General features: G+C 33.0%; 4 protein-coding genes across 7 annotated transcripts; 1 reads left to right on the top strand and 3 right to left on the bottom strand.

The window, feature by feature from the left end:
* Positions 1 to 9,469: 9,469 nt before the first annotated feature.
* LOC134715777 (ADP-dependent glucokinase-like) lies at positions 9,470 to 18,997 on the bottom strand. Its single transcript, XM_063578212.1, has 5 exons — positions 18,789 to 18,997; positions 13,850 to 14,075; positions 12,916 to 12,981; positions 11,952 to 12,368; positions 9,470 to 11,594 (listed from the first exon to the last, which is right to left on the bottom strand). Exons 1-5 carry the CDS (start codon positions 18,959 to 18,961, stop codon positions 11,037 to 11,039), a joined length of 1,440 nt encoding a protein of 479 aa, XP_063434282.1. The 5' UTR covers positions 18,962 to 18,997; the 3' UTR covers positions 9,470 to 11,036.
* Positions 18,998 to 19,207: 210 nt separating this feature from the next.
* On the top strand, positions 19,208 to 27,806 carry LOC134715778 (metaxin-1-like). The gene is made up of 8 exons (XM_063578213.1): positions 19,208 to 19,311; positions 20,455 to 20,530; positions 22,924 to 23,006; positions 24,778 to 24,870; positions 25,363 to 25,542; positions 26,263 to 26,339; positions 26,677 to 26,834; positions 27,465 to 27,806. Exons 1-8 carry the CDS (start codon positions 19,228 to 19,230, stop codon positions 27,698 to 27,700), a joined length of 987 nt encoding a protein of 328 aa, XP_063434283.1. The 5' UTR covers positions 19,208 to 19,227; the 3' UTR covers positions 27,701 to 27,806.
* A 1,598-nt stretch (positions 27,807 to 29,404) lies between these two features.
* On the bottom strand, positions 29,405 to 30,585 carry LOC134714116 (complement C1q-like protein 4). Its single transcript, XM_063575362.1, has 2 exons — positions 30,461 to 30,585; positions 29,405 to 29,876 (listed from the first exon to the last, which is right to left on the bottom strand). The coding sequence occupies exons 1-2, from the start codon at positions 30,531 to 30,533 to the stop codon at positions 29,473 to 29,475; spliced, it is 477 nt and encodes a 158-aa protein (XP_063431432.1). The 5' UTR covers positions 30,534 to 30,585; the 3' UTR covers positions 29,405 to 29,472.
* A 1,496-nt stretch (positions 30,586 to 32,081) lies between these two features.
* LOC134715779 (unconventional myosin-Ie-like) lies at positions 32,082 to 81,215 on the bottom strand. Of its 4 annotated transcripts, XM_063578214.1 has the most exons (31): positions 81,046 to 81,215; positions 78,422 to 78,547; positions 74,107 to 74,196; positions 72,195 to 72,289; positions 70,161 to 70,248; positions 67,950 to 68,039; positions 67,559 to 67,636; positions 64,731 to 64,815; positions 63,669 to 63,772; positions 62,857 to 62,989; positions 60,337 to 60,533; positions 58,927 to 59,094; positions 58,185 to 58,358; positions 53,931 to 54,011; positions 53,307 to 53,392; positions 52,682 to 52,763; positions 51,279 to 51,385; positions 50,556 to 50,654; positions 49,635 to 49,779; positions 48,645 to 48,759; positions 47,967 to 48,136; positions 47,608 to 47,667; positions 47,246 to 47,331; positions 46,538 to 46,687; positions 44,598 to 44,752; positions 43,829 to 43,972; positions 43,283 to 43,297; positions 38,024 to 38,162; positions 37,324 to 37,356; positions 35,629 to 35,798; positions 32,082 to 34,949 (listed from the first exon to the last, which is right to left on the bottom strand). In XM_063578214.1, the coding sequence occupies exons 1-31, from the start codon at positions 81,046 to 81,048 to the stop codon at positions 34,873 to 34,875; spliced, it is 3,345 nt and encodes a 1,114-aa protein (XP_063434284.1). In that variant the 5' UTR covers positions 81,049 to 81,215; the 3' UTR covers positions 32,082 to 34,872. The 4 variants fall into 4 exon arrangements, with proteins under 4 accessions (XP_063434284.1, XP_063434285.1, XP_063434286.1 ...); XM_063578215.1 differs by lacking the exon at positions 43,283 to 43,297 and having other exon boundaries at positions 81,046 to 81,214; XM_063578216.1 differs by lacking the exon at positions 37,324 to 37,356 and having other exon boundaries at positions 81,046 to 81,214.
* Positions 81,216 to 144,179: the final 62,964 nt, after the last annotated feature.

The raw sequence follows: 144,179 nt of genomic DNA on the forward strand, positions 1-144,179 counted from the left end.
ATGGTAATGTTAAAACACAAGTGTGCTCAGAACAAGGAAACTTGGCAGCTACCTATATCGATCTATATCCTTATAAAACAGACAAATAGAAATCAATGCAATAAAATGTAATGATTGAAAATACTCCCAAAAAAACCAACATAAAACAACTGCTAATCAATCAAAATTATCTAATTTTTGTTTTGTTTTCTTAATACCTTGTACTAGTCATGCAACGAAAAGTAAACATCAGTATGTCAAAGACGTCAGTAAGGTAGACCGACAAAATCTTGTACAACCAACAAACTTAAAAAGACATTTCTTCTTTTATTAATACGGAAGTAGGGAAACAAAGGCCAAATGACAATCAAGACCCTTCTAAAACACAGGACACTTAAAACACTGAAGCAAGATAAATCACCAGAAGTGCGCATGTAAGACTTAGGAAATCCTAGTTCGATAAAGTAAGATTAACTAACAAAAGTGATTATTACATGTCATACGCATGTAATAACACCAATCAACACTGAAACCTACAAACCTTCACAGCAAAACAGATGAAACTTAAAAAAAGCAAACAAGAACCTATATGGTTAAGAATGACTTTGCACTATGATTATGTTAAGAAAGTATATCATCTGTAATTAAATCAGAAAAAAAGTGTAGGGAAAACCCATAAAGAAATTCGTGCTTCATGTAAATACTCAAGCCACAACGTGACGTGCAATATGTGCAAACTGCAATATGAGTGGCATAAAAATCTGCTAAACGAACAGTAGTCATTTCTAAAAAAACAAAGTAGTCAATTTAGAAGTCATCCTTTCTAACAATGCCTTTATCAGATGATGATAACCTGACATCATGTCGACGACGCAGAAGAGTTTTCAGAAATCATAACAACATTACAACTCTTCTATGCGGTGTGTCCTAAATCGTGGTTGGAAGTGTGAATTCACATTACTATAAGACGCGTCACGGTACTTATCTATCCCACATGCATGTATTTTGGTTTGAATGTTATATTTGTTATTCTCATAGGATTTTGTCTAATGCTAATTCCGTTTCTGTGTGTGTTAAATTTTAATGTTGTGTCGTTGTTATCCTCTTATATTTAATGCGTATCCCTCAGTTTTAGTTTGTTACCCCGATTTTGTTTTTTGTCCATGGATTTATGAGTTTTGAACAGAGGTATACTACTGTTGCCTTTTATTTATACCTCAACTAAAATATTGGTATATTTTAATAATAATATTTTTTCCTCCATCAAGTTGTACACATGCGAGATTCACTTCATCATTTAACTTCAGATGTTTTTCCTTGGTATGATTTTGTTGCGCTTCCATAGCAACTGGTTAGACAATCTGACAGTAAGTGTTCCATTTTACTTGCATAATTCATAAAAGTTACTGGTGTATCATTTTCAATGTAATCTTCTGACAAAGAAGTTGATTGAACAATAGATAGAGTTGTTTTGTATGGTATTTCCTTGTTATAATAGCCAGATACTGCAGTTGTGGTAATCTAATCGTAAAGATGGTTAATAGTAGCATGCTCTTAACATTGTTGCTCTATTGTTATTCCTGGTTAACTCTTTCCATTTCATTGTTTAAAATACTGACATTGGTAGTGTTACGTTGGACATATTTACTATAAGGTACCACTAACATTGGTGGTGTTGGTATTTCCAGGTATCTTCATGCTTAATTCTGTTCTACCGGTATAAGGTAGAATATCATGTGCAATCAACTCACAAGTCTTTCAATGGAACTATCGCTGATAAAGGTTCTGCTTAAAATGGCTCTGTATAATGCTGATATGTTTTACCATTCAATTTTTTTTTGTCTCAGCAGGTGTTCAAACTTACCGTGGTGGAGTCTTTACTCTTTGGTTACTTATCTAAACATCATGACCTGACCGGTTGTAACTTCCTTGGCTGGTGGTTCTTTTCAAATTGATTCAAAGCTACTCGTAGTTCTTGAAATCCTCAATGGGGTCGTACTTTTATCCACTTATATTCCTTTTTTTGGTCTTTTTGTAGCTCAATTCCTGTCCACGCAGTATATCATGTAATATATCATTCATATTAACATCTTCGTCGTCTCGCAGTCTAAATTGCACTATAAAATTCTGCAAATAGTGAAACCTTGTTGTCTATAATTCCATATACACTGTCAGATACCTTCATTAGACGCTCCATAATTTTCTCAAATCCCTGTTTCACAATTAATGATTAACCCAGCTGGCATCCTGGATTTGCTAATTCTTTATTTATTGAATTTTAATTGCTTAACAATGACATTTTCCTCACGCATACATGTAATGATTAAAAGTTTGTTCAATGGGTTGTCCTTTTAAAAGTTGGTCGACCAGGCGCACATATGGGGTTGAAATCTAGATTCCAAAATGGAAAAAAAGGGAATATTTGACCAGGACAGAATTAAGTTTTTCCTTCCTACAAAAAAACTACGAAAAAATATTTCTGTATACTATTACTCAACGGTATATATTTACATTATTCCAAAAGGCAAGTGCCAGTGCTAAAGACTTAATACAGACTTCCAGAATAAAGGACCGGAACGTATGCACTTTTTCACCAACTTTGGAGATGATCCAGGTTCACGAATCTTCATCCCAGTTTCATAGAGTGTAAAAAGTTTTATAAGGGTCAGAATGTGGTCAACGATTAAAAAGCACAGCTGCTATATAAAAAAACAAGTCATTTCTAGACATTATTGATAATTAATACTCCAGAGATATGCCTCTTTTTTTTTCCTTAGGTACATAACCATTTAAGATATTCTCGTTTATACAAAATCGATTAGGTAATGCATATACATTTGAAGATCATATAAATAACAAAAATGCAGGATTACAGACCTGCAAACTCCTATTTATGGAGAATTGCCCCCACCTGGGTCGTGACCTGACTCTTGAAATCCTCAACTACATCAAAACTGGTATGCAAAGGAGTATAAATGAAAGATTAATAATCCTTGACATGAGATGCATTAGTTTCTCGTGAGATTTTGAAGGAATGGCAGATATGCATGAAAAAAGTAAAATCACAAAAATACAGAAAATCGAGAAAAATTCAAAACGGAAAGTATCTAATCAAATGATAAAATACATCAAATGAATGGACAACAACTGTCGTATATTCCTGATTTGGTACAGGCATTTTCAATTGTAGAAAATGTTGGACTGAACCTTGTTCTAAAGCGCCAAACATCTCACGTGTATGACAGTCGCATCAAATTCTATTATATTTACAACGATGCGTGAACAAAACAGACACAATCGGTAAAACTGCCAAAACAGGTGTACAGCAGTCATCACTATGTCATAATCTCAATTAAAACAAAAACAAACAAATATCTAACAAAGAAGCACAAAAAGCATCTATCAGATTTAAAGACCACATTCATTGCTTACTTATATATGTATTTTTAATCAACCAATAATGAATTGAAATATTAGAAATGGGTAACTGCATTCAAATCATATCTAGTGTAGCGTCGGGTGTTTGACATTAGAATGTAAACGTCACACAGGAAGAAATATAAAATAATTTTGTCGTTCAAAGTATTTTCAATAATATAATTTCACATTGAAAATGGTGGTATACAGGGCTGAATAATCAAAGTTTTGTTCGAACTTTTGTTTCAGAAAAAGACCCAGATTTATAATCGAGAAGTTCTTTAGAATTTTTAAGAATCCATATTAATACCACTATGCCAGTAAAATAATTGCTAGATCTTTAATATCGAATAAGTCGGGAAATGTTTATCATATATGCAGGTGAAGTTGGTATATTGCTACTAAGGCGGGGGAATGGATAATTTCAAAATTAAAATCGTATCGTTTGACATAGATTCTGGTACTGAGATGACTGTGTATGTCAAATTCGAGGTAGAAGTCTAAAAATGAGGCAGAGGAAACCGTGTCTCTTGTTTCCTTAATTTCTAGTTCTGGGGGATATATACTAAAGGAACCAAATCAGAAAAGTTTGGATTGTTAATGGAAAGAACATCACCAATATATCTGAAAGTGGAATTAAATAATATGGCTTCTTTTATCTTCTTGATTTTGACAAGTGTCTGAAGGAACTCAGATTCATATGAAAAGAAGAGGAGGTTGGCAAGAAGAGTCACAGTTTGTTCCCATAGGAATGGCGATAATTTGTTGAAAAAGTCTACCTCCAAATTCAACAAATAAGAAACTCAAGCGTACTGATTACTTGTTCCTCTGTGTAGCATGTGTTACCCTTTTATTCATTATTAACAAAATATGCCTTATGATATCCCAAAGTAATAAATGTATAGTGTATGCTACCATTTTTACGTTGAAAGGCAATGTTGATTATTCTTTCGGGCAATTTTTCAATTTCACATATGGGGAATGGTGGTATGAAGGGTTGAAAAATCTGAAGTTTTGATATAACTAATTTCAGAAAAAAGACAAAGATTTAAAATTATCCAGAAGTTCTTTAGAATTTTTAACAAATGGTTAACAACACTACGTGAGTAAACAGCTTCACAGTATTTCTGAAGAACCTTTTTGACTGCTGACAGAATTTTAGTCAATCTAATGGACAATTCTTTATTGGAACATGCAGATGAGCCGGCAATGTACTGTTGTTTGTACAGAATTTTGCGAAGCTAAGGTATCCAATACAAACAAGGTAAGTCCTCCAATTTGTTGTTCAATGCAATGTTCAAAATCCACTAGATTTTTTTGAATTATACCCAGAATAATAACAATTTCATTCATGTATACAAACATCTTTAATAAAAATATTCAGGACAAAGAGACATTGAAATCATCAAATTATGACACAAACTGAATATCATTTATCATAAATTATACACATAATATTTAACGACACAGAGAATTACTGTTCAATAAGTAATACTGTTTACGGATTTGTTTGGATTGATCTTCTCTGATTTCATATTCTAATATTTTTGGAACTAGTAAACTATGCTATAACAAACAGTAACATTTAAAATATTCCTAGAATTCCTAATTTTCACATAAATTTGAAATCAGTTATTCACTCTTCGAATTACAAATTGTGTTTCTAATTGTCTTCATAAGGAAACAACACACAAGGTAGGAATACAATGCTTTGCTGAGTGCAGCCTGATAAAATGGCAGAGGTTGAACCCTGAACAGTTGTGGCAAATTTGGACACAATTCAAGCTTGATTCTGTCTGAATTTGGATTGTGATAAAAAATTTGACAAACAAGTAGTATAGGGGTTTGACACAAAATAAGTGTCAAGATCTTACAAATCCATTGCACAATACTGTTCAATTTAAGATTCTTATTAAAAATTTGAAGAAAAAAAAATTTCAACCCCTTAAAAAAATTGGAACTCCAAATACAAAAATGCTAGTTTTTGGCCCTAAATATCAAGACTGTTTGGCACCATAACCCCAAAAACGAATCCAGACCTCCAACTTGTGGTATTAAACATTGCGGTACAATTTCAGAGCAATTTCAATTCTGATACACACGTTAATATACTGAAAGTAGAAAAATGCTTGTTGTGGGCCCCTTTTGGGCCCTGGATTCCAAAATGACTTGGACCATTATCACCACAATCAATCCCAACCTTCCTTTTGTGCTATTGAACCTTCATAGCGATTTCTTCGCTTAAACTAAAGTTTATTATCCGGACATCAAATGTTTCTTTGGACGAGGATGACACAGACGACGATTTCATATCATTATACGACCCCAAAAAAAAGGTTTGTGGTCATACAAAAACTGTATTCCTGACTATACAAAGCAAGCAGAAGGGGTCATAAGCCTTAATAAAACAAACTTGGTCACAGGAAACAGGAAAATGGACTATTTGCTTTTTAAACAGATTTATTCTTCAATCATTCAATGCTTACATACCAAATAACCGTTTAAGCATTTTTTTGTCATAAATTGCACAAATTACAAAGAAATTTCATTAAAAGTCAATAAACTTAAATAAGTACAACAATCATAAAAGGCTCCATGAACAGGGTATCACTTACTTGGCAGTTTTCACTAATAAAGAAAGTATCACTATATAAACGTCTTTACCTTCTTATCAATACTGGTATATAAATGATTAAACTCTTGTTCTGATGTACAACTAGTATAAATTCAATTTCCATACTTCTCATAGTAACAACAAGGGTTGAGGCAAAAAAAATGATGAAAAGATACTTCAATTATAGTTCTGATTAATTCTAAGTGAATATATCATGTATATAAAATATGCAAATGCAAATGCTGACTAAAAGAGACTTTCTCATTGAAGAATGGCTTCCTATATATATCAAAATGTAATACTATACTCAAATCAAGTTAGTTGAATTATAAGAATTATCATTTTTTAATGTGGGATAGATATAATAAAGAACTATCTCAACAAATCTTGAATAAATAATTGTTTATAAAATGTTTCAAATATTTTTATCAAAAAAGATAATAATAAATGTTCAATATAATTTAAAACTATGTAATATTGAAACTTGAACCAAATGTTTATCTATAGTGTTTTTACAAGTGTTATGACCACGGACTACCATAAGTATATATAGATGTGCTGAACACATAAGTATCAATAAAATAGTTAAGTTAAAGAAAAATGTGTGAAAATGACTGACATCTTCTTAAAGATGTTAATAAATAAATAAGAGCAAAAAATAATGATGAGGGTCATAATATATGTAGTGAGATTAAGAAGGAGAGACATGAAATAAGAGTTATCTATGATAAACAATAAATTGAAATCTAGTCTTGCACCATCTTATTTGACATATTTTTAAAACACAAAACAGAAAATAATAGACAACACATAAAAGGCAAACACATATGATTGCACACAATAACAATGCATCACCCTCAATACACCAAACTTATCTCTGTATGGTGATATGGGCTGGATTCCATGCAATGTAAAGCAATGGACAGCTGTTTTTAGATTATGGTCCAGATTTTGTAAAATGGACAATGATAGATTGAACAAAAGAGTATTTATATGGTCATATAAGTATGGAAATAAGCCAATTAAAAACTGGTGCTTCAGAGTGATGACTAAGTTTAAAGAGTATAATCTTGAACCATATTGTAACTGTGATGTATTGTTAACTAAAAATGTAATTAAGGATATAGAATGCTTAGCTGTTGATTTATATAAAACTGAATGGCATAATAAGTTGGTTTCGAATGAATATGCCAAACTTCGTACTTATAAATTATTTAAAACAGAATTTAGGGTAGAAAATTACATTTGTAAAACTATTGCAGGAAAATATAGAAGTGCTTTTGCAAAATTTCGTTGTGGTGTTGCGCCCCTAAAAATTGAAACGGGCAGGTATCAGAACCTACCTATTAATGAACGCATATGTTTTAGTTGTAATGAAACCATAGAAGATGAGAAACATGTAATTTTGAAATGTCCACTATATGCAGATTTTCGTGCTGTGTTATTTAGTCATGCTAATTCTTTTTGTCATGATTTTAATAGTATGTCAGATCATGGAAGTAATATATTGACAGGAACTCCAACAAGCGGACTTCAAACGTTTATAGAGCGATGCCGCAAAATCGTTAAGTATCTGTTTATTAACTCAACATGTCTTATGGATGCATGGGTTCCGATCAAATTTTGGGAACCTCGTGAATGATCGTAATTACGGAACATACCGAAATAACCGGATGTGTACTTAATTGTCAAGGATATGACATTTACCGACCATGTGAATGACAAATATGTCAGTTTTTACGGGTATTAATGCAGAAACGGTATCCCCGCGACTGTTTTCACCAAATAAAAAAATAAAAAATAAAAACTGAAGAGTAAAAATACTCACAAGCCATAAACATTTCATTTTAAATTGCAATCAATTTTAAAATAGTATAATAAGATTTTTATTCATGAGAGGGCCGTTGGCTGAGAGCGTAACTGTTAAATATATACATGTTAGGCTTGCAAATCATAAAATTATCATGTTAAGTAAACGGATTTTTTTTATCAGTAATTATTATCGCGTTTTACTGCTAACTTTGACAAACATTTTAATGAGGACTGGTGTTTAATGAAAGAATTTCCAACAAAAATTAAAGACATTGTTTAATTTCTGAAGGTCCAAAGGCAAATATTTCATGCAATTAAACACGAAACATAAACATAAATTGCTTAGCATAGGTGTAAGATGTTTCAGAACTGTTAAGCTTTACAACACAAAAAATAAATTCTAGTTTGGTTCCGTTGATAAAAAAAAACTGCTGAGGGCCCTTCATGACGATCGTTCTTAAATGCATCCAGAAATATTTTAAGTCATCCGTAAAAATAAATTTGTCAGACGTCAGAGTTATCTCGGACTAGGTTGAATGTTTAAGGTTTTTGAATTATGATAACATGTGTAACAATTCATCTGCATGTCTCGTAACCTGATATTGCTATTTAGAGGTCATCACACGCGTGTAATATTATTAACCTCTTTTAGTCTTTAAAACATATTTGATAAATTATAGTTAATAACATTTTACCATATTTTACTATAGAGAAAACCATAAATGTTTGTGTTACACTCGATAAAAGTTTGCAATCTTTAACTTAAAATTTGAGTTATCTGGCAATATCTGGCATCTGACACGCGCATCACATTATTTTCTACAAACACTCTACTTCAGAATCATGTAATTGTCATAATCGGATATTTCCCGATTTCCAAGTTCAAATGATTAAAACATGCTCAACAAAACTTAAATAATCTTGCCCTCTTTCCGAAAGCAGTTAATTTTCTTATGTTATTCTGTTATATGTGGACCGATTTTTTCTATCTTTTCAGCTTTGTTCATTATTTTTTGAACGGACACAGGTGTTGTTATTCATGTGGCGATTCACAAATAACCACGGGAGTTTCCGTGTTTATTTGCATTGTTAGGTAGATAAGACAATCGATATCAAATCACGTGATAAAACCAGCTTCAGTTAAAGAACAGGCGAAGGCGGCATCACAGATACCCCACAAAGGATTTATCACGTACTTGGCAAACTGAGTCGGAACCTTTTATTTTCTTAAAGAAATCAGTGGGATGGGAATGTGCTAATTTTTCGTTGGAGTTCCTGTCAATATATTACTTCCATGGTCAGATGATTATAAATTTGTATTTTTATTTAGTGATGAAAATGTTTATTTTTACACTGCCAAAATCTGCTATGATATTTTACTGAAAAGAAAATGTTTATTATATTCTTAACATTTGTTTACTTTTAAACTGTTTTATGTTATTCTTAACATTTGTATACTTTTAATTTGTTTTATGTTTTATGTTTTATACATATGTAAATGTATATACCATTTTTTATAGTCTCTCATAACTCTTTTTAGAGTGGCTCTTGTTTTATATTGTAATATGTAAAGTGTAATATTATGTAAATGTTTTAGAAGAGGTGAGACTCAAATAAAATATTGTCTTGTCTTGTCTTGTCTTACTGTTGCTGATTAAAAATATGCTTTGGAAACATATCTTATTTAAGGTAGTACCTAACACCTGAACTAAAATGAATTTGGCTTGTTTAATTTTCTTAAAATTTTGACAAAGTATTAACTTTGACCCTTTGACAAAAATATAAAAAAAATCAAAAAAAATTGAACCAACCGTTTAATCAGAAAAAATACACTGGTTATATAGCAATTTGACAAACACTTATTTTGATCATTGAGAAGCTTATAAATATTCCCTTAAGAACACAATGTCATTAAAACGTTCTTTTGATTATACAGAGTTATCTCCCTGTAGTGTTAGGTACCACCTTAACTATCAACTATAAACCATAATTTATCATTTGAATTATTACAAATATTTAATTTTTTTAAACAAACAGCTTTAAATTGATAATTAAATTGCACATGCATGAAATATATTTGAATGCTAAAGATTATTGAATTAAAGTTTAAATACTAAGTAAAATACTTTAAATTCAGAAATAATTGCAAGATTTTTATTAAAATGCATTATTGCAAATAATGCAACTGAATAAGTATCCCAATAATATGAACCTGCATTCTGATATCTGATGCATATTTATATGAAGCTTTTTCTGAAACCGCAATAATTAATCATGCATTTATGTCAATTCTTTATAATTTGCAATAATAAATGCACATAATAACATCTATATTAGCCGTTGTATATTAATACATATGCTGTATATACGCTTCTTAAAAATATTAAATATGAAAAATGTGAACATAAACCCTGAGTTACAATAAACAAGTAAACTGATTTGTTATATATAATTTGCATAAAAATATGTAAAGTACATGTACATCTTATCAGCCGTCTATTTTCACATGATTGTACAGTTTTATCTAAATGACTTTCACATATAGTTCACAAGTTTATTTTGCTATCTATTCTAATTAAAGCAATATTATAACACTTATAAGCTAGTTACACATTATATTTATCTTGAAATCATTAAAAAACTTTACTCAAATTATTCCTTTAACTACAAGAGGGTTCAAAACCCACAATTTTGTAAAAACAACCACACTACATAAACAACAAAACATACAATATCAGAATTCAATTCATTATTGCATAATGATTATGTCACCTTTTACATAGTTATTTCTGAAATCTGCTTCGATCTTCCTGTGTGATAATTATCCATCTCAAGGTACTAAAGTGATAATAACTTTTGTCAGTCAAGAAGTGAGATTACAATGGCTTCACAATGAAGAATTTAAGAAAATAGCAATAAAATGATTAACTATGGTCTCTCAACTGCAGGATCTCATCTCAGGGCTATTGCTCTTCAATGACATTTTAACCCAAAAATTTTCTTTCTTTTTCAAAATCATAGATAAAGTGTAATTGTTTTTAGAATTTGTAAAGAATCTATATGAATATGGAACATGATGTACAAAACCAATAATACAAAAACAAAACCCTCTAACATCTCTCTAAATATCATAATTGTGAATCGAGTATAATGATAAAAAAATGTTGAATGGATGGAATGAGATTGTATCCCAAAGTTCTAGTGACCATTATAATCAACTACTAAAATCAGGATTATATTCAGAATACATGAGACCTGTTGATGAAATGGCATCTCCTAAACCGACAGTTCTCAAAGGATGATTGCAAACTAAAACTGGACTAAAAACAAACTTATAACCTCCTAATTCCCATGATAAAACAGGATTAAATTCATCAAATTCTCTATCTTCATCTCCTGTAAATCGTTTAAATGTTCTAGGAATTCTTAATTTGACTTTTTCTGGTTGAATAGTTTTCATATCACATGCTTGTTCTCCAGCTGTTCTTGTTCCAGCAGCCACAGCCTCTTTACTGTTGTGCCACGCCCCTTTCACGGTTCCAATTATATGAAATGTTAATGAGTGAAAATGAACTCTTGTTAGTTTACTTTCTTGATTGTCTTCAGAATATCCAAATGTCTTTAATATCCATAAGACCATGTCTGTAACTTTGTGAATTTCGGGCTGCCCTTCTCTTTCCTGGAAATCATTTTTATGTGGACCATCTGCTGCATGTGAGGAAAATGATAGCTCTTGTTCATTTAATCCCAATGATGAAATATGTGGTGCCACCTGAAACAAATGTAAAATAACAAGATTTGTTTACCATTTAACAAGTGTGCATTTAATTAACTTAATCACAAACATTTTAATTTTTTATTTCTTTATTTTTTAATTTTTTTTATAGATTTAGTTTGTTGCACACTTGGTGTTTAATGCCAAGTTCAGCTACCTTGGCTATACTTATCATGGTGGCCAGTTTCTATTGATTGAGGAAGCTGGAAACCCAAGAGAACCACCAACCTTCAGCAGTAAAACTATTGATCCTTGTCATTTCAAATAGTCATTATATGATAATAAAAAGAATAATTACATCTATAAACCAATATAGCCTACACTTTTGTTTCTCAAAGACTAAAACATACATACCTCTTCCAAAATTTTCTTTACAAAATCTTTATGAGCCATACTAGCTAGTTCTAGATGTACTGGAAGTGTTATAGGTAATGTCTTCAATCCTTCTTTAACAACAGCCAATCTCTGGGAGAAAAACTCATCACTTTGACCCTCTAACATATGTAGACCTGACAGTAAAATAATATCAGGACTAAAATTTTCTAAATTTTCAAAAAATGTTTCCAACATGGTAGCTTTAGAATTTGATTCGTCATAGCTTGTGATGAATCTAGTTGCTACTGGAGCTGTATGTGAGCCCCAGGTCTCATCAACTTTATATTCCATAATCAGATGGATTTCATCATGAGGAATGTGACTGCTCTCAGGAATGGTAAAAGATTCTGGAAATAGCTCTTTGAGTTTTGGTCCCACTGGTCCAATGTATTGTATCTACAAAGTAATAATCAAAATTATAAATATTTACTGAGTTTAACTGAGCCACACATGTACATTTAGCAACAATTGTTTTGCCAAGAAAACCTTTTTGATAAAATTTTGATTTAAAACAAATGTCTCCCTAAATTATCTTGGACATGCATGATCTCCTCCTGTCACAACAAAAGAGGATGGTCAAGAACTACAAATGATATGTTCAGCATTTCAATTAACTGATTGCAAACAAGCACATTTTACCAATCTGTGTCCTTTATGTAAAGATGGCTATTGTGTTTCTGCAGGTTTCTTTGCATTTTTTTTCTTATATTTTCAAACTTTTTAATCTATAATATGTTGAAGAACACCTTTGGGTGCGAGAGTTTCTCGCTGCATTGAAGACCTAATGGTGATCTTCTGCTATTGTCTGTTCTATGGTCAGGTTGTTGTCTCTTTGACACATTCCCCATTTCCATTCTCAAGTTTATCTCTTTTTCAAGTAAGTTATTGTGTTTCTTTGTTTCTCTGTCTTTATAGTCAAACTTTTTTTCTGACATTATCATACCTTAACATCAGGAAACATTTCTATGATTTTTGTAGCCATTAAAGCTGCATTGCCTCCTATGTAAACCTGGAAAACAAAACAGATTATATTTCACCTTAAAATCTCAAAACCAAATTCATTCTTTAGTTGGCCTTATGTAATTTAATTGTAACCAAATGTTAAAAATAAAGCATAAATGGAAAATAAACATCCTACTCATTACACACCAATAAAGCATGATTTCAGATTTATATTTAATAGAACATGCAAAAAAATGTGATAAAGTAATGGAATTTGTATAATCTTGTAACAGCTGAATTAGATGACTAATAGTTCTTACAAGAAAATTAATAGTTTTCTGTAAAGAATCTGTTATCAAGATAAAGGTGGTAAAAAGACTTACACTAAGCTCCTGCACAATTATTAATTGAGACATAAATAGATGACAGGCCAGAAGGACAAGAACAAAATTAAGAATGTGATTTTTAAAAGAAGGGAGACAATTATCTATCTTTCTCTTTCAGAAGTAATATTACAATAGAGACATATAACTTATGATAAAATATTAGCAAGTATCCAGTATTCAAAGATACAAAACAAATTGTACTAAATTTTTCACTGGGTTCCTAAATTTTTGCTTAAAATGTCCATAGGGCATATTTCAATCTTTCATTTTGTGGAAGGATGGACCCCAACATTGAAAACATCTGTTTCCTTGATATAATACACTTCAATGAAAACATTATGAAAATTGTAATATTTAAGAGTCATCATGTAACTACATTTTCATTTCTAAATTACTTACTATTGCATTCATCTGAATATCATATCCTCCCCGAAAAGGTATTGTTAGTTTATTTTAACAAATGTAACCACACCCCCAAAAAATATTATCATTTTATTTTTAACCCTCTTATATAAGCATGATAAAAAAAAAACCACTGAAATGTTTTACCTGTAAATCATCTAATTTTTCAGCAGCATTTGTTATTTGCCTGAATACATCTTTATCCATAAAGCTCCTTTCTGCTGCAGCACCTTTGGAAAAGAAGTGAGAAAAGGTCTGTTGAAGATGGTCTAAGCTATGTAAAGTTTCGTGATTGGTCTTGTCACCTGGTTCCACATTTAAAGATTGTAGTAACTTTGTTCCTGGTACTATGTAGTCAAGATTAGAGTTGCAGCTGAAAAATATAAATATTTTATTCAAATTGATCTGAGGAGATGTGGCAGTATATATTTATAAGACTCACACCTAACTAATAAAAAAAAATCTGGAGGACAACAAACAGACACTTAATTTGTTGTCCATACAATTTGACCAGTTATTACTATTCCTATTTCAAAAGAGTATTACAAAAAAATCTGAATTTTGAGTCAATTCATAATTGAATGTAAAACTATTCCCTTTCTCTACAAACAGCACTGGATCATAAAACTTTCTTACAAGTCAAAAATTTAATCCCATTCAAAAAGATCTGTATATATTCATGCCGCTTCAATTTGACTCTTAGTTAGATATAATATTAATAGGTTGTGCATGATCAGGACTTGAAAACAATGTTAACATTAAAGAGTGAAACAATGGAGCAACTAGGAAGAATCATTTTGTTGAGCAATTCTACCCCAAAATTATAAGTACATGTATAACAAATAAAGTGTAAATTGGGTCATACATGTACATGTCAAAATGAATATCTGCATTCTGCTGAGGTCATTTGTAGGTTAATTAGATAATGTCTTGTCCAAATTACTGACAAAAAGCTAATTCATTATAACAGTTTCTTTTAGCATTTTGTAATTTTGATATGCTTTTTATAATAAGTATCATGTTATAAATCAAACATAAGAATTTGTTTCAAATTAGTAAATAAATTTGACAGGTTCTGACCCTTTAAAAGACAGATTTCAGTGTATTTAAATTATATATTACATCAACTACATGTATGCACTAGAAGGCTTGCACTAGTGTAGGATAGATTGAGATAGCTTTGTAATATGATGTCCTGTTTTTTTAGCATCCACTTTTCCATACTTAAACAAATACCTTTCAGACATGAAACTATTGATAATTTCACATTCATCTGTTACAAGTTCAAATAAAAAAAGTGCTTTCTACCTCAAGATAAAATAACAAATATTTGAAAGGACACCCTTGATAATTTCAGTCCATTTTTCCATTTTAATATGAACTTCATATATTTGTTACACCAATCACTCCATGTTGAGTGGAAGTGATTTGACTTCATTGTCTTGATTAATGTCTGTTTTTATAAATTTCTGACAAAACAGTGTCTAGATTAGAACACACAGGGACATAGTCTAACAATGAATATTACTTCCTTGTATAACTGGACTATCTATGAAAGAATAAAGGATAACAGTAAATACGTTAAGCCTATACCCTTAGGAGGTAGTCCTCCTATTCCTTTAACATTTTGTTGTTTAAGCGATTTTTTACAATTTCCAAATTTGATCTACATGTACATTTTTTGTAGAAGGGCAATAAAGTTGTCATATTTTTAAAACAATACATTTTGAAACTGTTTATGGACCATTAATTGCTAAATTGAACTTCCTGCTGTCAACATGGTTCAGTTTGTCAACTTTAAAAAAAAAAGAAGGTAGAAATCCATACCTTTTTTTTTTAACTTCACAAACTGAACAATCTTGACTATGAAAGGGTCATAAGGTTGTTAAAATCACAACCTCAGGTAGCATTTGAGAGGGGTTCTGATCCCCAAATCCCCATACCTGCCAACTTTTGAAAATGCCCATGGGGGTTTTAGCGGGGGACAACAATTTCAAAGTTTAAAATTCTTTGCGACGACTATTTTGCGCGTGCTGTTTTGTAGTCTAGAAAAAGTGTCATATTTGCATGATTTGTAAGATGAGCTTACATCCCTTTTTTTAAGTTTATTTGCATGATTCTAGTTATTATATCAGCAGAAAATATGAACATGTAGCTGTAAGACCAGGAATTATTTTCATGTGTAAGGATACTAAATAGTTGTTGACTTTTCCAATTTAAAATTATACACAAAGAAGGACCTTTATCAGGTTGGGAACAACACATAGGGATCCCCCTCAATGTTAGGACATTAAAAACCACTTTTAAAGTACAAATGAGCACACATTCATATGCATATTATTTGAAGAAACTTTTCCCAAAGAACTATACATCTTATGACCTATCTGGTATTATATGGTCAACACATGTCCAAGAATTTTGATATGTTCTTGGCCTTATATCTTCTTTATTATTCAAAATAATAGGACTCTTCATTTAGAAAAGCTGTTCCAAATATAATGTCAGAATTTCCCATTTTAAAGTTAATAAATCTACATTTTTCTATTTTATTTTTTACAAGAGTGACCCCTTGACTAAGGGTAGTCCCTCATTTAAGGGATTCCTCATGTTGATCATGATGTTGGTATGGGGGTCCATGTGAAAAATAATGAATAGTACATTATACTTTAAATGATTGAATACATACATGAAAGTATGTTACAGCAAGTGTATATGTAATGTCAATAAATTAGTGAATTTATTATATTCATGGTACTACTGCATCATTGAAGTTTGTCAATCAGCCATGCTTTTATTCTTATTCTGTGTAAGAACCTCCTTGCAGTTGAAAAATCATTTGCCATGTTCATGTTTTTACATCAACAAACAGTGGAATACAACACAAGTTCAATATCTAGCATGTTACAACAATCTTGAGAGAAAACGTTTTTGATTGGCTGATTAATTTGATCATGAGAAACACACAATTTGATTGGCTGAACACGATTTTCCTCCATTAGACACAGTTCAAAATCGGGAACAACAATATTTTTCGTGTAGATTTTCACCAAATCGTGTTTTAGAGGGTTTTTCAGGAACACGATCGTGCAATCGTGACTAAGGGTCAAAATCGTGTAGTACACGCCTAAATCGTGAAAGTTGGCAGGTATAAATCCCGGGTTTAAAAACCCAAAATCCCGAAATCTTGGGCTTAAAAATATGAAATCCAGAGGTCCCGAAATTCGAAAAAAAGAATTCCCGGATCCCATAAGGGTCAATCCCAAAATCCCGAGCTTAAAAACACCTGATCCCGGAGTCCCGATAAAGGTCCTATCCCCCCTCATTTGAGCAAAAGGGTTAAATGATTTTTGAGGTATTACTTTCATATTTTAAAATTTCTCTAACTTAATTGTGAAACCAAACAATGGATGCTGTATATATAGAAGATAACAAAGGAGGATTTAGGGGGTAGGGCCCCCTTTTTGGGAAAAATTTTTGTTGCTTATATAGGGAATCACTGAAACGTGACTGAAGCGGGCTCCCTCTAAGGTCAGTCAGTGGACCCCCACTTATGAAAATTCCTGGATCCGCCACTGGATAACACTTTGAAATATTTGGCTGTATTTGTGTCAGATGACACTTGATATGCCTACAAATAATTTTCTGATGACAGACAACCACTTTTTAATTGTAATGTAAAATATTTTAAATTGTGACATTAGACAATCAACATAAATGACATCCTTGTTCAATTGGTCTTGACTATGATACATAAGCACTGTGAAATATGTATAAAAGGACAAAGGCACCAATTTGAGAGTTGTCAATGTAAATTTTATCACTTAGTGGGTATATAGTCCGAGATTACTGTGAAAACTGTCTAAAATTGAGAAAATAAAGGGTGGCAGGTAGGTAAACTTACATATAGAGATACAATGTAAACAGATAAAATAAAAATGAACAAATTGATACCAAATTTATATAATTCCAAGGCTGTCCTTTGGCAACAGAACAGACAAAGCAGCACAATTAATTTGGTTGGGCAAATATCCACGTTTTTATATGGGATGAGCTCTGACGTCCCACGGCCCAAGCTTGTCTGGCAAAACAGCCATTGGACGTCAGAGTAATCTCGGACTAGTAAGTACATTTGTAAAGTGATAGACCAAATTAAATGTATCTGTCGTTCAAAAGTGTTTTTTTTGGATGGTGCTTTTGTGACCACCATCCCCCCAAAAAAGAAGCTTTTAGCACCATCCTAAATAAAGCTTTTGAAGGACAGATAAATGTAATTGGGGGGTGGGTCTTTTCACCACCGAACACCACTGCACACCACCGAACACCCCAAAAACTACAAACCACTAAGAAAAACTGTGATATTATACAATAAAACGATAAAAACAAATTAGATTACGTATCATTTAATCAATTTTCAGATTTTTGTGGGCATCATTTTTATGTTAAAATCGATAATCAATATAAGGAAAAACGTCTCCGGATTCATCACTCCGGAATTCATTGTGGGTGTTATTAAAATAATAAATTTCAAATATATTCATAAATACAATGTAGTAATCAGTTCAAGTATCCTCGATCTCTGTTCTCGGTTAGATTTTGATATTTGTCTCTTTTCTTATTATTTGTACAACTATTTCAGAAGAGATAGAAGAAGACAAAAATATATTTGAAGTGTCCATGGGGGGTCTGTGAAGTTCAAAAAGTGGGGTGTTATAGTCTCTCCCTTTCTGTGTTGTGTAGATATTTGGACTCTTCATCTTCTGGTTTGTTGAATTAATACCTTAAATATTATATTTAAGTAACATTTAAAACGATAAAAAACAAATAATACACTTTTGGGGTGTTCGGTGGTGTTCGGCGGTGTGCAGTGGTGTTTGGTGGTGAAAAGACCTACCGGTAATTCGGTCTTCTATAGTGAGAGCTCAGAGGGTGCTTACATTTTGCGTGTGAATAATTTCACCAAAATTGGTCATCATTCATGACTGTCATATCATAGCATGCATGCTCTTAGAAGTATTTTCTGCTGATTTAACATATGATTTGTCAGATAATGTAAGCTTTAATTTGTGTAAACTAATGATTTCCTTACCCAACGACAAGTCTTTGGAATTTTTTCGTTGGAGGCTTAATGATTTTTTGCCAGGCGATGACAATTCTTGTTTCTGTTGGATTGACTACTTCTACCACTGTTGGGAACCATTTTGAATATAAAACAGCCAGAAAAATAACCACTAGAGCTACAGATAAAGTTTTGGGAAACATGATGCCAACTCAACATTCATTAACCGGTGCCCAACAACACCCCGCCGGAAAATAAAACAATAAAATATAATCCGCTGGAAAATCGCATCTTTCTAATATTCAAAACCATTTTTCATAAACTGTAAATTTCATTATGGATGAAAAATAACAAAAGAGATAAGATTTATTATAGTTCAAGAAAAATATGGGTTGATTTTTAATCTGAAAGTAGAGAAATTTACTAAAACTTTTCACTTCCGGTGAAATTATTCCGCATAATTGTAAACATGACAGACGACGTGCTTAACCTTGAAGTTTGGAAAGGAAACTGGGATTTACCATCAGTTGACAATGAGTGTCTTACAGTTTGGGTAAGCAAGTAGTTAATTGCTCCACCTTCTGTTTAACAACTTTGAAATAAGTCGAAACAAACCCTTGCAGTATTTGTGTATTAACACAAAGCAGATTTGCAATTCTTGAACACATGTGTGAAATTATTTGTGTTTCACTGTGTAAGCTTGCTTACACTGACAAGTTGATTTATATTAGTGAGTTACCATTTGATTTTTAGGGGGGGGGGGGGGGGGGGGGCTAGGATGAAATTTGAAAAAAAATAGGCAGGACAGGAGTTTTGAGTATAAAAAAGGCAGGATGAGACACTTGCATAAAAAAAAGTCAGGATGACAATTTATTTAAAAAAAGTCAAGATAAACTAAAAAAAACATAGCAGGACTGAAAAGAGTGAAAAATAAAAAGGCAGGACAGAGATTACAACCAAAAATAATGCAGGACAAAAATTTTCATCCTAGCCGCACCCATAAAAATCAAATGGTAGCTCCCTTAGCTGGCAAAGCTTCATGACTTCTTTATATTAGTTTTTAGAGCAGTTGCACATGTGTCAGAGGTTCTAGGTTCAGTAGACTTTTATGATGGCTTATTGTTATTTAGAAATCTGCGACACTTGACCTGAGAATCTGCAACACCTGAACTAATGACATCATACAACAATCACTTAATGGATCAGAAATTTTCAATATTTTTCGGAAACTTTTGTGATGTCTAGTAATGGCATACAAATAGCATTTACAATATATTCTCAACTGCCTGGTACAGTGGTACAAATGTACGAAGTAAAAACTTATGGGTTCCATGATGTTCCAGTCCAAGTAATAATTTACAGCCCCCAATAGTTTAAGCAGATGCAACCCCTACTAGAAATGATAATCATACAGGTTAATTGCGATTCATTATACTTTGTATTAAAAATGATTAATATAGTAATGAATGAGTTTTGATATATATATGATAAAGATTACCGGTACATGAATGAATAAATACTTTATTTGCAAGAAGCATATACATGCTATGGCAAAGGTAAATATTAATAATGTTTGACAAACAAAAGAAATAGAAAATATGAAAAAAAGGTGTCTTTTTTTGTAAGTCATGAATGAATGTGTTGTGAGTTTCATTAATTCATCAGTAAATTTAAAGGCCTTTCTTTTTATTTTCAGGCATATTGTAAATTTTCTGGTCTTCCAACTAAAGTACAGAAAAGTCATCAGACAAATTTATTTCAGTCATCACTAGGTTTGTTAGAAGTTACAAATTATACATAGTATTTGTATAAAGATGATATGAGTTACAATGTATGATGTAGTTAATGTGACTTTATTGAAATCTGTATATTTTGTACAATCAAAGTATATTACTTTTTTTTTCTGTCTTTTAAAATTTCTATGTGTCTCTTTTTATTGTATTTTATGATCGGGTTTTGAAAGAAGATTTTTTTCTTCATTATTTTTCTGATTGCATTCTATCAATTTTATGCAAAATCTTTGTAAGCATTTCAGGCTCCTTAATTGTTTGTTATTGTTACAGAGGAGATAGATAACAAGCAAAGGGCAAACCTAAACATGATCTTAACCTCAATTTCAAGATATGTACCAAAAAATATCAAATAAAAAAATTCTATGTCTAAATGACAAATGGTTTATGTTATATCAATAATGAGCATACCCTATTTAGTGTAGAAGGGGAGATAACAACTGTAAGAAGTCAAATTTGATAAAATTAATGATTTCAACAATAAAAAAAAAGTTGTTTATATATTAAAGTTTTGAAAGGGAGATGCAATAACATGAAAAGCATTGTTCTCGGAGATGTTTAGAAAAAAGGTTCTGTTCTATGGTCATTGTCGAAAATATATAATATAATTTAGTTTACAATTTATGAAAAAATACATTACCTGGAATCAGGAATTAAATACAATGTAATCAACTGCAGGGGCGTAGCTAGAAAGAAACGACGTGGAAAAATTTTTTGGACCCTTTTTTGCAGAAAAATGTTTTTTTTCTTTTCAGTTTTGGGTCATAGGACGGCTAAAAGAGGAGCTACATGTATATGTAGATAAAAATTTATGAATGTAAAACTATTAATAAATCTTCTGAATAGAGTAACAAATAAACAACTCATATTTTTGATAAGAATTTACTCAAAATTGTCCAAAATCTGCTCTTTGGGTCTTGGAAGAAAGAAACTTTTCTATTACTTTGTCAATATTCACACTGAAATCCCGATGAATATGAAGTAATGCTATGTAACTGTCGTTGATCATTGTTGATCGTACATTTCTTTTCAATTACATATGTAGTACCGTGACTGAAAGATCTCCATCATGGAATGGTAGCACTCGCGAGATGTTATAAACCAGCGTACGTGTCCGGCATCGAGCGACCTTCCCAATCGAATTCGTCAAAATTACATGACAGGTCAGTTTCGTATGTCTCAGACAATATTGAGATTTGTGATATACAGTGATATTTCCTTCATTATGATGAAGCAGATACAGCGCAAAGAAGATAATACTTGAAGCGACTCCACTTTCCAGTTCCCTTATCATATGGTCTAAAAACGCAAAAAATAAGAAGAATTTCCAATACTGTTTTGGCGTGGTTGCAGGGTGATTGGCTCCGGTAGTCTGTCGACCACTTCACCTCGGCATATTTTCAACGATATCGAAGGGATCTAATAATTCTAATGCCGATTGGTACATCTCATTCCAAACTAATGAACTGTACACTGTGAAATATTCTCCAAAACTACATGTCTTAGACCACTTCACCTCGGCATATTTTCAACGATATCGAAGGGATCTAATAATTCTAATGCCGATTGGTACATCTCATTCCAAACTAATGAACTGTACACTGTGAAATATTCTCCAAAACTACATGTCTTAGACTGAATATAAATTCAAATCTTGTAAAAGATACAAGTTACCTCCTGATCTTGTCATTTTTTATTTATTTTGAAACCAAATGTCGTTATTTAATGATATTTCATTAATTAAAAAGGTGACAACATAGTTGTTTCCTTTAACATTCACGATTTATAGATTTTGATTTTGCCATTTCTTTTTTGCATGCCGAATAAATGTACACGCAACTGCGTGTAAGTGTATATGGAGCCACGATCTTTTTCTGCATGACTCGAACAGCTTCATCAACACTTGTAACTATAGGTTGTCAAACTAATATCCGGGACACCAACATTCTCCGACGTTAAACAAATATTATAATCATAATAATCTAAGATAATACATGCATCACGCGTCGCTGTCCGATTCCGATTGACAACTCATTTCTCTCTCTCTTCATTTTTTTTTTTTTGTCGTGCCTCCGGGTAGCTACGCCCCTGAACTGTCTCATAAAGCAGTACACAATATGATAAATGTATCATTTTTTGAACATTTGAATAAATTTACCACACATTTTGAATTTCCAAGTATATATCTTCATTTACATGGAATCATAAATTATATAATTTACTTTTGCACAAAGCAATACACAATATAATAAATGTTTAGATTTTTTTTGTTTTAATTTATTGTTCCTTGATCAAAAGAGCCTATTGTTATTTAGATAATTGATATGTGTAAATGACAATAGACATGTAAAGCTTCATGTTTATTTGTTTTTCAGCAAAACACAACCTACCAGTGCTACAACATGGATCTACAACAGAATCTCAATTAGGCAATATTTTATCCTACTTAAAGAATCAGGTAAAGGAAAATCTTATTGTATATATATATGTTCCAGACTGTATGAGTATTTGGACCGTACGAGTATTTGGACCGTACAGTCCGACCCGTATGGTCGGACTGTATGAGTATACGTATATAGTCTGGACCGTACGCGTACGGTCCAAATACTCATATGGTCTGGAACATATATACACTTTACAAAAAAGAACACCTATAGCACCAACTTGGCAAGGGTTTCTTCTACTCAAGATTTAAGGAATATAGTTTATACACAATTACAAGAAAGGTCACATAAAGTATCTTAAACTGTAAGTATTTTATTCTATTTAAAAAGTCAAGTAAAAGAAAATCTTATAAACAATTACAAAAAGGAACTCTGAAGCAGATGAAACGGGTAATATTTTCGCCTACATACAAATCAGGTTTATTTTATTTACATAGATCTGTTTTAAGATATGCAGTTTTCTCCTACTTATTTTGCATGGTAACATTTATGTGATATAATTATTTGATTTGTTGTCATTGAGGAGCCTTTGAAGAGGATGACATCCTCACTCAGTACAGACAAGTGATATTTACTTATAAAGCAACTACCAAAACTTGGATTTTTTTTTTGCAAAAAAAATTTCTAGCTTCTAACCTAAATCAGAAAATTCAACATTTTCCCCTAAATAAGTAAACTAAAAGGGCCCATTTTGGCCTCAAATTTCAGGTTCATCTGAAGAAAGATTTTGTACACTTTTTAAACACTTTAGTTTCTATTTCAGTCGATTCAATTAGTTTGTGTGAAAGATTTGAACTGGTTTAGTCAGTTCAGACTCTCATATTCAAGCTTAAATATGAAAATCTATCAATTATGCCATGATATGCCACTTTTCAGATAGTGGCTACATCCGTGTCCACCCTCAACTTTTTTATATGTTATGTTTAATCATCAAATACAACTTACATTTAGACATTAAGAATGAACACGAAACACTTCCATTTAAGACAAAAAAACGTCAGAAATTTAACTCAAATGCTAAAATTATGAAGATTTCAGTGATGCTAGTACTCGATAAATGTGCATTATATTGTAAAAAACAGCCCATATTTGTGTAGCAGAAATATTCTATTTTCCAATAATTAGCTAAAAATTTACATAATGACAATTTTGTAAAACTGATATATTTTTGAAACAAAAACCTACTACTTTTACTAAATTTTCACATGGCCAAATTTATATGTACAAGACTTGGGCACTGGGCTAGTGGCTTAAGGCACATACTGAGTGAATCTAATTGACAATTTTAAAGGCGTGTGGTCATTTATGTTCTATCAATAAATTGAAGTTAATTTTTTTGCACAATTTGTTTTTTGTAAATAATTCTTTTACCACATGCATCACAATTTTGAGGTGTATATTGGAATCACTCTTGTGTGACCATGTGTCTGCCCATATACCTTGAAAGCTCATCTCCTTCTTATTAGCTACAATGGCTACAATGAAATTTGACATTCATTGTAGTAGAACACTTCTGATAAAGGATGAAGGAAAATTATTCTGGTCCAACATGTTAAAAAGAGAGATAATCTAATTGCTTTCATATACTTATAGTATTGCTTGTATAGTTAAATTAACAGATACTAAAATTATTTTTGTAGCAGTAAGTCATTTTTTTTTAAAATTCAATTGATCAACCCTTAGATATGTGTTTCCATAAATTTTGGATTGATGATTGGACTAATGACAAATCAGAAATATAAATCATATTTTCATATTGTCTCAAATTACATGATTTCTTTTCAGGGTCTTGGAGTGGACCAGAATTTTAGTAGTAAAGAATTAGCTGACATATCTGCATTTACTGCACTGATAGAAGAAAAATTGCTTCCTGCCTATGTAAGTTGTCTTTCTTTTTAATGAAGTTCTATATAAAATAAAGTACAATATATAACCCAAATCAATAAAATGAAAAAAATACAACATATCCAACAGAAAGACAAGACCATCAACAAACAAAAAATAACAGACCGTGAGACTACAGTTGCTTGTTTTATTGCTCATTACATTTCAGCAATAATTCATGAAGATAGAAATGAGCAACTATAATATACAGAACAAACAATATGGTTCTCTGTGACACATTCTACTTGTTTGCTTATTCTGGAGGCAAACTATTGATAAAAAAAAAATCATACCAGGCCTTTGATCATAAAACTTTCAAATATGTAATCAGACACCAACCAATCAAAACACTGGATTTTTCTGTGTTTTGATCACAAATTTTGTACAAGTAGAACTGAGTAAAGGTTTATAACCTGGAGCACTGATACTAGACATACTAGAAGGGTCAGTTTTAATCTTTAATTTTACATTTTTGATCATTTTCAGTTACATCATTGGTGGGTGGACACAGACACATATGTAGAAATAACCAGACCATTTTATGCAAAAGCTTCTCCATTCCCTTTAAATTATTTTGTTCCTGGAAGAATACAGAGAGCTGCAAAGCAACATATATATGAACCCAGAAGAAACGATGTCATCAGTGATGAAGAAGTGGAATTATTGGTAAGAATAGTTTTCAATTCTTAATTCTTGTCATATATGTGGAAATAAATTAAATTGTTGTCTGTTATGCATTGTGAATGTACATTGATTTAAAAAATATCTTTTAAGAATCACACATTTCTTATTATTTTTTACTGAATAAAAATCAGAGCATGATAAAATTGTTGAAATATATCGAACTAGATGGACTGTTATATAAATGTTGTTCTGGTCCAACATGTTCAATGGGAGATAATCTAGATGACTTACTTCTTTGTAGTTATACTTTTAATAAAATAAAAGATCACGCTTCATGTTTATGCAAAAATATTTTGCAAGAAAGAGTATGGAACATAACCATGCTTATAAAAAAGAAGATGTGGTATGATTGCCAATGAGACAACTATCCACAAAAGACTAAAATGACACAAACATTAACAACTATAGGTCACCATATGGCCTTCAACGATGAGCAAAACCCATACCGTATAGTCAGCTATAAAAGGCCATGAAAAGACAATTGTAAAATAATTCAAACGAGAAAACTAACATCCTTATTTATGTAAAAAAATTAATGAAAAACAAATATGTAACACATAAACAAACGACAACCACTAGTATGCTTTAGAAAACTAATATTGGTGTGTTTTTAATGATATAAAAGGAGTATATCTAAATGCAGAGAAGTCTTGTAATAAATAACATATATTAATCTGTACCCATTTTATTTTCTCCTTTCAGGTATATAAAGAAGCCAAGGAATGTTTAAATCATTTATCTTACAGACTAGGTGAAAATGATTTTTTCTTTGGGGACCAGTAAGTAATTTTTAAAATACCAAGTAGTTTTGTTTAAATTAGATATGGGCAATGAGTCTACCTATAAAAAAGAGATATTTCATTTAGGTAGCACCTCTATATAAGATGATCTTTTGGGGTAATGCTGTAAATAGATGCCTTAATCTCAAAGCAAATATTAAAATAAAAACTGTCAAATGAAAAAGATATTTTCACGAATTCGGTGATTGTAATTCACCAAACACACCTCTCATACTTTTTGAACAGGTTCCTGAAGCTTCACAGAAAGATTTCAAACATATCTAAATATCACACTTACATGTACCTGTAACTGAAATTTTTTTTCAATGTTTTTCAGACCATCTTCATTAGATGCTTTGGTATTTGGTTATGTAGCACCATTATTGAAGGCACCATTACCAAACAGTTCGTTAGCTAACCATGTCAAAGGATGTCTTAATTTAAGTGGACTATGTAATCGTATCTTAAATAAATACTTACCAATGTCTCCAGAAGGTAAGAATATAAGTATACTTTTTTAAGTGAGAGGGGGTATATTGATTTTGTCTGTAAGAGGGATACAACATTTTTCAGCACTATATAGTTAGATCTTCAAATTGAAAAAGCAAGCTGAGCTAAACACTTGGTTTATTCAGAATTTTACATAATGCGTCAATAGAATATGTTTCTTTGCAGATTTGTGCATGTCCTTTGGAGATTTTATGTTTTTATTAATCTAACATGGTTGCTTTTTTAGCTCATACATGTAATCTATTGGTGTCTGTTGTTTTGGTAAATTTGAAAAAATAAATATCCTTTCTAAAATGGAGCTCATTTGTCAAACCTTGCAAAACCTGAATTATGCTTAGTTTTAATTCAATTCATTATGTTTCCTGTCTGTCCAGCATGTGTGAAATTTTGTGCAGATCATATATAAAACAAGTAGATATGGTACATGTATGATTGCAAATGAGACAACTGTCCACTAGAGTTCAAATGAAGTGGATGTAAGCAGTTATAGCTGCTAAACAGCCTTCAACAATGAGAAAAACCCATACCAAATAGTCTGATATGAAAGACCCGGAAATAAATATTTGTGAAACATGCCAAACCAGAAACCTAAATTTGACAATTTGAATATTTCAGATTTAGAAGAAAAAAGAAAAAGAGAATTGGAAGAAATGGAAAAGAAACAAGTAGATTCGTTAGAATTCCCTAACAAAAGAAGGAATATGATTCTTGCCGCTCTGTTTGCTTTGTCTTCAATGATAGGCTATGCTTTTATTAGTGGCCTTGTTGGTGTTGTGATAGTAGATGAAGGGGATTATGATGGATTTTCAGGGGTATTCGGTGATGACGAAGGAGGGGGAGATGATGATTGAGGAACTGCTGGTCCTAGTTCTTTTAGCATATATATCAAATTAGTCCATTGTTATGTAATTCTCATTCCGAACCAGGAAGCCATACATTAAATTTTTATAAAAAGAATAGTATCATGTGTAATTTATTTTCATGCTGGATTAGGTTTTTTTTTGTGGTGGATAATGCTGTTCAATCAATAGTGTGGATTCCCTATGGTTCGTTGGATACCAATTTTTGTGGTTTTCGTCTGTACGGGTGAAACACAAATACAAATGTTCAATTAATAACAATATTTCTCACAGGTTCTTGTCTCAGATTTAAACCAATTTCATTGATTTTGAATCCTTAGGATTGACAACATCTTCAGTCAAATTTATACAAAATTTGGACTTTGTTGATCATTTGAATTCATGGTTAACCTATATCAACAAAATCCATCTAAATAAGCATCCAACAAATAACCTTAACGAATCCGCAGATCTGTAGTCCAGTTCATTTTATATTCGGAAGATGTGATATGAGTGCAATGAGAAAACTCCATCCAAGTCACAATTATTAAATTAAATCATTATAGTTCAAAGTACTGTTTTCAACACGGAGCCTTTGTTCACACCGAACAGCAAGCTATAAAGGGCCCCAAAAATTACTAGTGTAAAACCATTTAAACGGGGAAAACAAACAGTCTAAACTATATAAAAAAACAAGGAACGAGAAACATCCATGAACCAATCTACAAACGAAAGCCATTTTAGGGTCTTCTTTACCAAAATACTGTTTTTGATATGATGGAATTCAGGAGCATATTTTCCACCTCAAGTTTTTGCACACAAGTTGGAAAACAAATGATAAAATTTACAAATTGGAATGAAATAGTAGAAAATAACAAATCTATCACTTTGCATTGATTGTTTTACTCTGTCAACAAAGAACTAACAAGCTCATACAGCAAGTTTAAAAATGTTCAACTAAAGGTAAAAAAAATCACAGGTCATCAAGACTTTTACAAGATAGGCAAAGTTTAAATGGCAAATTAAAACAGACATTACATACAGCACAACAGCCTTGCATCTGTAGCTTTTCTGGTTCTTAGGATACTTCTCATATCTATTTGCACACCATAGTTAGCAAAAACATATCTGATGGACAAACAAGCTATTTTCCGCAGCTAACACACAACAGACAACAGTGACAACAAAATCTTACCAATCAAATAAACTTTTTGAAACTAGAAATAGTAGGAATGATTTGAGTCATTGAAAATTAAAATAAATTTGGCATTTCTCATGTGTCTTAGTCAATGCATGACAGATGATAGACATTTTGTGACAGCTTTACTCATTAAGGAAATTAGAAAAGATAAGCTACAAAAGTTGGTTATTTTCTTTTAGAACTGTATAATTCTGAAGCTTTCAACCATCTATGAATATACAAGTTTTAAGATGGGTAATGTGCAAAAATTTGAAGGGTCTCAGTGGCCAAGTGGTTTAAGTAGAAGACCTACTTGATCATTAGCCTATGAGTGTAAGTTTGAATCGGGCAGGTGCAATTGACTCCAATCTTGATTTACTAGGATTGTTAGTTTTCCTACTGAATATTGGTTGGCGCTAAACATCAATCAATTAAATGTTAAAGTTTCAAGATGTGTATTGTACAAAAATTAATTTATCTTTACATTTAATATTGTGTCATCAAATTAGATTAAGAATAAATAGACAACATAAAAATAGTTTCAAAATGTATTTTATTAAGATCTTCTGCTGTGTCACAATTCTGAATGGTATATAAATGTTACTCATGCTATGAGAAAACCAGAGAACATACTGAAGTTATAACTAGGTTCAGAATAAATATAGTTTCCATAATGGACTTGTCTAATGCATATTTTGTCTCCTTCTTTCAAGTCGAGTACTATATTCAATGTTGCACTGTTAGAACCTCTGGCAAAATTTGCGACAGTCCTCAGGTTATTTTTCATCAGACTAACACGAATCACTGTATTACCACTAGACATTACTGTACAAGAGAAATGATAAGCGCCACCTTGCGGAGCTGTATATATACCAGATTGTGGATCATAATCATTACCAATGTTGCTCCATACTTTGTCAAACCTCACGATTTGTCCTCTCACCAGATATTTTCCTGTTCTCACAGAGGCTGAGAATCCTGATACACTTACATCGGAACTTCTATCTCCTGGAAATACAATTAAGTCTATGAGCAATAATTTATTATTGAGAAATTCATCAACACATCAACATCATAAAAATAATTTGTGAAAAAGAAGCTTTAATATTATGTTTATACTAGAGCTACCTTAATGACTTCAATCTGGCCTTTAAATAAATGAAGAAGTCATAAAGTCTGGTCTATTAATTGATCAAGTGATGTTTGTTCTATTTTTAACTTATTTTTTTGTGTCAAGAAATTTTCAACCTTTCCTGTCAGCCATACAGACATGTATGGGCTTTGCTCATTGTTGAAGGCTGTCAGATGCCCATAGTTGTTAATTTCTGTCTCATTTGGTCTAGAGGTGGGGGTGCCAATACAAATTGATTCATTCACAACTTATTTAGGCTTGACAATTTACTTAGGGTTCTTGTACTTGTCTATTGTTTATTAACCTCAAGATGTCTCTTTATTTGGTTGTTAAATTGAAGTATTTGTCCTAAATAGAAATGAAATATTTGCCACTGACTGTTAAGTAGGCAACATCATTCAATTTTATTAAACTATAAATCCCAATTATTCTTTGAATATTAAATAACTTGGCTACATACCTAACTTTGATCCATGAATCATCGTCATTTCTCTGCACAAAATCCAAACAGAAAGGTAGATGAAAACAAACATTTTGCATTCAAAGAATATTACTTCCTTGTTTCAGAGTTGCTGACCATTTATTTTATCCTAGCTTGTTCTGGTTCAAACTTGTCAATGTTTATTTGATAGCATGTCATAGAACCATTATTGTAATATACACCTCTAATGTATTTTAATCATGCTATTTAAGTGCAAGGTTTCAATACAAATAAAAATTGCTGCTGATACTTGCTGGTGTTGTTTTTTTAAGTCTATCATTTTAGCATGGATACAAATTTAGTGAAAAAGTGTGTGCTAACTGAAATGTCTAGCCTGCTTTACATCTGATTGAATTAATGTTGAAAACCTTTAATAAGAAATTTTTACTACGAGTAGCACACACATACAAAAATTATCAATACACCAAATACGCTGGTTTTATGGCTTACTGTGGATTCATTTATTTTTGTGGGTACCAATTTTCGTGGTTTGAGTAAAACTTGCATATCCGTAGAAATTCAATTTCATGGTTTTGGCAAAGTCTGCATACATTGCTTCAGAAAAGTGGCAATTCGTTGAATATTTAAATTTAATCAAACAAATATTAATTAATCCACAGTATAGCACCTGCAGAACATATCAAGCCACTTAATCTCATCTTTAACCAATAAACCATGAAAACAAGGTCATGGTCATATGAACCCTGCCAGTCCAACTGGTATGCCATATTATCATTCTATACACCAAATATAGTTCACCTAATGCTATAGTATAACATCTGATAAACTAGCAAAATCAAGTAAACCTACCGTTGACCAATGAACCATGAAATGCCTTTGAACTAGCTGACAGTACAATCTCCTATCTGCACTTAATGCCATTTTGGTGTTGGGATGTTCAAGTACCTGGCCACGTCCACTTGGTGTTTTTGTTTGATATATTTCTATTTGTATCCTCTAATGAGTTCAGCCTTATTCAACTGGATCTTGCTAGCAAATCTAACTCTGTCACTATCTATTTGTTTGTGTCTGTCCAAAGTCAGGAGCCTGTAATTCAGTGGTTGTAGTTAGTTGCTGTGTTGCATATTTGTTTTTTGGCTCATTTTTTGGTTTGTTAATTTTCTCCTTTGAATTGTTTTATATTTGTGATTTTGGGGCCTTTTATAGCTCTTTGCTCATTGTTGAAGGCCGTACAGTGACCTATAGCTGTTAATTGCTAGGTCATGAAGAGTTTTCTCATTGGTAATCATGTCACATCTTCTTTTATATACAAAATATATTTGTGGATTTTATGACCAGCAAAGGATCCAATATGATAAAATATTTAGGTATAACATTGTAATTGCTTAAACATGTACATAATATAAATTCCCTCAAGTGTGAAAACAGCTATAAGCCAAAGTATACAAATACTTGATAATCTTTATTCAAAATAAAATTGAAATGATAAGTAGCTTGGCAACCAAGATCATGATGATGTTTGTTGCATGTTAGCTGTCATAGAAATGAAGTTTTTTTAATTTGTTTTTGCTATTTTGAAAACAATGCTGAAAGACGTGTACAGATTTTATGCCCCAATATAAAGATAAAAATAAAAGAAAATGCTTAAATATTTTTAATCAATGAATATTTTATACAATAAAATGTTTATAAAATATCATAACAAGCATATTTAAAAATCAAATATATATATATTTATATATATGCAGATTCAGACTGAGAAATGTTATTCAACTTATAATACAAATTAACAGAGATAAAACAATAACAATATCATGTAACAGTCATGGTTGATTGGACATCACATAATATAATTTAAAAAATGCTGCATATTCTTAATTTCGGTTATCAATATTTTGATAAACCATTATAAGACACATTTTCATTGTATTTACAGAAAATATCATGTCAAAATTGGACCATAAATGTATAAATTTAAAGATATACACCGGAATGTTTGACATAAAAGGAAGAGATTATCTTTTTCTTGATCAGAACTAAAAAAGAAGATCAACAATTAAATCATCCCAACCTAAAACAAATTGTGTAAGGGGAAGTAATCTCTGTTTTGCAAACATAAATCCAACTTAAAATCAAGTTGAAAACTTTTTTTGTTTTAAAATCACTCCTGAATAACTCCCTCAGTCCATGAAATAAACAATAAGGTCATATATGAAGAATCATTAATCTAAAAAAGAATAATGAATAAATAAACTTAAATATTTTTATTTGATTAAAATATCAGTATGTCTAGCCCTAATTTGTTATTAGTGGATTTTCATTTTTTTAATATGTTTTTTAATGGCTATGTATAAATCTGATGAATGAATTCTATGATTTCAATGATACATGGCGTGTTTACAATTAATGATATCAAAGCAATGAATAAATCCCACAAAGAAATGATTGTTCTCATGCAGAAAATACATTAAGATTATTATTTCACAATACAGCTATGAAATGTTTATGTTTTCAACTTTAATAAATCCTTTAAAAATATTTTAATGACTTCAAAATTGAAGAAATAATGCAATATTTGGTCAAGAAACACAAGGGCATTTGAATTTGAACTTTAAAAAGATTTTTCTGTTTAATAATTTCATAGTTCTACACAATTACACTCACTTTGACTTTTCTTAGATTTGTTTACTCATTCATTAATGCACCAAATACAGAAATTTTTCGTCAAAATAAATCTTTTTTTTTTTAGAAACCTATTGCTTAATTTGAGAGTAAATAATTTAATTTACTCTTTAATTAGCATCTATTTATAGATCTAACATTACATCTTTATGTCAAAAAGTTAAAAGATCTATTAAATATTTCTAAAAAGTTCACAAAAATTCAAAGTCTATAAATATCAGAACTTTCAGATCTCTAAAGCTGTTCTCTTAAACAATATACATTTTACATAAATATTCATAAAACTGATTTTCTGATTACTAACTCTTCAAAATCAATACTGATTTGTCAGCCCACATTGATTATATTTAATTCGATTACAAAACTTACAATGAATTGATAACAATTGAAATTCTTATATTAAATCCTAAATGATTTCTGATGTGTGCTGATGACTACAGAGTTATGGTCTGCACTTACCCAAAAATATTAGAAAGGACCAGAGAACACATGACTTTACAGTTAATTAAATTCCACTTTTTTGTATTCTCCTACCTTGCATGGCAGAATAAACAAATTTTCTATGAAACTTTTGGTAAACAAAAAAAGCAAGATTGATATCTATTTAATGAATAAATTAAAAATAAATATACAATATAATTAAAACTAGTATTACAAGATATAACTAATAAATAACTAAAGTATACTGGAATGTACCTATTACAATTCCTTCCTGATAAGACTAGAATTGTTTACGCAAAAAGGAACCATAACCAAATGACTTATGAAATAAAACAAGGGGCAGTTACTCTAAATTAACACAGCAGTTTTTTTTTATGAAAAAAATAACTTAATCTTGCATGAATTTAAAAAAACCTGGATAAACTATTTTTTCTTACATTTTCAACTGTGTCTATAAAAGAACTTGGTGTCATGGAACAGTCAATCTGCATGCCTGTAAGACTTTCATACTCCTTACCCTTTAAATAACTATACCAAGCAGTGGGGGATACAGAAATTTTCATAAGTGGGGCCCACTGACTGCCTAAAAGTCATGCTTCAAGGATTCCTTATATAATCATCTTAATTTTTCCCTGAAAAGGACCTCACCCTCTATATCCGCCTCTGCCAATAGTAAAAATGTTCAAGAAAACAGATTCTATAAGCATGATTTAACAACCAAAATATGAAAACAAGCAGCCAGATTATCATCAGATCATATCTATGTAGCAAAGTGGGTGATATTTTATACAGAATCAGAGATTTATACTTAATCAGACACAAACTTGTAAATTTTGCATAGATCAAAGACATGTTATACAGATGTGGAGATTTGTTCGTAATCAGCAACAAACTTACTGCACCAATAACAGATACCTGGGTTATGTTATCAATAGAGATAGAACATTCCCAAAGACTACTTTAAAGTGTAAATAGTATTATTGTAAAATGTTTACTATGTAAGTTACTGGTATTGCAATGCAGAAAATTGGGAAGTATAGACTTTAACCTCTAGACTAGATCCTTCAAAAACTCTGAGGGGACTAATCTACAAGTTATTCTTCTCCTCAACTAAAATTTTCAAAAAATAAATAATTCAAAAAATGTATCTCAGATATCATATCAGCACTTTACAATTTGTAAGTCAAAATGGTAACCATGGTAACAGGTGATAAAATATATATGTTTTAACAAGGAAAGACTATGGTTTAGATAGTTTAACCCAGTCAATAAAGATTTTGGATAGAATGTACGCTCTAAAGTTACTCTCAAAGCTTCTCTACATAGTTAGCAGGAAATAGTCCTTGTTTTCCATGTCTTTTCCCTGTCCACCAGCCAGCTGGATCTAAAATAGACAAATTTGTATCAGTACCTCTTTTATAAACAGGAATAAATGATATTTTTCAAGCATTTATGTTTCATATCAAGGTACTTCATTTTTCACATTTGTAAAGCTAAGTCTTAGCCACTTAGTCTTAACTGACCAGAACCCATAATGATACAAATACTTGATTTAGTTTTTTATTCTTTTAAATGCAGATAAATAAGTTAATCCAATATATTCAAATTTGACCAGCAATCTTGGGACAGTTTTAGTGGCTGACCTTGCAATCTGACATCTCATAAAAAATGTCCTGTGAACTGTATCCTTTAAAATTGTTCCAACCCTAATACTTAAAATTTTGACATGTCAGTATCTTTTTTAGCTTATGATACAGTTTAATTTTTGGTCATTATTGAAAGCTGTTTGGTGTTTTTTATTCTCTTGGTCTACAGTGGATATTAGACTCATTGGCAATTATACAACAATTATATATAGAAAAGATTGTTATTCCTACAGTCCCATTGATAAGAATTGCAAAAATTGACCTAATTTGTGAAAAATTAAAATATACACCAAATTTATATTTGGAAGCCATTTTACAAGTAGATATGTATGTCTTCATTACACAATTGTACATCAACTACAATGGTGTGTGTAACATAACATATCAGCTTGACATACAAGGATTCAAATATCTCACCTTCCTTGACAATCTCAATGACATCTCCTTCATTAAAACTAAGCTCATCAGTGTCCTGAGCATCATAAGCATAGAGACAGCGACATTGAGGAAATGCTTTAGGTTTAGGTGCTGGTGGGGGCTTAGGTCTTCCTGCTCCTGGGGGTGGCTTTCTGGAATTTCTTTGTACACTGAAAATCAAATTTAAGTGTAGTAAGAATAATAGGTTATAATATGTACCCCATGGCATAGTATTTCAGTTGTTTTTCAGCAAGAAACATGTCTTAGTCCTCTGTTTAATATGCTAAAATTCAAAAAAAAATTTAGAATAAAATCGCTTTAAAAATTCATAAGACTAAAAATAACCTACAAAGATGTTTTGCTATCTGTTCCTTCAATGACCATGTGATATGAAATTTAATTTACTATGAATAAATTAATTTTAGTAGGATATCAATGTATGTGGATTTCCTTGGTAGATAAACAATGCCGAAACTTAAATACTCAAAGACTTGCAATTTTTTTAGAAACTTGCTTAGAAACAAATGATAAAATTACAAAAATAAAATAACCTAAAAATACCATTTTTTCCCCCTTCAAAAACAAAAATTAATACCACAGAAAATAATTGAATCCACAGTTTTTTACAATAATTTGTAAAAAATACCAGTATATTGTAGAAATTTATTAGGTTATGGTCTCCCTTGCAATTGCCAACTTTATCCTCACCAATTAAAACTCAATTTTCTACCATGAACAAACTCAATATTATTCTAATTGCATTTGTTCAAGGTATAGGGTGCAATGCATGCAAACACAAAACTAGTGGGTTAATGTGAACTGAAATTATGAAATATACTCCCATCTAATTTTTTCCATTACTAGATTTTGAAGACAGGAGAATAATTATCTTCGAATTTTTTTAATTTCAGGTAGACAATTTTGTTTAAAATATTGTTTTTCTGCACATCCATAAAAAACAAATAAACCCACACAAAAATATACAAAAAAAAAGATATATTGTTAAACTTATTTAAGTTTTATTTCAATTCTTCATAATCTGAAACCACATTTTTGTGAATTTGCATTTTTAACTAAAAAATCAATTAGCAGATAAAGACTATCAAGCAGCGCCACATTGTTTCCATTTTCATTCAGGCTAGGCCACATCAAGCAATCGGTGAGACATTCACATGTACAGCAATCCAACAACACATATTCACCACTAATAATCACATCAAATAATTATTATTATGATTACCAAAGCAAAAATGAGAATATTTCAAATACTAGGGGATTAAATAAATGAAATCTGCCATATTATGATATAAATAAATTTTGTTGAAATATTTAAAAACAAATAAAAGTTTGGAGGAAAAAAATACACACCCATTGCATTTTCTGTGTCAATAATAAAACATATATATATATTAAATAATATGTTAACATTAAAATTGAAATTTATACTGAAAGCCAAATTGATCAAAACTGGTCAGTAAAAATTATTTTTTAAATCTGTTATTAGAAATCAAGTATCAAGTGAGAGTCAACTACTAACAAAAGATCCATGTACTAAATAAATTTTTAAAGCAGACCACAAAAGAAGACAAATCATGCCGCACATAAAAACATTTTGGTAAAACATTTAACACAGTATTCTAGCACATGGACCTTTCTGTGTAGATCAGAACAAACAGGAGAAAACAGCAAACTTACTCATTCATACGCTCCTCGTCAACACGTCGCAGCCTTGTAGAAAATATATTGGGTTATCCAAAAATTCTCAAAAAAAACAGTAGAAAAAAGGTTGAAAAGATTACAGACCAAGAATGATGAAAAGCATGGACATTTAGCAGAGATTTCTATAATAAACTTCATTATACTAAAGAATTTCATGAGCTAAATTTAAAATGAAAAAATATTCACCCCCTAATTTATTTGACTAGTCACAAATAAGGCGAGGAAGAAATTCACCAATTAACTGTAAAAAAAAGTACATGGGAGATTTTTTACTTTGATCCAGAATGGTCCAAGACTGCTTCAAATGGCCATAAAAATTACACGCCCTAAAAATTACCCCCAAAAAATACATCTAAAAGTATGAACCATCTGACTAATTGACAATTTTCTGATAAGTCAGAAAAATTCTGGGAAGTCAATTTTGATAGACAATCTATAATGGAAAGTCATTTAAACAATTTGATTTCAGTTATACAATTTTTTATTTAATTTTATACCAATACTTAAGCAGGCTGCATATAAGTAAAAAAAAATCAGTCTCTGAGCAAATTAAATTTAGAACTTAAATTGAAATCAGTGGAAAAAGTACAATATATAAAAATAGACATAACACAACATCTGACAGCAATGTGAGTATAAGATATTCATCTATAAATTGAACTGTTTTATTACATACCCAGCCATGCCTGATTCTGGTGTTTTGAGGAAGTCTGAGTTCAAAGCAGTCTTGCTATTCTTACGACCAACATTGCCTAACTTTGGTATTGGATGTGACGGGGCATTTTCACTTAGTCTTCTTGATTTTCTTTGTCCACCTGTAATTGAAACATTTTTAAATATTATACAGCTAATTACTTTTGGAGTGTCAAGAACTTGTTGGAAGTACTTGATAAATTGCATGCTTATATTGGTGATTTTGAATCTGTTCAAAGTTTTGATTTTTCTACCCTGTATACCACATTGCCTCACATTCTCATTAAGAAAAAATTCACACACCTAATTAAATGGGCATTCAAAAAATCAGAATGTGAATATATATGTTCAAACTCTTTTAGGTCATTTTTTAGTAGCAATAAACAAAAAAACTATGTTAATTGGACATGCTTTGATACTATATATGCCCTTGAATTTTTACTAGATAACATTTTTGTTCGCTTTGGGGATTCCGTATATCGTCAGATTATCGGAATTCCAATGGGGACTAACTGTGCACCACTTATTGCGGACCTCTTTTTGTATTGTTATGAGTTACAATTTATGACAAAAATAAGCAAAGACCCATCAAAACAACATCTGATAAACAAATTTAATAATACTTTTAGATATTTGGATGATATTTTGGCTCTCAATAATGACGACTTCAGTTTGTATATTAATGAAATTTATCCTGCAGAACTTACTTTAAATAAAGCTAATACTAACATGACCACTGCCCTTTCCTCGATCTTGATATCTATATCACTAACGGAAAGCTGAATACTTAAATTAATGATAAAAGGGATGATTTTTCATTTCCTATTGTTAATTATCCGTTTTTAGATGGTGACGTTCCCTTGTCACCATCTTACAGTGTTTATATATCTCAACTTGTACGATTCGGTCGTGTATGTAACAGTGTTTTAGATTTTAACGAGAGAAATTTATGTATTACTGATAAATTATTACACCAGGGTTTTCGATATCACAAACTAGTCAAAACATTTACTAAATTTTATCATCGGTATAAAGACATCATTCGTAAATATAGCTCAACATGCAGACTTCTTATACGTTCAGGTATTTCACATCCAATTTTTTATGGAAATATTCTGTATAAAGCACAAAGGTGTCAGTATTCACCTCAGAAACTTACAAAACCTTTGAATAGACTTATTAAGAAGGGATATAATTACGATACTGTTGTTAAGTCATTAAAGATTGCATATTTTGGCGTTAATATTGAGTCACTGATAAGGTCTTTGCGTCGGAACTAAACACATTTATTCTAAAAACAGTTGTTGGCATGACACGGGTTATGTTCTTCTCATATATGTTATGATGGTATGATACTAAACCCCTAACGGGAAGGATTGTGTCTGATGTTCATATGATGAAATCATAATCTTTCAGTCAGTTTAATTGAAGTCTGGAGCTGGCATGTCAGTTAACTGCTAGTAGTCTGTTGTTATTTATGTATTATTGTCATTTTGTTTATTTTCTTTGGTTACATGTTCTGACATCAGACTCGGACTTCTCTTGAACTGAATTTTAATGTGCGTATTGTTATGCGTTTACTTTTCTACATTGGTTAGAGGTATAGGGGGAGGGTTGAGATCTCACAAACATGTTTAACCCCGCCGCATTTTTGCGCCTGTCCCAAGTCAGGAGCCTCTGGCCTTTGTTAGTCTTGTATTATTTTAATTTTAGTTTCTTGTGTACAATTTGGAAATTAGTATGGCGTTCATTATCACTGAACTAGTATGTATTTGTTTAGGGGCCAGCTGAAGGACGCCTCTGGGTGCGGGAATTTCTCGCTACATTGAAGACCTGTTGGTGACCTTCTGCTGTTGTTTTTTATTTGGTCGGGTTGTTGTCTCTTTGACACATTCCCCATTTCCATTCTCAATTTTATGCAAAAGAATTTTATTATTCTTTAAATTGTTAATATAAAATTGGGTCAGCAAGATATATTTAAATACCGGTAATAATAATGAGCAGATAGGAAAACGATTAATCGAAGTAATTTTATTTTTATGATATTTTACGGTTTGAGCAACAACCTTTTAATCTGAAAATTCAATATTGAAAAAAAAAGTATATTTAGTGGAGCATGATAAAAGTGTAATAAAGCAATTTGGAAAATTCTTTTCAAACCTTGTTGCTGCATATCATATTGTGATTTTTTCATACATGAATTGTATTACATTTGTCAGTCGTTGTCATTTTATAGCTAAATATGCAATTTGGATTTTGCTCATTGTTGAAGGTCTGTGACATATATTTGTTATTTCCATGTCATTTGGTCTCTGATGATGTGCTGTCTCATTGGCAATGAACATGGACAGACAGACAGACTATATATCAAATAAGATTTAGTTTGTCGGAGAATTATCATGAATAAAAATATGAAGTGCCGTCTTATCTGGAGCTAAATTATACAATAATAATATCACAGTATGTTCTTTGTACATTAAAGCAAGCAGCAAATATTGCTAATTAATTTTGATGCACTTGTAAGATATAGTTTGAGCATGTCAAACTTAAGCTATCAAGCACATTCAGCCTAATTAGATTATTGAAGCCAATACAGCTTTACCATGTTATTCAAAGCAACACAACCTCTAACAGAAAATGTTGGCTTTGTCATATTATTTCTAAACCTCAGCTTCTGAACTTCTGAATAAATTCTTGCATGTACCCCATCAAGCACTTTGTATTTTAATTTTTTTTTTTTACTTCAGTGTAACTTACAAGTTTGGTATCAATAAAGCAAGCACTAACTAACAGGCTATTTCAATTGCACTATTCACAATTTCTAAATGTAAATTGCAATGTGTTTGATGCTAACTAACAGTGTGATAACATGCATAAAACCAGATGCTCCGCAGGGCGTAGCTTTATACGACCGCAGAGGTTGAACCCTGAACGGTTGGGGCAAGTATGGACACAACATTCAAGCTGGATTCAGCTCTAAATTTGGATTGTGATTAAATAGTTGACACAGCATAGGTTTCTGACACAGAATGAATGTGTTCTAATGAAATTAAAATTTTTGTTTTCTCTTAGAGCAATTCACTATGCTGTTGAATATTATTCCTCTCAAAAAAATGTTTGAAGAAATTTTCTTTTTATTTATGAAATTTCAAATGAGAAAATTGAACCCAATTTTTTTAATCACATCCCCCTTTCCCTTATTCCAAAACTAATCTCAATTAAAATTTCTAATGGAGTTTGCAACAATTACTACTCATTTAAATACATCATAAAATGTTAAGATGTAAAAAAAACTGCTTGTTATCACTGAATGGTAAAGATTATTTTAATTTATCAGTTGGTAGTAAAAAGTGAATGTATATATAACAAAGATTTAAGTTGATTCTGGACAAAGAAAGATAACTCCAAAAAAAAATAATTAACAATTAGATATTTCTTGCTTACTATTCTGGACAAAGAAAGATAACTCTAATTAAAAACAAAACTGCTATTTCACAATATTTTGCAATAAGATATTTCTTGCCATTGTGCAATACTGTGCAATTGAAAAGACTTGCTATTACACAAAACTTAATATAATTTTAGATCCTGATTTGGACCAACTTGAAAACTGGGCCCATAATCAAAAATCTAAGTACATGTTTGGATTCAGCATATCAAAGAACCCCAAGATTTCAATTTTTGTTAAAATCAAACTAAGTTTAATTTTGGACCCTTTGGACTTTAGTGTAGACCAATTTGAAAATAAGACCAAAAATGAGGAATCTACATACACAGTTAGATTTGGCATATCAAAGAACCCCATTTATTCAATTTTTGATGAAATCAAACAAAGTTTAATTTTGGACCCCGATTTGGACCAACTTGAAAACTGGGCCGATAATCAAGAATCTAAGTACATTTTTAGATTCAGCATATCAAAGAACCCAACCGATTAATTTTTTGTCAAAATCAAAGGAAGTTTAATTTTGGACCCTTTGGACCTTAATGTAGACCAATTTGAAAACGGGACCAAAAGTTAAAAATCTACATACACAGTTAGATTCGGCATATCAAAGAACCCCAATTATTCAATTTTGATGAAATCAAACAAAGTTTAATTTTGGACCCTTTGGGCCCCTTATTCCTAAACTATTGGGACCAAAACTCCCAAAATCATTACCAACCTTCCTTTTATGGTCATAAACCTTGTGTTTAAATTTCATAGATTTCTATTTACTTATACTAAAGTTATGGTGCGAAAACCAAGAAAAATGCTTTTTTGGGTCCCTTTTTGGCCCCTAATTCCTAAAATGTTGGGACCTCAACTCCCAAAATCAATACCAACCTTCCTTTTGTGGTCATAAACATTGTGTTTAAATTTCATTATTTTCTATTTACTTCAACTAAAGTTATTGTGCGAAAACCAAGAATAATGCTAATTTGGGCCCTTTTTTGGCCCCTAATTCCTACACTGTTGAAACCAAAACTCCCAAAATCAATCCCAACCTTTCTTTTGTGGTCATTAACCTTGTGTCAAAATTTCATAGATTTCTATTAACTTAAACTAAAGTTATAGTGCGAAAACCAAGAAAATGCTTATTTGGGCCCTTTTTGGCCCCTAATTCCTAAAATGTTGGGACCAAAACTCCCAAAATCAATACCAACCTTCCTTTTGTGGTCATAAACCTTGTGATAAAATTTTATAGATTTATATTCACTTTTACTAAAGTTAGAGTGCGAAAACTAAAAGTATTCGGACGACGACGACGACGACGACGACGACGACGACGACGACGACGACGACGACGACGACGACGCCAACGTGATAGCAATATACGACGAAAATTTTTTCAAAATTTGCGGTCGTATAAAAACTTATCTAAAGTGGAAGGAATCATATAAAAAAAACATTAGGAAATTATCCATAGACCAATTTGATTTAACTTTAAGTCAAAAATATTCAAGGATAATGGGAACACACTTCACAGTTTTAGCTGTTGAGTTATCATATTTCATATAACAGCAAAGAAATAACAAGAATTATTTTTTGGTTATAATTTGAGCCTCATTTCTTTGCAAAGATAGACATAATAATCTAGTCCGTTTCATTTTTAAAATTGACAGTATAATTTCAAATTACCCTTTCTATATAATCAAAATCATATTTATTCAAACTCTTTCCACATTCAAAGCAATCTATATATTACAGCTTTAATATATCAAATAAATTAAAAGCAATGAAACAACAATTTTTGTTTACCTCGTCCTGTTGGTCCTAACAAATAAAATTAGATAATAAAACATTTGGAATAGAAACGTTTAAATTGCATCAACTTTTGTTTCTTGCGCCAATGAAGCAAAATAAGTCTAGCATTATTAAAAAAAATATATATAAAACGTCTAGCCGTTTTTAATTAATGGAGTTTAGATTTCCCAATTTCTATGGCCTAGCTATACTAGAGGCTTTATCTATAATTCTGATCTTTCTTTAAAGATCTGTTCTAGAACAGACCCTTTTGAAAAATCCCTATTCTATTGACTAAAATGTGTGAGATTTTTGTGAAAAAGTTATTTTCTTAATTAAATGATAAAATTAATATCTCAATATATTGTCCATTTCCCTAATTACAATCTTTGAAGAATGAATCAGAATTATAAAATTATAAAGCTTCACAAACAGATCTAATACAGACAATCTTTTGAACTTGGACAAGTATTTAGCTTTATCTATATATTTTTAATGATGATATAACAAAAACTTTTATTGATATAAATACCCACTATGACATTGATCTGTAATACTTACTGCTTGATGTAGGTATGGGTGGTGCACCTTGTGAAGGAGGAGGACCAGTTGGAGCTGGACGTGACGGAGGTCCTCTCTGTGACATACGGTTTCTACGATTCATTGATGAGCCATTCGACATATTCATTTTCTTCATGCCTGGTCCTATTGACATGAAAAAATAATAATTTACATAAACCAGCAATCAAATCTTTTAGCAAATAAAAGATATACTTAAATATTGTTCAGTTATGATTTATTCTGCATTATATACAATGTCCTTAAATTTCATGCAAATAAGACAAGAACACTTCATTCTTACTATTAATAATTCAGTGTGTTTTTGTATTACTAGGTTGGTGTTTCATTACCTCATATACCTCATATGTGCATGTATACTAACTGTAATACTTTTACAAAGAATGCCTAGATAATTAACAGGTCTTTTGAATCATATTGAGGATCAGAAATGCCTTAATAATAAGTGTTTTCACCACACCCATAAATGATGTCACCTTGAATGGATGGGTTCTTAATATGCAGTGGCAAATATTAAGTTAATATCAGGACTAAAACATGTTGACAGAATATAATAATTTGAACTTGGTTCTTTTTCTAGGCTGATTTATATGCCAATTAGCTGTCCTGGTAAGGCAATAAATGTAAAATATTACTCATTCAATTCATCCATATTGCAACTAATTGACGAAATAATTATAAAGCCTTTCCTAAGGTATATCCCAAAATTTGCATGGTTCTTATATGGACTACAACACAAATGATAACCTACTTGAATCTTTAGGTAATCCAGGACCAATGCTGACTGTCAACGTTTTCCCTGAAGGTTTGAGTGTAGCCACGTCCTGGACGTTGTTAAGTTTAACAAACTTTAAAACTCTATTGCCACCTCCTCCCCATCCTTCCTTCTTCACAGGAAACTCTATTCTGTAAGAAAAAAAACCAAAAATATATTTTATATCTTCAACAAATGTCATCAGCCTGTTCAAACTTGCTCCTATATACACACTTGCTCCAAAACCAAATCTGTCTCAAATCAAAAATTTTCACAAAAGTGATCAAGACTACTGTTATGTCCACTTTGTTGCAATGCGACAGGGTGGGGAACAAAAACAACTTCTGATTATTGGCCATTATATTGATTTATGAAATTCTCTTGACCAAATTTGAAGTCATTCTGTTCAGTAGTACCTGAAATAAGTGTGACCAAATATTTTTCAGATAAATGAATGAACAGACAAATAAACAGACATGGTGATTGCATACATGTCAAGTGACATGATATTCGCGTGTAATACATGCTTTTTCAACGTTTTACACGCAAGAATTTTGTCACATGGCGTGTACACGCTTTTCACCACTTTACACGCAATTACACGCTTTTTCATTCTTTTCATTTTTTAGTCGTTAGTGATATCGCTATTCTCGGTTTTTTTCATTACACGGAGATAAATACCGAAAAATTCAAAGAATTTGTTTGGCTGCCATATTGTTTATTTTTCTTTATGGACAAACAGTAAAAGGTAAGTAGTTTGTGATTAGTTTTTACGATTTTGTGACTTTCTTTCAAATTCACTTTGTAAGGATAATGAGCACAGAAATAGGTCGCTTTCAGTGCATGTACCGTCGTCTAAAGACTAAAGCGATTGTTAAGCCAAAACGATGTATACGTATCAAGATAAATTTCAAGATTTATATATTTTGGAGTTCGAGTTTAAATGATCGTGTGACAAGTAACACATTGTGCATTCTATGTTGCATTGATTATAACAATACATGGGAGAGGAGAAATACAATGTAGCTATTTAAATAAGCATTTAACACGTTTATTTAATGGAAATCAAATTTATAAAACATTTTTCTTTTTCAATTTCAGATTCAAATCTAGCCAACAGATTTCTACAGGCCATGGGGATGAAAATATCACAGAACTGTTGGATTAGCTCTCATAGTACCAGCTATCATCTGATGAACTACCCAGTTCTGACCAGGCAATGGAAGCAATGGCAGAGATAATAGATGACATTTTTTTTCACATTGCAAAATGAACAAAACATTATGACATTCTTTAAAATCTTGATGAAGCTTATTCAGTCAAATATCAATTCCTACTGTGGGAGAGCATTTTCAATTATAAAGAAATTGACACTGAATTCTGATCAGAACTTGACTATGTTACATTTTCACTGAAGAGACATGTATTGTCGAAATGCGCATCTGGTGCAAGAAAATTGGTACCGTTAATCTTATTATATTGAGTGCTGTTATATGAAATTATTAAATAAATGTAGCTAAACTTGAAACTAGCAGTTGTTTTAAATATGTGCCTAGTGGTATATTGCTTTAAAAGCAACATAACAAACCACTTACTACCATTAAAGTTTACAGTAGAATATATATTGTTTTTTTATATAAACAAATTTGTATGTGAAATTATGAACATTTATACCACATTCATATTAAAAACTCCGCAACTACGTCACACGTTTTCACACGCTTTTTGACATGCCATGTCATGTCATGACATGATTTTCCCTTGTCAGAGGTTGGCAAGTATGGGTGATTGAAACATGCCCAAACTCTTAAGAGGGGGTATAATATATATATATTGTCCTTTTACCTGTTGAGGTGAAAACAGATATATTTATCTTGCAATTTACAGACAAACTTACTCATGAAATACACAATGCTTAATTCTACAGACATACTTACGCATCATTAAACATAATGCTGATTTCTCGGTTCTCAAGTTCTTTCAACCGTTTCTTTAATGTTGCTAAGAACTCTGTTTTGAACATGGATTCTAACATGCTACTGTAATCATTGTTTATATGTAAGACCATCATATCATCTTGGAGCGGACTGAAAAAAGATAAAATTTGATAATACTGCTGTGATCATTGTTTATATGTACAACCATCATCATCTTGGAGCAGACTGAAAAAAGATAAAATTTTGTTTTGAACATAGACTTGATAATACTGCTGTGATCATTGTTTATAAGATAATATGGATTCATTAATATTAGTTGGATACCAATTTTCGTTAATTTTGTGGGTACAGGTAAACAACGAATTTGAATGTTCAACGAATTGTATATTTTCCATTGGGTTGTATGCAGATTTTGGTAAAAACCATGAAATTAAATATCCACAAAAGTGTCAGTTTTCCTCACTCCACGAAAATTGGTAACCACAAACATAAACGAATCCACAATATTACCTAAAACAGAATTATGGTTTCTCTAATGTTTTTTTTCATTAAGTCTTCCAAATGTTTTCAATAATATGATTTCTTTTACTTTTCATGAGTAATTTTATGAATCAGGAAATTAGATTATCAGGAATGCCATAAAACAAGAGAATTTGAAGTTTAATAGAAAATTAGAACTTGTTGATAAAAACATCCTTTAAGTCTTACCTTAAGCAAACCTGTTTGATATCACCGATTGCAATCTTTCTTTTAACCACTTCAATCATCCTTCCTTTATCTGGTCCCTTTTTTATCTGTTAAAACATGGGTTGTTACAAATAAATCTCAAAACTAAAATTTTACACTACTGGATACACATATTTGCCTTAATCGAATACCTAATTTATACAAAGTTTTTCGTTAGATATTGTATCATATTAAAAAAAAACATAGATTAGGAAATCAAGGAAATGTAACTGTTGCAAGTTTCCTTGCATAGTTTGAGAAATTCACCAACTCTGCTTTCTTACATAAGTTGAGAAATTAAATTTTACTGTGATTGCTAATTGAAGCCTAAATATAATACATACCACTTCCCTGCCTATCAAATACATGTACTTGGGTGTCAACAACAAATCCCTCTTGGCAACCTGTTTAAAAATGCATGTATATAAATAGATGATTAGAAGATATAGAATTTATACTTTTTAGGGAATCTGTAAATAAAATCATATTAATAAGTAAAAGACTGGAAGAACAAACAGATGAAATAAAGAATTTCTACAAATGACTTGTTGAAAAGGAAAAGAGAAAGACTTGAACAAAAATAAACATTAATTTCAAAGACATCTTCTATAATTTCATTTCTTTAAAAATTTTGTGGCCATATAAATGATTTTTTTACTTATTCACTTTCATATTTTCTTGACATATTATAACAACAAAATACCTTAAATCTTCTATCATATTTCAATACTGTTTCAGCAAAATCTATCCTTTCTCGTTTGCCCACTAGAGCTCGTAATGCTGGATGATCATCCAATCCAATGTAGTCCCCTACAAAGTTCCTGTTTAAACTGAACCTCCTCCTCTCTTTTCTATTGAGAAGAATGTCTGATGCTGAAATATAAAAAATATAATATGTTAAAAAAAAAAATTCTATCAACATTTACATAATTTGTATATAATAAATAGTTATGCTTTGGTATGGGATACAGATTATCAGGCTTAGTTATATTTGACAATGTATTAAAAGCATTGTGGAAATTCTTATCTTGTAAAGTGCTTTTTTATTGGACCTCTGGGCTCGTCTGCCCTTGGATTGTAGCTAGAACACAGGGGTTCATAAAAACGTCTGTTGATATTCCTTAAGATTCTCTTTCATACCATCTTGATCCATCTTTCATTTTATATTTATTGACCCCCATTTATATTTGTACACAATGTCAAAAATATCATAAAAATTTCTGTCTGGCTTTTAATTTCTAGGCATTTTAAAAATTTAAATGAAGTTAATAATCTTGGATCATTCCTAGAACTCTGTAATGAGCTTCTTAAAGATTTTATATTTTAATTTTATGAAAGGGTACAATTTTTTTAACTGTACTTTCTTTGTAAAAGTACAAACCTTCTTCTCTTTGCTTGAAATACTGTTTCCTGGCAAAGTATTTTCTCCAGAATTTTTGAATAACTCTGGCATGGCTATCAAACTTCCTTTCTCTCATTTCTTCCAACAAGAAAAGCTAAAACAGAGACAGAAAAAAGTCACTATCATGTTAGATTCTAAGATTTTATTTAATATTAGCTGTGCAATAAAGCTAAATATCGTTTCATTTTTTTCACTGTATACCAATTTATGTAGTTTGAAAAAATTGTACTTTTGTGAATGTAACCTATTTCTGAAAAAAATAATATCTGATTTTGTGGTTTTTGACAAGTATGCAAACAAGCCTATAGGAAATCTGTACTTTGTTGAATACTTAAATGGATGGTTCATCTATACCCATAAAATTGGTACCTAACAAATAATAATGAATCCCCAGTAGCGTTTTTTTTGGGGGTTAAAATAACACTTATTTACATGATAGCTGGCTGCTTTGCATCCAATGTTTAAATATCAAGATTTTTAAATAACATACTTTTTTCTTACATTTTTTATAAACCTTCCAGTTGAACATTTATGTGTTGGGCAAACAAATAGTTTTTATTCAGAACAAGTTTTACCAAATATTTATTAAATCTTAGCTTCATCTTTTATGCATTTGGGAAAAGTAACAATGAGTAGATATAGGAAGATGTGGTATGAGTGCCAATGAGACAACTCTCCACCCAAATACCAATATATAAAAGTAAACCAATATAGGTCAAGGTACGGCCTACAAAACAGAGCCTTGGCTCACAAAGAACAGCAAGCTATAAAGGGCCTTAAAATTTACTAATGTAAAACCATTCAAACGGGAAAACCAACGATCTAATCTAAATAAAAACAAGAAACAAGAAACTTGTATGAACTACATAAACAGAAGACAACTACTGTACATCATATTCCTGACTTATGACAGGTGCAAACAATTGCAGCAAGATTAAACATTTAAATGCCTTGTTTACTTATACTTACAGATTCTGGGTTTTTAACAAAGACTTTGGTTTTTCCTAGCTGCCACTGGTCATTCTCCATATTGACAGTATTCATTAAATGTTTAATTCCTTGTTTAGGATCACCTCTCCAATTAGGCCACGTTTCAGGGGTTAAAATTGCATATCTACAATAAGATACTAATAACTTTAAAAAAGTGCAGATGATTACCACTAAAATAGTTCAAAGTATATCAAAATGTTTTAACCACTTTTAATTGTCTTTATTTATCAGACAGATATAATAGTTCTAGTGCTGCTATTTTAATAATTCAATAAATGTTTCTCTATGCAATGATATATCTCAATAATGACTTTAAAACAGACTTTGATGAAAAAGCCAAACTATGTACAACATATAAGATTGTGTGTCTAACTAAAGGACTCCCACAATCAATGGTAATTACTTTGCAATGCATAGCCTGACATGATTATTTGATTGATTGTTGGTTGCTTAACGTCTTGGACTGCCACTGGAAAATGAGGGCATATTGGATAGGGACAGAAATTTTGCCTTGCAACAAGCCACCTACATACCCTTTAAAGAGTTTTTGCTAGGGTTCTTAACGTGCACAGCACTTGGTACTCTCTTTATACGAGGCATCAGATTTAACATCCCAATTCTGATGTGTCTGCAAACTTGTATATACTGCACAACCAAACGGATGCCCATCTTTGGCAAGTGTTTTACTACTGGTGGGAAGAACAATGACTGACATGAATTAGTGAAGAAAATTAGATTAAGGTTAGGTCACATAAGTCAGACAGACTATACATATTATTTAAGTTAATGTGAATAACTGTCTATAAAATGAGGTCAAGATCGTTTGACACATGTCTAATTAGACAATAAATGAATCTGCTGACCAGGAAACCTGTAAAATAATGACTGACAAATGTTTACCTTCTAATGAACTTTTCAAACTCTCTTCTAAATGCATATCCAGCTCTTCTGACTCTAATGTTCTCTTTTAAACCTAAGTACTCCACTTGATGCTTCACTCTGTATTAAAAAAGAAAGCTCATCATTTTCAAAATATATTTATTTCAAAACCATCTTTACGTTCAGATTTCATCTACTTAAACATTAATAGAATAATGATATTTCCAATAAATAACACACTTTTGTCATACTTAAGAAGTGCAGTGACATTTACAGTTAATTTTCTTAAATTGTCATGATTATGCATGCTATATTTGCCACTGAATGTTATGCAAACATGGCTTGATATTAAGCCCAGAATGTTTCTAAATAAACATCATAATGTTGGAGTGTGTTTCATATGTTAAAATCAAAAAGTGAAAAGATAAAAAATTGTATCGACACAGAAGCAAAATTGAAAACTGTGAAAGACATTTCACATCCAATTTGAGTAATCATTATTTTATAGAGTTATCTCCCTTGACTAATTGACATACATTATTAATTATATTATGTCACCTATATAAGTTTACAGTGGGGGATCCAGAAATTTTCGCAAGTGGGGGTTCACTGACTGCCTAAGAGGGGACCTGCTCCGTTCATACTTCCGTGATCCAATTGACAACATATTGTGTCAAATTAACCATCATGAATTTACATGTCTTGTTAGGTAAGTATATAAAGTATTACAATTCATATTCTTACCGGCTTTCTTCAAAATCATGGGCCTTCTTTGTCTCATTGGGTTTAATACATCGAATGTAATGTGGTGTACTCTTCATAAGTGTGTCCACAAGTCTATTTGCCTGAGTCTGTAATAGCATACAATGTATTGGTTATTGCACTGAACAGGTTATTTTTTCTACTATTGGATGAACTAAAAAACACACACATTCACACTATTACTATAATTCATTTTGCACATCAACAGCAATTGGAATGATTCATACTCTTCTTTAATAAATAATTTTTCATCGCTTTTCATTTCAGAAGACATTTCCATTACAGTGATAAGAACTTTGTGAGCTTAATATTATATGACCACAAACAGTTTCAGATTGTTTAATTGGATAGACTGATAATTCAAGAATTTCTTACTTTTTATGTTAAATTATATATTTACCAATTGTGATTTTTTATTCATATTTTGTAGATCCACTCAAACAAAATTCAAAAATTTGTTTTTTTCTGAATACTTAACTTAATATTTATTTCATTTGTATAATATTATTTTAATATTGATATAACCACATCATGTGTACTTTACAGTTTTATTTCAACTATATATTTGTCCTGAAGACACCACGCTTGCTGGCAAAACATGTTGACTTAAAAAACCAATACTGAATACCATGCAGTGAAAATTTTAGTGTTGTTGTTTTTTATGGCAACATATTCTTATATATTCTAAGACAACTGTGAATATCTAGTGGTATCCACTCGTTTTTACCCTTCCACACAATCACCACTTCAGGTGTTAGTTCACTTGTTCGAATTACAACATTGTTAAATGTTGATTTATCTGAATAAATATTGTTTAAACTAATATTTACTTTGATTTTGACTGATGCTGTGGATGGTCTCCCTTTGGTCTGTCCTGATACATCTTAAGGGAATAAGGATCTTAAAAAGTCTTAAGTGTGGGGGGAAGGAACAATACTTACTTTAATTTTGACTGATGCTGTGGATGGTCTCCCTTTGGTCTGTCCTGATACATCTTCAGGGAATAAGGATCTTAAAAAGTCTTAAGTGTGGGGGGAAGGAACAATACTTACTTTAATTTTGACTGATGCTGTGGATGGTCTCCCTTTGGTCTGTCCTGATACATCTTCAGGGAATAAGGATCTTAAAAAGTCTTAAGTGTGGGGGGAAGGAACAATACTTACTTTAATTTTGACTGATGCTGTGGATGGTCTCCCTTTGGTCTGTCCTGATACATCTTCAGGGAATAAGGATCTAAAAAAGTCTTAAGTGTGGGGGGAAGGAACAATACTTACTTTAATTTTGACTGATGCTGTGGATGGTCTCCCTTTGGTCTGTCCTGATACATCTTCAGGGAATAAGGATCTTAAAAAGTCTTAAGTGTGGGGGGAAGGAACAATACTTACTTTAATTTTGACTGATGCTGTGGATGGTCTCCCTTTGGTCTGTCCTGATACATCTTCAGGGAATAAGGATCTTAAAAAGTCTCTGAAACCATATCAAGTAATTAGGCTATAATTCATAAAAGGAATAATTTATTATATTGTTATAAATAAGAATTAATTCCATTACAAGAGTCATAAAAACAAATCAAGAATAACAAGCCAATATCTTTTTTCAAACTTAAGATGATTTTGTATTCAGTTCATATACTAGTTCAAAATAAATATAAATTGCTAAACAGTGATCTTAGTAAATAACAATTGATTTGGTTTATCTATTTATAGATTATTTTTTAATCATGTAGGTTTCAGTGAAACAATTGCATAAATATTTTTAGAAAGAAGGAAATATGTGTAAATAATTGATTGTTGTTGTTTGTCATTTCCTCTTGTTTCAAACACACAAAAAACGCCCTTATTGTGACTTTTTTTTTAAATACTTCATAAAATGCTGGGAACATTCAATGTACAAATTTTTCTATTGCAATCATGAAAATCTAATGACATAAAAACTGTATGGTGCAAAAATTTGTTTTTAGTCAAGAATAAATGATTTACAAGCAAAACTTATAGGTAACAGAACACTTACGACTGGCTGGATTGCATTAACTGTATTATATCATTGAATAACACATCTCTGTTTCTCTCACAAAAACCATCAGCCTCATATGTTACCTAGAAAAGATTTCAATTCAAATGAAACAACGTGATAGCAATATACGACGAAAATTTTTTCAAAATTTGCGGTCGTATAAAAACAATTACAGATTATACACAATATTCAAATTCAATAAATAAGTCTAAAGACCTATTGCACACAGAAAAAAATCTAAACATAATAATTTGATCTTTTCTAGTCAGAAATGTTCAATATCTAAATTTTGAGTGATCTCACTGACTTAAATATTCCTTTCTCATACAATGAATAATATGTTTGCACATTACAACATATTCTTAAGTAAAATTATAATAAATGCGTACAGGTTTTCTAACCATGTTTAAATATAGTCTCAATGACTGGCACATATTCATTTTTACAGTTGGCGCTTGTCAAATTTTGGAATTTCAGAAAGCTCTGATATTACAAATTTAATGTGTAAGGGACACACATTTTTTTTTTTTTTTTTTAGCTATATATTTATATAAACATATTATTTTAATATTATTAAGATGGTAACAACTCTATAAATATAGTGTGGAGTTGATGTCCTACCTTGCCAGCATAATGATGAATAACAAAACCAACACTAATTCCTTGATAGTGGTCATGGACTCCTATTCCTGCACTCAATTTCTACAAAAACAAAAGTTTTACTGTTAATTAAATTAAATTAACAACATTGCATTTCTAGACTGGATGTTTAGTTATTGTGGTGAATTCCAAAAAGATTCTTATATGCATTCATTATCACTGAACTAGTATATATTTGTTTAGGGGCCAGCTGAAGGACGCCTCTGGATGCGGGAATTTCTTGCTACATTGAAGACCTGTTGGTGACCTTCTGCTGTTATTTTTTCTATGGTCGGGTTGTTGTCTCTTTGACACATTTCCCATTTCCATTCTCAATTTTTAGTAGCTTGTTTTATAATTTTATTTTAACAAAAATCACTTTCCAAAATCATTCTAATTGTGTATTTAGAATTTTGACCATTATCTAAAATATAAATCTGAATAAAAACTTAATGATACCAACTTACACTAATGTTTCATCAGCCCATTTCAAAACAGTAGGTGTAAATGTAAATATCGTCATATTTACACAATTAACAAACCAATAGTGTTCTATCCCCATAATAAGTGCCAGATGGGGGCAGGAGCTGCTTACCCTTCCAGGCACCTGACATTTTTCCAGTTTTTGGTTGGTTCATGTTGCTTAATCCTAAGTTTTCTATGCTGTGTTACGTCTTTTGGTCATTTTTTGTTTTTGGCCATGGCTTTGTCATGTTTGCTATGGTTTTATGAGTTTGTATGGTTTTTCATGAACTTAACATATTTATGAGGTAAACCTGATTCTCATCCCATAAACACATCATGCATGACTACACATACACTGTCTATATACTTTTAAAGAAATAATTCATGGGGGCTGGAAAATATCGTGATTTTCCACAGGTGGGCGCTTTAAGACAAATATTTAAAATATCGGCATAAAGGGACAACCCGTGGATAAATCACGATAATTTCAAGACCCCATGAATTATTTTGATTCTAATAGGACAAATACAGCAACTGTTTTGGATTGAAGCACTCTAGGTGAAGGCATTATTTGCCCTTCCAATCAATATATGCTGCTGCGCTATTAAATTGACGTAAAAAACGGAGTAAAACTGAATAAGTAACATGCTAAAACTATTTACAATAACATATTTAGATAGATTTAAATGAATCTAAATGATAATTGTACTTATATGTCTTATTTGTATACAAAAAATGGCTTACATAACACGTTTTAGCATTGTTTGTTTACGTTACCTTGTTGTGATAATTTTTGGGTTCAAAAGCATGTACTTTCCCTAAAATACTTATATTCTGACGTCATCTTTCTATGACGTCTGGTAGCTCATTCATAAACTAGAGGCTCTAAAGAGCCTGTGTCGCTCACCTTGGTCTATGTGCATATTAAACAAAGGACACAAACGGATTCATGACAAAATTGTATTTTGGTGATGGTGATGTGTTTGAAGTTCTTACTTTACTGAACGATTTTGCTTCTTACAATTATATCTATAATGAACTTTGCCCGTTAGTAACAGAGAACTATATTTGGTAAAAATTTACATAAATTTACCAAATTAATGAAAATTGTTAAAAAATTGACTATAAAGGGCAATAACTCCTTAAGAGCGGTCAATTGACCATTTAGGTCATGTTGACTTATTTGTAGATCTTACTTTGCTGAACATTATTGCTGTTTACAGTTTATCGCTATCTATAATAGTATTCAAGATAACCAAAAACGGCAAAATTCCTTTAAAAATTTCCAATTGGAGGGCAGCAACCAAACAACCAGTTATCCAATTCATCTGAAAAATTCAGGGCAGATAGATATTGACTTGATTAACAATTTAACTTCTTGTCAGATTTCCTCAAAATGCTTTGGTTTTTGAGTTATAAGCCAATAACTGCATTTTACCCCTATGTTCTATTTTTAGCCGTGGCGGCCATCTTGGTTGGTTGACCAGGTCACGCCACACATTATTTAAACTAGATACCCCAAAGATGATTTTCGCCAAGTTTGGATTAATTTGGCCCAGTAGGACTTTAATTTACGAAAAATGGTTAAAAATTGACTATAAAGGGCAATAACTCCTAAACGGGTCAACTGACTATTTTGGTCATGTTGACTTATTTGTAGATCTTACTTTGCTGAACATTATTGCTGTTTACAGTTTATCTCTATCTATAATAATATTCAAGATAATAACCAAAAACAGCAAAATTTCCTGAAAATTACCAATTCAGGGGCAGCAACCCAACAACCGATTGACCGATTCATCTGAAAATTTCAGGGCAGATAGATCTTGACCTGATTAACATTTTTACCCCATGTCAGATTTGCTCTAAATGCTTTGATTTTTGAGTTATAAGCCAAAAACTGCATTTTACCCCTATGTTCTATTTTTAGCCGTGGCGGCCATCTTGGTTGGTTGACCGGGTCACGCCACACATTTTTTAAACAAGATACCCTAATGATGATTGTGGCCAAGTTTGGTTTGATTTGGCCCAGTAGTTTCAGAGGAGAAGATTTTTGTAACAGATTACTTTAATTTACGAAAAATGGTTAAAAATTGACTATAAAGGGCAATTACTCCTAAACGGGTCAACTGACCATTTTGGTCATATTGACTTATTTGTAGATCTTACTTTGCTGAACATTATTGCTGTTTACAGTTTATCTCTATCTATAATAATATTCAAGATAGTAACCAAAAACAGCAAAATTTCCTCAAAATTACCAATTCAGGGGCAGCAACCCAACAACCAATTGACCGATTCATCTGAAAATTTCAGGGCAGATAGATCTTGACCTGATAAACATTTTTACCCCATGTCAGATTTGCTCTAAATGCTTTGATTTTTGAGTTATAAGCCAAAAACTGCATTTTACCCCTATGTTCTATTTTTAGCCGTGGCGGCCATCTTGGTTGGTTGACCAGGTCACGCCACACATTTTTTAAACTAGATACCCTAATGATGATTGTGGCCAAGTTTGGTTTGATTTGGCCCAGTAGTTTCAGAGGAGAAGATTTTTGTAAAAGATTACTTTAATTACGAAAAATGGTTAAAAATTGACTATAAAGGGCAATAACTCCTAAACGGGTCAACTGACCATTTTGGTCATGTTGACTTATTTGTAGATCTTACTTTGCTGAACATTATTGCTGTTTACAGTTTATCTCTATCTATAATAATATTCAAGATAGTACCCAAAAACAGCAAAATTTCCTCAAAATTACCAATTCAGGGGCAGCAACCCAACAACTGATTGACCGATTCATCTGAAAATTTCAGGGCAGATAGATCTTGATCTGATAAACATTTTTACCCATGTCAGATTTGCTCTAAATGCTTTGATTTTTGAGTTATAAGCCAAAAACTGCATTTTACCCCTATGTTCTATTTTTAGCCGTGGCGGCCATCTTGGTTGGTTGACCGGGTCACGCCACACATTTTTTAAACTAGATACCCTAATGATGATTGTGGCCAAGTTTGGTTTGATTTGGCCCAGTAGTTTCAGAGGAGAAGATTTTTGTAAAAGATTACTTTAATTTACGAAAAATGGTTAAAAATTGACTATAAAGGGCAATTACTCCTAAACGGGTCAACTGACCATTTTGGTCATGTTGACTTATTTGTAGATCTTACTTTGCGGAACATTATTGCTGTTTACAGTTTATCTCTATCTATAATAATATTCAAGATAATAACCAAAAACAGCAAAATTTCCTCAAAATTACCAATTCAGGGGCAGCAACCCAACAACCGATTGACCGATTCATCTGAAAATTTCAGGGCAGATAGATCTTGACCTGATAAACAATTTTACCCAGTCAGATTTGCTCTAAATGCGTTGGTTTTTGAGTTATAAGCCAAAAACTGCATTTTACCCCTACGTTCTATTTTTAGCCATGGCGGCCATCTTGGTTGGTTTGGCGGGTCACGCCACACATTTTTTAAACTAGCTACCCCAATGATGATTGTGGCCAAGTTTGGTTTAATTTGGCCCAGTAGTTTCAGAGGAGAAGATTTTTGTAAAAGTTAACGAGGACGGACGACGACGACGGACGACGCCGGACGCCAGACGCCAAGTGATGAGAAAAGCTCACTTGGCCCTTCGGGCCAGGTGAGCTAAAAAGCATATCACGTGGGAGTACGATTAGAACAGCCTAAACAAGATACTCATATTTTACCACGGGTGTGTACTCAAAGCGTTTGAAGGGTGTCATGTTAGAATATTCAACAAACCTGCAGTAACGTTTGATCAGCACCAGTAGACACTGCATGCATGGTTGCACACACATCGTCCAATATGCACATGATACCCGTAGGATTTTTCTTTGATTCAATGAGATCACAGACAATTTTATTATTAAAGTAATCTATAGGTGTCCATTTTATACCTTCCTGCACATATTCTTCCTGAAAAATTTAAGAAGATGTATATGAACAATATGTCCATTTCTTAACAAATCATATGTATGATTCAGATTAAAATTGGGGTTAAGACAATTTTTTTTTTTTTTTTTTTTTTAAAGTTTTCAATAATACAATAATATAAGTGACAATCACTTAAATAAAAGAGCAATCACTGTAAAAGACATGTTCTCCTAAGAATAATCAAAACAGTTACTAGACAGGCGTAATAGACAGCTGTGATTTAGCTGTATACCTAAAAGGTAAATAAGTACCAGAAAAAAAAACAGACCTTTTTAAGTTGTCTTTTATGTTTGACTGATTTGTAACAAATTAATGATCAAATTTTAAATATAATCAAGACTAATAAAATTCAAAAGATTTCAGAGCAAAAAGTTGATAGAATAATGTTCATTGCAAACATACATGTATGGTTCCACTTTAATAGATCATTAACTTTATCATTAATACACAACAGACATCACAGACTGAACCAGCACATTTCACTCTTACCTTCAGATCTTTAAGGTTAGACAAAATTTTAATTAAAGGTTACAAAGTTTATTTAACATACCTGCTCTGCCTTCAGAGTCAACTCTATAAATATCTGCTGTAGTTTTTCATTCACATAGTTGATACAAAACTGTTCAAATCCATTATTTTGAAATATTTCAAAACCATAAATGTCTAAGATTCCTATATTTATTTCATCATGGTCTTTGACCATAGCACGATTCACAGACTACAAATGGAAGAATCAATTTACATGTCAGATCATTTCATATTAATAATATAATTTCCCAACATTTCTGTAAGTACTGCTTGATCACTGTTGTAAAATATATTTTTGTTTTTGTTTGAGAATGTGAAATAAAATGAAATAGTAAAGCTATTTTTACAAGTAGAAAAAGGTCAATCTTATTAAAATAAGTTCTCATCACTTGCTCCTCGATTTTTTATATGTCGCTGTGCCTCACACAGCGACATAAAGAAAATCGAGGAGCAAGTGATGAGAACTTATTTTAATAAGATTGAGAAAAAGGTGTGATAGTTGTTCATTTATATGAATGAAGTCACATGTATTTCACTGATAAATTGACTCGGATGGACATGATTCCAGGGCTTCTCTTACTGATGCTCTATGTTTTTCCAAATATTTTCAAGTATCAAATCTTAACAAATATTTGGCAGTTGATAATTACTAAACTTGACCATTCAAATATACAGTCATGGGACAAAAGTGAGTTCCCACTCAAAAAATGTCCTATTATTTCAACCAAATTTTTCAAAGAAATATTACCAACTAACTGTATGAGCGATTTTTATAAAATAGATACCAAAAGATGTAAAAATGTCTGAAATTTTATTGTTTATTCAGTCATAATTTTCTTGAGTTTTGTTTTCATCATCTGATAAGTAAAACTCAAATGCAAATTTTTACGAATTTAATTTGGTTAGAATGATAGCAAACTTTTCAAGTTTGTTTTTTTTCATTGTGTTTATGTCGTCAGAAAATTAAAATGAGCATGAATAATGTTATAACCAAATAAACAATAAAACTTCAGATATTTTTACATCTTTTGGTATCTATATTTAGAAAATCGCTCATACGGTTACTTCGTAATAATTTTTTGAAAATTATCGATTTTAGTTGAAATGATAGGACTTTTTTGGACTGGGAACTCACTTTTGTCCAATGACTGTAGAAAACCTTAACAATGCAAGTTGGTCACAATATATACAACATTTTCAAAAAATTTTAGTAAAAGAAGGAAAAGACAATTGATTTTTTTTTTCAAATAACATTGTAATACCATTAGATTACTGTCTCATTGGTGTTTTCCTCATTTCTCATTTTTCATATGAGTTGCCATATTTCAAATTTCTTTTTGAATAAGTATTTTTTATCTTTTCAGCATCAATATCATAAGACTTTTTTTATTTTTAATCATATGAAACTTATAACTAATTCATAGCAACTTACATCCACTAAATAGTCAAATAATCTGGAATATAAAGCTTTTGACAGAGCATCCCGAGCAAATTCTGCTTGTTCCACATTAAAAGTAACCTCCGTCTTTTCAGACTTTCCTCCCCATTTACTGTCCATTGTTCGACTAGTGATTTTCTTATTTAGAAATTCTTGATCAATTCCTAATAGATATGCTGGATATTCTAAAACTACAAAATTGTATAAAATTGTATTTATTTAAAGCTACTATATTCTCAATATTCTACTACTTCAAAATTTTATAAAATAGTACATGTATATAAAGCTTATTAGGAGATCACCATAATATATTGCAAGTAATATTGAACCCAGTTTTTTTCCAAGTCATATCACTACACTTTCTCAATTACATAAATAGAGATTAATACATGGCCTTTTCCATATCAGCCTGGTTATCATCCCGAGACGGAGTTGAGGTGCTGATATGGGTCGAGGGATGATACCCAGGCTGTTAGGGAAAAGGCCATGTATTAATCGCTTTATCATATACTTTTGACAATAGTTTTATGTAAGGCAAATAAACAAATGCAATAACCAAAACAGTCAAAAACTTTATAAAAAAGTTAAATTATGAATCAAATATACTATAATTGTCCAACAATGACATCACTACCTCCATATTTATTTATGTAACTATTTTCTATAGAGGCATTTTGAAACATTGAAAATTTGGAAGAGTATTAAGATTATTTTAACTCCATGTTTGTTGTACTATGAAATGATTCATAATTGTCAATGGCATTTGTTAGAAAGTACTAAACTATCCTTACAAAAGTTCCTGTAAATTTTGACGTCGTCATAAAAATATCTGACGTCACATTGGAAAAGTAAACAACTGATAACGGAAATACCAGAAGTAACTTGCATGAGAGGCACTATTATGGGTTTTGTGCACGAGATGCCCCTGATATGGGTTATCAGTCCGGGTGGGAAATTTATAATGGCTTGTGTAATTTCCACTTATTACACATATGCAAAAGCTGTCATATCAATGCTAAGTTCAGTTAAGCATATTTTATATATGACTGCTATATTGATACTGTAAAATGTAAAGTGATTTTGTCAAAGGTTTTACAAAAAATCTACGGTTTATGCAATACAATATTACTGCATGATACATAGTACATATAAATTATGATTGTACTGTCTTTTTACCATCTATTTTCCATTAGAGAGATTATAGCTTTAAAGAAATGATTGCAATGATGATACATGAATAAATTAATCTGTTTTCAAATGCTATGTAGACAAGGTGTCATCCCTTCAATGGTTTCCTTTAACATGATTGAATTATTTAAGTGGTACAACTTAAAACAGAGACACACCAAAGATCTAATCAGATTTAACCCTTTAAGGAAGAGAAATATTTGTACATGTTCATGCTATATTTTGGTCTATATTCCATTTGTTCATAAATTGTTTATAATGAGCTTATAATAATAAACTGGCATATGTGTGACGAATCTTAATTAAATTCATTGACTATATCCCCCAAATGTAAGATGACGAATCTTAATTAAATTCATTGACTATATCCCCCAAATGTAAGATAACAAATATAAATACAATAAAGTTTAATAAATCTGAAGACAAAATTCAATATAAAAAAGTTTAATACTGTGGATTCTTTATTATTTGTTGGATACGAATTTCTGTGGATTTTTGTGGGTACAGGTGAACCATGAAATTAAATGTTGAAAAAATAACATATTTTCAATAAGGGATTATGAAGACTCTTGCAAAACAATGAAATTAAAGATCCATGAAAATGCAAGTTTTCCGCATCCACAAAAATAAGTGAATCCACAGTAAATTTCATGATAAATTTCAATAATCATAAATGCAAGACAAAGTTTTACTATCATATATTTGTTAATTATAAATCTCACCATTGCCTACATTTAAATAAAACATTTGCCTGATAAGTAATTGTTAATTACATATAACATGTAGTGTAAAATACATTTTAGTTTTTTTATCTTTAAATATGTAATAGAAGTATACTGTCTTAATGGGGAGTGGGCAATATTTAAAAAAAATATATATCTTCTGTTACTGGTGTAGAAAAAGTAGTTGTGGGTTTAAATTCAAAGTGTTTATTATATGTAGGTTAAAGTTTTGGTGAGTTTTTTTCATTTAGTGGATATTTTCTTTCCAAAAAATAAATGAAATGTGACTGTGTAATGGGAGACAATTCTGTCAAAGTTGAACTATATACTGTAAATTCAGAAATTATTGCGATGTTTTTATTATTGTGAAAAATGTGACAGGGTTATAATTGTAATATTTTTGTATGAATTGAACATGATTTTTATCAATTTCACAAAAATAAAAATTGTGTATTTGCCTTAATGACAAAATAGCAGTAATAAAAGAACGCCATAATTTCTGAATTTGCAGTTCGGGTGTATTCATTTGCGCAAGATTGATTTTCATCTTTTCATCGTATGCAGATTTTTAAAAAATTTAAATTATTCAGTATAATGAACTTACACTCAATATTATGAACTTTTGCGTAATTTCCATCCTCAGCAAATTGTAGGTTTCCTATGTGGAGAACAGCTGCTATCAAAGACTGGATTTCGTCATGGGTTTCATGTGGTATGCCAACAACTTTCATGGCATTCTAAAATAAAAACATTGTTTTTGGCAAACAACTCTATATATTGAAATTAACATTCTAAGTGTACTCTTTTGTCATCCTGAGAGTTGAAAGTCGAACAAGATAAACATCAGCAAATGTTTTTTTTTTAATTCAAGTTACTGTATCATGTATTCTTAGTTATATTTGTCAAATTGTTCAATGAACCTTACAATCATCGGACACATTCTTAACTTAAATTTCAAATCAATGATTGAATGCTTAAAAAAATGTTGAAAAATAATAATGCAAGTGATATAAAACACAGTTGAATAATTGACTATCAGTTTGTTATTTAATGGGATGTAAATTCTCTTCATACATATCAATTTAAGAATGTATTTACTGCATTTACTAACAAGTAAGTGACCAACATTGTTCAAAACATAGAACTTTCTATCAGTATTTTGCTTGCGCCCAGAGATAAAAAATATCTTCACCAAGAAACTGATTCAATTATTTTAAACTGATACATGCAGGGGACCCTATCATTTGTCATTATAACAACTAACAAAAGCATGCAGCTCAAACAATGACTTCTTAAGGCTGCAGATTTTTTGACAAGATGAAAATGCTATGACGAAGACTTTCCCGCATGATTATAGGAAAAAAACTAAAGACATCGTAAATGTATTGAGGATGCATTAAGCTCATGTTATCATACCATAGTGTCTTTGAACTCTTGGACATCGTCTGTGCCATCCACCTTATAGGTACCAGTCTGATTTAAATAGTTGTAATAGTCTGGGGTTGTTAAACCAAGATTCTCTGAAAAGTATAGTTAATAATTTTTAAGTCAAAAAGTCAAAACACATGCCATAGCTTTACTCAGATTTTTCTGAACAAGAAGCAAAACAACATGCCATATTTGCAGTTTGTAGGCTGATGATACAAACTTTGTAAATAAAAAAATATTTTTTCTATTAAACATCAAACAAGATTTTTTCTGTGTTATAACTTTTGAGTACATTTTCTTGGAAATTACAAAATCTTTCCTTACATTATAAATGCTCAACTGGCACTGCAATGTAAAGTCAACAGGTTAAAGATATAATAGGCTATTAAAACATTATAGTGTTGATTCATAATTATAGTTGAGAATTTGAGAACTAAAAATTTTTTTTTATTGTTTAACAAAATATAATCTTCTTATAGACTTACATGTAGAATTTTGTTTCAATCACAATGTCCAGTTTCCACAAAATTTTTCCTCAACCCAGAAGAACTGATATCTCTGCAGAAGCTAATTCATTGGTATATGGTATAAATATAGAATAACCATACATTGTCTCGAAATATCAATGTTCTTTGTACTAGGCTTAGAAACAGGTAGAAAGCGAGGCTGTGCCGAGCATTTCTACCTGTTTCCAGCCGAGTATAAATAACAGATTGATATTTCGAGACAATATATGGATATTCTTTATATACTGCAACTCTTATAACTGTTCAAAATGAAGTATTTAGGGTAAAAACCTTCATACATTAATTGTGAGCGGACATCGTAAAATTGCTGCGAACCTGTATGTTTTATTGACGTCATAAATAAAACTGTACGGAACAGCATTGTCAATGACATAAACAAGGTGATATACAGTCAGTGACTGTATATCACATATAAATATACAGTCAATGCAATTTGACTGCTCAAATAGCACAGCTGCAGTATATATGTGAATTCAACCATAAGACAAATTGACAAGTTATACACATATCAGTTATTACTTACGTTTTGTTTTGTCGTCTGCTCCAAATAACAATTGATAAAATATATGGAAGTTTCTTTCATTTGAATTCTGACTGACCACTCTGGACTGAAAGTGAAAAATAAAATGTGTTAAATAAGACTGTGAAGTTGATATAAAGCATATAATCTTTATATTTTTTATCAAAGTTTGTTAAACAAGCCTTTTCCATTAGATATACAACATAAGATCTTTGCAAGATTGAAATAGGGTATTAGTGTCAAATTGTATTTTTTTTAGAAGCTAAGAGAAAAAGAATACTGACCAAAGATCGAAACAGAAGAAACATTTTGGATTTTAATTTGTACTTGAAAAATATTGCAGTACTTGTTCCTCACAAAATCAAGGGTTTAGAATATTTGTTCCAAGAGGAAAAAATATATAGCACTGTTTAATACAAAATTTTCAGTAGAAATTCTGTAACCAGGAACCAAAATACATTGGCAATGAGAGGCTCTTAGATGCCTATTTGTAATAAATTGCATACATGTATTACAAATTCAAAAAGCAATTTTTTTTTTTCATTTCAAATATTGTCGTATCCAGCATCACTGAAGAGACATTAATTGCCAAAATGTGCATCACATGCAGTCAAATTGTTGCTGCTATTGTCATTGCATCAAAATGCAATCCAGTTTTTGCTTAATTTACGATTCACTTCTTTTCCAACCAGTAAAAGTTAAATATACCACACTATAAAGTCCATCATTTGTGATTCAGTTTCATCAGTTATGTTGGATGTGTTGTAGTTTGACAAATCTTCAAACTTTCATCTTAAATTAAAACAAGAATGTGTCCAAAGTACACGGATGCCCCACTTGCACTATCCTTTTCCATGTTCCATGAACCATGAAATTGGGTAATAATCTAATTTGGCATTAAAATTAGAAAGATCATACTATAGGGAACATATGCAGTGTTCTCCCCAGGATTTTTGGATAGCGCTGTGGTAAGCGCGTGATTTTCCACAATTCTCAGTAACTTTGTCGTGTCGCGCGGTTGGTTTGTAATTGATTTTTTATGTGTTTTTCCTATATTATGCTATTGATGTTTTCTCTTGTAAATTCATATAATCCTCATATTATTATCTGTCTGTAAAACCCAAGGAGAAGTCTTTTCCATGGTGGGTCTATACCAGACTGCCTATGTGAAGATTTCTTATCACTAACAGGTGATGTTGCAGAACATGTAGGACCAACAATAAAGTCATTGTCAGCTTCTGTGAGAAAGTTTTCAATGACAAGATTGGTATTTTTTACATTTACTTTTATAAACATTTCAAGCAAAGTGCAACTTTGCAATAAAAATGAGTATAGTATTTCAATGGAAGAAATGAACTTGCCCTTTCAATAATATTCAAATGTTATCAAAGATTTGCTTAAAAAAAGGCTAAAATATTCCAATTATGAATTATGAATATAACATACATGTATGAAAGAAATCCTATAAAAATATTTTAAAGATTTTTTTATTTTAAAGGTAAATTACCAATCAAATATATTATATATGCCAATTGAAGCAATTACCACCTTTAGAGGTTGTGTTTGATAATTCTATAAACATTTGAATTCATGCCACCAGATAAGTTTGTCAAGATTTGACAATACTTCTTTTAGGTCTTTCCCTCCCAAATTATCTCCCTTACTGGCTGACTTAACTTCCTGTTTACACTTGTGGCCTTTTTAGCATTGAATACTATTCCTAATCCAAGCCATCCTCTGTTTACATTAAATTTAAAGCAATATTTAAATTATATATATTGATGATTGGTTGACAAATATTGATATTTCATATATATCTACACAAAATTTTCGTTTTGTCTTATTCCCTTATCCATTTGAAAAAGAGCCACGGATGGACAAGTAATCGTAATATACGGGTTTATAATGAATCCCTTGATAACAGGATTGCCTCCTTCAAACAAGTTCAGGTTCGACAGTTCGGTAGTATTTTAAACGCTAAAAAGTAATGATGTAATCGTAAATGGTTCAATCAATGGTCCACGTTGTCAGAGAAGGGGGTAACACTTCCCTTATATTTTTTAGAAATAAACTTTTCAGCACCCGAGACATGCATTAAATGTCTCTGTCCATTCCTTTCATAAGTTTCGGTATCTTTTAAAAGCGAAAAACTCGAGAAAGGAAATGTTAGTTTGGCAGTAAAAGTTTTGCAAATGGCGCCATTTTGATCATTTATTGAACTGGTCCCTATGATATTTGACATCGTTGGATGAATTAACAATTTCTCGGATAAATAAACCAGTCGATCACGTGATCGGAATGTGTACAAAATAATACAGGATGTTTGAAATTCAAAAACAATAGCGCTGATTTTTGATTGGATAGTGCCGCGGTCTGCCCAAATACCACCGCGGTGAATTCAAATAGCGCTGAACATCGCGGCGCTAAAACGGCCTGGGGAGAACACTGATATGTACTAAGTTTCAAGTTGATTGGACTTCAGCTTCATCAAAAACTACCTTGACCAAAAACTTTAACCTGAAACTCCCACTTTCATTTTCTATGTTCAGTGGACCATGAAATTGGAGTCAAAAGTCTAATTTGGCTTTAAAATTAGAAAGATCATATCATAAGCAACAAGTGTACTAAGTTTCAAGTTGATTGGACTTCAGCTTCATCAAAAACTACCTTGACCAAAAACTTTAACCTGAACGGACGAACGAACAGAGCCACAGACCAGAAAACATAATGCCCCTCTACTATCGAAGGTGGGGCATAAAAAAGTCCTGCATGAGGCCAAGTGAGTTACACAACTAAAACATGATTCATAAAGGTATAGTGATAACACCTACCTTTTCTAAAAGAAAGTTTGAGATTTTACCACCATCAGGCTCACCACCTCTACTGAACTGCATTTCTACATATTTACCCTGTAGAATATAAATTTTATTAAACAACAAAATCATTTATGCAATTTAAAAAAAAATTAGTTTCATAGGAGTTATTGGTACGGTTTCAAGGGCGATAATTTAAAACACTACAACGAGCATTAAAAATCCCATTGTTACTACTTTAGTTTTGATAAGAACATACAAAAAAAAACTTATCACAGGGATGAAATCTAAAAATTAATTTGTTGCCCAAAAAATAGGCAAATGAAGCTTAAAAATTGATAACGATAAAATGAAATTGAAATTTACACATAATATGGTAAAGATATAATGGTGCCTATTTAATACTTACAAATCGACTAGAATTATTGTTTCTAACAGTTTTGGCATTTCCAAAGGCTTCTAGAAGTGGATTTGATTCTAAAATTACATCTTTTATTTTCTACAATGTAAATGTTATCATGTTACAATACAAATAAAAATTAATGCAAACATATCAATTTGTTAATGTAGAATGATTGATGAATTTGAAATTTGAATTATAAAGCTTAAAAGTAAATTAAAAGGGTCACAACTCATTGTGAATTGATTTGAAGAAATATGTGCTAAATTTGTGCATATAAAACAAACAAAGACTAGATGTGTCAAAGCAACACTTTATTTGGAAGCAATAAGAAAGAAAGTCCTTTCATATGAATTTATGAAAAACATATAAATTATTTATCACAGATATATAATAAATACAGAACTATATATGATGTGGATAAGAATAGACAGATAAATACTTTTGAATTTGTTAAGGATATGTTTAAATGCAGACTATAAGTTATAGTTTAATATCAGGAAGACTTTTGTTTAAAATACAAATTAAGTCCCTACAACTGAAAATAGAAACACTCCTAAGATCTAATTAGGTTTAACCTTTTGAGGAAGAGAAATAATGGTACATTTACATGCTACATTTTGGTCTATATTTAATTTGTTTCTATATTGCCCTGAACTTAAGATAAAAAACTGGCATATTGGCATATGTGTAACAAATCATAATTTAAGTTGTTTAAATGTAAATCAATCAAATATTGTTAATAGTAAAACCATGTCTTGACTTTGCCAAAACTTTCAAAAAGTCTTTAGACTGTATCATCCAAATGTAAGAAAAAATAAATATAAAAACAATAAAGTTTAATCATGTTAGTAAATTTCATCAATTTAAATAAATCATTAATTCTAAAAGTAAGACAAGGTTTTACTATCAAGATATTAATGCTTAATAAGAATCTCACCTTTGCCTACATTTAAATAAAACATTTCGCTGATAAGTGTTAGTTGCATGTATATGTAGTGTGAATTATGTAAACTCTTTTCTGTCTAAAAATGTAATAGAAGTACCAGTATACTGTTAATATAGGGCCTGTTGTTTTTATTATTATTCTAAATTAAAAGATTTGGTATTAGTGCCAATGAGATAACTCTCCATTCAAGTCACAATGTTAACAATTGAAGGTCAAAGTATGGTCTTCAACACAGAGCCTTGGCTCACACTAAATAGTAAGCTTTAAAGGGCACCACAATTACCAGTGTTAAACAATTCAAACAGGAAACCAACAGTTGAATCCATATGCAAAATGAGAATAACACCATTTTTAACCATTTCAGAATGTCCCATATTAATTTTGTCACTATATTCAAAATTTCTTGCTTATCCCAAACCATCTGATAAACAGGTAAATGTATTTAATACCCGGAGATTTTTTTTTTTTTAAAATATTACAACTATTCCCTAGGTAATTTTTATTTTAATATTACATGTATCATTATTCTTTTAAGAATAAATCCCTCAAAGTATCCTACTGTTTCCGATATTAATGTTTAACGTCTAGACACTTATTTAATTATCCTGTATGTTTTTAATCTAAATATCATAAAGCAATACAACTTGACTATCACAACTTGAATTTCCTCTCAATTGTTTCCTCAAGTTGGTTTTCAAGTGTCTGTACAAGTCTGTTTATCTAACTGTATTTTCAAAACAATGTAATAGTGAATCTAAATAGTATTCATTCACTTTCTAACACTAAAATGTAAAAATAAAAACTTGCACATTGTCTATTATAATTGACTTTAATTTAGTAATTTTTTGAGAATGTTTTCTGATTGATGGCACTGATTTTGTCAAGAATTGCTATTTACTAATTTCAGAACATCTTACAGGATGTTTTTTTTTTGGTGGTTTATGGCATCTACCATAGCCAAGGCTTTATGTACTAATTTAAGAACATTTTACAGCATATGTATTCTGGTTTATGGTATAATTGTAGCCAAGACTTTATTTACTAATTCCAGAACATTTTTGAGCTTTATGGCATTAATATAGTCAAGACTTTATTTACCAATTTAAGAACATTTTACAGCATATGTATTCTGGTTTATGGTATAATTGTAGCCAAGACTTTATTTACTAATTCCAGAACATTTTTGAGCTTTATGGCATTAATAAAGTCAAGAATTTATTTACTAGTTTCAGATTAATTTACAGCATGTTTTCTGTGGTTATTTTACCAACCTGTACTTTAGTTCCTCCACCTGAGACTTTTGTAATAAAGCCCATAATAAACTTGGCAGCCACTGTCTTTCCTGCACCACTTTCTCCACTGTAACAATCAAAGTACAGAAATAAATGTATACATTGTGATTTTATTTTTCTCTTCAAAATTGTACAATTCGACGTGTATACAAAATTTGTATATTTCTCTGAGTATACAAAAATTGTAATACTTCTATGTGAATGAAAATTACAATACTGCTTCATGTATTCAAACATTGTGATACTTGTGCATATTCAAAATTTTAATACTGCTGTGTATCTGAAATTGTATTACTTCTGTGTGCATACAAAATTGAACCATTTCTATATGTATACCAAATATTAATACTTTTATGGGTGCATTAAACTTAACATATACGAAAATGTGATGCATATAAGTAATTTGTATTCATTTGTATACATAAATAATTAAACATAAACTGGTAGCTTTCACGAGTTACATAATATACAATACTTCTGGGTATACAAAATCTGATTAGCACCAAAACATATACCTTAATTTCATGTTATATATATCATATATATGTCAAACCTATGTATATAAAATTTGACTAACACTGAACATCTGAGCTTCTTAGTATAGAAATCAACCTTATGCAAGTGTATGTATACATGTACATGTATAATACTTTGATTGGTTTTGGAACATTCACACATACAATATAAAAGATGAATTGTGGTCTGTTTTGTAGGGTTCTCATATGTGTATATGCCTCCCTGGGAACCTAATTTGGAAAATAAACTTATCTTATCTTATATCAACTCAATTTCTAAACAATTATAGACTATAAATAAAGAATTTTCAACCCAAAATAATTAGTTAACAGATGCAGATATTTATTGGCAAAGGTTGAAGTCTATCCGACGCAGCTCATATTATATGTAATACATATGTAAAACTTCTGTGTATAAAAATCTTACAACAATCATGAACATCTACTTTATTTCATTTATGAAAAATCTTCACTTACATTGCAGCTCGACCACCTTCCAAATCAAATATAGACACAGATATTATGGACTTGTTATTTTGTTGAATGTTACATTCAAAACTAGAATATACATTTTCCTTTTTTAACATAACATTGAACAATGCACAATTATAATTCTAAATTTAATTTCATTTTCATTTTATGGGCATATTGATTGACGCCACCACACAGGGTCCTGTAGTACTGTAAACCAACTTATTTTCGCGACCAATTTATTTTCGCGACTTTCGCGAGTAGAAAAATATCGCGAATATAAATCATCGCGAATTTGTCAATCTTTGATATTTCCTTAATAATCTACATCAAGGAAATCAGATGATCGCGAAATTAAATAGATGCGAAGTTGTCAAGAAAGGTTAAAACGCGAAAAAAAAATATCCGCGAAAATAAGTTGGTTTACAGTATATATAGGTGTCCCACACCTTCTGTTTGAAATTAAAAGAGCAGAAAAATTGTTGTACATATGCTCAGAGGTGGATAAGTTGATTTTTTTGGTTCGTAACTTTCAGTTGAACTTGGGTTATGGTGATAAGCATTGTGTATATAGTTGAGGCAAACTATATGGTATGGGCTGTGCTCATTGTTGAAGGCCGAAAAAGTGACCTATAGTTGCTAAATACTGAGTCAGTTGAAAATAAGTCTCTTGTGAAGAGTTATCTCATTGGCAATCATACCACATCTTCATTTTTATATGAAGTTAGAACAGAAAGCAGTTTCTGGATGTATGAATTGACATGGGTAACACTTAATGTCCCTTTCACTATCAACAGCTGCATAGATTACATATGACAACACAATGGCTCAATCTAGCACAACAGCTCACAGGATGACAACCAAGAAATTAAAATAATGGAATTTTGCGACCAGGTGACATTTTTTCCAAAAAATGGGAGTAACCGTAAGTATTTTGTGTTATATTAAGGTATATAGCTAAAAAAATTTGGAGACAAGTTTCTTTGCAACAGCTCACCTGATAATAGCATAAAGTACCATAGCTTACCTGATGATAACACACTGGTTTTCCATGTCAATAAGCATGTTTCTGTACATGTTATCTGCCAAGGCATACACATGTGGTGGGTTTTCATATTGAGCCTATAAAAAATAATTTTCAGTAATTTTTCAATCCATATGCATCATTATAACTCACAACTGAAAAAGTCTTACTCTTACTCTTTAATACCACATGAAGATGCTTGACATAGATGAAGCCACTACTATGTAAATGTAGAGATAAATGTATGTTAAAATATAGAACCAGCAGTGGCTGAGCCAATGATCTCTCCTACTTATTGTAGGCTCACTACCACGAGATTATGGAGGTTGTACATTTCAAACTGCTGGAGGATTGTGTTTTTAAAGAATTTTAGTTATTTGTAGAAAGCAATTTTGCCAAATTTTTTTAATAACATAGTATAAGAATGTTTACATTATGTACTGCAGAAATCAAAATATTTAGATTTATTTTGTAGTTTTTTTTTTGATTGCTGACAACTGTTTGACAATTTCAAAAAAAAAGATATGTATTCTATTTGCACATTGATATAATAGAAAAACACAATCATATTGGTGTAGATTAAAATATGACACCGGTCAGAGAGTCATACTTATTTTCAAAGTTAAATTTTAGTTTATTTATAGTTTAATGCCATAGATTGGGAAATGTAAGTGTATATACACTATTGTTGGTTTTTACCCCAAAAAAGACAGGTTAAATTTAAGCACTTAAAATTGATATAACTTTGCCATAATGAAATTCATTGTTAAATCAGTCATGGTTGATTGGTTTATAAGTTAAATAGCACTTAAAATATGATAAATATACAAAGGCATCTAGCTCGATAATCATCAATTTAGACAATAAACTAAAAGAATATTTAAAAAAAACCAAACACCTTTATACCTATTGATATTGACAAAAGATAAAATGTAAAGGTAACAATTCATTAGTTGAAGTACTTTGCTTCAATAATTCATTATTTATATCATATGACACAACATTTTAATCAGCCCTGTAAATGAATAAAAGGTCATTTATCTTATAACTGAAAAATTTATATATATGAACATGGAAATATTATGTAATACTTCCATGTTATGCAGTAGTTTTATTGTTTAATGATAAACAACGTAATATATTTTTACTGATAATTTTTAACTGTTTCTGCATAGGTTTCTCAAAATTAAAAAAAAACCATAATAATGAACGTAACAGTGTATGACATGCTCATGCTAGAAACATTGCAGTCAAATGTTTAATGCTCAGGTGTAACATTATCAACATCTATGAAGAACAGTAATGAAACCATCCCCCTTTTCCCCTTCTGCGGATTCATTATTATTTGTCAAATACAAAATTTTGTGGATTTCCTTAGTACAGGTGAAACACAAATTCAAATGTTCAACCAATTTCAAAACTTCTATATGCTTTGTATGCTGAGATTGGCAAAACTAAGAAATCAAATATTCAGGAAGATGAATCCACAAAAATTGATGTCCAGGAGAGTAAATGAATCCACAGTATACATTCACAGCATTTAAAAGTTCAATTCATTTTAATTCACTAATATAGCATTCTTCATTTTATTTGACTTATTTTGATTACATGATCTAAGGGAGCTACCATTTGATTTTTATGGGGGGGGCTAGGATGAAATTTGAAAAAAATTAGCCGGAACGGAAGTTTTGAGTAAAAAAAAAAGGCAGGATGAGACACTTGCAAAAAAAAAAAGTCAGGACAACAATTTAGGTAAAAAAAATCAGGATAAACTAAAAAAAAAAAAGGCAGGGCCGAATAGAGTGAAAAATAAAAGGCAGGACAGAGATTTCAGCTAAAAAGAAAGGCAGGACAAAATTTTTCATCCTAGCCCCCCCCCCATAAAAATCAAATGGTAGCTCCCCAAGTTACTCACTGCTCCTTGGTAAAGCTCAACCTCTCTATCTGTAAATATGTTGATATTTTTGAATGGATTGATCGAGACTAACACTGGTCCTATATATGTCTGGTATAAGGTTAAGGATAAAACATTGTTCGATGCTTTATGATCAACATTCCCATTTTTGACATAATGTGCTGGTAAATCATAAATGTACAATCAAATATGCCAAATTATTATTGGTCTACTTAAGACTTATAAGCTACACTCAAATCAAAACAATAAGATAGCAAAATCCATTATGAAAGTTGAATTATTATCACGGACTATAAATGGGCTTTGCTCATTGTTGAAGGCTGAATGTTTACCTTTAGTTGTTGTATTGTGTGCCATTTTGGTCACTTGTAGAGAGTTGTCTCATTGGCAATCTTACCTCATATTCTTTTTTATATTGGTATTACTTTAAAAAAAAATCATTTAGATTTTTTTTTAACACAGATAACACAGAGATAACCATGGACTAATTATAAGGTGTATGTCAACTGACAAGGTATCTTGGTCTGAATTGCTCTGAATCTGATGTTTTGCTCTCAAACCTAAATTACATCAATGGTGATCTTCTCTGCTTTTTTAATGTAGTTGACTTTTTAAGTAAAGAATGCACTGGCAGACAACTTTTTTGTTTCCAGAAATGTACCCCTATTTATAAGGTTGATCTATAATCTCCATCCGCTTTTCAATTGCGAAGTCATGACATCCTTATAGCCTTTACAAGCATCACTTCAAATGAAGATTTTCCAAGTTGGCAATTTTGAAACTGAACAGATTGAGATACATAGTACTGTTGAAATTGAAAGAAATTACAAATTTTCACTAACTAAGGGGATACAATAATATTAGTATTATTATTATTGTATCCCCTTGTATCCCCAAGTCTGGATTGATATAATATAAGACATTGCTACTATTATTATTCTGCACTGCTTTACCTTTATATCAAGAATTTTTAAGAATGTGCAGGTGCAAAGAATTCCTCATTTCCTTATATCTTAATGTAGTAAATTTGTACCTTCAAGAAATAATAAGTGTTTTGATTATATATTAACGTGTTTACATGTACAATTATCTGACAAATGTGCTAGGGGCAATCACTCTGATTATAACTTTGTCAAGAAAGGTGAAACCTTATTAGAAAATTGTCATAAATCTTTACCTTCAATTGTGAATAGTCTTTTAGAGAATAAATAATTTCATGTAAATATTCAAAATCCCAAAGTGGGTGCTACATGTAGAATTTAAAAATATCAATTTAAAAAAGCATGTATGATTTTTTTTTTATATTTGGGCTCAACATTACTCAACTTGAATTCTTATTTCTATTTCAGTGGATTTGAGACCTACTCTTAATTTAAAATCTACAAGTAAATACGTTAAACAAATTTAAACCTTTTTTATTTAACCCATTACTATAATATTATATTTACTATGCACTTATTGTGCATAGAAACTAATTTATTTTATGCTTCATTGGATACCATCCTTGTTTAAATCAATATACATATTTAGAAACAATAACATTGAAATGAGCAATAGAATTTTCGTAAACATTGTAAACAGGAACTCATTTCTAAAAATCCAGTGTATTTCCTCCTATAAATACAATACGCCCTAATGATCTACACAGATGCTTCTATTCATAATTAGCATAATTTCTTTTATATTTGGACATGAGTTTGCATATTTTTATTCACTAATGATAAAATTTTCTTTTTGCACTAATAATTATTTAACACATAACTTTTATTATATCTATATGACCCATTTTGATTCATAAATTATAATGACCCCTATAATCTTATGATCCATCTTGTTTAAAATCAATACCCATAAATAGAAAAACAATAATGTGAAAATATGATTTTTTGCAAACAGGAATTTATAACCTAAATTCCATTATTTCCTCATTTGTATAAAACTTCTGACAACACCTTTCACAAATTATATATCAATGCAAATCTCAATTGCATAATCATGCTGTGTATTGTAGTACCCAATTGAAAGTAAATTGAAGCCTATCTCAAGTTATTGTTGACAAGTACAAAATGTACTTTTAAACTATGGAAAGAAAATATTTACTTCCTTAAACCTGATGAAACTAATGGCAGTGTTATCTCAAATTAATGTCATTTCATTAATGAACTCCATTACATAGTCATCTGTTCCTCTACAAGATAATAGTTTGTTTTTTTTAATTCATAGAAATCCTTTTGAAATTAAGGAGGTCTTACCCATACCCCACTGTGAATAAACTGTGCTTCAATTGGGAATAAAACTTATTTGAGTAAGTTGATAATTTTAAATAGTATACGAAAAGGAAAGTTATTAAATGTATCCATCCATGACACGAATTCATTACATGCACAGCAAAAACCACAAAAAGCAAAGGATTTTATTGCTGTTCTTCATTTAAAAGTCACAGTGAAGGCCTTCAACACGGAGCAAAACCTCTCATGATTTCAAACTTACTGTCATTGAAAATTGGTAATTTAACTAGAATATGAGCACCTCTATAAAATAAGTCATTTGTATCCCTCTATAAGTGAGATACTTTAAAGTGCATTTCCTTGGTTTTTCATTTGTTTTACACACTTACAATGTACAAGAAAACAATAAAACTACAAGAGAACAATGTGATCTTATCAAGACCTGATTTACAGAACACAAGCAGACATGACAAGTAAGGTTCTGAGAATACCTGTATACCATTTATTACACTCATTTACTTGTAAGGTCCATGTAAAAAAATAAATTATTTTTTCCCAAAGGAATTTTTTTATTTAATTCCTAACCAGTTTTGTACATTATTCAAGCTATTGTTTTGTACACGCAATTTCTATAATAGACAGTCATGAAATGTTAAAGACAGAATTTGAACTTTTTATACATTGTTACTTGGAAAGAGAGTTGTCTCATTGGCACTCATACCACATCTTTTTATTTTAGATCTTTTATTAGCTGAAATGACATATATTTCGTATATATTACTATATCTTTAATCAATAAACCAAATTACAAAGGTGTAAATATAGTGTTTGAGGCTGTCACCTTTTTACAACTGTATATACTATTATCAGATGTAAATAAGATCGAAAACCTGATATTTTTAATGGGCTACAAGTGTTTTTACTAAAACTGATAGATAATTGAATTTAAATGCAGACATCCTGTTTTGTGAATCATCCTCTATCTATCATAGGTTACAGGACTTAACACATTGTTGACTTACATGTATCTTGTAAGAGTATTACTAAACAAGAAACAAATAAGTTATAAATAAAATATATAATAATAAATTATAAGAACTTTAAAGTGTTTGTGTTTTTTATGGGGAATTTTTCTACATATAATTCTACATGTATCTATAATATTGCATCATATTTTCATTTATTCATATATTTATGGAGAATTTATTTACATGTTCTTCTATTTATAAATGCAATTTTAGAGCATCATATTTTAATTTATTCATATTTATAAAATTTTATTACTGATAAACCTTAATAGAACAATAAGTACATGTATTTACATGTACAAGAAATAAAATGTAGCTCGACATTCAATATTTACAGTATTTATTGTTGAACCCTCTGACATATTCAATGTTAAGATGAAAAACAATTAAATTATAACCATTTAGACAGAAGATCTTATGTCCAAGATAAGAAAATGTGCAGTTCTTTTAAATGTCAATGTATTGTGCATTTTTTTTTAAAGACAAATTAATATATTCAACACACTCAATGCAACAAATGCACATCATTTCCCTATGCCAAATCATATGAAAACCATTGGCAGATCCAGGGGGGTCCATAATCCCCCCTTTAATTTGGACAATCAATGCATTTGAAAGGGGGCATGTGGTTGAAACCCCCTCCTTTTTAAAATGGCTGGATCCTCCCATGAAAACCAACTTGACAAAAGGAGTTGCATTCACAGGATAGTAACACAAACAAAGATATGGAGTGTTGAAGGGAATTAACTCTTGTATTTTCTACTTTCTAAAGATGTGCTAATTTACCAGTCAAACTTGTTGGCTGCACAATTGATTCTTTTATTTATGTTTTATTATTCAAACTCACACCGTTATAACTAAATCTTTTCAGACATTTTGGTGTCAGCCATATACATGTAAGCTACAAATCTCATGACCCTATGATCCTTTATACTGGAAAATTCCATGACACTATGATTTTGAACATCATTAAATTGCAAACAAATCTGACCTTAACTGATCATTTCTTAAATGTAGCCTTATTTGTTAATTTTTTAGTTTCTATTATTCAAAGGATACATAAATGACATCTTCCATAAACCTCTTTTTGAGATTTTCCACAATGGCTGGTTCTGATATCTTCTGCAGCAAAACCATGTCATCAACACCACTGGTCTTGACATTGTGACTCTGCCAATGGTATGGCTGGAAAACAAAACATTAATAAACTGAAGGAATAGCAGTATTTATTAGTTTGAACAAAAAATTTAAGAAATTTTAATGTGAACCTGATTTTAAAATAATTACAGAAATGTAAATGTATGTAATTCAAAGCGTATTGTAAAATACATGTACATGTAACTTTGATATCTATTCATATTCAGGAACATCACTTGACATAAGTCAATGCTGGAGCCCCGACTTTTGAAGCAAATTGGTATTGTAAACCAAGCTGCCACTTTAACACTTCAAAATATTTACTATTTTTTATATTCATGTATATATATGGTAAAATTAGTTGCGTTTTGCTTAACGAAGGGTACATGTATGTCCAGGATTTTTTTCATTTTCAGAAAAATTTATCTATTTTCCAAGATAACATTTCAAAATGTACATGTAGGTATCACATGGCATGTTAAAAAGTGTTCTTATATGAACTTGACCTAAAATACACATTTATTTGCACATACATGTATATGCACACAACATACATGTACATTATATAGAATATTGTATAATTTATTCCTTCAGGAATTTGTTTTAAAAGAATACAGATTATGTAAGAGCATAACTTAAGAATGTGATTCGTGCAATAATCTGGAAGTTCATGCAAGAACATTCATTGTGAATGTTTATGAATGTTTTATGACAGGAGTGAAACATTTAAGGACAGGCGTAAAATCTAAATCCTCATGTGGCTAAATAAAAGTTGTTTTTTAACTAAAATTTCCAAATTCATGCTTGTATTTAAGTTCATTAAATTCAACATGAATAGCCCATAATTGATCAAATCACAAAATAAGTAGTTACATGTACAAATGTAAGCCAATTTCAGTGTTTTTTTAAAAAGATTGCTATAAATACATTTGTACCTATATTTTGATTTTTTCGATAAATGATTTTAGAACAATTAAACGTAAGAAGAATGATCAAATTGACAACTACTAAGTATTCAATTTACCTATTTTTCCTTTCATACTACAATTTGGAAGATCTTTTTTGAAACAGAAAAGTTTACCAGTAAATGTGTACATCATTTGGAAGATCGTATTTGAAACAGAATAGTTTACCAGTAAATGTACATATCATTTGGAAGATCGTATTTGAAACAGAATAGTTTACCAGTAAATGTACATATCATTTGGAAGATCACATTTGAAACAGAATAGTTTACCAGTAAATGTACATATCATTTGGAAGATCGTATTTGAAACAGAAATGCGAGATATAAGTACTGCAATGCATTCAAGTACTGTCATCTATTTGGTATTTACAAATTCTATAATATATCAAAACATTTTAATATTGAGATAATGTTTGAAAATCAATCTTTTCTATAAAGCACAGGTTAGCAATGATATTAATTAATTAAAAAAGATAAAAATCATAATATCTCAGAAAATTTCAAAACGGTGTGGAAGGAAGTGAATTGTTTGAACTTTCTTTACGAAATATTTCCTTTTCAAATTGACAAATGTAAATATTATCTATTTACTTATTAGATAAATACCAGATTTGTACCAAAGATAACAATGAATTGATTCTGTCTCTTACAAATGTTAATTTAAACTTACCTTCGACTAATAAAAATAAAATATTAAATATACAATATTTCCCATTATCATGATGATTTATATGCATTTATTTTAAATGTATTTTTGGGGGTTGTTGGTCTGTTCTTTTGATGACATATCATACCTTGTAGCCCTCATAAGTTATGGAACATTTTTCAATTTTATTATATGCCTATAAATTACAGTAAAACAAACATTTGAAATGCTCACTAAAGAAATAAATATATTGTGTATTTGTCAAACTGGACCAATTTACAAAATGTACTAAGATATTATTTGGATGAAACTTGAAACACAGAAAATCAAGTACATGTATACGTACCACCAGTGTTTTAGTACCACACATAAGATTTTCTGAATACAAATGAACGATTTCTTAAATTATAGAACTACAGAACAGAAATATAGGACTATGCTTAGGTACTAATACATGTGAGACTGCAGGTATGTTGTGCTGTAAGAGCCTGCATGGGGAGAACACTGCCTAGTGGTTCACGATAGATTTGATCTTTTGATCCCTTGGGGTAAAAAGTCATCAATTACAACTTGTTGTTATTTGTTAGTTTTTATCTGTACACATAAATTTCCATAAAAATCTCATATATTAAAATGAAATTTATATTAAGATATTTTTACTATGATTCAATGCCAATGGTAATGGGTGAGCTAGGATGGGTTGTAAACATACATACATGTACACCACTTTTGTGTGAGTGGTCTCAGTCTATTAATATGTGTCCCATAAACTGCATAAACTTTAAGTATGTGTATTAACACGTTCATGACTGTCATAAACTTCGATAGGGAACTAGTCATTTATTCGTGTATTAAATTGAAAATCCCGGAAATGAGATTTTTGTGAAAACAAACTAGTAAATATTGAATTTTCTATTCTTTTTTCCTGCTTACCATTTTAAAATCTGTTATCAACCGCAGAAAACTTTACAGGCAACTCTTTCGTTGGAGGTCACATTATATTTTCGGGATACATTAGACTGAAAAGACTTTATAAATAAATGTTTGATCTCTCAGTTTATCTTTTCGTAAACCGGAAGTTTATGACAACAGGTGCTTGCGCGTGCTCTCCTTTAACTCGACTGGATTCTTTGGGTTACAGATCTTCTCTCGCTAATCAATCAAAAAGTTTTATAGCGGGTAATATGTATTTATATGTGTGAATATTGATGTACTTGCCTTTTAATATACAATTAGACATTCCATTGTTTGGACAAAATTGCCTAATTCAGTACTAAAGATGTACAGCTGGGTCCAATATTTATACAGGGTCTGGATGAGCGTCCTTGATTTCTTTTTTCTACAATTTTAGTTATCATATATATATGTCACTGACTGCGTATACTTACAGGTATATACATAGGCGGATCCAAAAGGGGGGGGGCGGACTTTCGTGGAAAAAAATTGGTTAATTATATAGGGAATCATTGAAGCATGACTGAAGCGCTCCCCCTATTTAGGTCAGTCAGCGCCCCCCGCCCCCCTTTTAGGAAAAGTTCTGGATCCGCCACTGATATACATATATATATATATATATATATTTATAGGCACTGGCTACGGTTACATGGAAATGTAACAATAATAAAAATATTATTGTTACATTGGAGACTAATTGTCAGAATGCAAAGTTGGGTAAGGAACCGATTAATTACGAATGTAACAATAATTATTGAGGCTACAGTTACATAACGTTATTGTTACATGAAAAACAGCAATGTACGCTAGATTATTAAACTCAAATCTTCTATAATAGTTTTATTGCTTAATTCTTTCATATGTACTAAATAATACTTGTAATAATGATAAATAATAAATATTATTATTTAACAAATGGTGTTTAATTAGTTATACGTATTAATGGTTTTGATTTTCTTAACTTTAGATACTACTTCACATTAGTAATGTCAAAGGCGAAAAATATAGATTAATGGTTTCACTTTAAAGTATTTAACTGCACTGCACACCTACTCTTATTACTGTCATTATACTTTGAACAATGGATGAAGATATTTCTATTACCAATTTTGTTTAGGGTGAACAAATTAAAACTTGGCAGTTGGGATGCGTTTTAAATGAAACAACAATATTAAGACACAAATTTCATACAACTATACAAACGCAGTTCTAAAAAAAGTGATACATCAAAAGCAAAGTTTGCTAACTGTAACTTAATTAAAATACTGGGAACTTCTGTATGTACATGTATCCATGGAGGACGTATTTTCGTTCATCAAAAATGTGTAGGACTTATACATGCTTTTAAAAAGCACTTAGTAATACTGGATTTGTAGAAACTGTCATTGTAAATAAAAATTACAATGAAGAAATTGTATGTATGGTAAATATAAAATGAATGTCTTCAACTTTTATTATTCAGTACATATTACTAGTCCCATCGTACATCGCTGTTTTCCATGTAACAATATAAACGCAATGTAACCGTAGCCTCAATAATTATTGTTACATTCATAATTAAACAGGTCCTTACCCAACCATGCATTCCGGTATTTAGTCTCCAATGTAACAATAATATTTTTATTATTGTTGCATTTCCATGTAACCGTAGCCAGTGCCTATTTTATATGGGTATTGTTGTATTTTGATATTTGATCATATAAATTTATACAAAACATGGCTGTCAAAAAATATTGTCCTTCGAGAAGCCTTTTTCGGCCCTTTCAATGGTTATTATTTCCTTTTGTCAAGCATAATACACTTAAGCCAAATCATTCATAGATAAGGGCTTTCAATGGATTGCCATATTCTCCTCAAGAGCTTTCCGACGAAACGCCGTTTTCTAGGATATTTACTGATTATATAGAAGTGCACTTTTCTTGTTTTAGTTTTAACATTGTAGTGTTTAAAACTGCATTCCGTAATGAATTTCTCCGTCTTATTACTATGACTATAGAACTAAGAGTCAACTAATATTTCATCTAAACAAAAAATGATTAATTCTTTTAAGGTGTATGTCATGGTATTTTTTTTACATCAACACTAAATACGTTGTTTTAAACTGAAAAATACAACACCATATGATCATGGTCACACGAGAAGTCTAAAATTGAACTTTCAAAGGAAATGGCTTTAGTACATGTTTAATGTATAAGCATCCGAATTGCATGCGAGAGAATAGCTTGGAGTGCTGTCAACAAAGGTCATATGTATCAAAGTACACATTAAGTGACCACAGAGAGTCCACTGACTATATCAACATTTCAAAACTGAGAACCTGCGGTCATCCGATGTTCAGTAATTCAGTACTTCAATTTTTCTTTAATTTTACCTTTACAACTAAATGGATGCCGGTTGATCCTAATGTTATTGTCCATAAATACCACGAAGAAACAGCCAAGGAAGAAGCAATATGCAAAGGGATCAAAGAAAAACTTGATACATACCAAGTATGATCAAGTATATTATATTTGTGGAAGTTTTTAACGATATTGACTGGCTATACAGCCCTTGCACGATCGGTCTTTTATAGCTGACTACTTGCATGTGGTATGGACTTTATCCTTTGTTTTGTTGCCCTACAGTGATATATGATAGTTGTTAATTTCTGTGTCATTGGTCTCTTGCGAAGAGTTGTCTCATTGGCAATAACACCGTTGAAAATGAAAATGAAGTTATTTTATGAGGCAAATTTGGGTGAATGTCAATGCGGTCGCCAAAGTCAACGACAAATAAAAAAACAAAATACATCTTCTATTGTATATATAGAACTACGGAGATGTGGTATTATTGTCAATGAGACACCTATCCACCACAGCTCATATAAGTTGATATGAGCAATTGCAGGTCACCGTACGGCAATCAACACCTCAAGAAAACCGACATCATATAGTGGTAAATTGTATAACTCTCCAAAGCGCTTTTGTGTAGAATCTTCTAAGGGGTCTCATAGAAAAGGGGGGGGGGGGGGTCGGATCAAGGATACCGCTTACTGTTTTGACAGATTCCCGTATCCCGCTTACACTATGTACTAAAGCAATTCTCATTTTTTGGGGGTAATTTCCCTGGTCCCGCTAGACTCGATTTCCCGTTTTCACGGCACAATAATTCGACTTTCACGTGTCACGCTTATAAAAAATCGTCAATCCCGCATCACGCTTAGACCCCTAGGAGACCCACTTCAAAGTTATGTTGATATTTGTTTGCTCAAAACTTTGTTCCATTCACACATGCAATAGAAAACTGGTCTGCGCAGGGGAAATACATATTTCAGTGGATCATCCGGATTAAACTGAAAGTTTTAACTTGGATATTGTATCTGTGCATTACAGAAGTTCAAATTGAATATGTAGTCTTTCTTTAAAAAATAAATAAACAGTAGACACAAAAACCTCTATTTCCCCTTAGTTATTTTTTTTTAGTTGAACCGTCTTTGTCATGTTTGGAAATCCTGAATCTCCCAAATAACGTGTAAACATCTTCAAAGGGAGTTTAATAATTGACTAGCCTAAATTCCCAAGTGTATGAGGTTGGATTCTTAAATTGTTGAGGCAATTTTGTCTATCCTTTTTACTTTTTCCAATTATTCTCTTTTCTTTATAATTTTTGCCATTAACATTCTCGTATATATATATATATTATGGCGTGGGCTCTTGTTTTTTAGCCAAGAATTATTTAAGCGTACTGTTTAGGTTGGAGGAAAGGTGATGCAATTTGAAGGAGGAGATCCCGGTCACATCATAATGAACAAAATCGAAGAACTCGGAGCCGGTCTGGTTGTCGTCGGTTCCCGAGTTCAAGGCAACCTCAAACGGAAGATTTTTGGGAAGTGTTAGTGAATACATTCTTCACCACTCGCCAGTAGTTGTGTTCATCAGCCGCTGTTGAAGAAGTTCTGAACCACCCACGTTCTTTTGTTCATAATCGAGATTCATTATGGTTGCTAAAAGTCTGAGATAACGTCTTTGAAAGTCACTCTCTATATATTATATATTATAGAGATAACGTATTTGAAAGTCACTCTCTATATGATAGATTCAGTAGAGGGACTGAACAGATTAAGACATAAGTTTTGAAATAAATTTTGACTATATCTGTTAAAATTTCTTTTATATTTTTTCTACCACAACCAATGTCAAGTTCTAACTTAGATCACTAATGTGTAAATTGTAAAAAAAACACCAGTAATACTTCTACCAGGCAATTTATAGAAACAATATGAATTGGCCTTATATTGCACTCTGTCTGGTTCTAGCGAAGAGCTGTAATTAAATGATGCATATGTTGTTACTAATTTATTTGACGATTACGTGCTGCAATACGAAATGACAAGGTTTAAGCTCAACTATGTGTTGCCCAATTCATTTAGTATTTAAATGCAATCAATCAGATTACTGATTTTTCTTCTTCAGGATTTAAAAAAAACTATTGTGTGGGGGAATTTGAATTCAGAATTTTGTTTTTGTCATCTGCTTACCAGAATATTTTTTCACCTCAAAATTGGGATCTAAAGATTCAGTTTTTTTTAGAAACAAATGATCTTTATAAAAAAATCACTTCTGGAGAACAATGTCTCTCTGGACGTTATAATAAGAATAGTAAATTGGTCATATATATATATATATATATATATACTTGTTATTCATGTTTTTCTATGCAATACACGTATTCATATACTCATATCGTATTTCATATGTCATATTCATCATCATATCACACTGATGCTAGACGCATGACAAATTCTAAATCAAGCACACCTTTTCACCTGCATGCTTTCTAGTTACCGCCAAAAAATTCCCTGCTAACCTGTTATATATTTTCATACCTGTATATTTGTATTCAGGCGTTGGATGTGTTGCGCCATATTATATATATTTACAAAAGGGTAAGTTAGTAAATAGATACTTTATTTTAGTGTCACAATCTAATATACATGATCATATACAATGTACAAATCTTTAAAACCATATTAAATATATAGGCCTTTAGGACATATGAAACACTTTCATCCTTTTCAAATTTAAAATATATGGAGGACTCTAAGGTGCGATGGTCACGCTAAGTAAAATAGTCTACGCTAATTTGCGATGATGTGACGCTGTAATGCGATGATTGTTTGCTCTTTAGGTGCGATTAGAGGGGACCCCCCTTTTTTTTTTGGGGGGGGGGGGGGGAGGTCAATGCATTTGAATGGGGACATGTAGTTGGGCCCCCTTTGTCTTTGGTAAGGAACCCCCCTTTTTAAATGGCTGGATCCGCCACCTGGATGGTGTAACGTGGACGTGGCAATAGTTTTTCTTTTATAGTTAAGTTCCAAATAGGGAATGTGCCAAAGAGACAACAACCCTACCATAGAATGATAAACAGACAGCAGCAGAAGGTCACTAATAGGTCTTTTTTCGTTTGAATTGTTTTACACTGGTCATTATATAACCCTAAATATATATCGTTTTATGCGGTATGGACCATGACAAATACGTTGACGACCGTGTGATTATTAGTTACATATAATACATGCATGCAAGTGATTTGGGGTTAAATGGTAAATTTTATTTTTGACGTTGGATTTTTTTAAAAATCTAAATCAGGTTGCTATTTTTTCAATGTTTGAACTGTTTTACACGGTTTGTTTTAGACCCAATGATCATTATAAAATGGCCATAACATGATGTATAAAACAATGTTCTGCGTTAAAAATCAAAAGTTGCATACATCAATGATAAAACGTAGATATTCTGATGATGATCTGTTGACTGTTCGTTAGGTTGCTGTCTAGTTGATGTATATTCTTTATGATTATTAAACGGGAATAACAAACCATAATACTGTAAAGTACTAGTATTATTTTTCTTATAAATTTATTAATTTTTGACTATTTTGGCACCCTGGCTATTTTGATTTAAGCTCTTTTTACATTTTTTTTCAAATTAAGTTAACTTGTGATCATTTGTTTCTCTCTTCTTTCTTTTCTTGTTTAAAAGAATCCTTGATCTTGACAAACATTCTCGTCATAATAAATGCTGTCTAATAGGAAGCCCATAAGGGTCATTCGAAAAAAATAGTTTGTCGTAATTACGATAGGAAATTTAAAATGGCAGTCAGTAAAGGCAAAGTTTCTAGCGTAAAAATCATCTTCTTTTAACAAGCTCAATTTCTAGTGCATACTGGAACTTTATTTTATAATCAAGTCAAATGAGAACCAGTTAAATAGGGGGACAATTCACGCTTCTTGGAGCCTCTAATTATGTTTGGCATGTACAGATTTGTGTAAATTATAAAGTCCTGCATTTTCATTTCAGGTTCTAAATAAGATTAATATAAAGCTTTTCGCAATAAAGACTGTTAAACTTTTGACTCTAAGTGCTCAGATCGATTGACCTTTGCACCTTCATCGTGAACTGAATCTTAATGTTCTACTGAGGCTTGATGCAAATTACAACTGCATGCATTGCTACTGTTGGTTCTAAATGAGATTCTAACAGCGTCCTACCCATTGAAGCCTAGTAAAACTTTGTACCCCAAGTTCTATTAACCACTGTTCCCCAGGACAACTATTTTTACAAACTCAGGGGAGGGTTGGGATCCCACTTACACGTTTAACCCGCCACATTCTGTATGAATGTGTCTGTCCCAAGTCTTTAATTCAGTGGTTGTCGTTTGTTGATGTGCTACATATTTGTTTTCGTTTACTTTTTGTACATAAAATCGGCCGTTAGGGTTTCTCGTTTGAATAGTATTACATTTGTTATTTCGGGGCCTTTTATAGCTGACTCTGCGGTATGGGCTGTGATCCTAGTTGAAGGTCATACGATGACCTATAATCATGAATTTCTTTGTCATTTGGTTTCTTGTGGAGAGTTGTCTAGTTGGCAATCATATCACGTCTTTTTTTTATATTTGTTATATTAAAATCTTGTCTTTAGCAATTCATTGTTATAGTAAAATTATGAATTGCTAACTCTGAGACAAAATAAAATATAACATATTTGATCCTCATTATGTTGTTTTAGTACCCGAAGTAGTATGCCAGTCATTGCTATCGCTTGTTGTCCGTTGTCGTTAGTGGTTTTTTTTTTAAATCTCCTTTGAAACTTCTGTGAAAAATACTTTGAAAGTCAGTTTTTTTTTTACTATTGATGTTTCCTTTACAAAAGGTGTGATCGATTTATGACACCTTAAAAGCACAGCCGCTTATACCAACTTGAAAAATAGGATATAATGGGCGCACATTAGTTTTTTTTTTTATATAATATCTCGAAAACCGTTACATTTATCCCATATCTGTCGAGGGTTCATCATGACAAAATGGACGCTTGACGAGTCAAAAAGCGAGACATATATGCAGGTTCCGGCGTCGGCGGCGGCGTCAGCAATGTATTAGTTTGCGATTAGGTCTAGTTTATGGTGAACCACTAGTGGTAAGTCAAAGATATTTAGTATGCAGTTGTATAAGTATTGGCACATCACATTACTATGGAGATTATTTGGCCAACCGCCCTCAGTAATTGTATTTTGGAAGTTTTGCTTAGTTATCATGTACTAGTTTCTGATAAGTCAGTTTATAAGGGAACTACTCGTGAACAGTAAATGATATTTGGTATGCAGTTGTATAATCATTGGCCTATCTCATTTCCATTGAAATTACGACAGATTTATTTTTTTCGACTGACCTTTATTGGCTTTCGTAGCTAAACGTTGCTAAAATCGATACCTTATCGGAAAACGTGATGTTTCGCTAAAGGAACACTACCTGCGAGATATATAAAAAATTTTTTTTTTTGGTTCAATCAAAAATGAAAGTGAAATAGGGAAATAAAAATTAGCTTTTAGCCACCAATCTGCTTCAATTTTGTTAAAATTAACATTGATGAGATCGGTGAACACGAATTTGTTGGCTTGTGTGCATCAATTCAAAAAATTCTATTCTTCAATGGTCCATTTATTCTATTTATAAGTAGCAATGATTTTTGTATATGTATTTACAGAATTTTTGAGCACTTGCGCAATCATATGAGAAAATACCGGGTGACGGTAGCAAAAACAATCAATATATTGTTATAAAGAGAGTTTATAACCCACGAAAACTTATTTGAAAATCAACTGTATATCCAGGAGTGGATCCAGGTGGAGGGATCCGGGGGTTGGATCACCATTATTTTGGACGATCAATGCATTTGAATGGGGACATATAGTTTGACCCCCCCCCCCCTTTTTTTGTCCTAGGCTGAATCCGACCCTGATATATTCATTTATTTTAAAGTTAAGTTGACATAGGTTAATTTAGAAAAGGTCTAATGCATTTTTTCGATTAAGGTCGTTTTACACTTATTATAAGAAAACAGTAAATCTTTATTTGATGCATCGTAAATCCGTATCGGAATTGATAAATTTATCCAAATATCACTATAACTATCTGTGTCCCTATATATATATGTGCCAGTTGTATTTTTGTATGTGTAACAACTAGCCATTGAATATAATTTAATTAATGTCCTTTTCTGAAATTACATTTAATTTGGAGTTTGTTCGGTTCGGTTTTGCCGGACTGCTGAGATAAACGTTCAAGTTAGGATTTTACATTTAGTTGGAACGGCATTTCAACCGGCTATATCGGCCTCATCTGAATTTACATTAAAAAATCACAATATATGAGGGTAGTAACAACAACAAAAAACACGCTCAAAACAGAAATCAGTCTTAAATATTCTATAACAAATTGTTTTACTTGAATTAAAAATGTCAGACGACCATTATTGCTCAAATTGGTCTTTAAGTCCAAGTTCTACACAGTTTTCTATACATTCTGTGAAAAAATGAGATTGGGATCTCCATACATGACCATAAGTTATCAAAATTGCTTTTAACAATTTTCAACCATTTGCTTTCAAAGCCATAATTTTCCAAATATACAATCAGCGATCTGTAAAGAATCGAAGAGATTTTGTCCATGTCACCATTTGCTAATCTACACCAAAATCATTCGCATTTTAATTGTGAGCGAGATCGGAAATCGTCCCAGTACTTCATAAATAATGCTATTTGGGATTGTTTGCTTTATATTTAAAGGGGTACTAGCTGTCAAAATCATGGTCACCGATTTGACTCAAATTCTCATATTTGATTTATAACAATGTAACACATTTATCCAAACTACCAAAAGTCCAAAAGAAACAGTTTATAGTGCATGGGGTAGATAATATGTAGGTTCGTTTTGTGTGAAGTTTAGTACAGACGCCATCTATCGACATACAAGAACAAAATGGTACTCGTTTTCAATACAATTCATATGACAGCATATACATATACGATTTTCTCTTACAATATTGTCAAAACGACCAACTTCAATATTTAGTTTTAATGTTCCACTACGCAGTCTAGTCAGTATTTTACTATTAAAATCATATTTTAAGTAATCTTCTAAACAAAACTCATTTTTCAATTTTCTATATAAACACAATTTTTCACAACCATTCAAAGTAGTAAACCAGTTCTGGTAGTATTGATCATTTATACGACATTTTATATATTCAAATGCAACATTTTAGCATTAGCAGTATTGTTTATTCAATATTAAGTTTATTTTCAAGATTAACATGGAAGCGACATTAAATGAATTTATTTGATTACCAAATGATTATAATAAATCCACTTCTAGCAAAAAATACACCAAGATACTTGTAGTCCTTAACACTATCTATTTCTTTACGGAGTGGCTATTTGTCCGGCCATGGAAATGCGTATGTCATATCATTTGCGTTCGGACGCGGGTGTAATACTATCCTCAGTAGCACCAAGGGGGTGCGTGTAATCTGATCAATTATATTCAATTTTAAGATGGCTGAAAACGTTGATATCAATATTTGTGATATTTTTTGCAGTTTTCGGAATTTGACAATGGAATACGATAGGATGAACTTCCTAGAATGATATAATCTTATAAAAGTGACTCTAAGAAATTGAAATCACAAGGAAAATTGGAAAATAAAAGATAATTGATCGGTTTTACAAAACTATTCGACTCGCTACAGCCAGAGACATATAGATTCTTACATTGATACCAGTGGATTATCGGATTTATCCAATCGAGATAGTTAAATTATCAATTTTAAAGTCCGAGCCGCCTCGGCGAGGACTTTAAAATTTATAATTTAACTATCGAGATTGGATTAATCCGATAATCCACGAGCAACTATGTAAGAATCTGTTTCTCTAATGATTAAAAAGACATTTTCTTTTTTTTTAACCGGAAATCCCCTTCGAGTGCCTTTCACATTGCACGAAGTTGTCAATTTCATTAACACCTGTTATCAAATTTTGATTCATCAAGTTAGCTTAAAAGGTCATGACTCTTAAAATCACCCAATGATCTTTTGAGATCACCAGCAACCACACGTTGATTAAAAAATTTTATACAATGGCTTCGGAAAGGGATAAGTTTCCATAGAATTAGAGAAATATAAATATATGTCTCTGCTACAGCTATGTCAATGGTGGAAAATATGTTCAAAGCAAGAGTATACGAGAAAGGCCTTTACAATTTTGCATGTCTAACTGAATGAAATTTAGCTTATCGTTTTATTCCAAAAAAAGTAGCCTTCAAAGAAGTACATTTAGGGGGGGGGGGGGGGGGGGGGGGTTGAGGCTACAAACTTGACTGAAGTGGGGATGTTGGAAATATGATTATAAAAAGTGGGGTATTGAAATACACAAAACAAAAATTGGATCAGGAGAAAAAATAGAAAAGAGAAATTTGGGAAAACTTTGAGGAGCACACCGTGTCACCCAACCCCCTCACATTATAGAAAAATCTCTCACCTTTCACTCAAAATATGGATAACTTTATGGCAAGGGGTCTATAATTCTCTTTGACAGAGAAATGAGCTACAGACATAATAATTTGTACCTTTTCAGGGCTATTGGTACTTTACGGAACGGAACGGAACGGAACGGAACGGAACAGAATTGCATTTAAGGTATCCAAAGGGGGCATTTATCAAAATTTCGAAAAATCTTTAAAACAAAACAAACTTTAAAATTTCTGTGTTTTACGGTTTTCCATATACAAATAACACAAATGTATACTTAATCTCTTCTTCACAGGTGAAATGTGCAATAATGTATAACATCGGGAACTATTCTGTAGATGAATATGTCGGATTGTCCTGATAAATTATCATGAAATTAACGCATTTGCAAGTCATGCATTATGATATCTAGACTGACCTCACGTCGTCCTTTCCGACGATGATTAGAAACATTGGTTCTGATTTTAACTTTTTAAATTTATTATTCCGTTCCGTTCCGTTCCGCAAAGTACCAATTGCTCTGAGGAATTGGTATTTAACGGAATCGAACGGAAACAGACATCTTTAATGTAATTAAAGCAGTATGATAAAAAAAAAATGTCTGACACCTCTTTTTGCATGAGTGGTATGTGTTTTAGATAGCATTTTCGACTTGATCAATAATAAAAAAATTAACACGAAGGCAGGTTACACAAAAAGTCTTTCTCCTTCCATCGGTAATTATATTTTAAAAAAGAGGCCTACAACAGCCCGTTCCGACGATGATTAGAGACAGTGATCAAGTTGAATCTGATTTAAACTTTTTAATTTATTATTCCGTTCCGTTCCGTTCCGCAAAGTACCAATTGCTCTGAGGAATTGGTATTTAACGGAATCGAACGGAACCAGACATTTATAATGTAATAAAAGCAGTATGATAAAAAAAAAATGTGTCTGACACCCCTTTTTGCACGAGAAATAAGTGTTTTAGATAGCTTTCCCGACCTGATAAATAATTAAGAATTTTAAAACAAAGGCAGCTTAGAAAAAAAGTCTTACTCCTTCCATTGGTAATTATATTTTTTAAAAGAGGCCTTCCACCTCTCGTGCCGACGAAGATTAGAAACAGTAATCAAGTTGAATCTGATTTAAACTTTTTAATTTATTATTCCGTTCCGTTCCGTTCCGCAAAGTACCAATTGCTCTGAGGAATTGGTATTTAACGGAATCGAACGGAACCAGACATTTATAATGTAATAAAAGCAGTATGATAAAAAAAAATGTGTCTGACACCCCTTTTTGCAGAAGAAATAAGTGTTTTAGATAGCATTCCCGACCAGATAAATAATTAAGAATTTAACACAAAGGCCGGATAGACAAAAAGTCTTACTTCTTCCATTGGTAATTATATTTTTTAAAAGAGGCCTTCCACCTCTCGTGCCGACGAGGATTAGAAACAGTAATCAAGTTGAATCTGATTTAAACTTTTTAATTTATTATTCCGTTCCGTTCCGTTCCGCAAAGTACCAATTGCTCTGAGGAATTGGTATTTAACGGAATCGAACGGAACCAGACATTTATAATGTAATAAAAGCAGTATGATAAAAAAAAATGTGTCTGACACCCCTTTTTGCAGAAGAAATAAGTGTTTTAGATAGCATTCCCGACCAGATAAATAATTAAGAATTTAACACAAAGGCCGGATAGACAAAAAGTCTTACTTCTTCCATTGGTAATTATATTTTTTAAAAGAGGCCTTCCACCTCTCGTGCCGACGAGGATTAGAAACAGTAATCAAGTTGAATCTGATTTAAACTTTTTAATTTATTATTCCGTTCCGTTCCGTTCCGCAAAGTACCAATTGCTCTGAGGAATTGGTATTTAACGGAATCGAACGGAACCAGACATTTATAATGTAATAAAAGCAGTATGATAAAAAAAAATGTGTCTGACACCCCTTTTTGCACGAGAAATAAGTGTTTTAGATAGCATTCCCGACCAGATAAATAATTAAGAATTTAACACAAAGGCAGGTTCAACAAAAAGTCTTTCTCCTTCCATCGGTAATTATATTTTAAAAAAGAGGCCTACAACAGCCCGTTCCGACGGATTAGAGACAGTGATCAAGTTGAATCTAATTTAAACTTTTTAATTTATTATTCCGTTCCGTTCCGTTCCGCAAAGTACCAATTGCTCTGAGGAATTGGTATTTAACGGAATCGAACGGAACCAGACAGTTATAATGTAATAAAAGCAGTATGATAAAAAAAAATGTGTCTGACACCTCTTTTTGCATGAGTGGTATGTGTTTTAGATAGCATTTTCGACTTGATCAATAATAAAAAATTTAACACAAAGGCAGGTTACACAAAAAGTCTTTCTCCTTCCATCGGTAATTATATTTCAAAAAAGAGGCCTTCAACAGCCCGTTCCGACGATAATTAGAGACAGTGATCAAGTTGAATCTGATTTAAACTTTTTAATTTATTATTCCGTTCCGTTCCGTTCCGCAAAGTACCAATTGCTCTGAGGAATTGGTATTTAACGGAATCGAACGGAACCAGACATTTATAATGTAATAAAAGCAGTATGATAAAAAAAAATGTGTCTGACACCCCTTTTTGCAGAAGAAATAAGTGTTTTAGATAGCATTCCCGACCAGATAAATAATTAAGAATTTAACACAAAGGCCGGATAGACAAAAAGTCTTACTTCTTCCATTGGTAATTATATTTTTTAAAAGAGGCCTTCCACCTCTCGTGCCGACGAGGATTAGAAACAGTAATCAAGTTGAATCTGATTTAAACTTTTTAATTTATTATTCCGTTCCGTTCCGTTCCGCAAAGTACCAATTGCTCTGAGGAATTGGTATTTAACGGAATCGAACGGAACCAGACAGTTATAATGTAATAAAAGCAGTATGATAAAAAAAATGTGTCTGACACCCCTTTTTGCACGAGAAATAAGTGTTTTAAATAGCATTCCCGACCAGATAAATAATTAAGAATTTAACACAAAGGCAGGTTCCACAAAAAGTCTTTCTCCTTCCATCGGTAATTATATTTTAAAAAAGAGGCCTACAACAGCCCGTTCCGACGATGATTAGAGACAGTGATCAAGTTGAATCTGATTTAAACTTTTTAATTTATTATTCCGTTCCGTTCCGTTCCGCAAAGTACCAATTGCTCTGAGGAATTGGTATTTAACGGAATCGAACGGAACCAGACATTTATAATGTAATAAAAGCAGTATGATAAAAAAAAAAAAATGTGTCTGACACCCCTTTTTGCAGAAGAAATAAGTGTTTTAGATAGCATTCCCGACCAGATAAATAATTAAGAATTTAACACAAAGGCCGGATAGACAAAAAGTCTTACTTCTTCCATTGGTAATTATATTTTTTAAAAGAGGCCTTCCACCTCTCGTGCCGACGAGGATTAGAAACAGTAATCAAGTTGAATCTGATTTAAACTTTTTTATTTATTATTCCGTTCCGTTCCGTTCCGCAAAGTACCAATTGCTCTGAGGAATTGGTATTTAACGGAATCGAACGGAACCAGACATTTATAATGTTATAAAAGCAGTATGATAAAAAAAAAGTGTCTGACACCCCTTTTTGCAGAAGAAATAAGTGTTTTAGATAGCATTACCGACCAGATAAATAATTAAGAATTTAACACAAAGGCCGGATAGACAAAAAGTCTTACTTCTTCCATTGGTAATTATATTTTTTAAAAGAGGCCTTCCACCTCTCGTGCCGACGAGGATTAGAAACAGTAATCAAGTTGAATCTGATTTAAACTTTTTAATTTATTATTCCGTTCCGTTCCGCAAAGTACCAATTGCTCTGAGGAATTGGTATTTAACGGAATCGAACGGAACCAGACATTTATAATGTAATAAAAGCAGTATGATAAAAAAAAAATGTGTCTGACACCCCTTTATGCAGAAGAAATAAGTGTTTTAGATAGCACTCCCGACCAGATAAATGATTAAGAATTTAACACAAAGGCCGGATAGACAAAAAGTCTTACTTCTTCCATTGGTAATTATATTTTTTAAAAGAGGCCTCCCACCTCTCGTTCCGACGAGGATTAGAAACAGTAATCAAGTTGAATCTGATTTAAACTTTTTAATTTATTATTCCGTTCCGTTCCGTTCCGCAAAGTACCAATTGCTCTGAGGAATTGGTATATAACGGAATCGAACGGAAACCGACATCTATAATGTAATAAAAGCAGTATGATAAAAACAAGTCAGACCCTTCTTTTTTGAATGAGTGGTAAGTGTTTTAGATAGCATTTCGACTTGATCAATATTTGAATAAACAGCTGCGCCATGAGCGCATGATACGCCCGTCGTCTTGTGAAAAAACATTAATCTTTTTTGAATAACACAGGGTTGTACAGGATGTCATGCTTAGTATATCCTGACTCCTTCCTTATTCCCGCTCAATAGGAAGATTGTACAAGATGTATTTGGAAACCCGACGCAACATTAGCCTGTTAAGTTTTAAGCAATAGAGATACAGCGCAACATGTGAAAAAAAACCTCTTTTTTTTACAAAAAACTCAATAACTCGAAAATATAAAAATGAATCATCACTTAAAAGTATACAGATCTTTAGATTAATATAACAAAGAAGTGTGTAAAGTTTTAAGCAATAATCATAAATCGTTTTTGAGATATGGTGCGACATGTAAACCCCCCTCCCCCTTTTTTTTTTTACAAAATACTCAATAACTCAAAAATGAAATTTTGAATCATCACCAAAACGTATACAGATCTTAAGATTAATATAACAAAGACATGTGTAAAGTTTTAAGCAATAATCATAAATCGTTTTTGAGATATGGTGCGACATGTAAACCCCCCCCCCCCTTCTTTTTTTTTACAAAATACTCAATAACTCAAAAATGAAATTTTGAATCATCACCAAAACGTATACAGATCTTAAGATTAATATAAAAAAGACATGTGTAAAGTTTTAAGTAATAATCATAAATCGTTTTTGAGATATGGTGCGACATGTAAAAAAACCCTCCCCCTTTTTTACAAAGTACTCAATAACTCAAAAATTAAATTTTGAATCATCACCAAAAAGTATACAGATATTAAGATTAATATAACTAAGAAGTATTTAAAGTTTTAAGCCATAATCAAGAATCGTTTTTGAGATACGGTGCGACATGTGAAAAAAACACACCCCTGTTTTAGTTACAAAGTGCCGTAACTCAAAAAGTTGAAATCTTATTTTCACAAAAAAAGTATACAGATCATTTGACCATCATAAGAAACAACTATGTTAAGTTTCATGAAATTTGGATAAGTCGTTCTCAAGTTACGGTGCGACATGTTTACACCGGACAGACGGGCGGACGGACGGACGGACGGACGGACGGACACTGGACATTTGTATACCATTATACGTCCCGTCAAAATTGACGGACGTATAAAAAATAACACAAAGACAGGTTAGACAAAAGGTCTTTCTATTTCCATTGGTAATTATAAATTAAAAAAGGGGCCTTCCGAAGATGGTTAGAAACAGTGATCAAAACTTGACAGACAAAAGATTGACGTGCGAGTTTAACACAATGTAATGTGATGCCTGAAACACTTCTCAAGCAACGTGGGTCCTATTTGGCACCACAAATAGCAGAGATCTACAAAAAGCTTGGCTGTGACAAAGAGACGTCTGCAGTACTCAAACTTTATTTATAGAACGAACAACATAAAAACAAGTACACAATCCCGAACCTAATAACCGTTACACTATCCCCCTTTTCTTTATAAACAGACAGTTCTCAATAAGAATATCTCTTATTTTTTTGCACAAATGTTTTTGTCAATCTTTGAAACGTAAGGGTTGGTTTATTTTGCGTCCATATCGACTGATTTTAGGTGGGTGCTTTTCTTTTGTCTTCGATGATTCCCAGGTAAGTCTGGAGCCTGTGTCCTCGACTCACTGGAATCTGAACTGTCATCCATCTTGGGTGAAATCTTTGGATTTAAGGCATAATTGAGAGACCCTATCTTCTTGGTTACGTTTGCATGGGTCTTACAACCACTTGAAACTGGACTCAGTGTCCCCGAATCACGTGATATAATCTCCTTCTGTTCTGATTCATCATCTTGTTTGGTTGAATTCTTGCCCGAATCTAAACTTTGTATCGTCTGTTCTAATGAACATATGATATAGTCTTCAAATAGTGAATTCTCTATCTTTGAACTATCAGATTTATCGTCGTTAGCCGCATCATAAGCATCTGAAATTTCGACAACAAATTCTTGCGATAGCTTAATATTCTTGTTCTCAAACCCACCTGAGTCTGGAGCCTGTGTCCTCGGCTCATGTGGCACATTTGAACCAATCGCACTTACCTCGTCCGTGTCTGAAACATTATCTTTTTCAAGATTATCCTGTAGGCGAGTTTCCACTAAAACCGACCCAGTGTTGTTATTGTCTTGTAAGGAAGCTGGGTCTAAAACATCAACAATACTTTCTTTTAGACTTTCAACTCCTCCATATACATCTGTCTCGTCCATGGGCTTTAACGTATCTAAAGTGGGTTCCATTTCAGCCGTCACTCTTGATATTTGGCAATCATTTTCTTTTCGATACCGTCCTGGTATCAGCTCATTATTTATCAGCAGATCACCTTGTTTGGCCATTATGATACCATCTACTTCTTTCAGTAAGTCTATTCCAATCAAAATATCATCTCTTATGGGGGCAATACATACTTTCCAAATTATCTCCTTTTTACCCAGTTGAAGCTTTGCAACAATATTCATGTCAGCCTCCATTTCTTTCCCATTTTCTGCATTCAATAAGCAAGCTTTTATACCGGTAGTACCGCTCAAACCAATACAATTTGCAAAGGATCTTGAAAGTACCGTTACATCTGCTCCTGTATCAACAATAGCATCGACCTTATTGCCATTGACTTGAATTGGAATGAGTAAATCTTGTCCTCTGCCAATTTGATAATATATCTCCTTTCACAATCAGCACCAGTATCTTGTCTTCTCATAGGGCTGGGGGATCGTGATCTTTTTGGACAATCACGTTTGATATGGCTTTTATCGCCACAAAAATAACATCCCGTTGACTGTGCTGTCAATGTAGCTGGTTTTGAATCATGCAGCATGGCCCTTTCTAAAAGATCTCTTAGTGCTTTGATTTCATTCTGTAATGTTTGATTATCTGGTTTCCGAAATGAATTTACCAACTGCCAACTGCTGTCCATCCCTTCATATTGGTCAGTACTGTTTTCCTCTTCATCTTTCCACGTAACGCGTCTGGTCCTTTGTTTTGTATTATAATCAACATCCCTGCCCAACGTAGCATGATAATTGTGTTGTAGTTGTACAACATTATCTAGTGCTGAAGATACAGTCTTAGGTTGGTGGTTTAAAGCTTCATATGCTATTTTTACGTTTTTGTGGCCCTTCAAAAAGTGTTCCGCTGCAAGTTCCTCTTGTAACTCGATACTACTATTTTGGTATGCTCTTGAGACTAATCGTCTTACTTCTTCAGCAAACTCTTCATTCTTTTCATTGTGTTGTCTTAAATCTAGTGTTGTCAACGGTTAACCGGTTAACCGGTGGAACGACCCAATACCGAATACCAAAAACGCTAACCGGTTAACCGGACTTTTCTTCAAATTTAATAGTTTTGATATAAATTTGCATGGAAAACATTAAATAGTTATGTTTTATTTAAAAAAATGTCGTCGTAGTTATTTTTTTGACAGATCAATTGTCCAGTATATTGATTGCTATTGTTGATCCTAAATACATAAAATTAATTAGAGCTCGGGGCAGACCCTTAAAGAAACATGATTGGTAAACATGTTTTTTTAACAATAACTTTAAATCAGAGATGCGATAAATTTTACTATTTAGTTCATTATTTCGTTTTTGATCTAATACTGTGTAAACATCTAAATGTGTAAACTCAGTAGTGCAAGGTTTAGTCTTTCTTTAAACGAAATGCTGCCTTAAAAAGTGTGAAATGCAAACTAATGTGAATGTACTCAAGGTATACGTGATAGTACGAGTAACATGCTTAAAGAAACAAGCAAACAAAGTAAAGAAACAGGTCGTATGTTAAGCTATAGTTATTAATTTCTGTGTCATTTTAGTCTCTTGTGGACAATTGTTTCATTGGGAATCATACCATATCTTATTTTTTTTTATAATTAATTATTTCAAATTGAAACGCTCCACATTATTTTCGAAGACAAGAGAAAATTAAACAATGATCGGTTTCAGACAAATTCTACGAGATCAAGACGTTTTTTTTTATATATATTTTTCAATTTGAAGTTGGTACAAATGCTATAGTTGATACGGTGTATTTGTTTATCAAGAACCAAACTTCTCCTGGAATCCTCACAGACAAGCCTTATAATGCCAAAGGACAAACTTCAGTTCTTTAATCATTGTATTATGACTTGGATGAAAGGTTGTCAAATTGACACTTATACCACATCTTATAACTATGTGTACATGTATGGTACTATTGAAAAGGCTTTCAAACTAACTTAAAACTACCGGTTAACCGGTTAATCGGTCGAACGATTATCCGAGTAACCGGTTAGGCAAAAGTGTACGATTTGACAACACTACTTAAATCAGATAGTTTTTTTCGTGCAGTGGATGGGGGCTCTTTTCGGTTGAACCTGTTTTCCATGTGACGCGAAATGGATTCAAAACTATCTCTTTCCTGTCGAGGAATTGCGGTCATAAATTTACTCGCCTGTCCTCGCAGGCATGCAATGTACCTATCTAACTTTTCCTCCTCTGTCCATTCGTTTCTCCTAGCTGCCCTGTTGAATGGGATAATTAACCCCTCATAATCATCCTTCTCGTCGAATGTTGGAAGTTTTTGGTGGGGAACGTCACTCTTTGGTACTTTTTGTCTTGTCTGCTGTGTATTGTTACTACTGTGCATAGCTTCAATATCACTAGAAAACGAAGGTTGTATGTTTCTTATCAAATCTTGTCTATTATTTGTGTTCATAGAACTCGACCTAGACTCCCATCTTTCTATAGTGATGACAATGGTGTGTGTGAATTAGCATTTGGTCTGGGACTGTTCCCGCGACCAAACTGCAAACTCTCGTTCTGTCTGTCATCATCTAAATTCTGTGTTGTTGTATCCCTTTGTGTTGATGACAATGGTGTGTGTGAATTTGCATTTGGTCTGGGACTGTTAACGCGACCAAACTGCAAACTTCCGGTCTGTATGTCATCATCTGTATTCTTGGACGATGGCCTGGGACTGTTCCCTCGACCGAACTGCAAATATCCTATTGGTTGATTATCTAAACTAAATGAAGGTGGTCTGGGACTGTTCCCACGACCGAACTGTAAATCCGATTTCGGCTTGCTATCTTGACCGAACAGAGATTGTCTGTGACTGTTCTCTTGGCCAACCTGAAAACTGTCAACTGGTTTGTTTTCGTCTAACTTATGGTCTAGGTGTTCATTATTTCCATCATATAATCCATACTTTGGACAAATAGAAGACCCAGAAAAATCGTCAACTGTGTAACCGGAAGTATTAGTTCCTGTGCTCTAAATGTCGGATTTCGATGTCTCCCGGTTCTGCAAAAACGTATTGTTCAATTCTTCTATACTTCTACTTTGTTGGTAGATTAGCTGCATTGTATTGGCAGAAACCTCATCCTATTTTCTAAACATATGTCATGGTGTCAGCCAAGGTTCCCATGTCGTTCCCCATTCTTTCTAACACGTTAAGCATTTTTATGCCCAACTGATCACCATTTGGCGGGGAATCTTCGCTGACTTTTCGATCAGAACCCGTCTCTACTACTGTATCGTCATTCATGTTTATTATTAAATTGCAATTTATAAAGATTGTAATTTTTAATCCTGTGGATCGACGTATACTGAAAATGATTCCCTATCTAACCAATACTCTTGGCATATGTCAAGTGGTAATCTTCTAAACCACTTTTGTGTCCATATTCTTTTAGGATGAAGCCCGTCTCTTAGCAGGTGAAAATTAATATTTTGTCTTTTGTGTGATGACGAGTGGAATAGACCTGAGATAGTTGTGTAGAACAGTTTCACTCATAAGTCCTTTATTTTCTAAATTCGATCTGTAATACTTAAAAAAAACACGTATTACATGAAACAGTATAAAAATATGCAAATTATTATGATACAAAATGCAAATCTTGACTAAAAAAAAATAAAAAATAAAAAATAAAAATGTTTTTGTATGTCCGGTAATTTGGTGACGAGGTCGGAGCCACCGGAATTATTTTTTTTCAAATGCAAATTTTCGTCAGCTAAATTTTTTGTAAAATTAAAACAATTTTCAGTATTTAAAGTATAAAAATCATACGATCTCACCGGAATAATTATGTTTGGGTTGTGATTGACGGGGATCCGCTTCTGGATCGCCCAATCGTCGACTCATGTGGTTTTCCAAACTGGCAACTTTCCGATGAATTTCCAAACTTCTCAGTCGAATAAATTCACAATAGTCGACACTTCTGACACCAGTGTGATGCCTGAAACATTTCTCAAGCAACGTGGGTCCTATTTGGCACCACAAATAGCAGAGATCTACAAAAAGCTTGGCTGTGACAAATAGACGTCTGCAATACTCAACCTTTATTTATAGAACGAACAACATAAAAACAAGTACACAATCCCGAACCCAATAACTGTTACAGTAATTAAAAAATTGACACTGTCATAGTTTAAGTACACTTGTATTTCTTCATCAAAAGCTTATGTCATTCGCACTGTATATTGTCAAAGTTGCGGACTTCTAATTTAATAAAAGGTTGATTTTGATATTTTCATTTGTAACCACTGTAATGACGCCGGGTATAATTGACGAGAGCTTTGTTTTTATTCAAGACATTTTTTTCATTTTTTTTTAACTTAAATACACATGCATGATATTCATTAGCACAATTTAAAACTTACATTCAAATGAATTCCAAGAGGATCAACATTACTTTAGACATACAAATGTAGAAACTCATTCCGAACTTTTATAATTAACGACAACTTTTTTTTGCCCATTTCATCATTTTTTTTCCCGAAAATTTTAAAATATAATAAGGAATGGATGGATTTTGGGTAACCTGCATTTGTGTTAAATTATTTATTAATGATCAGGTCGAGAATGCTATCTAAAACAATTACCACTCATTAAAAAAAAGAAGTGTCAGCCTTTTTTTATCATACTGATTTTATTACATTTGTAGATGTCTGTTTCCGTTCGATTCCGTTAAATACCAATTCCTCAGACCAATTGGTACTTTGCGGAACGTGCAATGTGAAAAATGCCCGGCAGGCATGGCTTTTTATCAGGAATTTAATGTAAAAAAACTCATCCAAATCGGACTTGAAATAAAAAACAAATATATTTTTTCAGCCCCCCCCCCCCCCCCCCCATTGGCCCCCTTAATCTTGGGTCCCATAAGAGCAATATAAATCCGTAGGCAGTCTACAAATAGAAAATTTATAAGGAATATAAAGAACAGGTTTTTATTACATTAAAGATGTCTGTTTCCGTTCGATTCCGTTAAATACCAATTCCTCAGAGCAATTGGTACTTTGCGGAACGGAACGGAACGGAACGGAATAATAAATTAAAAAGTTTAAATCAGATTCAACTTGATCACTGTCTCTCATCATCGTCGGAACGGGCTGTTGAAGGCCTCTTTTTTAAAATATAATTACAAATGGAAGGAGTAAGACTTTTTGTTTAAGCTGCCTTTGTTTTAAATTCTTAATTATTTATCTGGTCGGGAATGCTATCTAAAACACTTATTTCTTCTGCAAAAAGGGGTGTCAGACACATTTTTTTTTATCATACTGCTTTTATTACATTATAAATGTCTGGTTCCGTTCGATTCCGTTAAATACCAATTCCTCAGAGCAATTGGTACTTTGCGGAACGGAACGGAACGGAATAATAAATTAAAAAGTTTAAATCAGATTCAACTTGATTACTGTTTCTAATCCTCGTCGGCACGAGAGGTGGAAGGCCTCTTTTAAAAAATATAATTACCAATGGAAGGAGTAAGACTTTTTGTCTAAGCTGCCTTTGTTTTAAATTCTTAATTATTTATCTGGTCGGGAATGCTATCTAAAACACTTATTTCTTCTGCAAAAAGGGGTGTCAGACACATTTTTTTTTATCATACTGCTTTTATTACATTATAAATGTCTGGTTCCGTTCGATTCCGTTAAATACCAATTCCTCAGAGCAATTGGTACTTTGCGGAACGGAACGGAACGGAATAATAAATTAAAAAGTTTAAATCAGATTCAACTTGATTACTGTTTCTAATCCTCGTCGGCACGAGAGGTGGAAGGCCTCTTTTAAAAAATATAATTACTAATGGAAGGAGTAAGACTTTTTGTCTAAGCTGCCTTTGTTTTAAATTCTTAATTATTTATCTGGTCGGGAATGCTATCTAAAACACTTATTTCTTCTGCAAAACGGGGTGTCAGACACATTTTTTTTTTATCATACTGTTTTTATTACATTATAAATGTCTGGTTCCGTTCGATTCCGTTAAATACCAATTCCTCAGAGCAATTGGTACTTTGCGGAACGGAACGGAACGGAATAATAAATTAAAAAGTTTAAATCAGATTCAACTTGATCACTGTCTCTAATCATCGTCGGAACGGGCTGTTGTAGGCCTCTTTTTTAAAATATAATTACCGATGGAAGGAGAAAGACTTTTTGTCTATCCGGCCTTTGTGTTAAATTCTTAATTATTTATCTGGTCGGGAATGCTATCTAAAACACTTATTTCTCGTGCAAAAAGGGGTGTCAGACACATTTTTTTTTTTATCATACTGCTTTTATTACATTATAAATGTCTGGTTCCGTTCGATTCCGTTAAATACCAATTCCTCAGAGCAATTGGTACTTTGCGGAACGGAACGGAACGGAATAATAAATTAAAAAGTTTAAATCAGATTCAACTTGATCACTGTCTCTAATCATCGTCGGAACGGGCTGTTGTAGGCCTCTTTTTTAAAATATAATTACCGATGGAAGGAGAAAGACTTTTTGTGTAACCTGCCTTTGTGTTAAATTTTTTATTATTGATCAAGTCGAAAATGCTATCTAAAACACATACCACTCATGCAAAAAGAGGTGTCAGACAATTTTTTTTTATCATACTGCTTTAATTACATTAAAGATGTCTGTTTCCGTTCGATTCCGTTAAATACCAATTCCTCAGAGCAATTGGTACTTTGCGGAACGGAACGGAACGGAATAATAAATTTAAAAAGTTAAAATCAGAACCAATGTTTCTTATCATCGTCGGAAAGGACAACGTGAGGTCAGTCTAGATATCATAATGCATGACTTGCAAATGCGTTAATTTCATGATAATTTATCAGGACAATCCGACATATTCATCTACAGAATAGTTCCCGATGTTATACATTATTGCACATTTCACCTGTGAAGATGAGATTAAGTATACATTTGTGTTATTTGTATATGGAAAACCGTAAAACACAGAATTTTTAAAGTTTGTTTTGTTTTAAAGATTTTTCGAAATTTTGATAAATGCCCCCTTTGGATACCTTAAATGCAATTCTGTTCCGTTCCGTTCCGTTCCGTTCCGTTCCGTAAAGTACCAATAGCCCCTTTTCAGCTAGACAAAATCCTTTACGCTAACTTAAAATGCACGAGTCAAACACAACCCAATTTTTTTTTACAAATAATTTCTTCTCTCTTCATATATTAAAAATATAGGATATTTTATGATTTTTTTCGATGTATTGTTTATCCACATTGGACTATATACTAGTATGAAGAAAAAAAATCAATTACTAGTAACATGATTAGGCCCTTACACTTAAGATTAAACATGTGTTACCCCCTGCTGAAGATAATATTACACGCACACACTAATATTATAGTGACATGCGCATTGTATTGGCCGGACAAATAGTCCTGGTACTATTCGTCCGGACAAATAGCAACTGCCATTTCTTTATTACGAAAAAACATTTTCCTTTTGCTGAATTTCTGCCTTGAGCAAATATACGATTTTTTGTTGTTTTCAATACAAGTGTGGACACAGATCAATGTGGATAGTATGTTTAATGTTTGACAACATTTTCTGACAAAAGGACTTCTGTTTTCACATAGGACTCTGTAGTAAACTGTGTTGCTTTGATAGCTAATCTGAGCCATGATATGTGTAGCCTTTGGACAGTTTCTATTTCTTTCTGACAATTTTTGTCCTTTTTCTAAAATTCTTCCAGAGAAAATCTAAGATTTTTAGTTTTTTTCATTACAAGTGTGGATAGTTTGTTTGGTTGTTTGACAGTGTTTTCTGTCAAACCTACTTCTCTTTTTTTCCCATAGGGTCATGTTATTTAGGAGACATGAATTTGATTTCAAAAATGATTATGTGATAAATTATGTTCCATATCTTTGATTTTGAATAGCATGGGGTGGAAAACATAAGGTTCATTTCTGCATGATGTGATTTTAATATGGCAGATGGTCACTAGCTGATTAAGGGGGGTTGGGGGGCTGATATCTTTGCTATAAATTGAATATCTAGCACTGAATAGGGTGACATGTTGTCACTACACCCCTTTAAAATACATATTTCATAATTACATTGGCCTCAGGGTGACTAGAAAATTAGAGAATCAAAGGATTTAATTAAGACAATCAAAGGCAAGCATCCCTATATTTTATTACGTTGTTAGCTTGATTTGAAGAAAAATACATTTATCACCTTATCATATATAAGATTTTTTTTTGGAGAAAATGACGCTTTCTGAATCTAAGGATATTTCAAATTTTATTTCCATATCTGTACCTAGTGCTCACATGTATAGCATTCTAAATGAAAACTGGAATCCACCTAGTTCTTTTTGTTTCATAAACGTGAACTGTATGGGTTAAAAAAATGCTTCTAATATACGTGGCTGCACTATTTCCCATGCATTGTCTATTCAACTTCACAGGACAAAATTTTTTGCAAATTTTGCGTTTTGTTCGCTACTGACGACAACCCCGGACAGTTTGTTAAAAAAAACACGTTCAGAATTGGGTAAGGCAAATGGTGAATGTTAATCTCACAAACAAAAAAATACCACCAAACAGCCTTATTAAGATCACAAAACTTTACCGTAATACTTGGAGCTAGACAGTCATCTTCTGTGTTATTCTTTATTAATGAGCTTTTCCTTCAAAAGGTAAAAAAAAGTTCTGACCAGTTTGAAAGTGATATCAATGAAAGCAATAACTGCTACACAAGTCAACTGATAACATTTCTAGTGGATATGAACATCTTCTGAATATGTTCTAATCATAAAAAAATGTTTTTGACAATTTTACTGTTAATTCACACAAATTAAGAAATTAAAAAATGAATGATATTAAAAGGTCAAACAATGAAATATAATTAAAAAAAAACCATAATTTTATAAATCAATAAGTCAGATAGGCCTTATGATTTTTGTCCTTTTCTTTTACATAATGACTGCCAATATACACGCAGTACTGATGAATAAAAAAAGGGCATCAAAACTACCTAGCATTATATTACTGGTAGCAAGTAAAGCATTGTTTGGTAAACTTGAACTGTGTTTACCCCTGCATAACGCATTGCAGAGGACATGGAAAAACTTAACCTCCGTCTGTGCGTCTGTGTGTCTGTCCTTTCCATCTTGTTAGTGCTGAAAGAGTACAATTCTCCTCAGATTGTTATAACACTTATACTGTAAGGTTAATATCAGCTTTATCTCACACAAGTTCTATTCAGACAAGTTCTATAACACTGGTATTGAATTATTTTAAGAGTTATGCCCCTTGAAAATATTGAATTTATGGAAAATCCCATAATTAGTGCTCTCACATGTACATTTTTATAAAATTTACACAAAAGGTTAATATCAGCAATTTCTGGGACAAGTTCTAAAATGGTGGACGATTGACCTTTTTTTTAAAGAGTTCATAATGCCTCGTAGAAATATTAAAGTTATGTAAAATGGCCTTGTTGGCGCTCTCACTGGTACAATTTTTGTCTGATTTTTATAAAACTTATAGGCACTGGCTACATGTTACATTTCCAATAATAAAAACATTATTGTTACATTGGAGATTAATTGCTGGAATGCAAGGTTGGGTAAGGAACCGATTACTGTAAATTCAGAAATTATTGCGTGCATTTATTATTGCGATTTTGTCATTTAAGACTTAAATACGATTTTAATTTTTACCATTTTGAGAAAAATCCTGTTAAATTCATATTAGATATTTTCAAAATGCAAGTTTAAATTATTGCGTTTACAACTCAGTCCCATTTTTCGCCATTATAAAAACCTCGCATTAATTTCTGAATTTACAGTAATTACGAATGTAACAATAATTATTGAGTCTACGGTTACATTGCGTTATTGTTAAATTAATTCACAAACTTTAAAACAACTTTAATTTGAATTTTACAGAATTGCATACAATTTTTCAAATTTTTTTTTGCAATAATACAGTTTCTACAAATCCAATATGTTGTTTTTAGGAGCATGTTTTAGTGCGACGAATCTTGTTGAAACCAAGCAGCCACTACAATCGAATGATGCAGCAAAATGCACGTCTGTATTTCATACTGTACAATTCCATTCTGTTCTATACATTTTATTAAGTTAACGAAACTTTCAATGTCTGTCATGCTTCAGCTGAAAAACTATTTTTTCATCTAATGTAATATGATTGCATGAATGTGGGGAAGAAAGTCACAGGACAAAAAGTCATGGACAAAAATCACAGGACATAACTGTTCATAACTGATTTTATGTTCACTTCCAATTTCAATATCCAACTTAGTATATCTTAAAAATCCAATAAAACATAAAAATACATAAACCCATAACATTTTGGTTTTGTACATTTCATGAGTAGAAGATTATTTAGTTTAGTCAAATACAAACTAACAACCCCATCAAAGTATCATACTATACCTAAATTTAAAAAAAAACCACACCAAAACTTACCAAATAAGACTCATTTTTGTAAGAGTTATCTCCCCTTCCAATGTTAATTTCCTATTAAAAATGTTTTGAGTTTTCAAGTTTTATGGGACATGTGTATATAAAGGGCATAATGCTATAGATTATAACTAAAACATTTTCTGTTGCAATTAGTTTGAGGTTTAATCTTAGTTTGACTGGACTATTAGTTTTTGAGTCATGTGTAATGGTGGTCACTTTGTTTACTTGTTTATTCTATCTTTTTGGGGAAATTGGTTTTAAAACTTTAGTATTACTTATAGTTCCATAACTCTTTCTTCCGAGACCGGCCATGTAATTATTGTTGTCAGGACTTCTTGCTCCTTGCACGTGCCCGACTTCCGTCCCGGCTGTGCTCGTTGTCCTTGGGAACAATGAGTATGACGTCACTCACCCAGTTCAGGGCAGTCTACACTTAGGATATGAAATGAGCAGACGCTCATATCGTTTGGCTTTCAAATATGGAACTTTATAAGGACAAGTAGACTAGCCACCACCTTATAATTTATACACATTAATTCAAGAATGCCCATAGTGCATTAGTTAATTATAAGTGTTATTCGACCTTATCGCTATTTTTCCACCATTACTGGATATCACACAGGTTCCCGTCAAATTTTGACGTCATACTTGAGTAATTTCCCATGAAAATGACGTCACAGACATAAATAAACAAAATGGCATCGTTAACGTTACATTGAAAATAAGGTATCGAACATTAATTGAGTGCCAGCAGCTGATGATGGCTTTTAAAGAGTAATGGTCCTTTTCAGGGCCATCAATATTTTACCAAAAAATTCTACCTTTGCTGTACATTCTAGAACACAAATGTTTTTTTCAAATGTCAGCTTGTCTTTGACTTTATTATGTAACGTTTAGAAATAGAAAGTGTTTGAAAGGCCTTTCCACTGTTAGTTCAGTATAATAAAACAATTGTGGCCCCTTAAGGGGGTTCGCGGGTCTAAATCATTTATATAGGATTTCTCTATATTTTTCTATAAATGTACTTTATCTTATAGCTAATAGAAAAATAAAATAAAAAAGTGGGGTCACCGTTCATTTGCGCTCACAATCTGCCTTCGAAAGAAGCATACATTTTTGTAAAGGCGTTTTTATTCTGTTGAAGTAATAGGAGAAATAAAGGTAATATCGAAATAAAAAAAAGAAATCTATTACAGAAATCGCTAAAATTTTACAATAATTTAGTTTAAGTACAGCTTATATGGAAATTATATCAAAAAAGATAGGTCACCGATGAGTTGAAAAAGATATTTCAATTTTAGAGCCAAAAAATGGCATTTTTCCACAAAAGGGAGATAATTTGGAACTTTTTCAATGATGTATACATTTTGAAAGTCATCTGGGGCCAACACGAATTGATTGTTTTGAATGATTTTTGTACCATATGATAAAGTAACATCTACAAAAGGAAATAAATAAAATTTGTAACGAAAAACAAATGTTTAATTTTTTTGTGAAATTTTTATACCCTCGAACCTACTTAATACATGTAATAGATTGGATGAATATCCAAAATTGTCAACCCTTAAAAGTTTTTCACTTCGGGCTGCGCCCTCATTGAAATAACCTTCTCGTGTTGACAATTTTGGATATTCAACTTTTCAACGGGCCATAATAATTGTATGTTGTTGTATGATGTCAGAGAGTGAAATAACCACGTTTATTATACCTTAAATATACTATAACCAATTCTATCAGATAACAACTTATCAAATGACATGGAATAATTTTATGGGTTAATTTTCATTTGATTAATTGCCTTTTCATTTGATTGCAAGGGAGGACGAATCTAATAACCCTTAAAGGGGCACTATCAGTCAAATTCATGGTCACTAGTTTGACTCAAATTCTCATATTTGATTTATAACAATGTAAAACATTTATCCAAACTTATTATCAAAAGTCTAAAATAAACAGAGCATGGGGTAGATAATATATAGGTTCTTTGCCTGTGTACTTTAGTCCAGACGTCATCTAATTAACTATCGATTTGAGCATAGGATAGATAATATATAGGTTCTTTTCGTGGGTATTTTAGTCCAGACGCCATCTAATTAACTATCGATTTGACCTCAAATGACCATATAAGCGATGTTAACATAAATAAAGATATGAATAGATTAAACGAACACGTGCAATTGTATTTTTATAGGTCTGTTTGAATTTATTTTATAGATTAAAAATAGATGTTTCTCATTGCGTATAACCGTATAAGACAATGGATAGAGACAATGGAAGTATATTCTTAGTGCAAAAAAAAACGAAGAAAGTAATGCCATTATTATTAGTGATTGTGTTGCTTCAAACTAGTGTGGATTAAAATCAAATGTGTGTTCAGCTATATTTGATTTCATTGTGGATTAAAATCAAATGTGTGTTCAGATATATATTCGATTTCATTGTGGATTAAAATCAAATGTATGTTCAGCTATATTCGATTTCATTGTGGATTAAAATCAAATGTATGTTCAGCTATATTCGATTTCATTGTGGATTAGACTCAAATGTGTTTTCAGATATATAATCGATTTCATTGTGGATTAAAATCAAATGTATGTTCAGCTATATTCGATTTCATTGTGGATTAAAATCAAATATATGTTTAGCTATATTCGATTTCATTGTTGATTAAATCAAATTGTGGATTAACATCAAATGTGTGTTCAGCTATATTCGACTTCATTGTGGATTAAAATCAAATGTGTGTTCAGATATATATTTGATTTCATTGTGGATTAAAATCAAATGTATGTTCAGCTATATTCGATTTCATTGTGGATTAGAAACAAATGTGTGTTCAGATATATTCGATTTCATTGTGGATAAAAATCAAATGTGTGTTCAGCTATATTCGATTTCAATGTGGATTAAAATCAAGTGTGTGTTCAGATATATTCCATTTCATTGTGGATTAAAATCAAATGTGTGTTAAGATATATTTGATTTCATTGTGGATTAAAATCAAATGTGTGTTCAGCTATATTCGATTTCATTGTGGATAAAATCAAATGTGTGTTCAGATACATTGGATTTCATTATGGATTACAAAGATGATATTGTTATAGCAGCTAATAATGGTAAGTTTTATGAATATTATATTTTAAAATGCAGTCCTCGGCTAAAAGTTTCTTGTCTTCTCAGGTATAATTTCTTACAAGGTGAATGATTAGAAGAATGGACAAACTTTCAAAGTACAAAACTATAGTGCCTTACAAGATTTTGTGAGGTAGACTAAGTTGACTTTAAAACAATGATATTACTTTTGATGTCCAAAAATAGGCAGATCAGATACATCTTGACTTCAATAACTCACTCAGTCAATAGTAAAGGCAATTGATGTTCACATTTGCCGACATGTTGAAACTGGTGGAACCATTGTTTTCCTTTTCAGAGTCCAGATATTTTATTATAGTTATTTTATTGACCAAAAAAAAAAAAGAAACACAACTATATAAGGTTAAGTTTAATTACTGTAGCGTACATCAAACTTGAAAGTGCATCAATGTACAATATCACAATATAACCAAAAGGGTCCATTAACATAAAGATATAACTTAACTTTTGAGGCTGTAATCCCCGGCGCTGTTTGGATCCCCGGTCTTCTGAGTCTGTACCTGCAAGAAAAAAAACAAAAGTGTCTATTACTTTCACATTAATACGACAATTTTGGAAAAGGGTCCATTAACATAAAGATATAACTTAACTTTTGAGGCTGTAATCCCCGGCGCTGTCTGGATCCCCGATCTTCTGAGTCCGTACCTACAAAAAAAAAAACCAAGTGTCTATTACTTTCACATTAATACGACAATTTTGGAAAAGGGTCCATTAACATAAAGATATAACTTAACTTTTGAGGCTGTAATCCCCGGCGCTGTCTGATCCCCGGTCTTCTGAGTCTGTACCTGCAAGAAAAAACAAAAGTGTCTATTACTTTCACATTAATACAACAATTTTGGAAAAGGGTCCATTAACATAAAGATATAAATTAACTTTTGAGGCTGTAATCCCCGGCGCTGTCTGATCCCCGGTCTTCTGAGTCTGTACCTGCAAGAAAAAACAAAAGTGTCTATTACTTTCACATTAATACGACAATTTTGGAAAAGGGTCCATTAACATAAAGATATAACTTAACTTTTGAGGCTGTAATCCCCGGCACTGTCTGGATCCCCGGTCTTCTGAGTCTGTACCTGCAAGAAAAAACAAAAGTGTCTATTACTTTCACATTAATACGACAATTTTGGAAAAGGGTCCATTAACATAAAGATATAACTTAACTTTTGAGGCTGTAATCCCCGGCGCTGTCTGGATCCCCGGTCTTCTGAGTCTATACCTACAAGAAAAAACAAAAGTGTCTATTACTTTCACATTAATACGACAATTTTGGAAAATGGTCCATTAACATAAAGATATAACTTAACTTTTGAGGCTGTAATCCCCGGCGCTGTCTGATCCCCGGCGCTGTCTGATCCCCAGGTTTCTGAGTCTGTACCTGCAAGAAAAAACAAAAGTGTCTATTACTTTCACATTAATACGACAATTTTGGAAAAGGGTCCATTAACATAAAGATATAACTTAACTTTTGAGGCTGTAATCCCCGGCGCTGTCTGATCCCCGGTCTTCTGAGTCTGTACCTGCAAGAAAAAACAAAAGTGTCTATTACTTTCACATTAATACGACAATTTTGGAAAAGGGTCCATTAACATAAAGATATAACTTAACTTTTGAGGCTGTAATCCCCGGCGCTGTCTGGATCCCCGGTCTTCTGAGTCTGTACCTGCAAGAAAAAACAAAAGTGTCTATTACTTTCACATTAATACGACAATTTTGGAAAAGGGTCCATTAACATAAAGATATAACTTAACTTTTGAGGCTGTAATCCCCGGCGCTGTCTGATCCCCAGTCTTCTGAGTCTGTACCTGCAAGAAAAAACAAAAGTGTCTATTACTTTCACATTAATACGACAATTTTGGAAAAGGGTCCATTAACATAAAGATATAACTTAACTTTTGAGCCTGTAATCCCCAGCGCTGTCTGGATCCCCGGTCTTCTGAGTCCGTACCTACAAAAAAAAAAAAAGTGTCTATTACTTTCACATTAATACGACAATTTTGGAAAAGGGTCCATTAACATAAAGATATAACTTAACTTTTGAGGCTGTAATCCCCGGCGCTGTCTGGATCCCCGGTCTTCTGAGTCTGTACCTGCAAGAAAAAACAAGTGTCTATTACTTTCACATTAATACGACAATTTTGGAAAAGGGTCCATTAACATAAAGATATAACTTAACTTTTGAGGCTGTAATCCCCGGCGCTGCCTGGATCCCCGGTCTTCTGAGTCTGTACCTGCAAGAAAAAACAAAAGTGTCTATTACTTTCACATTAATACGACAATTTTGGAAAAGGGTCCATTAACATAAAGATATAACTTAACTTTTGAGGCTGTAATCCCCGGCGCTGTCTGGATCCCCGGTCTTCTGAGTCTATACCTACAAGAAAAAACAAAAGTGTCTATTACTTTCACATTAATACGACAATTTTGGAAAAGGGTCCATTAACATAAATATATAACTTAACTTTTGAGGCTGTAATCCCCGGCGCTGTCTGGATCCCCGGTCTTCTGAGTCTGTACCTGCAAGAAAAAACAAAAGTGTCTATTACTTTCACATTAATACGACAATTTTGGAAAAGGGTCCATTAACATAAAGATATAACTTAACTTTTGAGGCTGTAATCCCCGGCGCTGTCTGGATCCCCGGTCTTCTGAGTCGGTACCTGCAAGAAAAAACAAGTGTCTATTACTTTCACATTAATACGACAATTTTGGAAAAGGGTCCATTAACATAAAGATATAACTTAACTTTTGAGGCTGTAATCCCCGGCGCTGTCTGGATCCCCGGTCTTCTGAGTCTGTACCTGCAAGAAAAAACAAAAGTGTCTATCACTTTCACATTAATACAACAATTTTGGAAAAGGGTCCATTAACATAAAGATATAACTTAACTTTTGAGGCTGTAATCCCCGGCGCTGTCTGGATCCCCGGTCTTCTGAGTCTGTACCTGCAAGAAAAACAAAAGTGTCTATAACTTTCACATTAATACGACAATTTTGGAAAAGGGTCCATTAACATAAAGATATAACTTAACTTTTGAGGCTGTAATCCCCGGCGCTGTCTGGATCCCCGGTCTTCTGAATCCGTACCTACAAAAAAAAAAAAAAGTGTCTATTACTTTCACATTAATACGACAATTTTGGAAAAGGGTCCATTAACATAAAGATATAACTTAACTTTTGAGTCTGTAATCCCCGGCGCTGTCTGGATCCCCGGTCTTCTGAGTCTGTACCTGCAAGAAAAACAAAAGTGTCTATTACTTTCACATTAATACGACAATTTTGGAAAAGGGTCCATTAACATAAAGATATAACTTAACTTTTGAGGCTGTAATCCCCGGCGCTGTCTGGATCCCCGGTCTTCTGAGTCTATACCTACAAGAAAAAACAAAAGTGTCTATTACTTTCACATTAATACGACAATTTTGGAAAAGGGTCCATTAACATAAAGATATAACTTAACTTTTGAGGCTGTAATCCCCGGTCTTCTGAGTCTGTACCTGCAAGAAAAAACAAAAGTGTCTATTACTTTCACATTAATACGACAATTTTGGAAAAGGGTCCATTAACATAAAGATATAACTTAACTTTTGAGGCTGTAATCCCCGGTGCTGTCTGGATCCCCGGTCTTCTGAGTCTGTACCTGCAAGAAAAAACAAAAGTGTCTATTACTTTCACATTAATACGACAATTTTGGAAAAGGGTCCATTAACATAAAGATATAACTTAACTTTTGAGCCTGTAATCCCCAGCGCTGTCTGGATCCCCGGTCTTCTGAGTCCGTACCTACAAAAAAAAAAAAAAGTGTCTATTACTTTCACATTAATACGACAATTTTGGAAAAGGGTCCATTAACATAAAGATATAACTTAACTTTTGAGGCTGTAATCCCCGGCGCTGTCTGGATCCCCGGTCTTTTGAGTCTATACCTACAATAAAAAACAAAAGTGTCTATTACTTTCACATTAATACGACAATTTTGGAAAAGGGTCCATTAACATAAATATATAACTTAACTTTTGAGGCTGTAATCCCCGGCGCTGTCTGGATCCCCGGTCTTCTGAGTCGGTACCTGCAAGAAAAAACAAGTGTCTATTACTTTCACATTAATACGACAATTTTGGAAAAGGGTCCATTAACATAAAGATATAACTTAACTTTTGAGGCTGTAATCCCCGGCGCTGTCTGGATCCCCGGTCTTCTGAGTCTGTACCTGCAAGAAAAAACAAAAGTGTCTATCACTTTCACATTAATACAACAATTTTGGAAAAGGGTCCATTAACATAAAGATATAACTTAACTTTTGAGGCTGTAATCCCCGGCGCTGTCTGGATCCCCGGTCTTCTGAGTCTGTACCTGCAAGAAAAACAAAAGTGTCTATTACTTTCACATTAATACGACAATTTTGGAAAAGGGTCCATTAACATAAAGATATAACTTAACTTTTGAGGCTGTAATCCCCGGCCGCTGTCTGGATCCCCGGTCTTCTGAGTCTGTACCTGCAAGAAAAAACAAAAGTGTCTATTACTTTCACATTAATACGACAATTTTGGAAAAGGGTCCATTAACATAAAGATATAACTTAACTTTTGAGGCTGTAATCCCCGGCGCTGTCTGGATCCCCGGTCTTCTGAGTCTGTACCTGCAAGAAAAACAAAAGTGTCTATTACTTTCACATTAATACAACAATTTTGGAAAAGGGTCCATTAACATAAAGATATAACTTAACTTTTGAGGCTGTAATCCCCGGCGCTGTCTGGATCCCCGGTCTTCTGAGTCCGTACCTACAAAAAAAAAAAAAAGTGTCTATTACTTTCACATTAATACGACAATTTTGGAAAAGGGTCCATTAACATAAAGATATAACTTAACTTTTGAGGCTGTAATCCCCGGCGCTGTCTGGATCCCGGGTCTTCTGAGTCTATACCTACAAGAAAAAACAAAAGTGTCTATTACTTTCACATTAATACGACAATTTTGGAAAAGGGTCCATTAACATAAATATATAACTTAACTTTTGAGGCTGTAATCCCCGGCGCTGTCTGGATCCCCGGTCTTCTGAGTCTGTACCTGCAAGAAAAAACAAAAGTGTCTATTACTTTCACATTAATACGACAATTTTGGAAAAGGGTCCATTAACATAAAGATATAACTTAACTTTTGAGGCTGTAATCCCCGGCGCTGTCTGGATCCCCGGTCTTCTGAGTTGGTACCTGCAAGAAAAAACAAGTGTCTATTACTTTCACATTAATACGACAATTTTGGAAAAGGGTCCATTAACATAAAGATATAACTTAACTTTTGAGGCTGTAATCCCCGGCGCTGTCTGGATCCCCGGTCTTCTGAGTCTGTACCTGCAAGAAAAAACAAAAGTGTCTATCACTTTCACATTAATACAACAATTTTGGAAAAGGGTCCATTAACATAAAGATATAACTTAACTTTTGAGGCTGTAATCCCCGGCGCTGTCTGGATCCCCGGTCTTCTGAGTCTGTACCTGCAAGAAAAACAAAAGTGTCTATTACTTTCACATTAATACGACAATTTTGGAAAAGGGTCCATTAACATAAAGATATAACTTAACTTTTGAGGCTGTAATCCCCGGCCGCTGTCTGGATCCCCGGTCTTCTGAGTCTGTACCTGCAAGAAAAAACAAAAGTGTCTATTACTTTCACATTAATACGACAATTTTGGAAAAGGGTCCATTAACATAAAGATATAACTTAACTTTTGAGGCTGTAATCCCCGGCGCTGTCTGGATCCCCGGTCTTCTGAGTCTGTACCTGCAAGAAAAACAAAAGTGTCTATTACTTTCACATTAATACAACAATTTTGGAAAAGGGTCCATTAACATAAAGATATAACTTAACTTTTGAGGCTGTAATCCCCGGCGCTGTCTGGATCCCCGGTCTTCTGAGTCCGTACCTACAAAAAAAAAAAAAAAGTGTCTATTACTTTCACATTAATACGACAATTTTGGAAAAGGGTCCATTAACATAAAGATATAACTTAACTTTTGAGGCTGTAATCCCCGGCGCTGTCTGGATCCCGGGTCTTCTGAGTCTATACCTACAAGAAAAAACAAAAGTGTCTATTACTTTCACATTAATACGACAATTTTGGAAAAGGGTCCATTAACATAAATATATAACTTAACTTTTGAGGCTGTAATCCCCGGCGCTGTCTGGATCCCCGGTCTTCTGAGTCTGTACCTGCAAGAAAAAACAAAAGTGTCTATTACTTTCACATTAATACGACAATTTTGGAAAAGGGTCCATTAACATAAAGATATAACTTAACTTTTGAGGCTGTAATCCCCGGCGCTGTCTGGATCCCCGGTCTTCTGAGTTGGTACCTGCAAGAAAAAACAAGTGTCTATTACTTTCACATTAATACGACAATTTTGGAAAAGGGTCCATTAACATAAAGATATAACTTAACTTTTGAGGCTGTAATCCCCGGCGCTGTCTGGATCCCCGGTCTTCTGAGTCTGTACCTGCAAGAAAAAACAAAAGTGTCTATCACTTTCACATTAATACAACAATTTTGGAAAAGGGTCCATTAACATAAAGATATAACTTAACTTTTGAGGCTGTAATCCCCGGCGCTGTCTGGATCCCCGGTCTTCTGAGTCTATACCTACAAGAAAAAACAAAAGTGTCTATTACTTTCACATTAATACGACAATTTTGGAAAAGGGTCCATTAACATAAATATATAACTTAACTTTTGAGGCTGTAATCCCCGGCGCTGTCTGGATCCCCGTTCTTCTGAGTCTGTACCTGCAAGAAAAAACAAAAGTGTCTATTACTTTCACATTAATACGACAATTTTGGAAAAGGGTCCATTAACATAAAGATATAACTTAACTTTTGAGGCTGTAATCCCCGGCGCTGTCTGGATCCCCGGTCTTCTGAGTTGGTACCTGCAAGAAAAAACAAGTGTCTATTACTTTCACATTAATACGACAATTTTGGAAAAGGGTCCATTAACATAAAGATATAACTTAACTTTTGAGGCTGTAATCCCCAGCGCTGTCTGGATCCCCGGTCTTCTGAGTCTGTACCTGCAAGAAAAAACAAAAGTGTCTATCACTTTCACATTAATACAACAATTTTGGAAAAGGGTCCATTAACATAAAGATATAACTTAACCTTTGAGGCTGTAATCCCCGGCGCTGTCTGGATCCCCGGTCTTCTGAGTCTGTACCTGCAAGAAAAACAAAAGTGTCTATTACTTTCACATTAATACGACAATTTTGGAAAAGGGTCCATTAACATAAAGATATAACTTAACTTTTGAGGCTGTAATCCCCGGCGCTGTCTGGATCCCCGGTCTTCTGAATCCGTACCTACAAAAAAAAAAAAAAGTGTCTATTACTTTCACATTAATACGACAATTTTAGAAAAGGGTCCATTAACATAAAGATATAACTTAACTTTTGAGGCTGTAATCCCCGGTCTTCTGAGTCTGTACCTGCAAGAAAAAACAAAAGTGTCTATTACTTTCACATTAATACGACAATTTTGGAAAAGGGTCCATTAACATAAAGATATAACTTAACTTTTGAGGCTGTAATCCCCGGTGCTGTCTGGATCCACGGTCTTCTGAGTCTGTACCTGCAAGAAAAAACAAAAGTGTCTATTACTTTCACATTAATACGACAATTTTGGAAAAGGGTCCATTAACATAAAGATATAACTTAACTTTTGAGGCTGTAATCCCCGGCGCTGTCTGGATCCCTGGTCTTCTGAGTCTATACCTACAAGAAAAAACAAAAGTGTCTATTACTTTCACATTAATACGACAATTTTGGAAAAGGGTCCATTAACATAAAGATATAACTTAACTTTTGAGGCTGTAATCCCCGGTCTTCTGAGTCTGTACCTGCAAGAAAAAACAAAAGTGTCTATTACTTACACATTAATACAACAATTTTGGAAAAGGGTCCATTAACATAAAGATATAACTTAACTTTTGAGGCTGTAATCCCCGGCGCTGTCTGGATCCCCGGTCTTCTGAGTCTGTACCTGCAAGAAAAAACAAAAGTGTCTATTACTTTCACATTAATACGACAATTTTGGAAAAGGGTCCATTAACATAAAGATATAACTTAACTTTTGAGGCTGTAATCCCCGGCGCTGTCTGGATCCCCGGTCTTCTGAGTCCGTACCTACAAAAAAAAAAAAAAGTGTCTATTACTTTCACATTAATACGACAATTTTGGAAAAGGGTCCATTAACATAAAGATATAACTTAACTTTTGAGGCTGTAATCCCCGGCGCTGTCTGGATCCCCGGTCTTCTGAGTCTATACCTACAAGAAAAAACAAAAGTGTCTATTACTTTCACATTAATACGACAATTTTGGAAAAGGGTCCATTAACATAAATATATAACTTAACTTTTGAGGCTGTAATCCCCGGCGCTGTCTGGATCCCCGGTCTTCTGAGTCTGTACCTGCAAGAAAAAACAAAAGTGTCTATTACTTTCACATTAATACGACAATTTTGGAAAAGGGTCCATTAACATAAAGATATAACTTAACTTTTGAGGCTGTAATCCCCGGCGCTGTCTGGATCCCCGGTCTTCTGAGTTGGTACCTGCAAGAAAAAACAAGTGTCTATTACTTTCACATTAATACGACAATTTTGGAAAAGGGTCCATTAACATAAAGATATAACTTAACTTTTGAGGCTGTAATCCCCGGCGCTGTCTGGATCCCCGGTCTTCTGAGTCTGTACCTGCAAGAAAAAACAAAAGTGTCTATCACTTTCACATTAATACAACAATTTTGGAAAAGGGTCCATTAACATAAAGATATAACTTAACTTTTGAGGCTGTAATCCCCGGCGCTGTCTGGATCCCCGGTCTTCTGAGTCTATACCTACAAGAAAAAACAAAAGTGTCTATTACTTTCACATTAATACGACAATTTTGGAAAAGGGTCCATTAACATAAAGATATAACTTAACTTTTGAGGCTGTAATCCCCGGCGCTGTCTGGATCCCCGGTCTTCTGAGTTGGTACCTGCAAGAAAAAACAAGTGTCTATTACTTTCACATTAATACGACAATTTTGGAAAAGGGTCCATTAACATAAAGATATAACTTAACTTTTGAGGCTGTAATCCCCAGCGCTGTCTGGATCCCCGGTCTTCTGAGTCTGTACCTGCAAGAAAAAACAAAAGTGTCTATCACTTTCACATTAATACAACAATTTTGGAAAAGGGTCCATTAACATAAAGATATAACTTAACTTTTGAGGCTGTAATCCCCGGCGCTGTCTGGATCCCCGGTCTTCTGAGTCTGTACCTGCAAGAAAAACAAAAGTGTCTATTACTTTCACATTAATACGACAATTTTGGAAAAGGGTCCATTAACATAAAGATATAACTTAACTTTTGAGGCTGTAATCCCCGGCGCTGTCTGGATCCCCGGTCTTCTGAATCCGTACCTACAAAAAAAAAAAAAAGTGTCTATTACTTTCACATTAATACGACAATTTTAGAAAAGGGTCCATTAACATAAAGATATAACTTAACTTTTGAGGCTGTAATCCCCGGTCTTCTGAGTCTGTACCTGCAAGAAAAAACAAAAGTGTCTATTACTTTCACATTAATACGACAATTTTGGAAAAGGGTCCATTAACATAAAGATATAACTTAACTTTTGAGGCTGTAATCCCCGGTGCTGTCTGGATCCACGGTCTTCTGAGTCTGTACCTGCAAGAAAAAACAAAAGTGTCTATTACTTTCACATTAATACGACAATTTTGGAAAAGGGTCCATTAACATAAAGATATAACTTAACTTTTGAGGCTGTAATCCCCGGCGCTGTCTGGATCCCTGGTCTTCTGAGTCTATACCTACAAGAAAAAACAAAAGTGTCTATTACTTTCACATTAATACGACAATTTTGGAAAAGGGTCCATTAACATAAAGATATAACTTAACTTTTGAGGCTGTAATCCCCGGTCTTCTGAGTCTGTACCTGCAAGAAAAAACAAAAGTGTCTATTACTTACACATTAATACAACAATTTTGGAAAAGGGTCCATTAACATAAAGATATAACTTAACTTTTGAGGCTGTAATCCCCGGCGCTGTCTGGATCCCCGGTCTTCTGAGTCTGTACCTGCAAGAAAAAACAAAAGTGTCTATTACTTTCACATTAATACGACAATTTTGGAAAAGGGTCCATTAACATAAAGATATAACTTAACTTTTGAGGCTGTAATCCCCGGCGCTGTCTGGATCCCCGGTCTTCTGAGTCCGTACCTACAAAAAAAAAAAAAAGTGTCTATTACTTTCACATTAATACGACAATTTTGGAAAAGGGTCCATTAACATAAAGATATAACTTAACTTTTGAGGCTGTAATCCCCGGCGCTGTCTGGATCCCCGGTCTTCTGAGTCTATACCTACAAGAAAAAACAAAAGTGTCTATTACTTTCACATTAATACGACAATTTTGGAAAAGGGTCCATTAACATAAATATATAACTTAACTTTTGAGGCTGTAATCCCCGGCGCTGTCTGGATCCCCGGTCTTCTGAGTCTGTACCTGCAAGAAAAAACAAAAGTGTCTATTACTTTCACATTAATACGACAATTTTGGAAAAGGGTCCATTAACATAAAGATATAACTTAACTTTTGAGGCTGTAATCCCCGGCGCTGTCTGGATCCCCGGTCTTCTGAGTTGGTACCTGCAAGAAAAAACAAGTGTCTATTACTTTCACATTAATACGACAATTTTGGAAAAGGGTCCATTAACATAAAGATATAACTTAACTTTTGAGGCTGTAATCCCCGGCGCTGTCTGGATCCCCGGTCTTCTGAGTCTGTACCTGCAAGAAAAAACAAAAGTGTCTATCACTTTCACATAAATACAACAATTTTGGAAAAGGGTCCATTAACATAAAGATATAACTTAACTTTTGAGGCTGTAATCCCCGGCGCTGTCTGGATCCCCGGTCTTCTGAGTCTATACCTACAAGAAAAAACAAAAGTGTCTATTACTTTCACATTAATACGACAATTTTGGAAAAGGGTCCATTAACATAAAGATATAACTTAACTTTTGAGGCTGTAATCCCCGGCGCTGTCTGGATCCCCGTTCTTCTGAGTCTGTACCTGCAAGAAAAAACAAAAGTGTCTATTACTTTCACATTAATACGACAATTTTGGAAAAGGGTCCATTAACATAAAGATATAACTTAACTTTTGAGGCTGTAATCCCCGGCGCTGTCTGGATCCCCGGTCTTCTGAGTTGGTACCTGCAAGAAAAAACAAGTGTCTATTACTTTCACATTAATACGACAATTTTGGAAAAGGGTCCATTAACATAAAGATATAACTTAACTTTTGAGGCTGTAATCCCCAGCGCTGTCTGGATCCCCGGTCTTCTGAGTCTGTACCTGCAAGAAAAAACAAAAGTGTCTATCACTTTCACATTAATACAACAATTTTGGAAAAGGGTCCATTAACATAAAGATATAACTTAACTTTTGAGGCTGTAATCCCCGGCGCTGTCTGGATCCCCGGTCTTCTGAGTCTGTACCTGCAAGAAAAACAAAAGTGTCTATTACTTTCACATTAATACGACAATTTTGGAAAAGGGTCCATTAACATAAAGATATAACTTAACTTTTGAGGCTGTAATCCCCGGCGCTGTCTGGATCCCCGGTCTTCTGAATCCGTACCTACAAAAAAAAAAAAAAGTGTCTATTACTTTCACATTAATACGACAATTTTAGAAAAGGGTCCATTAACATAAAGATATAACTTAACTTTTGAGGCTGTAATCCCCGGTCTTCTGAGTCTGTACCTGCAAGAAAAAACAAAAGTGTCTATTACTTTCACATTAATACGACAATTTTGGAAAAGGGTCCATTAACATAAAGATATAACTTAACTTTTGAGGCTGTAATCCCCGGTGCTGTCTGGATCCACGGTCTTCTGAGTCTGTACCTGCAAGAAAAAACAAAAGTGTCTATTACTTTCACATTAATACGACAATTTTGGAAAAGGGTCCATTAACATAAAGATATAACTTAACTTTTGAGGCTGTAATCCCCGGCGCTGTCTGGATCCCTGGTCTTCTGAGTCTATACCTACAAGAAAAAACAAAAGTGTCTATTACTTTCACATTAATACGACAATTTTGGAAAAGGGTCCATTAACATAAAGATATAACTTAACTTTTGAGGCTGTAATCCCCGGTCTTCTGAGTCTGTACCTGCAAGAAAAAACAAAAGTGTCTATTACTTACACATTAATACAACAATTTTGGAAAAGGGTCCATTAACATAAAGATATAACTTAACTTTTGAGGCTGTAATCCCCGGCGCTGTCTGGATCCCCGGTCTTCTGAGTCTGTACCTGCAAGAAAAAACAAAAGTGTCTATTACTTTCACATTAATACGACAATTTTGGAAAAGGGTCCATTAACATAAAGATATAACTTAACTTTTGAGGCTGTAATCCCTGGCGCTGTCTGGATCCCCGGTCTTCTGAATCCGTACCTACAAAAAAAAAAAAAAGTGTCTATTACTTTCACATTTATACGACAATTTTGGAAAAGGGTCCATTAACATAAAGATATAACTTAACTTTTGAGGCTGTAATCCCCGGCGCTGTCTGGATCCCCGGTCTTCTGAGTCTATACCTACAAGAAAAAACAAAAGTGTCTATTACTTTCACATTAATACGACAATTTTGGAAAAGGGTCCATTAACATAAAGATATAACTTAACTTTTGAGGCTGTAATCCCCGGCGCTGTCTGATCCCCAGTCTTCTGAGTCTGTACCTGCAAGAAAAAACAAAAGTGTCTATTACTTTCACATTAATACGACAATTTTGGAAAAGGGTCCATTAACATAAAGATATAACTAAACTTTTGAGCCTGTAATCCCCGGCGCTGTCTGGATCCCCGGTCTTCTGAGTCTGTACCTGCAAGAAAAAACAAGTGTCTATTACTTTCACATTAATACGACAATTTTGGAAAAGGGTCCATTAACATAAAGATATAACTTAACTTTTGAGGCTGTAATCCCCGGCGCTGCCTGGATCCCCGGTCTTCTGAGTCTGTACCTGCAAGAAAAAACAAAAGTGTCTATTACTTTCACATTAATACGACAATTTTGGAAAAGGTTTCATTAACATAAAGATATAACTTAACTTTTGAGGCTGTAATCCCCGGCGCTGTCTGGATCCCCGGTCTTCTGAGTCTGTACCTGCAAGAAAAAACAAGTGTCTATTACTTTCACATTAATACGACAATTTTGGAAAAGGGTCCATTAACATAAAGATATAACTTAACTTTTGAGGCTGTAATCCCCGGTGCTGTCTGGATCCCCGGTCTTCTGAGTCTGTACCTGCAAGAAAAAACAAAAGTGTCTATTACTTTCACATTAATACGACAATTTTGGAAAAGGGTCCATTAACATAAAGATATAACTTAACTTTTGAGGCTGTAATCCCCGGCGCTGTCTGGATCCCCGGTCTTCTGAGTCTGTACCTGCAAGAAAAAACAAAAGTGTCTATTACTTTCACATTAATACGACAATTTTGGAAAAGGGTCCATTAACATAAAGATATAACTTAACTTTTGAGGCTGTAATCCCCGGTCTTCTGAGTCTGTACCTGCAAGAAAAAACAAAAGTGTCTATTACTTTCACATTAATACAACAATTTTGGAAAAGGGTCCATTAACATAAAGATATAACTTAACTTTTGAGGCTGTAATCCCCAGCGCTGTCTGGATCCCCGGTCTTCTGAGTCTGTACCTGCAAGAAAAAACAAAAGTGTCTACTACTTTCACATTAATACGACAATTTTGGAAAAGGGTCCATTAACATAAAGATATAACTTAACTTTTGAGGCTGTAATCCCCGGCGCTGTCTGGATCCCCGGTCTTCTGAATCCGTACCTACAAAAAAAAAAAAAAAGTGTCTATTACTTTCACATTTATACGACAATTTTGGAAAAGGGTCCATTAACTTAAAGATATAACTTAACTTTTGAGGCTGTAATCCCCGGCGCTGTCTGGATCCCCGGTCTTCTGAGTCTGTACCTGCAAGAAAAAACAAAAGTGTCTATCACTTTCACATTAATACAACAATTTTGGAAAAGGGTCCATTAACATAAAGATATAACTTAACTTTTGAGGCTGTAATCCCCGGCGCTGTCTGGATCCCCGGTCTTCTGAGTCTGTACCTGCAAGAAAAACAAAAGTGTCTATTACTTTCACATTAATACGACAATTTTGGAAAAGGGTCCATTAACATAAAGATATAACTTAACTTTTGAGGCTGTAATCCCCGGCCGCTGTCTGGATCCCCGGTCTTCTGAGTCTGTACCTGCAAGAAAAAACAAAAGTGTCTATTACTTTCACATTAATACGACAATTTTGGAAAAGGGTCCATTAACATAAAGATATAACTTAACTTTTGAGGCTGTAATCCCCGGCGCTGTCTGGATCCCCGGTCTTCTGAGTCTGTACCTGCAAGAAAAACAAAAGTGTCTATTACTTTCACATTAATACAACAATTTTGGAAAAGGGTCCATTAACATAAAGATATAACTTAACTTTTGAGGCTGTAATCCCCGGCGCTGTCTGGATCCCCGGTCTTCTGAGTCCGTACCTACAAAAAAAAAAAAAAGTGTCTATTACTTTCACATTAATACGACAATTTTGGAAAAGGGTCCATTAACATAAAGATATAACTTAACTTTTGAGGCTGTAATCCCCGGCGCTGTCTGGATCCCGGGTCTTCTGAGTCTATACCTACAAGAAAAAACAAAAGTGTCTATTACTTTCACATTAATACGACAATTTTGGAAAAGGGTCCATTAACATAAATATATAACTTAACTTTTGAGGCTGTAATCCCCGGCGCTGTCTGGATCCCCGGTCTTCTGAGTCTGTACCTGCAAGAAAAAACAAAAGTGTCTATTACTTTCACATTAATACGACAATTTTGGAAAAGGGTCCATTAACATAAAGATATAACTTAACTTTTGAGGCTGTAATCCCCGGCGCTGTCTGGATCCCCGGTCTTCTGAGTTGGTACCTGCAAGAAAAAACAAGTGTCTATTACTTTCACATTAATACGACAATTTTGGAAAAGGGTCCATTAACATAAAGATATAACTTAACTTTTGAGGCTGTAATCCCCGGCGCTGTCTGGATCCCCGGTCTTCTGAGTCTGTACCTGCAAGAAAAAACAAAAGTGTCTATCACTTTCACATTAATACAACAATTTTGGAAAAGGGTCCATTAACATAAAGATATAACTTAACTTTTGAGGCTGTAATCCCCGGCGCTGTCTGGATCCCCGGTCTTCTGAGTCTGTACCTGCAAGAAAAACAAAAGTGTCTATTACTTTCACATTAATACGACAATTTTGGAAAAGGGTCCATTAACATAAAGATATAACTTAACTTTTGAGGCTGTAATCCCCGGCCGCTGTCTGGATCCCCGGTCTTCTGAGTCTGTACCTGCAAGAAAAAACAAAAGTGTCTATTACTTTCACATTAATACGACAATTTTGGAAAAGGGTCCATTAACATAAAGATATAACTTAACTTTTGAGGCTGTAATCCCCGGCGCTGTCTGGATCCCCGGTCTTCTGAGTCTGTACCTGCAAGAAAAACAAAAGTGTCTATTACTTTCACATTAATACAACAATTTTGGAAAAGGGTCCATTAACATAAAGATATAACTTAACTTTTGAGGCTGTAATCCCCGGCGCTGTCTGGATCCCCGGTCTTCTGAGTCCGTACCTACAAAAAAAAAAAAAAAGTGTCTATTACTTTCACATTAATACGACAATTTTGGAAAAGGGTCCATTAACATAAAGATATAACTTAACTTTTGAGGCTGTAATCCCCGGCGCTGTCTGGATCCCGGGTCTTCTGAGTCTATACCTACAAGAAAAAACAAAAGTGTCTATTACTTTCACATTAATACGACAATTTTGGAAAAGGGTCCATTAACATAAATATATAACTTAACTTTTGAGGCTGTAATCCCCGGCGCTGTCTGGATCCCCGGTCTTCTGAGTCTGTACCTGCAAGAAAAAACAAAAGTGTCTATTACTTTCACATTAATACGACAATTTTGGAAAAGGGTCCATTAACATAAAGATATAACTTAACTTTTGAGGCTGTAATCCCCGGCGCTGTCTGGATCCCCGGTCTTCTGAGTTGGTACCTGCAAGAAAAAACAAGTGTCTATTACTTTCACATTAATACGACAATTTTGGAAAAGGGTCCATTAACATAAAGATATAACTTAACTTTTGAGGCTGTAATCCCCGGCGCTGTCTGGATCCCCGGTCTTCTGAGTCTGTACCTGCAAGAAAAAACAAAAGTGTCTATCACTTTCACATTAATACAACAATTTTGGAAAAGGGTCCATTAACATAAAGATATAACTTAACTTTTGAGGCTGTAATCCCCGGCGCTGTCTGGATCCCCGGTCTTCTGAGTCTATACCTACAAGAAAAAACAAAAGTGTCTATTACTTTCACATTAATACGACAATTTTGGAAAAGGGTCCATTAACATAAATATATAACTTAACTTTTGAGGCTGTAATCCCCGGCGCTGTCTGGATCCCCGTTCTTCTGAGTCTGTACCTGCAAGAAAAAACAAAAGTGTCTATTACTTTCACATTAATACGACAATTTTGGAAAAGGGTCCATTAACATAAAGATATAACTTAACTTTTGAGGCTGTAATCCCCGGCGCTGTCTGGATCCCCGGTCTTCTGAGTTGGTACCTGCAAGAAAAAACAAGTGTCTATTACTTTCACATTAATACGACAATTTTGGAAAAGGGTCCATTAACATAAAGATATAACTTAACTTTTGAGGCTGTAATCCCCAGCGCTGTCTGGATCCCCGGTCTTCTGAGTCTGTACCTGCAAGAAAAAACAAAAGTGTCTATCACTTTCACATTAATACAACAATTTTGGAAAAGGGTCCATTAACATAAAGATATAACTTAACTTTTGAGGCTGTAATCCCCGGCGCTGTCTGGATCCCCGGTCTTCTGAGTCTGTACCTGCAAGAAAAACAAAAGTGTCTATTACTTTCACATTAATACGACAATTTTGGAAAAGGGTCCATTAACATAAAGATATAACTTAACTTTTGAGGCTGTAATCCCCGGCGCTGTCTGGATCCCCGGTCTTCTGAATCCGTACCTACAAAAAAAAAAAAAAGTGTCTATTACTTTCACATTAATACGACAATTTTAGAAAAGGGTCCATTAACATAAAGATATAACTTAACTTTTGAGGCTGTAATCCCCGGTCTTCTGAGTCTGTACCTGCAAGAAAAAACAAAAGTGTCTATTACTTTCACATTAATACGACAATTTTGGAAAAGGGTCCATTAACATAAAGATATAACTTAACTTTTGAGGCTGTAATCCCCGGTGCTGTCTGGATCCACGGTCTTCTGAGTCTGTACCTGCAAGAAAAAACAAAAGTGTCTATTACTTTCACATTAATACGACAATTTTGGAAAAGGGTCCATTAACATAAAGATATAACTTAACTTTTGAGGCTGTAATCCCCGGCGCTGTCTGGATCCCTGGTCTTCTGAGTCTATACCTACAAGAAAAAACAAAAGTGTCTATTACTTTCACATTAATACGACAATTTTGGAAAAGGGTCCATTAACATAAAGATATAACTTAACTTTTGAGGCTGTAATCCCCGGTCTTCTGAGTCTGTACCTGCAAGAAAAAACAAAAGTGTCTATTACTTACACATTAATACAACAATTTTGGAAAAGGGTCCATTAACATAAAGATATAACTTAACTTTTGAGGCTGTAATCCCCGGCGCTGTCTGGATCCCCGGTCTTCTGAGTCTGTACCTGCAAGAAAAAACAAAAGTGTCTATTACTTTCACATTAATACGACAATTTTGGAAAAGGGTCCATTAACATAAAGATATAACTTAACTTTTGAGGCTGTAATCCCCGGCGCTGTCTGGATCCCCGGTCTTCTGAGTCCGTACCTACAAAAAAAAAAAAAAGTGTCTATTACTTTCACATTAATACGACAATTTTGGAAAAGGGTCCATTAACATAAAGATATAACTTAACTTTTGAGGCTGTAATCCCCGGCGCTGTCTGGATCCCCGGTCTTCTGAGTCTATACCTACAAGAAAAAACAAAAGTGTCTATTACTTTCACATTAATACGACAATTTTGGAAAAGGGTCCATTAACATAAATATATAACTTAACTTTTGAGGCTGTAATCCCCGGCGCTGTCTGGATCCCCGGTCTTCTGAGTCTGTACCTGCAAGAAAAAACAAAAGTGTCTATTACTTTCACATTAATACGACAATTTTGGAAAAGGGTCCATTAACATAAAGATATAACTTAACTTTTGAGGCTGTAATCCCCGGCGCTGTCTGGATCCCCGGTCTTCTGAGTTGGTACCTGCAAGAAAAAACAAGTGTCTATTACTTTCACATTAATACGACAATTTTGGAAAAGGGTCCATTAACATAAAGATATAACTTAACTTTTGAGGCTGTAATCCCCGGCGCTGTCTGGATCCCCGGTCTTCTGAGTCTGTACCTGCAAGAAAAAACAAAAGTGTCTATCACTTTCACATTAATACAACAATTTTGGAAAAGGGTCCATTAACATAAAGATATAACTTAACTTTTGAGGCTGTAATCCCCGGCGCTGTCTGGATCCCCGGTCTTCTGAGTCTATACCTACAAGAAAAAACAAAAGTGTCTATTACTTTCACATTAATACGACAATTTTGGAAAAGGGTCCATTAACATAAAGATATAACTTAACTTTTGAGGCTGTAATCCCCGGCGCTGTCTGGATCCCCGGTCTTCTGAGTTGGTACCTGCAAGAAAAAACAAGTGTCTATTACTTTCACATTAATACGACAATTTTGGAAAAGGGTCCATTAACATAAAGATATAACTTAACTTTTGAGGCTGTAATCCCCAGCGCTGTCTGGATCCCCGGTCTTCTGAGTCTGTACCTGCAAGAAAAAACAAAAGTGTCTATCACTTTCACATTAATACAACAATTTTGGAAAAGGGTCCATTAACATAAAGATATAACTTAACTTTTGAGGCTGTAATCCCCGGCGCTGTCTGGATCCCCGGTCTTCTGAGTCTGTACCTGCAAGAAAAACAAAAGTGTCTATTACTTTCACATTAATACGACAATTTTGGAAAAGGGTCCATTAACATAAAGATATAACTTAACTTTTGAGGCTGTAATCCCCGGCGCTGTCTGGATCCCCGGTCTTCTGAATCCGTACCTACAAAAAAAAAAAAAAGTGTCTATTACTTTCACATTAATACGACAATTTTAGAAAAGGGTCCATTAACATAAAGATATAACTTAACTTTTGAGGCTGTAATCCCCGGTCTTCTGAGTCTGTACCTGCAAGAAAAAACAAAAGTGTCTATTACTTTCACATTAATACGACAATTTTGGAAAAGGGTCCATTAACATAAAGATATAACTTAACTTTTGAGGCTGTAATCCCCGGTGCTGTCTGGATCCACGGTCTTCTGAGTCTGTACCTGCAAGAAAAAACAAAAGTGTCTATTACTTTCACATTAATACGACAATTTTGGAAAAGGGTCCATTAACATAAAGATATAACTTAACTTTTGAGGCTGTAATCCCCGGCGCTGTCTGGATCCCTGGTCTTCTGAGTCTATACCTACAAGAAAAAACAAAAGTGTCTATTACTTTCACATTAATACGACAATTTTGGAAAAGGGTCCATTAACATAAAGATATAACTTAACTTTTGAGGCTGTAATCCCCGGTCTTCTGAGTCTGTACCTGCAAGAAAAAACAAAAGTGTCTATTACTTACACATTAATACAACAATTTTGGAAAAGGGTCCATTAACATAAAGATATAACTTAACTTTTGAGGCTGTAATCCCCGGCGCTGTCTGGATCCCCGGTCTTCTGAGTCTGTACCTGCAAGAAAAAACAAAAGTGTCTATTACTTTCACATTAATACGACAATTTTGGAAAAGGGTCCATTAACATAAAGATATAACTTAACTTTTGAGGCTGTAATCCCCGGCGCTGTCTGGATCCCCGGTCTTCTGAGTCCGTACCTACAAAAAAAAAAAAAAGTGTCTATTACTTTCACATTAATACGACAATTTTGGAAAAGGGTCCATTAACATAAAGATATAACTTAACTTTTGAGGCTGTAATCCCCGGCGCTGTCTGGATCCCCGGTCTTCTGAGTCTATACCTACAAGAAAAAACAAAAGTGTCTATTACTTTCACATTAATACGACAATTTTGGAAAAGGGTCCATTAACATAAATATATAACTTAACTTTTGAGGCTGTAATCCCCGGCGCTGTCTGGATCCCCGGTCTTCTGAGTCTGTACCTGCAAGAAAAAACAAAAGTGTCTATTACTTTCACATTAATACGACAATTTTGGAAAAGGGTCCATTAACATAAAGATATAACTTAACTTTTGAGGCTGTAATCCCCGGCGCTGTCTGGATCCCCGGTCTTCTGAGTTGGTACCTGCAAGAAAAAACAAGTGTCTATTACTTTCACATTAATACGACAATTTTGGAAAAGGGTCCATTAACATAAAGATATAACTTAACTTTTGAGGCTGTAATCCCCGGCGCTGTCTGGATCCCCGGTCTTCTGAGTCTGTACCTGCAAGAAAAAACAAAAGTGTCTATCACTTTCACATAAATACAACAATTTTGGAAAAGGGTCCATTAACATAAAGATATAACTTAACTTTTGAGGCTGTAATCCCCGGCGCTGTCTGGATCCCCGGTCTTCTGAGTCTATACCTACAAGAAAAAACAAAAGTGTCTATTACTTTCACATTAATACGACAATTTTGGAAAAGGGTCCATTAACATAAAGATATAACTTAACTTTTGAGGCTGTAATCCCCGGCGCTGTCTGGATCCCCGGTCTTCTGAGTCTGTACCTGCAAGAAAAAACAAAAGTGTCTATTACTTTCACATTAATACGACAATTTTGGAAAAGGGTCCATTAACATAAAGATATAACTTAACTTTTGAGGCTGTAATCCCCGGTCTTCTGAGTCTGTACCTGCAAGAAAAAACAAAAGTGTCTATTACTTACACATTAATACAACAATTTTGGAAAAGGGTCCATTAACATAAAGATATAACTTAACTTTTGAGGCTGTAATCCCCGGCGCTGTCTGGATCCCCGGTCTTCTGAGTCTGTACCTGCAAGAAAAAACAAAAGTGTCTATTACTTTCACATTAATACGACAATTTTGGAAAAGGGTCCATTAACATAAAGATATAACTTAACTTTTGAGGCTGTAATCCCCGGCGCTGTCTGGATCCCCGGTCTTCTGAGTCCGTACCTACAAAAAAAAAAAAAAGTGTCTATTACTTTCACATTAATACGACAATTTTGGAAAAGGGTCCATTAACATAAAGATATAACTTAACTTTTGAGGCTGTAATCCCCGGCGCTGTCTGGATCCCCGGTCTTCTGAGTCTATACCTACAAGAAAAAACAAAAGTGTCTATTACTTTCACATTAATACGACAATTTTGGAAAAGGGTCCATTAACATAAATATATAACTTAACTTTTGAGGCTGTAATCCCCGGCGCTGTCTGGATCCCCGGTCTTCTGAGTCTGTACCTGCAAGAAAAAACAAAAGTGTCTATTACTTTCACATTAATACGACAATTTTGGAAAAGGGTCCATTAACATAAAGATATAACTTAACTTTTGAGGCTGTAATCCCCGGCGCTGTCTGGATCCCCGGTCTTCTGAGTTGGTACCTGCAAGAAAAAACAAGTGTCTATTACTTTCACATTAATACGACAATTTTGGAAAAGGGTCCATTAACATAAAGATATAACTTAACTTTTGAGGCTGTAATCCCCGGCGCTGTCTGGATCCCCGGTCTTCTGAGTCTGTACCTGCAAGAAAAAACAAAAGTGTCTATCACTTTCACATAAATACAACAATTTTGGAAAAGGGTCCATTAACATAAAGATATAACTTAACTTTTGAGGCTGTAATCCCCGGCGCTGTCTGGATCCCCGGTCTTCTGAGTCTATACCTACAAGAAAAAACAAAAGTGTCTATTACTTTCACATTAATACGACAATTTTGGAAAAGGGTCCATTAACATAAAGATATAACTTAACTTTTGAGGCTGTAATCCCCGGCGCTGTCTGGATCCCCGTTCTTCTGAGTCTGTACCTGCAAGAAAAAACAAAAGTGTCTATTACTTTCACATTAATACGACAATTTTGGAAAAGGGTCCATTAACATAAAGATATAACTTAACTTTTGAGGCTGTAATCCCCGGCGCTGTCTGGATCCCCGGTCTTCTGAGTTGGTACCTGCAAGAAAAAACAAGTGTCTATTACTTTCACATTAATACGACAATTTTGGAAAAGGGTCCATTAACATAAAGATATAACTTAACTTTTGAGGCTGTAATCCCCAGCGCTGTCTGGATCCCCGGTCTTCTGAGTCTGTACCTGCAAGAAAAAACAAAAGTGTCTATCACTTTCACATTAATACAACAATTTTGGAAAAGGGTCCATTAACATAAAGATATAACTTAACTTTTGAGGCTGTAATCCCCGGCGCTGTCTGGATCCCCGGTCTTCTGAGTCTGTACCTGCAAGAAAAACAAAAGTGTCTATTACTTTCACATTAATACGACAATTTTGGAAAAGGGTCCATTAACATAAAGATATAACTTAACTTTTGAGGCTGTAATCCCCGGCGCTGTCTGGATCCCCGGTCTTCTGAATCCGTACCTACAAAAAAAAAAAAAAGTGTCTATTACTTTCACATTAATACGACAATTTTAGAAAAGGGTCCATTAACATAAAGATATAACTTAACTTTTGAGGCTGTAATCCCCGGTCTTCTGAGTCTGTACCTGCAAGAAAAAACAAAAGTGTCTATTACTTTCACATTAATACGACAATTTTGGAAAAGGGTCCATTAACATAAATATATAACTTAACTTTTGAGGCTGTAATCCCCGGCGCTGTCTGGATCCCCGGTCTTCTGAGTCTGTACCTGCAAGAAAAAACAAAAGTGTCTATTACTTTCACATTAATACGACAATTTTGGAAAAGGGTCCATTAACATAAAGATATAACTTAACTTTTGAGGCTGTAATCCCCGGCGCTGTCTGGATCCCCGGTCTTCTGAGTTGGTACCTGCAAGAAAAAACAAGTGTCTATTACTTTCACATTAATACGACAATTTTGGAAAAGGGTCCATTAACATAAAGATATAACTTAACTTTTGAGGCTGTAATCCCCGGCGCTGTCTGGATCCCCGGTCTTCTGAGTCTGTACCTGCAAGAAAAAACAAAAGTGTCTATCACTTTCACATTAATACAACAATTTTGGAAAAGGGTCCATTAACATAAAGATATAACTTAACTTTTGAGGCTGTAATCCCCGGCGCTGTCTGGATCCCCGGTCTTCTGAGTCTATACCTACAAGAAAAAACAAAAGTGTCTATTACTTTCACATTAATACGACAATTTTGGAAAAGGGTCCATTAACATAAAGATATAACTTAACTTTTGAGGCTGTAATCCCCGGCGCTGTCTGGATCCCCGGTCTTCTGAGTTGGTACCTGCAAGAAAAAACAAGTGTCTATTACTTTCACATTAATACGACAATTTTGGAAAAGGGTCCATTAACATAAAGATATAACTTAACTTTTGAGGCTGTAATCCCCAGCGCTGTCTGGATCCCCGGTCTTCTGAGTCTGTACCTGCAAGAAAAAACAAAAGTGTCTATCACTTTCACATTAATACAACAATTTTGGAAAAGGGTCCATTAACATAAAGATATAACTTAACTTTTGAGGCTGTAATCCCCGGCGCTGTCTGGATCCCCGGTCTTCTGAGTCTGTACCTGCAAGAAAAACAAAAGTGTCTATTACTTTCACATTAATACGACAATTTTGGAAAAGGGTCCATTAACATAAAGATATAACTTAACTTTTGAGGCTGTAATCCCCGGCGCTGTCTGGATCCCCGGTCTTCTGAATCCGTACCTACAAAAAAAAAAAAAAGTGTCTATTACTTTCACATTAATACGACAATTTTAGAAAAGGGTCCATTAACATAAAGATATAACTTAACTTTTGAGGCTGTAATCCCCGGTCTTCTGAGTCTGTACCTGCAAGAAAAAACAAAAGTGTCTATTACTTTCACATTAATACGACAATTTTGGAAAAGGGTCCATTAACATAAAGATATAACTTAACTTTTGAGGCTGTAATCCCCGGTGCTGTCTGGATCCACGGTCTTCTGAGTCTGTACCTGCAAGAAAAAACAAAAGTGTCTATTACTTTCACATTAATACGACAATTTTGGAAAAGGGTCCATTAACATAAAGATATAACTTAACTTTTGAGGCTGTAATCCCCGGCGCTGTCTGGATCCCTGGTCTTCTGAGTCTATACCTACAAGAAAAAACAAAAGTGTCTATTACTTTCACATTAATACGACAATTTTGGAAAAGGGTCCATTAACATAAAGATATAACTTAACTTTTGAGGCTGTAATCCCCGGTCTTCTGAGTCTGTACCTGCAAGAAAAAACAAAAGTGTCTATTACTTACACATTAATACAACAATTTTGGAAAAGGGTCCATTAACATAAAGATATAACTTAACTTTTGAGGCTGTAATCCCCGGCGCTGTCTGGATCCCCGGTCTTCTGAGTCTGTACCTGCAAGAAAAAACAAAAGTGTCTATTACTTTCACATTAATACGACAATTTTGGAAAAGGGTCCATTAACATAAAGATATAACTTAACTTTTGAGGCTGTAATCCCCGGCGCTGTCTGGATCCCCGGTCTTCTGAGTCCGTACCTACAAAAAAAAAAAAAAGTGTCTATTACTTTCACATTAATACGACAATTTTGGAAAAGGGTCCATTAACATAAAGATATAACTTAACTTTTGAGGCTGTAATCCCCGGCGCTGTCTGGATCCCCGGTCTTCTGAGTCTATACCTACAAGAAAAAACAAAAGTGTCTATTACTTTCACATTAATACGACAATTTTGGAAAAGGGTCCATTAACATAAATATATAACTTAACTTTTGAGGCTGTAATCCCCGGCGCTGTCTGGATCCCCGGTCTTCTGAGTCTGTACCTGCAAGAAAAAACAAAAGTGTCTATTACTTTCACATTAATACGACAATTTTGGAAAAGGGTCCATTAACATAAAGATATAACTTAACTTTTGAGGCTGTAATCCCCGGCGCTGTCTGGATCCCCGGTCTTCTGAGTTGGTACCTGCAAGAAAAAACAAGTGTCTATTACTTTCACATTAATACGACAATTTTGGAAAAGGGTCCATTAACATAAAGATATAACTTAACTTTTGAGGCTGTAATCCCCGGCGCTGTCTGGATCCCCGGTCTTCTGAGTCTGTACCTGCAAGAAAAAACAAAAGTGTCTATCACTTTCACATAAATACAACAATTTTGGAAAAGGGTCCATTAACATAAAGATATAACTTAACTTTTGAGGCTGTAATCCCCGGCGCTGTCTGGATCCCCGGTCTTCTGAGTCTATACCTACAAGAAAAAACAAAAGTGTCTATTACTTTCACATTAATACGACAATTTTGGAAAAGGGTCCATTAACATAAAGATATAACTTAACTTTTGAGGCTGTAATCCCCGGCGCTGTCTGGATCCCCGTTCTTCTGAGTCTGTACCTGCAAGAAAAAACAAAAGTGTCTATTACTTTCACATTAATACGACAATTTTGGAAAAGGGTCCATTAACATAAAGATATAACTTAACTTTTGAGGCTGTAATCCCCGGCGCTGTCTGGATCCCCGGTCTTCTGAGTTGGTACCTGCAAGAAAAAACAAGTGTCTATTACTTTCACATTAATACGACAATTTTGGAAAAGGGTCCATTAACATAAAGATATAACTTAACTTTTGAGGCTGTAATCCCCAGCGCTGTCTGGATCCCCGGTCTTCTGAGTCTGTACCTGCAAGAAAAAACAAAAGTGTCTATCACTTTCACATTAATACAACAATTTTGGAAAAGGGTCCATTAACATAAAGATATAACTTAACTTTTGAGGCTGTAATCCCCGGCGCTGTCTGGATCCCCGGTCTTCTGAGTCTGTACCTGCAAGAAAAACAAAAGTGTCTATTACTTTCACATTAATACGACAATTTTGGAAAAGGGTCCATTAACATAAAGATATAACTTAACTTTTGAGGCTGTAATCCCCGGCGCTGTCTGGATCCCCGGTCTTCTGAATCCGTACCTACAAAAAAAAAAAAAAGTGTCTATTACTTTCACATTAATACGACAATTTTAGAAAAGGGTCCATTAACATAAAGATATAACTTAACTTTTGAGGCTGTAATCCCCGGTCTTCTGAGTCTGTACCTGCAAGAAAAAACAAAAGTGTCTATTACTTTCACATTAATACGACAATTTTGGAAAAGGGTCCATTAACATAAAGATATAACTTAACTTTTGAGGCTGTAATCCCCGGTGCTGTCTGGATCCACGGTCTTCTGAGTCTGTACCTGCAAGAAAAAACAAAAGTGTCTATTACTTTCACATTAATACGACAATTTTGGAAAAGGGTCCATTAACATAAAGATATAACTTAACTTTTGAGGCTGTAATCCCCGGCGCTGTCTGGATCCCTGGTCTTCTGAGTCTATACCTACAAGAAAAAACAAAAGTGTCTATTACTTTCACATTAATACGACAATTTTGGAAAAGGGTCCATTAACATAAAGATATAACTTAACTTTTGAGGCTGTAATCCCCGGTCTTCTGAGTCTGTACCTGCAAGAAAAAACAAAAGTGTCTATTACTTACACATTAATACAACAATTTTGGAAAAGGGTCCATTAACATAAAGATATAACTTAACTTTTGAGGCTGTAATCCCCGGCGCTGTCTGGATCCCCGGTCTTCTGAGTCTGTACCTGCAAGAAAAAACAAAAGTGTCTATTACTTTCACATTAATACGACAATTTTGGAAAAGGGTCCATTAACATAAAGATATAACTTAACTTTTGAGGCTGTAATCCCTGGCGCTGTCTGGATCCCCGGTCTTCTGAATCCGTACCTACAAAAAAAAAAAAAAGTGTCTATTACTTTCACATTTATACGACAATTTTGGAAAAGGGTCCATTAACATAAAGATATAACTTAACTTTTGAGGCTGTAATCCCCGGCGCTGTCTGGATCCCCGGTCTTCTGAGTCTATACCTACAAGAAAAAACAAAAGTGTCTATTACTTTCACATTAATACGACAATTTTGGAAAAGGGTCCATTAACATAAAGATATAACTTAACTTTTGAGGCTGTAATCCCCGGCGCTGTCTGATCCCCAGTCTTCTGAGTCTGTACCTGCAAGAAAAAACAAAAGTGTCTATTACTTTCACATTAATACGACAATTTTGGAAAAGGGTCCATTAACATAAAGATATAACTAAACTTTTGAGCCTGTAATCCCCGGCGCTGTCTGGATCCCCGGTCTTCTGAGTCTGTACCTGCAAGAAAAAACAAGTGTCTATTACTTTCACATTAATACGACAATTTTGGAAAAGGGTCCATTAACATAAAGATATAACTTAACTTTTGAGGCTGTAATCCCCGGCGCTGCCTGGATCCCCGGTCTTCTGAGTCTGTACCTGCAAGAAAAAACAAAAGTGTCTATTACTTTCACATTAATACGACAATTTTGGAAAAGGTTTCATTAACATAAAGATATAACTTAACTTTTGAGGCTGTAATCCCCGGCGCTGTCTGGATCCCCGGTCTTCTGAGTCTGTACCTGCAAGAAAAAACAAGTGTCTATTACTTTCACATTAATACGACAATTTTGGAAAAGGGTCCATTAACATAAAGATATAACTTAACTTTTGAGGCTGTAATCCCCGGTGCTGTCTGGATCCCCGGTCTTCTGAGTCTGTACCTGCAAGAAAAAACAAAAGTGTCTATTACTTTCACATTAATACGACAATTTTGGAAAAGGGTCCATTAACATAAAGATATAACTTAACTTTTGAGGCTGTAATCCCCGGCGCTGTCTGGATCCCCGGTCTTCTGAGTCTGTACCTGCAAGAAAAAACAAAAGTGTCTATTACTTTCACATTAATACGACAATTTTGGAAAAGGGTCCATTAACATAAAGATATAACTTAACTTTTGAGGCTGTAATCCCCGGTCTTCTGAGTCTGTACCTGCAAGAAAAAACAAAAGTGTCTATTACTTTCACATTAATACAACAATTTTGGAAAAGGGTCCATTAACATAAAGATATAACTTAACTTTTGAGGCTGTAATCCCCAGCGCTGTCTGGATCCCCGGTCTTCTGAGTCTGTACCTGCAAGAAAAAACAAAAGTGTCTACTACTTTCACATTAATACGACAATTTTGGAAAAGGGTCCATTAACATAAAGATATAACTTAACTTTTGAGGCTGTAATCCCCGGCGCTGTCTGGATCCCCGGTCTTCTGAATCCGTACCTACAAAAAAAAAAAAAAAGTGTCTATTACTTTCACATTTATACGACAATTTTGGAAAAGGGTCCATTAACTTAAAGATATAACTTAACTTTTGAGGCTGTAATCCCCGGCGCTGTCTGGATCCCCGGTCTTCTGAGTCTATACCTACAAGAAAAAACAAAAGTGTCTATTACTTTCACATTAATACGACAATTTTGGAAAAGGGTCCATTAACATAAAGATATAACTTAACTTTTGAGGCTGTAATCCCCGGCGCTGTCTGGATCCCCAGTCTTCTGAGTCTGTACCTGCAAGAAAAAACAAAAGTGTCTATTACTTTCACATTAATACGACAATTTTGGAAAAGGGTCCATTAACATAAAGATATAACTTAACTTTTGAGCCTGTAATCCCCAGCGCTGTCTGGATCCCCGGTCTTCTGAGTCCGTACCTACAAAAAAAAAAAAAAGTGTCTATTACTTTCACATTAATACGACAATTTTGGAAAAGGGTCCATTAACATAAAGATATAACTTAACTTTTGAGGCTGTAATCCCCGGCGCTGTCTGGATCCCCGGTCTTTTGAGTCTATACCTACAATAAAAAACAAAAGTGTCTATTACTTTCACATTAATACGACAATTTTGGAAAAGGGTCCATTAACATAAATATATAACTTAACTTTTGAGGCTGTAATCCCCGGCGCTGTCTGGATCCCCGGTCTTCTGAGTCGGTACCTGCAAGAAAAAACAAGTGTCTATTACTTTCACATTAATACGACAATTTTGGAAAAGGGTCCATTAACATAAAGATATAACTTAACTTTTGAGGCTGTAATCCCCGGCGCTGTCTGGATCCCCGGTCTTCTGAGTCTGTACCTGCAAGAAAAAACAAAAGTGTCTATCACTTTCACATTAATACAACAATTTTGGAAAAGGGTCCATTAACATAAAGATATAACTTAACTTTTGAGGCTGTAATCCCCGGCGCTGTCTGGATCCCCGGTCTTCTGAGTCTGTACCTGCAAGAAAAACAAAAGTGTCTATTACTTTCACATTAATACGACAATTTTGGAAAAGGGTCCATTAACATAAAGATATAACTTAACTTTTGAGGCTGTAATCCCCGGCCGCTGTCTGGATCCCCGGTCTTCTGAGTCTGTACCTGCAAGAAAAAACAAAAGTGTCTATTACTTTCACATTAATACGACAATTTTGGAAAAGGGTCCATTAACATAAAGATATAACTTAACTTTTGAGGCTGTAATCCCCGGCGCTGTCTGGATCCCCGGTCTTCTGAGTCTGTACCTGCAAGAAAAACAAAAGTGTCTATTACTTTCACATTAGTACGACAATTTTGGAAAAGGGTCCATTAACATAAAGATATAACTTAACTTTTGAGGCTGTAATCCCCGGCGCTGTCTGGATCCCCGGTCTTCTGAGTCCGTACCTACAAAAAAAAAAAAAAGTGTCTATTACTTTCACATTAATACGACAATTTTGGAAAAGGGTCCATTAACATAAAGATATAACTTAACTTTTGAGGCTGTAATCCCCGGCGCTGTCTGGATCCCCGGTCTTCTGAGTCTATACCTACAAGAAAAAACAAAAGTGTCTATTACTTTCACATTAATACGACAATTTTGGAAAAGGGTCCATTAACATAAATATATAACTTAACTTTTGAGGCTGTAATCCCCGGCGCTGTCTGGATCCCCGGTCTTCTGAGTCTGTACCTGCAAGAAAAAACAAAAGTGTCTATTACTTTCACATTAATACGACAATTTTGGAAAAGGGTCCATTAACATAAAGATATAACTTAACTTTTGAGGCTGTAATCCCCGGCGCTGTCTGGATCCCCGGTCTTCTGAGTTGGTACCTGCAAGAAAAAACAAGTGTCTATTACTTTCACATTAATACGACAATTTTGGAAAAGGGTCCATTAACATAAAGATATAACTTAACTTTTGAGGCTGTAATCCCCGGCGCTGTCTGGATCCCCGGTCTTCTGAGTCTGTACCTGCAAGAAAAAACAAAAGTGTCTATCACTTTCACATTAATACAACAATTTTGGAAAAGGGTCCATTAACATAAAGATATAACTTAACTTTTGAGGCTGTAATCCCCGGCGCTGTCTGGATCCCCGGTCTTCTGAGTCTATACCTACAAGAAAAAACAAAAGTGTCTATTACTTTCACATTAATACGACAATTTTGGAAAAGGGTCCATTAACATAAATATATAACTTAACTTTTGAGGCTGTAATCCCCGGCGCTGTCTGGATCCCCGTTCTTCTGAGTCTGTACCTGCAAGAAAAAACAAAAGTGTCTATTACTTTCACATTAATACGACAATTTTGGAAAAGGGTCCATTAACATAAAGATATAACTTAACTTTTGAGGCTGTAATCCCCGGCGCTGTCTGGATCCCCGGTCTTCTGAGTTGGTACCTGCAAGAAAAAACAAGTGTCTATTACTTTCACATTAATACGACAATTTTGGAAAAGGGTCCATTAACATAAAGATATAACTTAACTTTTGAGGCTGTAATCCCCAGCGCTGTCTGGATCCCCGGTCTTCTGAGTCTGTACCTGCAAGAAAAAACAAAAGTGTCTATCACTTTCACATTAATACAACAATTTTGGAAAAGGGTCCATTAACATAAAGATATAACTTAACTTTTGAGGCTGTAATCCCCGGCGCTGTCTGGATCCCCGGTCTTCTGAGTCTGTACCTGCAAGAAAAACAAAAGTGTCTATTACTTTCACATTAATACGACAATTTTGGAAAAGGGTCCATTAACATAAAGATATAACTTAACTTTTGAGGCTGTAATCCCCGGCGCTGTCTGGATCCCCGGTCTTCTGAATCCGTACCTACAAAAAAAAAAAAAAGTGTCTATTACTTTCACATTAATACGACAATTTTAGAAAAGGGTCCATTAACATAAAGATATAACTTAACTTTTGAGGCTGTAATCCCCGGTCTTCTGAGTCTGTACCTGCAAGAAAAAACAAAAGTGTCTATTACTTTCACATTAATACGACAATTTTGGAAAAGGGTCCATTAACATAAAGATATAACTTAACTTTTGAGGCTGTAATCCCCGGTGCTGTCTGGATCCACGGTCTTCTGAGTCTGTACCTGCAAGAAAAAACAAAAGTGTCTATTACTTTCACATTAATACGACAATTTTGGAAAAGGGTCCATTAACATAAAGATATAACTTAACTTTTGAGGCTGTAATCCCCGGCGCTGTCTGGATCCCTGGTCTTCTGAGTCTATACCTACAAGAAAAAACAAAAAAGTCTATTACTTTCACATTAATACGACAATTTTGGAAAAGGGTCCATTAACATAAAGATATAACTTAACTTTCGAGGCTGTAATCCCCGGTCTTCTGAGTCTGTACCTGCAAGAAAAAACAAAAGTGTCTATTACTTACACATTAATACAACAATTTTGGAAAAGGGTCCATTAACATAAAGATATAACTTAACTTTTGAGGCTGTAATCCCCGGCGCTGTCTGGATCCCCGGTCTTCTGAGTCTGT

This window comes from Mytilus trossulus, chromosome 4 (assembly GCF_036588685.1).
Source record: "Mytilus trossulus isolate FHL-02 chromosome 4, PNRI_Mtr1.1.1.hap1, whole genome shotgun sequence".
Classification (NCBI taxonomy): Eukaryota; Metazoa; Mollusca; class Bivalvia; order Mytilida; family Mytilidae; genus Mytilus; species Mytilus trossulus.

Excerpts from the sequence above, each read along its gene's own strand:
- LOC134715777 (XM_063578212.1), bottom strand. The coding sequence starts at position 18,961 with ATGTTTCCCAAAACTTTATCTGTAGCTCTAGTGGTTATTTTTCTGGCT. Across the intron at positions 12,982-13,849 it reads AAAAATTAGATGATTTACAG|GTTTACATAGGAGGCAATGC; the intron begins GTAAAACATTTC and ends TTTGTTTTCCAG. Across the intron at positions 11,595-11,951 it reads TAAAGAAAATTTTGGAAGAG|GTGGCACCACATATTTCATC; the intron begins GTATGTATGTTT and ends CATTTGTTTCAG.
- LOC134714116 (XM_063575362.1), bottom strand. The coding sequence starts at position 30,533 with ATGTTTGTTTTCATCTACCTTTCTGTTTGGATTTTGTGCAGAGAAATG. Across the intron at positions 29,877-30,460 it reads GATTCATGGATCAAAGTTAG|GAGATAGAAGTTCCGATGTA; the intron begins GTATGTAGCCAA and ends TTGTATTTCCAG.
- LOC134715778 (XM_063578213.1), top strand. The coding sequence starts at position 19,228 with ATGACAGACGACGTGCTTAACCTTGAAGTTTGGAAAGGAAACTGGGAT. Across the intron at positions 23,007-24,777 it reads TATCCTACTTAAAGAATCAG|GGTCTTGGAGTGGACCAGAA; the intron begins GTAAAGGAAAAT and ends ATTTCTTTTCAG. Across the intron at positions 25,543-26,262 it reads ATGAAGAAGTGGAATTATTG|GTATATAAAGAAGCCAAGGA; the intron begins GTAAGAATAGTT and ends TTCTCCTTTCAG.
- LOC134715779 (XM_063578214.1), bottom strand. Across the intron at positions 64,816-67,558 it reads CAAACTTTCTTTTAGAAAAG|TCCAGAGTGGTCAGTCAGAA; the intron begins GTAGGTGTTATC and ends TTTCACTTTCAG. Across the intron at positions 58,359-58,926 it reads TGACTCTGAAGGCAGAGCAG|GAAGAATATGTGCAGGAAGG; the intron begins GTATGTTAAATA and ends TAAATTTTTCAG.